We start from the raw sequence: 114,120 nt of genomic DNA, 5'->3' as shown, positions 1-114,120 counted from the left end.
GGATAGGGTGGGGGGTGGCTTTTAGCAGGAGACGGGCACAAGCTGGCAGGCCTTACGTCCCTGGGTGCAGTGCCCAGCCCATAACATGTGACAAAAATGTTTGATGAGGATGCTTACCTCCACACTCAGGTGTGAGGAGATTGTCTAGCTGGCCAGAAAACAGTCAGGGAAGACTCGGAGAAACGAGGGGCGGGGGCCTTGCGTCCTCGGCACGGTTCAGAGCTGGTCCGACTGTCCTGTTGTGTCTGGAATCACAGTGAACGAGAAGAGCTAGAACTGCTAAACACAGAAATTCACACCCCAAAAAAGCATCTCAATCATCACACTCTTGTTCCTTTCCTTAATGTCCAGCTGGGTCTCCCAGAAGGAGCAGAAAAGAATATAAGGGTAGGGGGTGTTTGGCATTGCAGGCTTAATGCTTGACACTTGGCCTAACGGTGAAACACGGGGAATATCCGTGACTTTGTTCTCTGCTGCTTACTGTGTCATAAACACTCCAATCGTTGTAAAGTCGTGAACACTTTAATTCTTTCTGAAAAAAAAATGACCCTCCAAAGTAAGCTAGGGGCATAGAAGTGAAACAGATGGTTCTTAGGCAAAGATTGTATGTTATTGTGGTATTTGCCAATTCAGTGATTCTTTGAGATTTCCAGTAGTCCCCTGACAAATTTCAGTGGTTTGTGGTGATAAACAAATGCCACTTACTCCACAGCAGCCCCTAGTGGCCCCCTACGGCTGCCCATCTTCCAGTCCCAGCACAGGAGAAGGCAGGACAGCTCCCGGAGAGTCCCAGCAAGAGAGAGAGAGAGAGAGAGAGAGAGAACAAAGCCATCTCAGCTACAGTCAGGCCTTCACAGCCAGGGGAGGATGAAGGAGCCCCCGGCCCCCCAGTCCGGGTTCTGCTCACCCCTTGCCCAGGTGGCCTCGGCTCCCCCACTTCCCCTCCTATCCCACACCTCCTGGCTGACATTTGACTGGGACCAAGGACAAACCAAGCCTGAGGGTGAGGTTTGGGTGGGATGCTTGGCTTGGTTTTGTTTCCTCAGAGGGGGACAGGAGGGGCTTGTGGCGGGATGGGAAGGAACTCACATCCAGCTGTCTCCAGGCAGGGGAGAATGGGCCAAGGATGGGGTAGCGATGGAGGGAGCCGGCGGGAGGGAGTCGGCCTCCTGAGGAGGACGGGGGTGGGATGCCTGCTGAAGACTGCTCAGAGCCCGTGGCTAGCCCAGGTGGCAATGCGGGCTCAGCTCCCGGTCAAGGGATGAGGAGGGTCTTCGCCAAGGGCATGTCAAGGTGAGGCTGTGGACTTTACCCTGCCCCTAAAATAAGTTCCTGCCTTGCTCTGCCTCATCCAAATGTCACAGACATTGGGCATATGATTCCTCTCCCCATGCCAGCTTTCTAGATAAAATAACAAAAATAACCAAACCTCTCATCTGTCACCTTCTGTGTGTATACCTTCCAACTAGCCCTGGCAGGCAGGTGGCAATGAGATAAAGGTGAGTTCCTGCCAGTCGGGGGCGGGGGGGGGGCCCCCCGAGGACGAGCGGATCCCAGCGACCCAAGCGGGAGTACTCCATCTATAGGGATGGTGTCCGAGATGCCCTGAGGAACTGCACTGCTGGTAACGTCCAGAGAGGGGCGCACAACCAGAACATGGATGGACCGCTGATCCCTCCAGCCCGGAGGGCGTTGGGCAGGGCTGGTGTAAGAGAAAGAAAACGGCTTGAGTCAGACGCGCCTGGGCCCTTGTGACCTCAAATAAGGCACGTAACCTCTTGGAACTTGGTTTTCTCACCCATAAAATGGTAGGGATGATATTTAATCGCTCAGGCATGTGGGGAGGATTCCGTGACATGACATGTTGGAAGTGCTTGGAACCGAAAAGATGCTCAGTAAATGGTTAGCATCCAAAAGGAATTTAAGTGGAAATTAAACCATCCTGGGGACAGGAGATGTTCAAAGGCTCTTTCTCAGGCTCTCTCCCCGTTGTAATCCCGCTGCCTTCTCCTGTGCCTCAGCCTCCTTCACTTGGCTTATGGCTGAGATGAAGCCGGCTCTGTGCTGCCCGTGTGCTCTGGCAGATGGCCCTGGACTTAAAAGGGGTGGGGGGAGGGGAAAAGCTCAATCTCATGGGGGAAAAGAAACACTGTTTGCTCTCTCCTCTTGAACCCTGAGCGCCCTTGTGCTTGTGCAAAGAGACTAGGAGAATAGCAAACAGGCGCCAGCCGAGAGCGCCCTCCATGGGCCAGGCGCAGTACTACACGCTTTACTTGAACTGCTTTAATCCCGCAGCAGCACGATGAGGTCGGTGTAACCGTTGCCATTTCCACATTACGGATGAAGACACCGAGGGATAGAGGCGGAGCAACCTGCTCCCGCGCCGCTTTTGGCTTTCTGACCCAGAGCCCTTGCTCCTCAACCAGATGCTGAAGGAAGAGGAGGGAGGAAGGTAACAGACGTTCTGTAGTCTCCATGGCTGCTCTCGGTGGCAGAAGCAGGATTCAAGACCAAGAAAAAATGAACTCTGTCGTCTCCCACCCCACCCCCGCCTCCTCCCCCCGCACCTTTTCCGACTTGAGGCCGACCCTGGCCCTCACTTTCCAACATGGAGAGAAGCTGAGGACAGACAGAGGGGTGCACTGTTGGAGCGGTCAGTGTCTGGAGCTGGGAGAAGAGGGGACCAGTGGGAGGGTCTTCCAGGCTCCAGCGCATAGCCTCCACCTTGGAGGGCTACCCTGGGCCTACCCTGTTTTCTGGAACTGGAGAACCAGGGCTTGGGAGAGACCAGGGGTAGCACCAGCTGAGAAAACTCCAGGGAGCCAGTAGGGGCAGGGCCACACAGGGACTGAGGGAAGGGAGCTGTGTGTGGGATCCCTGCCATGGCCACATGGCCATAGGATGACCCAGGGACAGGAGCAGCCAGCCCTGAAGAGCAGTGGGGCTGGGGGCTGTGACAGGCAAGCAGGGATGGAAACTTGCAAAGCACAGGCCCCAGCATCAGAGTCTGACCTGATGAACTGACGCGGGGATATTTTTCTAAAACAAGTTAGTGTCCAGAACTCGAAGATGAAGGCGCAGATGAAGGAGCGGCAGCCTGCCATTGAGGAGTTGCCACTAAGGGGCCCCTCAGCTTCCCCTCTGGCAAGTCCACCTGAGATGTGACGGGCAATTTGGAAGCCACATAATTGAAGGCTTCCGGGCTGTTTTGTGCATTGGGTTGGGGGAGGCAGCCAGCTGGGCTCTCTTCTCGATTGTTGTCCATTTGCCCTTTTCTCCACTTTGCCAGTTGGCCTCATGATATCCCAGGACCCTGGGAACAATTAACCCCCAAGAAGCCAAGTCTCTGATCTTTATTTAAAGTGAAAACTTAATGAATGATGCTTCAGCAAACAAAACAATAATTTAAATGCTTACACTTTTTAAAAATGCTTGCACCTTGCACATTTGCATTCTAAAAGTTTACCGTGCTTATTTGAAATGGGTATGGCATGAAGGAGTTTAGGAGGCTTTAACAAGCCCTGGAAAAGCTTCAGCGATCTCACAGAATGAGCAAACCCCTCAGCTAAGCAGGGGACAGAGCTGCTTCCTGTGACTCGGTAGCTGAATAAGCGCCTCAAATCCTGGGCCCCCATCTGTAGGGGCTGCCTAGGCAGTGGGTAAGCTTCCCTTTGTTCTGCAATCTTTCATTTTCTCTTGCTTTTTTTCTATCTCCTGCACACCCCTCTCGTGGCTTTGTAAGGCTAAACCTCTCTCTCCGTTTCTCCCTCTTGCCTAAGCTGCAGGCCCTCCTTTTAGGGGGCCCAGAGCTATAGACAAGAATGACTTTTCTCAGGGTATAGAGATGGGCCTGGAGCCTCCCCCCAACATCCATAAATCACCACTACTAGATCCGTCTCCTTGTCATCAGGGAACTCCTCTGCTCAAAAACCTTCTGTCACTCCCCATTGCTCTCAGCATAAAATCCAAATCCTGTCAAAGCCTTTTAAACTCGGGGCAGGCCTACCTCCCTGACCTCATTCACCTCTCACTCCTTAGCTGTTCCTCAAGTACTCGTTGTCCAACCTCCCCGGCAGGCCTCTGCTCGAGCTCTTCCCTCCCTAGGAACCGGCTTTCCCCGTCCTCTCCACTTATCCAAATCTAGTCGATGGTCTCGGCCTATCCAAGTTCCAGGGAAGCTTCCTCAAATCCCCTGGCCTGTATTTAAGACTCTTTTCCCTGCGGCCCGCGGCATTTTCACGTGCACTTTTTATTTGGCCGTCCTAAATGGCGTAGTCTGTGTTCCTTGATTGTTTGTCCTATGCGAGCGGGGGCAGCGGGCATTATAAAGTCATTCCTCCTCTGGGATGCTTTTTCAGCACCCACTCTCCGCCCGGTTTGGGAGCCCCAGTGCTGCGCGCGGGGCCCCTGGGCCCTTTCCCAGCCCTTGTCACTTTCACTGCCTGTCTCGTGGCTGTCAGTGCCCCAGCCAGACTGCAAGCAGCAAGGGACAAGGGTGGCGGCTGACTCATTGCCTAGGGTGTCCCAGCCCCCAGTCCCGAGCCTGACCCGTAGTAGATGCCCCCAAATGCATTAAATGACCAGAGTGAACTGAGGGCAGGGAGTGTCGCCGCCACTTCCGTTGCATCTGTCTCAAGTTCTCAGCCCCGGGCTGCGCGCATCCCGCGAATCAATCCCGGGCCCGGTGGAGACGGAGAATGCCGCGCGGTCGTCTCCGGCACAGAAAGGGTTAAGCCTTCGTATCCCCACCCCCCAAAAAAGGCGAGGGGAAGAGTCCGGCAGAAGGTCCTGTTTACGGGAGCTGCTCGAGCCCGCGCGGCCCTGGGAGAGGCGTTGCCGTGGCAACGGGCCGGGCGCCCGCCAGCTGCGGATGAGCTCACTGGAGCGGCGGCGGGCGGGGGGCGGCGGGCGCGCGGCCCGGCCCAGAGCCGCCGCGCCGCCGGGGAGGGAAGGGGCAGCCGGCCGGCCCGCCTGCACGCGCCCGCAGCGGAGGGCGCGCGGCTCGCCGGGAGCCGGGAGAGGCCCGCCGACGCCGGGGCGGAGGGCTGCGGGCCATGGCGCCCCGGGCCCCCGCCGCCCGCCGCCCGCGCCCGCCTGGGCGCCCCCGAGCTGCGCCTCGGAGCCCGCGGAGCCACGGCCCGCCAGGAGGTAGGGCCGGGCGGGGGGACGCCGGGGGGACCGAGGAGGGGACTTGCGGGGGGGGGGGGACCGAGTCGGGGACGTGCGGGGGAGAAGGGAGAAGACGGCTGGAGTTGCCCCGACCCGGAGCTGGGAAGTGGCTCTTGCAGACTGAAGACTGGGTTTCCCGTGTTCAGACGTGGGGACCGAGCCGCTTCTCGGGACCTGTGGGACTTGAGCAAAGTGGTGTCCAGACTTCCTTCCGGGGCTCGGGGCTCAGGATGACTTCCAGAGCCGAGCCGGGGAAGCCGTAGTCCCGCGCCTCGGAAACCTGCAGAAACCGGACAGAGCCCCCGCCCTGCGCTTGCTGGGTCCCAGGGGGCGTGAATGTGAGTGTGTGTGTGTGTCTCTGTAGAGAAAGAATCGAGAGGGGCTGACCGCCCTCACTGTGGTCAGAATTTGCTGTCTTGGAAAAGCAGGGAGATAAAGATGCTTGACTGATCTTCTTTTTCCCCTAAGGATGGAACTGGTGGCAGATGGAGCCCAGGGGGGAGTTTGTCAACAAGACAGGATACAATGAAGTTTAGCAGGGTCATGGAGAACTGAATTCAAACCAGTGAGGAGAACCAGTCCTGAGCGGTGGAACCCTGTCCTTGAGGGGACCGGGTGGAGAAGGGGGGCAGTGCCCTCCAGGAGCATAGACTGGGGCAAGGGAAGTACTCTGACTCCCTTTAGCCGGCTGGTGCTGGGGAAGGAGCGGGCACACTTCTGGCTGGTGCTGAGACGTGCTTCAGAGATGGGGCTTCTCTAATGCTCCAAATGACACCGGGTAATAATGGCCCTGGGGAATGGGGTTATAATAGGCACTCTGCAGTGATTTTGTTATTAACACTCTCGGTGGTTACTACATAAAACAAAAGAAGAAAGTCCTTTCTGCTTGCATCATCAAATATCAAACACACCAAAGTAGTGGAGTAGAAAGTCTTGGAGCCGGCTGCTTAGGATGGAGCAGAATTCTGTGAGAAGTCAAGGGCAAACAGTGACTGTTTTTGAGGAAGGGTAGTGAAAAGGCTGGTGGAGATGCTGGCCTCAGGTCCTTTCCTTCGCCAAGATTTGAACCCTGCCTGTGTTGTGCGTTCGTTCACTCCTCAGCTCTGTGTGCTAGGTATTAGGGACACAGTGGTGAGTATGATTTCTCCCTTCCTTCCTATCCTAGTTGGGTAGTCAAATAAAAAATTAAAACCGGTTCTGGTCTGGCTGGGCTGAGTGCTGTGTGGTAGGGAACCCAGAGCAGGGCCACCAGCTCAGGGGAGGCCCACAGAGTACACCGTGCTGGGGCCCAGCCCTGAAAACCTCTTCACCAAGAACACAAAGCGGGGAAGGTTGTTTCAGGCAGAGAGAACGGCCTGTGCAGAGTCACCAGGAGGGAGAAAGGGGACAGGCAAGTGTGGGGAGAATCATGGTGGCAGTGTGCCCCCAGAGGGGAGCAGGAGCTCGCTGAGGCAGGAGTGATGGGATCAGCTTGGTATCTTAGCATGCTCACCCTGGTGGTTGGCTGGAGGCTGGAGGAGGACAAGACCAAGGCCTGGCAGTCCCCAGGCCGGAATTACTGACGTGCAGGATGACAGCAGTGATGGGTGGGATGGGAAGATCTGGAAGATAAAGACATAGGACCTGGTGACAGGCTTGGGCACAAGGTGAGATAACGCAGACCAAAACTGAGTGCAGAAAAGCTCAGGAGAAAACAAAGCAAAGCAAAAGGAGTGGATATTTTGAATGGCCTGAATTTAGCAGATTACGACACTTGGACAATGAGTTTGGCTCTCAATTTTCTGGCAGCTTAGAGACAAATAAAAATACACTGGATTGCATGGTTTTGGATTTTGGACAACAGAAAGCATACAAATTAATTTTCAGAACAGAATTTTTCCTGGAATTGAATGCAACTGGGAATTTGTCACGTGGATCTTTATGTAAAGACTAAAGAGTGGCACAGGAAAAAAATCTTCATTGTGGGTGTTACAAAAGGTGGGAAGATAAAATTCCGCATGGCATCTTCCTATACTGTGTTCCCCTTATGACTTGGGAATGTAGTGCATTTCTGTGGGGGGCTGAGTGTCAGCTCAGCCTCAGACTGCTTGTGGGCAGTCATGGCACAGGGCAGCTAGGGCCAGGAGAGCCCTCTGTGGAGAAGCCCATGGTCCCTGTAATGTAGGAAGAGGTGACATGTATGTCTATGAGTGCAGAGAGCCACCACCCAGGGTGCCCAACCATGAAGGGGGAAGCAGGCACATCATGGTATGGCCTGTAGGAGGGTGGGCTGGGACTCTGGTCCAGAGAAGAGGCCAGGTAGGGCAGAGTGTATTGGGAGGGTCAGCAACCAGAAATCCTGACCAAAGGAAACGGGGAGAGTGGGAACAGCATTTGAGATTCCATCCTGATGGGCAAGCCCACTTCCCCGAGTGGTCCAGGTCTTTCTGCCCTCAGACCTAGGGAGTAGGGAAGTGTGGGACTCAGGAGGCCAGAGATCCTCTCCAAGTGAGGCCAGGGAGGGTGGGAATCTTGTTGCTGCAACACAAGGAATGCTGCAGAGGAACAGGGACTGCGAGCTGAGAGCTGGGAGGGTCTACAGACTCAGTCACATCTCGGCCAGGCCCTTCCCATTGGTTTCTGCAGAAGAGACAGAACCTGCAGAATCTGTGTCAGTGCATTGCTAATGTGCCCCCTAAAGTTTGAACCATTCCTTGCCAACTATAGATGGCTTAAATTTTAAATTGAGTAAGTATGAGATTCTGCTCCCCCCTCAGCACATTTCTTAACTTTTTTAAGAAGGAATGCACATTGGAATACACGTTTAAATGTCCTGGGGTCGGGGAGGGGGATTTTTTAAACAACTGATGCTGGCCCCCCACCCCCTACCAATTAAACCAACATCTCTGAGAGTGGGCCCTCAACATCAGTATTAGTTAAAGGCCCCAGGTGATTTGAAGGTGCAGCCAAGGTTGAGAGTGGCTGCTTTAACAATCACCCACAGAAACCTCAGATTCCAAGAGCAGGGACACCATAGAATTTAAAATTAGGAAGGCTGTCACTCATAATGAGTCAACTGGTTAATCACCCTTCAACATCAAGATCTAAGGACATCTAAAACAGATCCAGATGAGGAGGCTAGTGACAAACACATTTATGCGAAGCTTGTGCGTGTGTGTGTGAAGCATTTTTCTGCGGTTAGGTCTGTCTGGTCTACTACTATTGTATGCGGTGCTGCATGTTAGCCAGAAGTGAAAAGCTTTGGCACCTTTCTCTTTCCGCCTGGAACCCACATAGGTCTCCCTTTCTTGAGTGCTGAGCCTCTGAGCTCGGTTCTTTTTACTGCCCTCCTGATTTTCATGTGTATTTATTCTCTGATCCATATCTTCTAGATTGGAAAGAAGCCAGGAGAATTAGTTTGCAATTTAATATGCATGAAGTCTCGATCAAAAGGAATGAGTCTCTAAGGGCTGAATTTCAGCAACTCTGACAGGATAATAGGGGAGAGATTTTGAGGCTCGATGGCTTTCCCAGCAACCCTCAAGTACACCTTGTAGGCAGTCACTTCTTTGGCTACAGACAAAATTGATAGCCTCCTGCACTATCTCTGGAACCCCAGCCCCTTCGTTTCTGCTTGCCGAGGGCCCATAGAATGTCTCACAGGTAGTCCCCAGTGACCAAGGCTGACCCCTGCTTTGCCTTGTGTCCCCACAGCCTCCTGTGTCCAGGCATGGACCCTTCTTCCTCCACCAGGACTAGGGGGCCACCACAGGTTCCCAGGATCTCTTTGAATCCCCGGCACTGGCCACCCAGCAGAAGGACTGACAGGCACATCAGCCCCTTTTTTTTTTTTTTTTTTTTAAAGATTTTTATTTTTTCCTTTTTCTCCCCAAAGACCCCCTGGTACATAGTTGTGTATTCTTCGTTGTGGGTTCTTCTAGTTGTGGCATGTGGGACGCTGCCTCAGCGTGGTCTGATGAGCAGTGCCATGTCCGCGCCCAGGATTCGAACTAACGAACACTGGGCCGCCTGCAGCGGAGCGCGCGAACTTAACCACTCGGCCACGGGGCCAGCCCCCATCAGCCCCTTTAATTATAGGAGGCAGATGGTTAACTCGATTCTCTACATTTGATGTTCAAAAGACAGCAACATGTCGGGAAATCAGAGTCAGACCAGCTTTTACCCTTGTGGTAGAATCATTGTCTGATTTGGGCAAAAATGTATTCCGACTATCCGTTTGCCTGGAAGTTAAGCCCTTTGCCAGCTGGAGCCCTGAATTGCTTTCTCTTTGGCTTCCCTTTGACACGATCGTCCCTGGATCGTCCCTGGCCTGCAGTCGGCTAAAAGAGGTGAGCCCTAGAGATCCCCTTTTCTCACTGGCCCAACTACCAAAAACCAAGTTAGGGGTTATCCCCCTGGCCTTGGGGAAGGAAGGGGTGAGTGAGCCTCTAGCAAGCTTACGGAAGAGATTAGCCCCCCTCGGTGGGGGGGGCACCCGGAGCTTCCATGCTTCCCTTCAGAAGGAAATGAGAGCAGGATGGAGCCAGAGAGTGGGGTTGGGACAGGAAGCCGTGACCGCGAGCGCGACTGTCCTTCCCGTGGTACCCAGGCCTTCCCTGGGCTGCGTGTCTTATCAGGAGGCTTGTCAGACCAGTTCAAGCAGAGTGTCAAATGCATTTCCTCTTGTCGTTTGTTTTCTTAAAAAATATACTTAAAAATCTTAAGGTTCCTTTTGTACACATACTTTTATATATGCATATATATGTTGTATATAAACTATGAAAATTATGCGTCTTGTAAAACATTTAAGCGGTACATAAAAATAATACAATGAAAAATGAAAGTTTATCCCATACTGTCTCCCTTCTCAGAGGCAATCCCTGAGTGGCAGATATACCAAATCCTCCTAGATGTTTTTTTTCTTTGCATGTAATATATTATGTTTGTTTGTTACAAAAATGGAAGCACGCTATCATAGTGGAACAGTATTTTGTGAGAATGATTCCATGTGGGATGTACATAGTCCCCTCTTTCTACACAGCTGGCTTGTGTTCCTTTGTATGGATTGACTTCCTTTGTTTAACAAATGATCTATTTGTGAGCAATTGGTTGTTTCTGGGTTTAGTCACTACAAACACTCTCCAGCACTTGTTACAATATTTCTATATGATAAATTCATAGAAGTGGAATCGCTAGATTAGAAGAGATTTCAAAGCCAAATGCATCTTGAATATATTTGTGTCCAGTGATGGGCATTTTAAAAATGAGATTTCAATACTCAGTCTTTGAAAAATTGTAAAATGTATTACCTCTCTCTCCCTTAACCCAAGCGTCCCCACTGAATTTACTATGAGTTTCTATATGTTAATATGAAAATTAAAATTCATAGTGCAGTGCATTCAAAGAGGCAATCTACTATGTTGAGTTTTGTTAAATTAAAAAAGGCAACATATTAAAATTACAGTTTCTAAGAAAAGTTTTATGTTTTGTAGATTGTCATCAAACAAATTGTCCCAATTTTGTCTCTTGCTGTTGGTTTCGTGTTCCTATAACCTGGATCCCACATAACCAGGATTGCACATGTTGTTCAGGCTGAAACCTGGGATGGGTGGAGTGGGTTACACAAGAGCCAACCCAGTGAATAATCCAAAGTGCCTCCGTCATTCTCCCTCATACTTCCTTGCTTCTCGGAAGAGAAGATGGCGTAAGGGCTGAAATTGAGCACTGAGTTCTCTGCAAATCCACCATGGGTAATGGATAGGGTAACTGGATATACAAACTGGGACGCTTGGAAAGTCAAAAGGGAAGAAGAGGGAAGTCATTAACTGATGTACAAGAGGCCTCCCCTGGGACTGTCCCTGCAAACTGCTACTGTGGCCGCCCAGGTAAAGGGTGAGAACTGGACACGTCCATCCACTCTCCTTGCTGGTCCAGGTGCATTGACATAGGCAGACATGATTTTGTACCATCCCTCCACCCCTCAGCCTTTCTTAACCCCCCTAGAGCAGAGGTCTGAGTCCAGGGAAGGGGAGGGGGTCAGGTGGATGACCTGGTGCTGCGTGTTGACTTCTCGTTCCCACTAAATGAGTTAGAGGAGATGAGTGCTACCATCCCTGCCCTCCCCCACACACCATAGGAAAAAGAATAACTGACTGCTTTTTCCCAGCAAATTGGAGTCATGAAAGCAGGACACTTCTGTAATTTTATTGGTGCTTCTCATGTCCCTGGGAAATGCAGGCTCAACCCCCCTAGATGACCAAGCAGAGGCATTTGTATGGGATGATGCGGCCAATCAGGATTAAAACTGCCCTTGCCTGGTCAGGGGAGAAGTTAGTTGGGGGGGAAGCTGCAGGGCACTGATTTGGTCACTAGACAGGACAGATGGGGCAGTCTGAGACGTAGAACTTGCGTCCCCTGCAGCTGGAGTGGGACCAGTTTCTCAGCCACACAGTTGGTCAAGGTGAAGGCTAGGAAGACACAGAGGAGCTGGCCGGTGCTCTGGACTTCTGCCAGGGAGATGTCTCCAGCCCTCTGGGGGATCAGGGGGATTCTCTACTTAATACTCTGAGCTGCAGGTGAGATCTGTTCATTTGGAATGACGTATGGTCATCTAAGCCCAAGTATAACTCCTTGGCATCTTGTGGCAACTGTCATCTTTCACATCTGGTCCATTTCATCATCTGTTTGTGACAATCAACAAACATAGAAAAGCTCCCAGGACATCAAAAGGGGACCAGTGCTCTCTGTTTACCCTCCAGCTGAACTGATGCGTCTTATGGGGTGGAAAAACATCAGAGAGGAGAGAGCTCCTTGGTGCTTCCCAAAACAATGAGACTTGGAGAATCCGGCACCGCAGAGACAGGGCCGAGAGAGGCTCTTATTCCAGGCTCTCCTTTCACCTGAACACAGGACGGCCAAGGTCCCTGGCCTAGGACAGAGATGTGGAAACGGTCAAAGAGGCTGCTTCTAGGTATACACACAGCCCCCTGGTTCGGGCTGCCAGTTGCCTGGGGGGAAGGAGAAGGAGAATGCTGCTTTCAGGATGGGGAGACAGAGCAACTGGAAGAGCCCCTGAGGCAGGTCCACAAACTCCTCCCCACGTCCCTGAAATCTGGCTTCCTTCCCTAACCATCTGCTGAAACCTCATCCCAGGTTACTTGTGATGCACCCAACAGCCATTTCACTCTTCTCATTGTTCTTGAGCTGCCTAATGTACATGACATGCCTGACCCAGGTCAAGTGTGATGTAAAACTGGTGTGCACTGATGCATCTGTGCCACTTGTCAAAGTGCTGAAATGCTTCTGTACTGGTTGGTAAACAGTTGCTGCCCTGAGCCCCCGAGTGTCCCACATTCCTGGGACCCCCTAGTTCCCCACCCATCTAGCCATTAAAGGGTTAACAATAAGGCCATTCTGATTGGCTGGTGTCCATGCCACACCTTTGTTAAGTATTTTGAATCTTGTCTCTTCACCTGAGACACCATACTGTTTTGGTTGTCCTAAATGTCTTTTGAGAAAGAGATCACTGATTTCTTTTCTTCTTCTCATTCAACAAGCATTTACACTGCACCCGCAACAGACCAAGATCTGGGCTAGACATAGTAGGGGAATAAAAAGGAGCTTAATGCACTTGTTCTGCCATCAGACCTTCCTGGTTGGAAGGCCCAGATAAAGAAACATAAAAAGAAACCGAGTCAAGAGTTGAGTAACCAGGGCAATATAAGAGCACCACCCCCACCACCACCATGCCTCAGTTCTTCACTCTTCTTTTTCTTCTTTCTCCCTCAGAAGCTCATTCATGCTCACAGGTTCATCAGCTCCCTCCCAAATGTACACCTCCAGGGTTGTTCCTTTCAGTAGACCCTTAGATCTTTACTTCTGACTGCCTACTCTACATGTTTCCTCTTGAATGTACCATTTTAACCTTATCATGTCCAAAAGAGTGCATATCTTCAGTGTGTATCCTCTTTATTTTCTGAGGATAGCAAACCTTGACTCCTCTTTCTTAGTTTCAGAACATCTCCAAGTCTAGTCTGCCAACCCTCTTCTTCTTCATGGTTCCCCATCACCCATCCCAGTGCTCCGGTCCCCTCAGTCAGTCTTGTCCCCGGCAGGAGTACACCTTCTCCCTTTCTTCATGCTCTTGCCTCACCTTCACTCTCCTTTCCCAACTATCGAACCCAGTCTAGTCTTTAAGGGCCACCAGATTTAACCTCTTCTTTGAAGCAGTCCATGAATGACTCCTCTGACTTTCATTGCCCGTCTCCAAATTCCTCCAGTTTCTATCTGTTTCACAACATTTACCACTGTAGTTCAAATTTAGTCCTTAGGCCAATCTCACGTTGTGACTTCTGTTAAACATGTGTCAGCATTCCCTGGACTGATCTAGTCTTTTTGTCTTGGATAATTGCGTCTTTTATTGCCCTTTGGTTGATTGGTTTGTATCTTTTATCCCTAGCTCTAGGGCAGGGACTGAATATTTTTGTATTTCCCAACAGCACCTCACACAGAGTACTGTGTTCAGCTCGTTGATTAGTCGTATTGATTCATTTCAAAGCCATCCACGCTGGCTCCGATTAGCTAAATAAAATCAGAGGGGAAAGACCATTTCCCATATCTCAGAACTTAGCTAAAATGAACACATTCCCAGGCATTGCACAACTTCTGAGTACAAAACACCAGGCACAGATAGTAAACAAACAGAAACAGGGCCTCAGATTATGAGGAGCCAGAAAACAGGGTGGGAGGGGAGGCAAGCCGGGATGAGCAGGCTGCACTGAGCAGGGTGGGCTCCTCCTTACCCTCTAGCGTCTGGCACTGAGGCTGAGCACTAGTACCACCCGGCTTCTACTCAAAAGGGAAGAGGGTCAGCTCCCCTTCCAATTCCAAAACCAACTTTTACAGATTACGTCATAAAAGCAATTCATGTTTGAGAGTGTTTTACAGCTTTATCACACTTGCTAACAGTTGAGGCTGGGTAAGCCGCCCTGGAGATGAGTTGAGGAGGTGGTATTATTATTATTAAAACAAAGTCCTGTATTATTACTCTTATCAGTATTATTTGGCAGAGTTAAGTTCAGCTTATAATGACAGAAGAGGTGTTGAGTGCTTTTTACAGGACACGCACCATACCGAATGCTTTACAGGTGCAGTCCTTACCGCCGCCTTTCCAAGTAGGTGCCACTACCATCGCCACTTTACAGAGAGACTAAGGCTTAGAAAGGTAACTTGCCCAAGGTCTCCCAGCTCTCAGGTAGCAGAGCTGGAATTTGAACCTGGGTCTGTCTTGTTTCCAAACCCTTTGCTTTTAACCCCCACCAGACACCTTCTCTCAAACCCTTTCCCAGAACTGGGGGCAGGCGGGGCAGCCTCAGCACACTTCTGTCTCTCTGGGCGTGTGGAGCCACGGTGCTGGCCCCGGAAAGGGGATGGGAGGTGACGTCTCCCTCTAAGATTGCTGCCTTCTGTCCAAATGTGCTGGCCGGGAGCCAGGCTGGAAACTCTCTGCTCATGGAAAGAAAGAGAACAGAAGCCAGCAAAAGAGGGTGGGAAAGGGTCTGAGGGGGAGGAAAGGAAGAGGAGGGCAGGAAGGCGAGAGGAGAGAGGAGGTGGGAAAGCGAGGAGTGTGGGGCAGCACAGCTGGAGCCAGAGATGTCGTGCCAGGAAGCGGACAGAACTCAGCCTTCAGGTGCATTCCCTTCAAGGGGCTACTTCTGGTGTGGTGCGAGCACCCAGCCCTGGGAGGCACGGGCCTGGGGCTCTCCAGGTGCTCAGAGGCTGGGATAGATCACGCAGGGGGGCCTTCCTCCCTTCCTCGGCATTACTGGTAGGTGAGGTCTGGTTAAAATGAACATCAGGAAAGCCTTCAGAGGGAAAAACTAGTCACAGAATGGCAGCCTGAGTGCTGCCTCGTAACAATTTTCTGAGTAGCTCCTCTGTATCCAGGAAGGGAAGGCCTGTACCTCGTGGGCGTTAGGCACTGGACTCTTGAGTCTGACAGCCTGGATTCCTTCAGCATCCTTGTGGCCTTGGGAAAAGTTAATCCCTCCAGGCCTTCATTTCTGCATCTGTAAAGGAGAGGCGATAGAAGGGCCGGTGTGAGGATTCAATGAAATAATCTGTGCAGAATCTTGCCTAGAGAATAGTAAGTGCTCAATAAATGTTAGCCATTCATTCACTATTGCAATTTAATTTGAAGTGTCAAACATTAATATGTGAAATCTTGAATAAAAAATATATAAATCACAACTAAAGCCAACTGTGGAAGAAATAACACGAGGTTATGCACATTTAGATTATCTAGTGTAGATATGTTAAGAAGTGCTGTAGAAATTCAGAGGAGGGGAGAAGATCTTCAGTTTGGGGTGCCCGGGGTAGGTTTTATGGAAATTGGGATTTAAGATAGATTTTGGAGGATGCATGGGAATATAATAACAAGGAAGAAGTAGGATGACAACTGAGTAAAAAAGTATGAACAGATATGTGGGGGCGGAGAATTCTAATTCACAGAAGCCCAGGCGTATTTGCCAATAGAACATTCTAGCTATTGCCCACGATATACGCTTGGACATAGTATTTAATTTCTATGCATTCCAGCTGCACAAAAGTTCATCCCGGCATGCTGCATCAAATGGAGAGGCATCCGGACATGACCGATGTAAGCTCCTGCTCAGTCGGTGTCTTGGGATTTTTGGTGGGTCTCTCCTTCTCTGTGGCTCTAACTGTTTAAGTACCATTTTCTCCCTGTTTCTTTGGTTTTCAGTCTCTGTGTCTTTTTTGATTCTCTGTCTTACCCTCAGTCTCCAGTTCATTTCCTCTAACTTGCTAACACTGAGTCTCTTTTCCTCTCTGGTATAGGGCAGAGAAGCTCTGAACACTGTATTTATTTTTTTATAAAAGAAAAGAAGAAAAAGTATTCAGTAGGAGCCAGTGGCTAGTATTACCTGGTAGCTGTGGGGCAAATTTTTTTTTTTTTTTTTTAATTTCTCAACATCCTAACAAGGAAGAACATTTCCATTCCTTAAAAAAACCAAAGGACACTAACCCTGGGGATCTCTTTGGGTTTCTGGAGGTGGACTTCTCAGCTGACTTAAAAAAAAGAAAAGGAAAATAACCGTCTCATCAAGAATACGGAACTAGTAGACCCAGGCTCTCCTGGGACAGCTTCTCCATAGAAACATGAGTCACCAGGGGAAGGGAAAGGAGTGTGGAGGAGGTGAATGAGCCCTAGATGGGGTGACAGGAACAGTCCTGCTTCTGCCTGTGACCCAAGTTAGGTGAGTCGCAAAACTCCTGGGCCACTGTGGTGTCATTTCTAGCTCTGACTTCCTTCTTGTCACTTGCTGTGTTCATATTTGGGAGCTTCTCCATCACAGGGGCTTTTCTAGCTTCATTAGCTATCTTTTTTTTCTTTCCTCTGTCAGTTTGCTCACTAGACTGGGGCCTCTAAGAAGCACTGTCATTTACAGGCTGGGTTCCCAGTGACTGGCTGGGTCACGAGGGGAGAGCTGCTGAGGCCAGGAGGAGGATGTGGAAGGCTGGGTCAGCCAGTGCAGGCGTCATTCCCAACAGGGTCCTGGGAGAAGGGGCTCAGCATTTCCTGAAGGGAAATGACTCCCATAAATAGAGGGATGGGAAAAGGATTCATCCATCCTTTTCCTCCTATCAACTCAGCTCTTCTTCTGGTGTTCAGATTATGCAGCCTGTTGTAAATGTTTTTCATTCAAGTGTGTCTCTGCCTGTGTGTGTGTGGCTGACGGAGATGTAAGATCTGCTTTCTGGTGTATTGGAGATCCAAAATAAGAGCTGAAGACAACACACGTGCCTTCTATTTGTTCGTTTACCCACAGTAACCTCTCATTGGTCTGTTCCAATATAAGGCCAGAGTTTTTTCAGTGGAGTTTTGTTGGGAAGGAAGGAAACTGTACACCTTCTGATGTACACCATGTCCTGTTTAATTTCATCCAAGGGTTCAGCAAATCTTTCTGTACTAATGTTTATAATCTGCTGTTCAGGTCCTTAGAAAGTTTAGGTCTCATGACATCAGCCTTACTAAGACTTCAGATGTTCCCCGCACCTCCTGTGTCGTGAAGAGTCTCCTCAGGGAAGGGAAGGGGCTTCTTGATCCTCAGCATTGTAATGGGAATGATCGGAGCACACCCAGCCTCCTGTTCCAGGCTGGAAGCAAACCTAATGAGGGCTTTAGTTTCCTTGGTAGCTCAAGTTTGCTCAGATTCAGCTATGTGGATGCAGATTCAGGTTTAAAACTCACACGCAATAGCTTTCCTTTTTCACTTTGGGAAAGTAGTTGAGCATAGTAGTTGAACACGAATTGAACGTGACTCTGTGTGTTAGTGGGGATTTTTTTGGTTGCTTAAGCAAACAAGGGTGTAAAGGTATCTTGTGGAACCTGCGGGCAGGAGTGTAGCCCAGCCTCAAGAGTGGATTGGATCCAGGGAGTACAAAGCCATCTTTCCACTGGCATCATTCTTCTCCCCCACAGCCCAGCACCCTCTATTCCTTAGTCCACAGGGCGGAAAATGTCTGCCTCACAAGGCCGTGTTTCCCTGTTCCGGCCACACAGATTGACGCAACTCCCTAGGTTGGAATCTGATTGGCCTGACTTGAGTTACACCTCCTCTAGAGCCAATCAGCTGTGGCCGGGGGTGGGATCATAGTTCAAACATGGCTGCCCATGGATAAGCGAAGAGGCTGTTTGCAGAAAAAGGGGCCCCTTTGTGAGGTAGGGAAGCTCTGTGTAGTGAGGCGTATCTACTACCTGTGTTTTGTTTCTTTAACGATTTTGTGTTCTTTTATCCTAACCACTGTATTTATAAGAATCTTGGTTCGTCAGATTCACTCACTAAATAGTTTGACATGGTCATTACTAGTGAAGGGGGTAATAGCATACTAGAACGAGGGCTTTGGGGCTAGACACATGTCTTAAGAACCCCGCGATGCTATTTTGACCTGGTATGTGGTACAAGGTGCTTAGCTTTTCTCTCTCTCCTTTCTCTCCTTCCTTCTCCTTCCTCTTTCCCTCCCTCCCTCCTCTCTCTCCTCCCTTCTTTCTTTCTTTCCTTCTTTTTTTGCTAACAACTTTATTGACGTATAATTCACATTCAGTAGATATTCATCCGTTTAAAATTTAATGGTTTTTAGTATACTCACAAAGTTGTGCAACCATCACCACAGTCAATTTTAGAACATTTTCATCACATCAAAGAAGAAATCCATACCCTTTAGCTATCACCTCCCAATCGCCCACATCCTCTTCAGCCCTAAGCAACCACTAATTTACTTTCTGTCTCTATAGATTTCCCTGTCCTAGACATTTCATAGAAATGGATTCATACAATATGTGAACTTTCATGATTGGCATTTATTCACTTAGCATAAAGTTTCCAAGGTTCATCCATGTTGTAGCATGTGTCAGTACTTCATTCCTTTTATGGCTGAATAATATTCCATTCTGTGGACATACCATATTTTATCTATTCATCAGTTGATGGCGTTTGGATTGTTTTTACTTTATGGCCGTCATGAATAATGCTCCTCTGAGTATTAGTGTAGAAGAATATATGTGGACTGTGTTTTCATCTCTCTTGGGAGATACATTATTTCTATGACTGTGCTTGTAAAGTGCTTAATGCAATGCCTGACAGATTGTAGGATGGAACAGTGTTAATTTCCTTACCCTGACCCTCCCAAAGGTTATGAATGAAAGCTATTTCCTGCTTGCTGCCCTTGGAAGAAAGTCAGGCTCCCCCTAAAGAGCCTGACCCCTGTGGGTCAGACTCTGAGGTTACTGCCCCCCGGGGTCCTGGCATCACGGAGTAGCAGATTCTTGCATCGGGCTTGTGAGAGGTGTCTCTCTGGGGTAGTTCTAGTCGAAGGTACTGAGAGAGCAGATAATGAGGTTTGAGGGGCGAAATAGAGAATTTAGGATAGAAAAATAAGAATTAGATTCCCTAAGCTGCTGCTTGAACACTGTGATCCTGGGCAAGTCTCTGCCCCTTGATCTTCTCCCCTTCAAAATGAGGATAATAATAATTACATCTGGATATCAGAGAGAGGGAGGGGGCTTATGTATTGTATAATGTGTGTATAATATGGAAATCAGGTGCTATACAAATATATTTTAAGCTCTAGGGCTGCCATAGGAAAAGAATCAGACTTTGGAACTCCATTCAGATCACAGCAGGTTGAGAGGACAGTCGCAGCTCTTCAGGAACACTTGTCAGATCCTTCAGCAGTTGCTGTTAACCCCCTTTGGGCTGCGGCCCCTTTGTCAAACTAGTTCTTGCCTGCAGTTTTCTGGCTCTGAGAAAGACCAAAGTCATCCTCAGTTCACCAGGACTGCAAACATATCAGATCTGCAGTGTGATCTTACTTGAACACCTTTGGGCTGCTCATTTATTCCCCACCATTTATTAACAAGCCTGTCTGTGCCCTAGTGATGTAAGATGCCAACTTTATCAAATAAAAAGTTCTATGTGTACTTGGGTCTATGTCTAGACTTTTTCTTCTGTTCCACTGGTATATTTATCTATTCTCGTGGCAGTACCACACTGTTCTAATTATCAAGGCTTTATAGTATGTTTTCATAACTGGTAGGGCTAGTTGCCCCACACTCCTCTCCTCCATCTTTTTTATGTTTCAGTGTTTTCCTACTCTCCTTGCATGTTTGGAAATCTGGCATTAAAGTATTCAGTGTCCTCCTGGGAGGTCCTGGTGGAGGGTTGCGGGTGGGATGGGGGTTGAGCTGTCTTTTGGACCTGGATGTGCTTACTTACTTCAGTAAACTGGATTTGTAAGATTCTGTTTTCTTTTTGGTTTATGAGCACTGAAGGCTTCTAGTGGCTGGATAGCATTCATTTTCCTTGAATCTCCAAAAGAACCTTTTAAAACAATCTTTAATTGAGAGAGAATGTCAAAACTTGGTAAATTTGGATAAAAGGTATAGAAGAGTTTTCTGTACTATTCTTGCAGTTGTTCCACAAGCTGGAACTTATTTCAAAATATAACGTTTAAGGTTGTCATGCTTCTGGTAACATCTTGGTACAAACTTTCAGAAAATCTCCACAAGTTGTTTTCGCAGATTCTGCCTTGGTTCACTTATTGATTGACCCCTGCAGAGAACGCCAGCCAGTCAGTTAGCTGTCGTCTCCTTACAGAGTCCGTGCTGCTTTTTCCTTCAGTGGTTTGTGCTTCTGGAAGCGCTTAGTCATCCTGAGATTGTGGAAATATCTGTGCCTTCACTTTTACACCCCAAAGGAAATTCAGCCCATCCTTCAAGCCCAGATCCGCTAAGGGATCTCGCCTTCGCCTATTGCTTGTCATATTGTGTTTCGTATTGGAGACATTCATGTGCGCTTTTTTCCCCAGCTTCATTGAGATATAATTGACGTATAACATTGTGTAGGTTTAAGGTGTACAATGTGATGATTTGATATACGTGTACATTGCAAAATGGTTACCACAATAAGGTTAGTTAACATATCCATTACCTCACACAGTTAACTTGTGTGTGTGTGTGTGTGTGTGGTAAGAACATTTAAAATTTACTGTCTTAGCAGTTTTCAAATATGTAATATAGCCTTGTCATGTGCATCTATTTCCTGTACGAGAATGAAAACTCTTGAAGGGCACATAAATCTATTTGTTTTACATTTCTCCCAGGCTTCAGTCAGTCCCCTGTGTGAAGTAGACACAACTATTAGTTGGAAGAATGAATTACATGACTGTTTGCCTCTTGGCCATAGGTCCCATATAATCTCTGTTTGGACCCATTGTAGCATCTGTACTGGGAAGTGGTTACTGGAGACCAGGATCCGAGTCTTGGTGGTCACTGGGGAAAGGAGGTGATAACAATAAAGCACCACTTACCCTTCCGCTCAGGAAATACTGTGGCAAAGCCAAACAAGTAGTGGAGTGATGGGCTCGGCTGAGCCCGGTGCCCTGCACATGTGCTTGTGGCTGCAAGGCCTGTTGGGGGCGTCTCAGGGCAGCCCAGACACCCACAGACAACAGCAGGGTTTACATTTCCCCGTTAATTGTAATAGTAATAAAAATACATGCTTGTTATAGAAAATTTGGAAATCTGGTATTTTTGTTGCTGAAAACATAGATAAGTGGAATGGAAAAAAATTATGCAAAGTTGCTTACCCAATGACAAGTACTGTTAATCCTTTGTTATATTTCCTCCCACATTTTCTTATGTGTACAATTTTGAATAGATTCCTCTCTGCCTCCTTTGTTAAACACTGTTTTATTCATATTGGGCAAAAGTTTTTGGATCCTGTTTCTTTCCGCTAATATTACAACATGAGCATTTTTTCCATTTAGTAATAGTCTTTTTACCTTGACTTTTTAATTTACTTTTTTTAAATAACAGCTTTATTGAGATATAATCCACATACACTACAACTCACCCACTTAACGTGTACAGTTTACTGGGGTTTAGTATATTCAGAATTGTGCAACCATCACCACAAGCAATTTTAGAACATTTTCATCACCCCAGAGAGAAATCCTGTACTCCTTAGCAGTCACGCCCTATTCCTCATGCCCTCCCGCTCCCAACCTAAGCAACCACTAGTCTACTTTCTGTCTCTATAGAATTGTAGTCCTCTTAAACATAATTTAATTTGCTTATAAAATTCCATTGAATAGCTGTATCATAGTTTACATTACCATTATATTGCTTGACATTTGAGTTATTTTTAATTTTTTAATGTTATAGATAATATAGGTATGAACATTTATACATACTTTTTTTCCATATTTAGGATTATGTCTTAGGATTGATTCCCAAAGCATAGAAATATATAATCACAGAACCATAAAAAGAGAAATCCACAAAAAACCTTTGCTCTCCCTCCCAGCTCGCAAGTGTGTATGAAATTTGGCGTGGTGTGAAAGAAGGCTGCAACAGTTGCTGATCTTAAAGAGCTGAACAAGACAGACACTCAAAATACTGAGCTCGAGGCTAGTTCTCATCTAGATTAGAGAATGTGATATGAGGCCACAGGGACATTGAATACAGAGTGACCAGATTTGGATATGAAACATATCCTCATTCCTGGCTCTGTCACTTAGGAGTTGTTGTAACAACTTAAACAAGTGCCCTAACTTCCCTGTGCCTCTCTTTCCTTATTAGAAACATGGTAGGAGCATTGACATTGGTATCTGTAGAAGTTAGAAATAAGAAGTGGTTTATAGCCTAGCCAAAACAAAGAGAAGGAAGAGCAAGTTGAAGTGTTTGAGAGTTGAAAGAGGTTAGAATCTGAGTCCTCCTGGTTCGGTGACCTATAATACACAAAAGAAACAAAAGGAAATGTACTTTTTTACTTAAAAGAAAATAGATTTACCTAAATTCAGATTTTCAAACCACATTTTGGCAGTATTAGCATATTTCATAACTTTTATTACTCATACTTTCATGATTTATGGCAGACTCATACTAACTTGTTCCAGAGAGGTGACACTCGTAGTTATCGAGCATTAACTTAGGGCTGACACCACTAAAGCCTTACCCACACTGTAGTTTAGTATTCATCTGCAAGATGGCCACCTAACTGTACTTTTTCTTTTCTTACCTTCCACAAAATGGTGAACCTAAAGGCAACATATGGAAGTATTTTGACATTGCAAATGAATGAGGGAAAAAGCATGATTTGCAAATATTGTCAAGTGAAAAATGTGTTTCCATCCTACTAAGGTGGCCAAAAACATCTCTATATGTAGGAATGTTCTGCAGATGTGAAAAAATCCTTCCTGGATTTATGAAAGTGAGAACAATAAAAATCTTTAGCTGGCTCTGGCCTCAGGGGCATCACAAAGTGTGGTCCAGCCTGCAGTCAGGCTGCTGTAGCCACAGATTCCCGGTGGCTTCATTTGTCATACACTGACAGGTGTAGGTCAGGAAAATACTGATCAAGTTGTTAAAAGAAAATATTATTGTCAGTAACTGGGTATTCATACCGACAGAAAGTCTTAGAATTACTCAGGTTATACTCTTGGTCTTGAGACCTCGTTTAGAGTGAAAACAAGCCTTGATATTGAAGCCTGTGTAGGGAGGGATGTGTGAACAGCATCTTGGAGCGTTTATACCTGGGTTCAGGGGACAGGAGCAACTCACTGTGTGCCGATAACACCTCCATCAGATTTCAAAGATGATCTGAAAAAAAGGAGCAAAGAGACACACTGCAGTAAAAGGTTGCCTTACAAAGGAGAGGGTGAAGCAGAGTATTTCTGTGGCTGACCCTGACACTGCAAGTGACAGGAAAATGCACTCCGTGGTTCTACTCATGAAGTCAGCCTATGAGTTCCCTGGGGAACGTAGAAATATAGATTCCTAGGCCCTCCTTGGGCAATCTGAGTCACTCACTTTGGGGTGGGGCCAGGACTCCTCACTTTAGCAGTTGTCCCTGCTGATTCTTTTTTTTTTTTTTAAATAACAGCTTTATTGAGATATAATTCATATACCATAGAATTCACGCTTTTAAAGTGTACGGTTGTTTTTAGCATAATCAGTTTTATGCACCATCACCTCTATCTAATTATAGCACATTTTCATCATTCCCCTCCCCCTAAAAACCCTGTACCTATTAGCAGTCTCTCCCCATTCCGCCTGCCCCAGCCCCTGGTGACCACTGATCTGCTTTCTATCTCTATGGATTTGCCTATTCTGGACATTTCATATAAATGGAATCAACAATGTGTGGTCTTTTGTTACTGGTTTCTTTCACTTAGCATGATATTTTCAAGGCTTATCCATGTTGTAGCTTGTACTTGTCCTTCATTCCTTTTTATGGCTGAATGATATTCCACAGTATGACTAGACCACACTTTGTTTATCCGGTCATCTGTTGATGGACATGTTAAGTGTAAGAAAATGGTATGTGTTCATTCATTCAACCAGCATTTCTTGAGCAATCTTATTTGGTGGGAGAATCTTCTGGGCTCAAAAGCAGAACTCTTGAAAACAGGAAGACTTTGGCTGTCAGCAGAAAAGTCATCCCTTGGCCCTACCGCTGTCTTTACCCAGCGTAGTCTACTGAGGGCCTGGTGTCTGGTCCTGGTGTGTGGTGTTTTTGCGCAGGCCTGGGTTAACCATTTGATTCAAGAGTGCAGGCTGCCATTTTGCCAAACGTGGCCCCCTGGGTGTGGCTCCGAGGCCTCCCTCACTCCTCACCCACTCCACAGTCCTCCATCTTCCTCCAAGTGGGAGAAAATTGGTTCGTTTTTGAAAATACTCCAAAAACAAAAAAATTAAGCTATTATATAAAAAACTAGAGCAATCCATTTTAATTTTTTAGAAAACACTTTTGTTTAAAGAAGATGAAAAAAAGCATCAAGAGACTCAGGAGTGAGCTTCGCTAACCAGACACAGCAAGAGTTGTATAATGTGATTTCTGCTTTGTTTTTTCCCTTCTCAACGTATTTTCTGAAAACAAACACCTTCTGGATATGCTTGCTAATAAGAAGATCGCTCAGTTGAGAAAACAGCTTTTTGTTCTACTGTAATTGTTATGGTTTCTTCTCAGTTGTGTTGCCTACTCTTTATAAACTGATAAAACTAAGAGTTATTAGAATCATTAAAGTTGAACAGCTTGCAGCTTTATTTGCAACACAAATAAAAATTATTTAAAATTTAACTTTATTATGTAATCATTTATGATCTAAATTGTATTTTTTTATTCAGTATATCAAGTATGACCATTTTAGGAATCATTATATATGATATGTATTTACCTATATTTCAGAATTAACATACTAACTTTAGAGCAATAAAAGACACAGGAAATGTATTATAATTGTGTATGTTTTATTCCTCACTTCGCCTCCTCCCCTGCCAAAATTTCTTATTTTTTCTCTGAATATGCTTTTAATGTATTTTTTAATTGAGATATAATTCATATTAAATTCACCATTTAGAAGTGTACAACTTAGTGACATAGTATATTCACTATGTTGTACAACTATCACCACTATCTAATTCCAGAACTTCTCTATTTTCCCAAAAAGAAACCCTTACCTGTTAGCAGTCAATCCCAGTTCCCCTGCCCTATATGGATTTGCCTGTTCTGTACATTTCATGTAAATGGAATCATACAGTCTGTGGCCTTTTATATCTAGCTCTTTTACTTAGTATGCTTTCAAGCTTCATCCATCTTGTAGCATGTAATAGTACTTCATTCGTTTTTATGGCTGCATAATATTCCATTGTATGCATCATTTTGTTTATTCAGTTGTAAGTTGATCAACATTTCCAGATTTCACTTTTTATTTAAATCACTGTTTTTATTTTAAGATTTGGGGGAAATCATTTTTCCCCCCTGTGGCTTAAACATATCCAGATTATTTTTCTAGGAATTTCTAAAACAGTAATATCTGAACTGTTTTTGTAAGTGAGTTTGACAGCAAAATTTCTGTAGACAATGTATCACCTCCCCTGTTGCCACCATGAAAACCCACCGGAGTTAATAGGAAGGTTACTACTGTTGGTGAGAGCTCAATGGCATCCTGTATGATTTATTGATTTATTATTTGTGTGTGTGTGTGAGGATGGTCGGCTCTGAGCTAACATCTGTGCCAGTCTTCCTCTATTTTATGTGGGACACTACTACATGGCTTGATAAGTGGTGCTAGGTCCGCACCAAGGATCCAAACCTGTGAACCCTGGGCCACTGAAGCAGAGTGCATGAACTTAACCACTACGCCACCAGGCTGGCCCCCCATATGATTTTTAATATAAAAAATGGATAGTTAATTAATGAACGATGCTCTAACGTAGGTAGAAGCACTCTGAGAGGCCAGGCCTGAGACCACGAGTACTGTCTCCCTGGGCTCCTAGCACTGTGACCATGCTGGCTTCATCAGACTGGCGTTTCTAGATTGCCTTTGCTGGTTCCCCGTATGGCAGTGGAGGAAAGAGAGCAGGTAGGCAGGCCGGCGAGGGTGGGGTGTGAGGGAGCTGCCGGCTCCCCAGCTGGCTGCTCCCCTCCCTCCTTCAGGTTCACTCAGCCTCTCCTGTAAGAACTGCTCTCAGGAAAAGATCTGCTCTGTCGCTTCCTCCTTTCTGCCTGTGGGAAAACACTATATCTGTTTTAAAATCTTGACCCTTTTGGGGGGAGGTATTTGTTTTTTAATTAATAATTTCACATTTTAGTGCTTAATAAAAGAAAAATAGTGTTTTCAGAGGTCATGCTGAAATTTTAAGCAGGTGAACTTAAAGGGATTTAAAATCAATACAGGTTTTTTGATCTGGTAATGTCCGTCTGGAGCAGTTGTGTTTTCCACAGGCTTTTGAGACCAACTAGAAGCATCTCACTATGACTTTCTCTCTCTCCCTCTTGAAAAATTAACGGTAATTCAGAGAGGTAATTAGGAGTAAGAGGTTTTCTCAGCACCAGGAGATCGAGACAGCAGAAGGCAGTTCCTAACAGTAAAAGCTGAGAAGACTCACCCACCGGGCTTCTTAACTTCGTCTGAGCCCTACAATCAACTTGACGTTGATGCCCAAAGAGAACCTTTGAATCAAGAACAGATTTTACAGTATTCACTTTAGCAGGAAGAAAAACGGGATTAGATTACGGACTTGATGGGTAAACATAATCTGCTACAGGTGTTGGCGTTTAAAAAGTATTTTTCTTCAATTCGAAAGACAGTTTTAAAAACTTATGGAAATGTTCAAATGTACAAAAAATATGAACTTTCATGTACACATCATCTAGCTTCAAAATTTTGTATAACATTTTAATTCTAATTAAAATTATTAGTACTAATTAAGCCCATCTGGTGAATGGGAAGTTATACTTTTATGGAAAGCAGTTGAGGGGAAAACGTGTTACTACTAGTCATGCATTCATGATACCTCCTGGAAAACAGTCTGTTTGGATCACAAGGCCAAACTGCCTAGGAGAAATAAAGAACCTTGGGTTGTGTAAAAATCACCTGAGCCCTTGATTTACGATATTTAAATGCAGATTCCAGGCCAGCCCCCAGTCGGTTTTGGTGCATCGGAGAGGTGCCCAGGAATCTACATGTCTGACGAGGTCCCCACGTGGACTGGGACAGATCCCCATTAGTCCACACTTTGGGAAATAGCTCCATCTTGCAATCCAAGACCTATTAAGTGACAGTGGAATTTATTATGGTAATTTAAGTGACAGAGTACTCCCAACTATCAAATTAGGCTAGGCTTGTCACCTAATTAATGACTTTTAAATATCAGAGACAAAAAGCGGTCAGTTTTGTGGGAGCAGCATTTTCCATTCCTCTTTGAATTCAGAAATGCTAGTGGGCTGATTCCTGAGTGTGCAGGAGGTTCTGTGCTCCCTCAATTCCGGTCCCTGAAGCACACTTGAACTTGCTTCTCAGAATATGGTATCAGCTGTTTCTCTGGGGACTGTGATTTTAGTATGGGATGTTATTACTGCCCGATGAGAAGCAAGTTCACTTAAGTACCATATTGTTTAAATGTTTCTTGGTATCTTTAACCTGAAAGTCCATACTTGGTTCTCTGTGCGTTAGACACAGTGGGCTTTGTCCCTTTTGGAAAAGCTGTGGCTTCCTGGAAAGTATAGAAAAACTGTTCCCTTGGGGAGAGAGCTAGGATACAGGGCTGGTCATGACCCAAGCGCAATCCTGCATGCTCTTCGTGAGGGCAGACACCATGTCTTACTCATCTTTGAGTCCCCAGAGCATCCTGCACAGGGTCTGGCACCTATTCATAGTCAGTGAAAGAGGAAGCCAGCTTGAAAGAAGAGGGTGGGTGGAGAGAGTTGCTGCTCACATGGAACAAGGCTGCATCACTGTGGGTTTGGTCTGTGTGGAGGCAGAGGGCAGGCAGGAGGAGGGCGGCAGGGAGTGGCCACTATCCTTGACGTCCGATGGGGCCCTCTGCCAGATGCAGGACAGAAGAGCAGTGTCTGTGAGCCCAGCCAAATGGAGAGGCTCCAGAAGCTTTGCAGAGCATTATGAGAGGGGCAATGAGTTCCTTCCTGTCCCTGAAAGGTCTTTCAGGGCTCTCTTCCATGACAGGAGGGAGAGCCCTGGGGCCTGGCTTATTTAGATAACTGGGCTTGCTTTCAGCACTGACATACCCCAGAATGTAGGGTGCTGTGTCTCTGGGTAAGAGGACAACTGAGCTGCGTGGGCAGGCCCTAACTCCATCCCCCTCCCCAAATACACACAGTTTCCTGGAGCTGTCTGTTCCCTTCCTCGATTTTCAACTCCCTCTTTTTAATTTGTTGCCCATGTTCACTCTCCTTTTTTCTCTTTCTCTCTCTGCTTGTTCTTGAGAGTCATATGCAAGTCTTGAAACCCAGCCCTTTGATTTCTTGGGGGAAGAGATGCCCAGGCCAGACCTTGGGCATCCACCCTGTCACCTGGCAGGTAAACCGTCCTGGGAGGGGGGTAGGAGTCTTGGAAACATGATATGGAGTTGGGAGAGGGATTCCCTGGAAGTCAGTAGAAAAGAACTGTGAGTCTCCAGTATCTCAGTACTTCTTGAACCTCTAGTCAAGGAGATACCTCCTCTCCATCAGGAGGGACCAGTCATGTGGTGTTTATGCTTTTCAGAAGAATTGCACAGCCTGTCCTGTTGGCGTTCTCTGGTGGGTCTGTTCTTCTTAGCTACGTCCACTTGACCAATGTCCATTTGTTTTCATGTTGAGAGATAGAGTTCTGTAGGGACTTGCTATTGAAATAGTACGTTTTAATCAGTTACTTTAGTTCATTTGGATGTCAGGCACGGGAGTTTTATAAAACCGCTACTTCCACACTAAGGCCCCTGCTTTGGTGTCCACATGATCCTTGTTATCTTTCAGGTTTGAGAGGCTCAGTGGGATTCCTGGGTTTCCTGGGACCATCCCCTAGTTTTCCTGAGACCAGACAGATGACCTAGGGGTTAGGCCTCTCTTCCTCCTGGGTTTGGAGCCACTGGGAAAGGTTCTCAGTGCAGGGCCCTGAACCCAAGGACAGTGGGGGTTTACGCCCACCTTAAGGCCAGCGGAAGAGTAGAGTATCTCTGTGTATATTTCAGCTTTGGTGTATGGTTTATTTCTTGTTTCAAATAAAGTAACAACTCTTCTCTTCTTCGGGGATTATTCATCACAGGTTCTTGGAGAGCCTGAAAAAATGTTGGGCTGTGCTGGGATTTATGTTTTGCTTTCTAGGGGTATATGTTTTCTTAAAATTTTTGGTGACCTTAGCTAAAGAATATAAAGATACACACACACACACACACACAAGAAGAGGTTGGCATGGAGTCTGAACCTCAGGATTTTGTGCCCTTGCCTCACTCGTGGGTCAGGGATTCCGAATGGTGCATTCCTGTCACACACCCCTACTCTTGGATGGACCCTCTCAGGGATAAATAGTTTGGGGTGTGGGCCCTAGATTTGCTGTCATGGCTCACTGAGTGTGCATCCCTGTTCTCCCAGGCGACTTGGAGCTCCTCTCGGTGCTGACATGATGACAGTGTGCAGGCGGGCCAAGGGCAGCCACAGCCAGCCTGAAAACCTGTGCTACAAATTGGCTGACAAGTAAGAACTTTTCTCCCCCGAGAGTGTAGAAGTTGGCCCAGATTCTCAGTCTCCTTCCTTTCTCTCTGGCCTTTCCCTCCTCACTAACCCCACTTCCTTGAACTAAAGAGGCATTCTTTTCTGAGTCATTGTGATACACCTCCTGTAAATCATCTCCACGCACTGTGCTCAGTTAAGAACTTGAGACCAAAGTGGTCCAGGGAAAGTCTGACTCGTGCCCAGTGTGTTGAGAAGATGATCCCAGGGCGACTTCAGGCCATATTCCCATTGATACTTTCCAGTCCAGGGTTTGTTTTTCTAACTACTAAGATGCACAGATATTTTAATTATCATTGAGCCCTAAATCTTTGCAGCTGCATCTGTCCACATGGCCAGCTTTACCCATCTTTTATTAGCAGGGCTGTCTTCTCCCCAGATGGAGCCCTTTCCTCTGATTCTCTCTCTCATTCTGCAAAGGAGTTGGCGATCGCTGAGCTGTTCACGGCTCTGCGCCCAGTCCAGAGCCCCTGCTGGGGCCATAGAATCCCAGAAACAGGAACTCAAGAAACTCTTGGATGCAACAACCATGTGGAGAAGGCACTCTGTCCCTGGTTTTATCATTCTTACCTCTCTTGCTGGAGCTTTGTAAATCCAGCGTGGTCTTCCAGCAAGCCATCCTTTTTTCTTTTTCAGTTTTTAGATAGGGGATCAGTGATTGTGAAGTCACCCCAGATGATTGGGATCTTGGACAATAACTGTAATCATTACAATAACGCTAGTTACCATTTATTAATATCAAGACATAATATGTGCTGTACTCTGGTTACATTACATATATTAACTCATCCATTCATTCATTTAATAAATATTTATTGACTACCTACTATGTACTGGGCACAGCAAACAAGATAAATTTAGTCTCTGCACCAATAAAGTTCTAGTCTAGAAAAGGGAGATAGGGTTCTTATTTTAAGGTGAAAAAAAGGGAGCCAAGCTTCAAACCCAGGTCCCTCTGAATCTAAAGCCATGTTTATCTACTGTCAATATTGTTTAACAGTACTTTTGGTATAAATGATTTTATACTATATCATCAATTGTCACGAAGCATGAACTAACCTGAATTGTGTTTTCCTGTGTCTGTCCTGTCTCTTTATCTTTCTTCTAGCACCGTGAGACCAATGGCTTTAAGTTCTGCCTTTGAACTCTCAGTAGAATATCCACAAACTGATTCTGATTCTGACTAAAATCTGAATTCATGCTAATGTCCTCAGTGGTGACAGAACAATTGAAAAATGTGTTTCTCTTTGGAAGCACTCTGGTATGAATGCTAATCATTTATTTAAATAAAGAATTCTGCTTTGATAGCCATATTTAACATATGAAAATGTGTTTGCAATTTCACAAGTTTCTAATTTACGCTGAGCAACCAAGAACAGCAACACAGTTTACGTGCTCATGTCCCCATCCAGGGGCAAGTCTACGTAAACAACTGTTAGTCTTTGGAAGAGAGAGCTAAATACTAACAGCGTGCATGAAACTGCTGAGGTTCATCCCTCAGGTGAACCTTAACTGGAGGTTCAGAATTTATGGGCTAATGTCATGTAAATTCCTGTATAGTCAGATCTATATACTCAGGAAATGTGCACCATGAGGTTGGTCTGTGCACATTTGCTGATCTTGGGACATTCTGAGGTCACTGTGCTCAGTCATGACCTTTGCTGCTGGAAGAATGTTTTGCGTTTCAAAACACAGATACTCCCATTCTCATTAGACTAGCTTAAAATGTTTTTCTATTTTTCTTTCAAAATAATTTTTAACATCTTCATGGCGCTAACTGATCTTCTAAAATCATATTTGGAGGTATATATCCTCACGTGTATGTTCTAGGCCAGAACTTTCTGCAGTGATGGAAATGTTTTTCTACTCCATCCAATAAAGTGACCATTAGCCGGCAACTGACCATTAGTGGGCTACTGAGTACTCAACATGGGACTGGTGCCACTGAGGAACTGAGGCTTTAATTTAATTTGATTTCAGCTTAAAAAGCCACATGTGTGGGGGCTGGCCCCGTGGCCGAGTGGTTAAGTCCGCGTGCTCCGCTGCAGGCGGCCCAGTGTTTCGTTGATTCGAATCCTGGGCGCGGACATGGCACTGCTCATCAAACCACGCTGAGGCAGCGTCCCACATGGCACAACTAGAAGGACCCACAACGAAGAATGTACAACTATGTACTGGGGGGCTTTGGGGAGAAAAAGGAAAAAAAAAAATCTTTAAAAAAAAAGCCACATGTGGCTAGTGGCCACTACATTGGACAGTGCAGTTGTAGGCCATGCCTGAAATCTGAACCTGCTTGTTTATTCACTCATTCATTCGTGCCACACATGTTTACTGGCCACCCACTCCACCAGGTCTTAGTGTAGGTGCTGGGGATGCAGCAGTAGTCAAAATATGCCAAAATTCAAAAGAATCCCTGTCCTCCTGGAGAGACCAGTCTAGCAGGGTTCACGTTCTAGAGAATTTTCAATTCAAATGCAGCCAATCATGTGGCTTTCCCCACTCAAATCAGGACAACTTATCAAGCCCAGAATTAGCAAAAACTTCATGACTTATGGCATTGTTTTAATTTTTAAATAGTCATTCCAAAGGACCATCTGTTGATAACAGAAGCAGAGGAAACTTAGACTACGTAAGCTTTTATCTCATGAAATTTCTCCTATTTTCATCAGGGAAGAGAGCTAATAATAACGATAACCACCATTTATTGTATACCATGACATACTAGATGCTTTACTTGGGTTGGCTCATTAAATGTTTATAACCACCCTGTTAGATGTGTATTATTATTATTCCCTTTTCACAGAAGAGGAAACTGAGGTTTAGAGAGGTTAAACAACTTGCCCAAGGTCACACAGGTGGTCAGTGGTCTAATTAGGATTTAAACCCAAGTCTCTTGGGCTCTAAAATCCAGTAGCTCCTTTCGTTCCATCGTGCTATCTCCCCAAGAAAACCAAATTATTTTTTAAATGGTATTTTCAATGTTTGTGGTTTGCAATTATTATTATATCTAAGTTTTAGTAAATCTCTATGACCAGCCAGGAGCAGTAACCAAGAATCCCTCACCCAGTGTTTGTCTTTGTTGTTCAGGGTCAAGGTGGAAGGCCCAAAGGCTGGGGAAGACCCTCGAAGGCAGCCACTTAGGTCCTCCATCCCTTTCCTAGAGACTAATCAGGCTTCAGCCTTCGGAAGAAGCCCGCTGGAAAGCCTCAATAACCTGATGCTAGAGTCAAGAGTGGACTGTATTCAGCAGAACATGTTCAGCTCAGATATGACCATCAGCGACCCAGCTTCAGATGTCAGTGCTAAAGAAGCCAGCAGGGCTAGCAAGAGGCAGCTCACGGGCGTTCAGAACCCCTGCCCTCCTGGCCGAGGCGGGGCCCGGCACAAGTCCCTCAGCATAAAGGACAAGATATCAGAATGGGAAGGGAAAAAGGAGTTGCCCACTACTGCAGCTGGCAGGAAAGCAGATGAGCAAGAGGATTACCTGACGTCCTGTGTGATGGAGAGGAGAAGTAGTGATGGTGTGAGGACTCCGGTCACAGAGGCTCAGAATGGAACGAGGCTGGAAACAGAGAGTAAAGAGGATGAGAGGAATAAAGGAGTAGTGAGAGTCGAGGGACAGGATGCAGAGCGGAGGCAAGACCTAAGCCAGCCAGCCAGGGAGCCAGCTCCCAGCTTGGGCAAAGGCCGAGAGCGGAGGCTTGGCCAACAGCGCTTTCAGAATGATAGCCTCTCTGTGCTGAAGCAGGTCAAGAAACTTGAGCAGGCTCTGAAGGATGGGTCGGCAGGGCTGGATCCCCAGTTACCAGGGACTTGTTATTCCCCACACTGCCTACCGGACAAGGCTGAGGAGGGGCCCACCCTTCCTGAGAACCGTGGAGGCAGGAGTGGCTCAGAATTCAGGCCACACCGCTTGGACCTGGAAGCCAAGGAGCCTGCCCCTGAGGCTGGGGAGGAAAGGAAAGGCTCATGTGGGAGGCCCTGCAACCAGAGCCTGGAGAGTGTGTACAAGGGCTCGGAGGACTCCACCACAAAACCCTTCATCAACCCCCTGCCCAAACCCCGGAGAACGTTCAAACATGATGGAGAAGGGGACAAGAATGGGAACCCAGGCAGCAGCTTCAGAAAAGATAAAAGGAACCTGCCTCCTCTGCCCTCTCTACCTCCCCCGCCTCTGCCCTCCTCTCCCCCGCCTTCCACCGTGAACAGAAGACTGTGGAACGGGAGACCGAAACCCAGTGCTGACCACAGGTAGGTGACGGTGACTGTCTGCTTGAGTAGTTCACGCCGCATCACAACTGTCTGTTCTCAACCTATTTGTTTTCTTAAACTGATGGTTCTTGTGCTTAGTTGAGACTGTTCATAGTTTAAGAGAGTTTATTGATTAAACCTGGAAACGTGGTAACTGATGCATGTGTTTTGTGTTCTCAGTCCTCAAAAAAGAGTATTTGCTCTTAAAAATTACCCTTTGGATGTGATAAGTACTTGTAATTCAGCTAGTAACCAAGAGTTACACGAAAATTTGTGTTAACACTGGCAGTCTACTAACTGGTGCTAATTGATGCTAATTCTGCTGTTACCATCCCCTACGGTGCGTGGCACCTTGAATCTTTCCTGGCTCTTCTTTGTGTGTTTTTCTGGGTATGGGTTCTAGAAACATGCGTGGGTCTACCCTGGCCCTGTCACAGTCTATCACTGTGACCCTGAACAAGTTACTTAACCCCTAGAAGCCACCGTTTCCTCATTTATATATAGATGTACACACTCTGAATATTTTATAGTATTAAAATAATACGTTAGATAATAAAACCTGTGAATGCTTGAAAATCAAATCTGTGCTTTGGAAACAATTTATTTTCTGGTTTGAAATCTAATTTCTAGTCCACTTCTGTAGTGTGCTAATTGGTTTGGTACCCACTAATCTGGAAACCAGCCTTAGAGCAACGCTCCTCAAAGCAGTTGTCTCTACTTACTGTCATCACTTCTTTACCTCTGATTTTTGCCCCGACCCACTGCGGTGGGGCTTTGGCCACTTATCCTGAAAGTACTCTTGATCAAGGCCACCTCTGACCTCCGTCTTGCTAAATCCCATTGCCAGTTCTCTGTTCTTTTCTTGATTGGCCTCCTGGCAGTTGAGAAACAACTTGACTCGCTCCACTTTGACAGACTGTGTTCGCTGGACTTCTCATGACTTTCCTGGTAGTTCTGCTTCACCAGTCTATTTTCCTCTCCCTCTCCATGTCAGAATAACACTCCCCGCTAACCCATCCACACCGTATCCCAGGATGAGAGCAGAACTTCTCTCTTCCATCTATATACACTCCCCAAATGACCTCATCCAGTCCCGTGGCTTTAAATGTCAATTACATGCTTATGCTTCCCAAATGTATGTCTCTAGCCCTGACTCCCTCCCCCAGCTTCAGGTTTGTACCGTCATCTCCTGCTTGGGTCTCTCTTTGGTTATCTAATAGTTTGGACTTAACATGCCCAAACCTAAATTCTCAATCCAGGCCACCACTAACTGTCTCACTAACTGTCTCCTCCCAAAATAGTTGCCATCTTGTTAAATGGCATCACCCTTCATTTTGCTTCAGCCGAAAACCTAGGAGTCATCTCTGATTCTTCTCTTCTCGCATACCCCAATCTAATTCATCAGCAAGTCCTTCGGTTGTAGTTTTAAATGTTATCTTGAATCTGACTACATCTCCACTGCTACCACCTTGGTCATCTTGTTCCAATCCCCACCCCGAGTATATTCCTCTGCAGCAGCTTGAGGAGTCTTCTAGAAATACAGATTTGATCATGTAACTCGCCTGCTCAACATGGTTTATCAGGTAGGATTCTTTTGGCTGCAAAAAACACAATTTCTTATGTTCTCTTCCAGGAAAAAAAAGTTTGTGTATTTCAGAATTATATAAATTGTATAAATATTATAATTATAATTATATATTTTGTGCTTTTAAAAATGAAATCATGGGGCCGGCCCCATGGCAGAGTGGTTGAGTTCTTGCACTCTGCTTCGGCAGCCCAGGGTTTTGCTGGTTTGGATCCTGGGCGCAGACGTGGCACCACTCGTCAGGCCATGCTGAAGCGGCGTCCCACATAGCCCAGCCAGGACCTACAACTGAAGTATACAACTGTTTACTGGGGGGCTTTCAGGAGAAGAAGAAGAAGAAAAAAAAAAAAAGAGGATTGGAAAAAAATGAAATATATATATACTGTTTTTTACTTAGGATATGATTGAGATCTTTCAATTTTACTACCTTCCTTTTTTTTTCACCTTCCTTTTTTAACTGCCACATTTTTTACATCCTGTGGATAAACCGTATGTTATTTAACCATTCCCCTACTTATAGACACTTAGGTTGTTTCCAGTTTACAAATAATGCTGTGGTGAGCAGTATACAGCATTAGAGAAGACTCTAGAGCCAGAGTAGTTACTAGCTCTGTTACTTACTGCCTGTATGACATTAGATAAGCTACTCAATTTGCCTTGGCCTCATTTTACTTATCTGTAAAACGGTGATAATTATATTAAACATTTCATAGCCTTGTTGTGAAGACTGGATGAGTAAATATGTGTAAACAAGTTAAAACAGAGCTTGGCATATAGGCAATGCCCAGTGAGTGTCAGCTGTTACTTTTTCTGGCTCTATTCTGTTTAATTAATTAGGGTATCTATTTCTTTTCCAGTACCAAACTGCTTTAATTATTTTAACCTCATAATATGTTTTAATGTCTAGTAGAGCTTACAGAAATTTCTTGTTGTTGCTAATAATCTGTCAGGTGATTCTTTTGGACATCCTACATACACTATCATGTCAAACACATACACGAAAATGACCATTTGGTCTCCTTTTTAATGATTATAAACCTCTTGTTTATTTCTTTATTCTCATTTTTCAAGAATGTCTTGACTATTCTTGCATGTATTTCTCTAAATCTTCTGTATATCACTATCAGATTTCACACATACAAATTATGTTAGTTTTTAATTGGGATTCTATGTGTTTGCTAAGTTTATTCCTAAGTATTTTATCTTTTTGTTGCCATTGTTAGTGTATCTTTTTTCTCATCATATGGTCTTTGTATGTAAGAAAACTATTTATTTTTGTATATTATTCTTTTAGAAGACCCCTTAAAGAAATTTCTTATTGTTTCTAATAGTCTGTCAGTGGATTCTCTTGGACTTTCTATATATATAATCATATTGTCTACAAAGAATTCTCATTTTACCTTTTCTTTTTAATTTATACCTCATAATTCTTTCTCTAACTGAATTGCACTGGCTACTACTCTCCGAGCAGTGTTAAATAATAGTGCTGAGGGACCGGCCCGGTGACAAAGCACTTAAGTGTGCACGTTCTGCTTTGGCGGCCCGGGGTTCACCGGTTCGGATCCCGGGTGCGGACATGGCACTGCTTGGCAAGCCATGCTGTGGCAGGCATCCCACAAATAAAGTAGAGGAAGATAGGCACCTATGTTAGCTCAGAGCCGGTCTTCCTCAGCAAAAAGAGGAGGATTACCAGCAGATGTTAGCTCAGGGCTAATCTTCCTCAAAAAAAAAAAAAAAAATAGTGCTGATAGCAGTGGGCAGCTTTATCTCCCCCCTGACTTTACTGGTACTGCTTCTTGTGTGCCCCTCTCAAGCACTCTTGTTTGAGGGGTGTTTTTATGGTATCAAGGTAGTGTTCATTTATGTTCCCTTTTTTACTAAGAGTTTAAAAAATTAGGATTAGATGTTAGATTTTGTCAAATTACTTCTCAGCCACTTTATATGATCATATGGCCCTTCTCCTTTGATCTATTAATAGTGAATTTATGTTCCAATGTTAACCCATCCTTACATTTTGGGATGAACTCTCATTTGGTCATGGTTTATTTATTTTTTTATTTATTTATTTATTTTTTTAAAGATTTTATTTTTTCCTTTTTCTCCCCAAAGCCCCCCGGTACATAGTTGTGTATTCTTCGTTGTGGGTTCTTCTAGTTGTGGCATGTGGGACGCTGCCTCAGCGTGGTCTGACGAGCAGTGCCATGTCCACGCCCAGGATTCGAACCAACGAAACACTGGGCCGCCTGCAGCGGAGCGCGCGAACTTAACCACTCGGCCACGGGGCCAGCCCCTGGTCATGGTTTATTGTTCTTTTAATGTACTGTTGAATTCTATTTGCTAATATTTTATGTAAGATTTTTGTATCAGTATTCTGTAGATGAGTCTAGTCTCTCCTTGGCTTTTATTGCACTCTTTGCTGGGCTTTGACATCAGTGTTATGTGAGAGCTACAGAAGAATTCAGAGGCTTCCTTCTATATGTTCTGAGAAAGTTTGCATCGATCTCCAATTCTAAATCCTTTCCCAACCCCAGGGCCCCAGTGCCAACACCAGGGCCCTAAATACTCTCATGACTTTTCTGCTCCTGTCCCCATTGCTCCCCAAAAGCAGCCCTTCTAAGCCCGTTCTGGGCTGTTCCTCCAAAGAGGCCCCCTCTTCCACGGGCAGGTTGGTTCTGGGAAATGGGAGTCTTTCATCTGTGTCATCATTGGGCAGATAGATAAACGTGGTGAACAGTTATTCCCATTATCTTTTCTCTCTTAGCTACCATCTGCTCTTTTTAGTCTTCCAGCATTTTCTTTAAAACCGGCTAAAGTTACTTAGTTTCAGTCCAAAGATGAAATTTTTCTTGGCGAGTTTGAATATGGTTGCATCAGCTGTGTTTTAAGAATTTTGGCTTTGGATTTTTCGTTCTGTTTAAAATAGAACAATGCGGGTGATTAGGGCAAGATGTTCCCTTTCTGCTCTTAAAAAATAAAGCAGGTTCTTTATTGTGGTCCTATCGCTTAAGAAAAAAAAAAGAAAGAAAAGGCTCAACTCTGAATTTGGCAGACTTACTGCCCTCTCTGAGGCAAGAAAGCCAAGCCAAGGCTGAAGAAAGAAATGATTAAGGATTTTGAGGTTCTGAGGGTTTAGAATTACACGGCCAGGCTGTGCGCTTTGGAGAATGTATTCAGCTTATTTTCATAGGCCGATTAGTCCACCTGAGCAAGAGCCAAACCAGTGGATTCAGATCCTCAGTTTAAGAAAATGTGTCTTCTTCGTTTCTTTCTCTCTTCTTAGTCTTCCTTTCCCTTTTTTCTCTTTCCTCTTTTCTCTTGTCTTCCTCCTTTCCTCCTTCTCTTCTTTCTTCCCTTTCTTCTCTCTTTCTAAAGCCTCAGGAAATTAAATACAAGGACTTATGCCTTCAATCCTAAAATGGAAAATGAGAAACCCTCAAATGTCAGGAAATTCCAAAGATAAGGTTCCTATAGCAGCATTAACTTGGTTATGTATGTTTTATGGCATACATTTAATATCTTTGGCAGAAATGCTATAAGGCCAACATTTAGCAAGAAAAGTTACTAGTTTTTAAGTGTGAGCAGCATCCTGAATTCACATCTATCTATATGCCCAAAATGTTTTAACTTGAATACAGATTTTTTATTTTACTTTAATTTGGTCATATGACAGAGTTTTTAGATCTTTATGAAACAAGTAACTATGTTGACCGAAATTTCAACTTTTCAACTGATTGTTTTGGCGTCATATAGATTCAGCCTTTCCTTGGGGCTTTTAGTGTAAGACTTTCAGAATTTTTGAGGACATGAAACCTCGGTCATTATATAGCTGCCAAATCATAGTGTGCTGTTATTGATTCCATAATTTCCATCTTCTATAGAACTGATAGGGATCCCCATAGCTCTCTGGCTGGGCAGCAACCCTTAGCTTTCATCGGTTTAATGGTTAAGGTTAACTTACCAGCCACACTGTGGTCAGTCTCTGTCATTATGAGTCTGTCTCAGTCAACATGACATCCGTGAGGCAAATCTAACTACCATATCTAAAAACTGAATGTTTAAAATCTTTAAAGGGGCAAGTTGTGTGATTAATTTTTGATATTTAGAGCAAATGTTGCTTGGAAAGTGTCTGAGAAGCTTGATTTTATAAAATTATTTATTTCAATGGTAGTTGCATTGGAAAACAAAGAGACGAGAGTAGAGAGGGTGGTGCTTATTCTATATTAGAAGAGTGGTCATCATGTCTTATTTCTCATCGGAACGTGGAAATGGTTGGATTTTAGACACAGTGGTGGATAGAGAGAGTTGTTCTTCTGATATTCTATTTTGGATCCAGGATAGAGATAAGCAGAAGCACAACGTGTATGACAAGGTAGTCATAGTACTCCATGGGGGAGATACCCGATAACAGAGTGCGAGCTAGGAGCTAACATAAGCATTCTCCTGCTCTGCCCCTACTCTCTTCGCCTGGTTGTATGAATGGCCTTCTGGGGTGGGGGTGGGGGGCCATGGGGAAGAGCTGCCTGTGGCCACTCAGGATGGAGGCAAGAAGAGACGCTATGGCAGCTGGAGGTGGAGGAGGGAGTCAGAGCCCAGCATCCCTGGTTTCTAGCCTGTGGGAATGGTGTTTTAAGTGGTGGCTAGGTCCCAGACTATCCAGGCTTGTTTAACCCATAGCTAAAAATAATTCTAGGGGAAATGTGATCAGAACAATTGACTAAAAATTAGCTCTAAGAATACAGCTACTTTATTTTTTTCATTCTAACGTAAGGATAAATTAGAAGCATTATTTGTGGCCATTAAAACCAGCCTTTGGACTATTCTCTCACGTATTCAACCAACACATATTTACCAGGCACCTCTGTAGTGTTAGAATGTAGCAACGAACAAGACGGACTGAGACCCTGCCCTCATGGAACTTACGCACTAGTAATAGTTAGAATTACACAACTAGTTATGTAATTGTATGTAATTATAACCATGCTCAGTGCTGTGAGGAAGCCCATGAGCTATGGGAATTGTTAGCAGGGATCTCTAGCATGTCATGGAAACAGGGCCAGCTCTGAGAGGAAGTGACACTCAGACTGAGGCCTGACCTTCCCAGGCAAGGGGAGGGTGGGGGATGGGTGTTCAGTTTGAGCCTACAAGTGGGTGAAGGCCCTGGGGCAAGAAAGACTTTAGCATGCTGGAGGACCTGAAAGGCACGAGTGTGGCCAGAGGGGTCAGGAATGGTGTGGCTGAGGCCTAGAGGTCTTCTGGAGCCAGCTCCGGAAGAGCCCTACAGACCAGGCAAGGATTTTGGCCTATTACCTAGGCGGGATGGGAAGCATTTGAAAGATTTTAAGAAGGGGAGAGACACAATCCAATTTGCATTTTTAAAAGCTCACCCCCCACAGTAGTGTGGAGGCTGGCAGGGGCACCAGTGGACAGGGTGGGTGGTTGTGGGGATGGGAGGAAGAGCGAGGAGGTATTGGGGTTACCCTCTGATCTAACTGCCATGGGCATTGAGAGAAGTGATGGTCTTTGCTGAGATGGCAGCACTGATGAGGGGTTGGTCCTCGTCGGGAGGGGAAATAAGAATAAGAGTTCAATTTTAGCCTTGTTAATTTTGAGATTAGGCAGCCCTCACGGTCTGGTGGTTAAGATTCAGCACTCTTACCACCACAGCCCAGGGTTCATTTCCTGGTCAGGGAACCACACCACCTGTCTGTTGGTTGTTATATTGTGGTGGATGCATGTTGCTGTGATACTGAGTTGCTATGCCACTCATATGGACCACCCAAGGTGGACAGGTTTCAGCAGAGCTTCCAAACTAACGCTGACTAGGAAAAGGACCTGGCTGCTCACTTCCCCCAAAATTGGCTATGAAAACCCAGGAATAGCAGTGGAGCATTGTCTGATACAGCGCTGGAAGGTACGAGGATGGCGCAAAAAGACCTGACAGGGTTCCACTCTGCTGTACACAGGGTCACTAGGTCAGAATTGATGGTGCTAACAACTAAAATTTTGAGATTCCTGCGTGTCATCCAAATGGAGATGTGGGATGAGCTCTTGTTAGTATGTCATTTACAAAACTATGGAAAAATCACAAATAACATTCAAAATACTATTGAAATGACAGTATTTGGCGTTAGTTGTTGAAATGTGTTAGTTGTTATAAGTTATAACCCACTTCGGCAAACTTCAGTGGACTAATCAGATCAATCCAGCGTCTCTGAAACAAAGCAGCAGCAAAATCACATGGTAATTTGAGGACCCAGGAAGCAAACTCAGGCAAAGGAAGTGACCCGCCTTCCCCAGGCTGTGGGCTCCCCGAAGGCGGGGACTTCTTGTCTTTGAATCACCAGCTATGAGCTCAACTTGACCCTCAGAAAGTGCTTATTAAACATGTGGGCTGGGTGTGGAATGAATGTGGAAATGTTTAAGTGAGAGAGAAGCCAATTTGGATGTGGTTATCATTAGCCCTTTGAAATTTCCTTTCTCTCAAAGCTAATATGTAAATAAAGGTATTAAAACATTTTTTCAAGTTAAAAAAATATTTTCCTAGAAAAGACTTAGCTGGATGACTGGATAATGAGTTTAATCCTATTTCTCCTCTTCGGGGAGCCTGTCACCTACGTGAGCCCCGGAACCAAAGGACTGCAGTCCCTGGAGGCTTCGTGTGGGTTATAAAACAAGTGCTTAGAATGAACTCACCGCCTCAAACCATTGCTTGCTAATATGTTACCAACACATGAGGCGATAAATCAGACTGGAATTGGAATTCTGTTTTCCCACTGGCTTTAGAAATTGGGCGTGTGAAGATTTCCAGTTTCTCCTTGGTCTCCTATGGACAGTGGCTTCATGGTGATGTAAAAGTTTCTTTGTCTTGCAAGATTCCTGCATAGGAATTAGTCAACTGAAAACTGACATTTTAATACAGCAATGAAGTTGCCCGTTTGAGAAATCTTGTGATGAATTCTTTTGCAAATTAAACACGAGTTTTGCAATATGAATAACTGTCCCCTAATCAGTTTATTTTTTATTTTTTGATGAGAAAGATTCACCCTGAGCTAACATCTATTGCCAGTTCCTCCCCTTTTTTTTCTTGAGGAAGACTAGCCCTGAGTTAACATTCATTGACAGTCTTCCTCTACTTTGTATGTGGGATGCCTCCACAGCATGGCCTGCAAGTGGAGTAGGTCCAGGCCCAGATCCAAACCTGCAAACTCAGGCCACTGAAGCTGAGTGTTCAGAACTTTAAGCAGTCAGCCATGGGGCCGGCCCCTAATCATTTTTTTAAAGGAAAATTTTTTTTTTGAGGAAGATTAGCCGTGAGCTAACATCTGCTGCCAATCCTTCTCTTTTTGCTGAAGAAGACTGGCCCTGAGCTAACATCTGTGCCCATCTTCCTCTACTTTATATGTGGGATGCCTACCACAGCATGGCCTTCTGAGTGATGCCATGTCCGCTCCTGGGATCCGAACCAGCGAACCCTGGGCTAGCAAAGTGGAACGTGCATATTTAACCGCTGCACCACTGGGTAGCCCCTAAAGGAAGTTTGTAATATTTTAAAATTGAGCTTTTCTAATACTATTTAGACTGCTGGAAACTTTTATGTGTTGGGAATCAATTGCAAAATACAGCTGAACTCTTGTATTAGCATCTTGCTCTTGGAAATATGAAAGGATCATAAAAAACATTCAAACTATAACCTGAAATCCCAGGGTGTCTGACAGCAGCCATTTGGATACAGGCTAATCTCGTCCTGACAAACCCCAACAGACGATCCAGGTTCTCCGTTGTGTTCCATATGCTCTAAATAAGCGGGCCACTCGCTGGGACTTGGAGAGACTTTAACATGCAAACATCTTTATTGTTAGGGCATTTATTATTAAAACATTTGAACTATGCAGATATTATTTTATAGATACTTTATAATAATTTTATTATTTTAAAATTTGACTTATACGAACATTGCTTCATAGGTACTTCAAAAGAGATTTTTAAAAATCAAAACAATTAGAGAACTCTCTCCATGGTAAAGCAAGGCACAACTGCTGCCCCTTCCTGCAGCCAAAGCAGAGGCCAAACTTGGCTAGGGTCGTGCTTGAATCCCAGGCCGTGGAGGCTTGACCTGTAAGTGCTGGCTGCCACCCTCTCCCTCTGCTGCCAGGAGTGGGCTTCCTGACGTTGTGGCAGAAACTGCTTAGCTCCCAGTGAAGCAACCCTCACCTGTCCCGTTTTCCCTCTGAGGGTTCATAGCTTCTCTTCCTGGCGTAGGTTAGTTATAAGGGAAATAGAGGGCTTGCCTGGGTAATGCTCGGTTATGTGTAATTTTGTATGGTTTTGTATGGAAAATTAGTTCAAGTTCCTAACAACAAACTTTGGAAACTCTACCTGTTTTAATTTGAGAACTGACTGCAGCTTTCATCCCGCGTTGCCTTACTTGCACGCTCTGCTTAATGCCCGGGTCATTAAGAGCAGCAGTCTCCAACCACGTGTCCTGGGTTCACACCCTGGCTCCACCACTTTCTCCCAGTGTGACCTTGAGCAATTTATCAAACCTCTCTATGCCTCTGTTTTCTCATATATAAAATGTGTATAGTAGTAGTAATTCTTCAAGGTTGTTGCAAAGTTTGAAAGTGCTAATCCAAGTGAGGCATCTGGTCAGTACTCAATAAATGTTGTTGAATGAATGATTCTATGGTCTCTTTGAACAGCTTGCATCTTCTCAACCAAATCTCTGTAGTGTGCGTGCTGAGGACTCCAGCTAACCTAATCTGATTAGCTCACTGGGGGAAACCCAGGAGTTGTGGCCCACTCCAGGCCAACTTCACTCTGCTCGGCCACAGACCACCACCCCTCCATCCCGAGTCAGCTGCCTGGCTAATGGCAGCCTGGGCTAATGGCAGTTCAGACTAGAGATGTTTGGAGTGGGCTCCCAGCACAGGCCATTCCCATCATAGAGAAAAAAGCTCAGATCTGCTCCCGCCTCCAGACCCCATCTCCTAGAACTCTGAAGCTTGCTCCTTCCTCTCCTGGCTGGACACCTCAAGGGGAGGAAGGAGGGGCTCATGGATTGGTAGCCCCTCCTTTTGGCATGATCTTCTGTTAGTAAGCCAGGCTCCCTGGGACACGGGTGACAGTTTTAGCCCCATGGCCTGACTCAAGGTCACAGAGACCCAGCCTGGAAGCTTGCAGCTTGGCCTTTCTTTGTGCTTCTGCCCCAAGTGCCAAGTTCAAGTTCATGAAGGAGCGAGGGTGGGATGGAGGTAGATGAGGATGAATTCAGATGTGGAAATGTTAAAGTTTGGAGCCTAAAAAGGAAAAGACTTGGGAAATGCTCAGTGCCCAGAAAGAGGAAGAGGAAGAGGAAGAGAGCTTCACTGAAGGCACCAGAAGAGTTGTCTGCAAGGGGAAGTAGATTAGGGCCAAATGGCACCAGGCTTCTCGAACCATCAGGAGGGCATGTATGTGTGTATTTCCAATCCTTTGCCCGACAGTCCTATTGTAAGATATAGTAAAAAATAATTACTAAAGGAATGAAATTTAAAAAGACAACAATATACAAGCCTCAGTTTTGTTTTTTAAAAATCTATCCTGTCAAATGGCTTGAAAAGTTTCTAAATGCTTACTGTGAATTTCTGTACTTAGCTCATCAAGGGCAAGTAACAAACAGTTGGCACCCAGCTCTGGCCCACAGATTGCACCCCGAGTGCCGCTGCCCGCACTGTGGAAACCAAGAGGTGTCACGTAGAGAAAGGACGGAGAAGGTGGTTAGGTTTTACCGGAAACTCACCAGTGACCTTTAGGGGGCAGTTTCAGAAAAGGGATGTGTAGAGACACCAGGTTGAGAGGGTAAAGGAAAGAAAAACCAGGGAACTTCTGTAAACTAATAGACAGTTAGAATAGTCTGTGCTCCTCCTCCTCCCCTCCCCCCAGTTAAAAATGTGGGCGAGGAAGGTGAGAAATAGCAGAACAAGGGTCACTGCTTCAAATGAAAGTTTTTCAAGACAGAGGAAACCTGTGCATGTTTTTTTTGGTTGTTTTTTTTGAGGAAGATTAGCCCTGAGCTAACATCTGCCGTCCTCCTCTTTTTTTGCTGAGGAAGACTGGCCCTGAGCTAACATCCGTGCCCATCTTCCTCTACTATATACGTGGGATGCCTACCACAGCATGACTTGCCAAGCGGTGCCATGTCCGCACCCGGGATCCGAACCAGCGAACCCCAGGCCGCCAAAAAGTGGAATGTGCGAACTTAACCACTGCACCATCAGGCCGGCCCCCGGTGCATGTTTGAAAAATGAGAAAAAGAAGCTAGTGGAAAGAGAAAGATTTAAAATGTGAGAAATCCCCCAAAGTTTGGAAAGCAGGCAAATGGCCTCTGCCTGGTTCTACCGGCTCACACTTGACATTTACCACCCTGTTCCCTGCAGTCCAGCCGTGCTGAATGTCTGTCTGTTTGTCATTTCCTCAAATGCACCAAACTCTCTGCACCCTCCAGGACCTTCACACATGCCCTTCCCCTTTCTTGGAACACTCTTCCCTCCACCAAGGTCTTTTTATCCTTCAGATCTCAGCTTCAATGAGTGACTTTCTCAGCGAGGCCTTTCCTGATGCATCCTCCAACCTAAATGAGTCCTCCTTGATGTACTCGCTTGTAGCAACCTATACTTTTCCATCTTTGAACTTAACACAGTTTATAATTCTATTTGTTTGTGCATGTGCTGGTCAAATGTCTATCTTCCTAAAGTGTAAGCTCCTTGAGGCAGGGACACTGACCGTTTTAACCACTCCTTGTTTATCGAACCTGGGGCACAGTGCCTCCTTCACAGTAAATGTTCAGTGTAAAACACTGGCTACATAAATAGTAACAGCACTGTGACAGTAATAGTAATAGCTTACATTTGGTGACCGCTTGTTAGGTGCCAATGACTTTACAAACATTCTCTTTTCTATTCTTTGAACAATCCTGTGAGATAATTACTATTTTACAATTCAAGACACTGAGTTTCAGCCCAGTTAAGTAGTTCATCCAAGGTTAAAAGGCTTCTGAATGGAGGATCTGGGATCTGTATCCAGGTTTGCTTAATCCTACAGCCACCAGAGGGGCCCCTTCCCCAGGGGCTGGAGAGAGATTGGAAGTTTGGGTGAAGAAACAGAGACCCTCTACATTTCTAAGTAGTCGCCATCTAGCATGTGCAGAACACTGTGCTAGACATATGTGAACAAAATAAGAGAGAAGAGCGATGATTCCTGACCCATAGCAGGGTTGTGATCATCTGGACCCTGTAGGAGGAGGAGTGAAGGGCCAGGATCAAGTCAAGGCCAGCTCGGGGATGTGCCCTGTTTAATGTGGGTGGACTGCGTGTTCACCTAGATTCTATTCCAGGAAGGCCCAGGTGTGTTCAGCAGAAATTCCTAACCATTCTGCTCAGGGGTAGAAGGTGAGCCTCTGGAACCTGAGTGGGCAGGGCCGTTCTGCTCCAGACGTGGGGAAAGTTGTGGGTTACTTTGCAGAAGGATAGGGAGAGAGAGAAGAAAAAGAGGGGAGGTGGAGTGAACCTGTGCGATGGCTGATGTTTTGTGTGTTTCATGATATGACCCACCTCGTGATATTCCAATGTTCAGTAAAGTTCAGAAATCACAGAAACTCAAGGCAGGTTGGTGTGTGTGTGTGTGTGTGAGAGAGAGAGAAAGAGGAAGAGAGAGAGAGAGAGAGAGAGTGTTGGGAGAAGGGGCTGCACTTCCCATTAGAATCAACATGAGCAGCACAAGGACAGCCCATGTGGATGTAGGATGGGGGCTGGGGGTAGAAAGTAGAAACCCATAGAATGTGCCAGGCCACAGACTGAGACCCAGCCACATTTGCACAGATCTCTGAGGGGCAGGGTAGGGTGTCTCAACCCTAAACCTCTGAGTTTCATTCTGGTAATAAGCACTTGGGTGAGAGAAAGAGGGAGGTGCCCAGGCCTCTGGTCTGCTCTCAACTGGCCATGACTGCTCCTTTCTGATGATTAATGTGGACTCTGGAAACACTGTAGGACATTTGAAAAGTCCCGAGAAGTAAACATGAAGAGAAGCCACCAGCCATTCCTCAGTCCTGAGATAGCAGCTGTGTATTTCATTTCCTTCCTTTCTTTTTATTTTCTATGTGTATGTTTGTTTACAAAGCTGGGACTGTGTTTTATTTGTATACTGTCTTTACTTGGTTTAAGTAAAAGCCACATCTCTTTTTTTTTTTTTTTAAAGATTTTATTTTTTCCCTTTTTCTCCCCAAAGCCCCCCAGTACATAGTTGTATATTCTTCATTGTGGGTCTTTCCAGTTGTGGCATGTGGGATGCTGCCTCAGCGTGGTTTGATGAGCAGTGCCATGTCCGTGTCCAGGATTCGAACCGACGAAACACTGGGCCGCCTGCAGCGGAGCGCGCGAACTTAACCACTCGGCCATGGGGCCAGCCCCAAAAGCCACATCTCTTATTCAAGGATTTTTGTACCTTCTTGCAAAAAACAGTTGATTTCAGTTATAGATATTATTGCAAGAAAAAAAATTTTTGGGGTGTGTAATCTCTGAACCAGCCTAATTTGATTCAAGTTCTTGTTTTTTTCCGTCCCATCTTGTACAACCCAGAAAGTCCTATGAGTTTGAAGACTTACTGCAGTCTTCCTCTGAGAACAGCAGGGTGGACTGGTATGCACAGACCAAGTTGGGGCTCACACGCACTTTATCGGAGGAGAACGTCTATGAAGACATTCTGGGTAAGCGGCCATGTGTCTGTGAACAGGTATATGTGTGTCTGTGAGAAAGCAGAGAGGAAATGGGGCTGGCTGCTTGAAACACACACACAAACACGCAAAGACATACATGTAGTCAAATAAATGAGAAAGCAGTGGGTGAGTGAAAGATGTGAGCGACAACAGGGCTGCAGGGGAGGAGAAGCACTAGTGATGAACAGCCATGGAGGCAGCGTGGTGCAGCGGGACACACATGGACCTGGAGCCTCTATATCCATGATGGAATCTTGGCTCTGTTACTTATTAGCTGGATGACATTGAGCCGATGACTTAACGTCTCTGAACTTCAATTCTCTCATCAGTATACTAAGGGTGATGATAGCTTCCTTGCAGGGTTGTTTGAGGACTGGAGAAAATGGCGTGCGAAATATCTTGTTTATAACAGATGTTCAGTAAATCATAGGGATTGCTGAATGATAGGAAACTAAAGACCACCCTACTCTTTCTGAAACTGTAGGAGTGTGGTGGTAAGAAGGCATCAAAATTCAGACTAAAATGAATGTCTACTGTTAAAAAAGTAACTTTAGCCTAGCTCGAAAGAATTCTTTCTGATTCCAAAGTAGGGCTTAGAGTCACAGAGTTTGTATAAAGCATTTAAATTTGGTAAGTTAAATAATCTTCTGGGAAGATCAGTTTCAGTGAGGTGTAAGCTCAGACCAGAGTCTGCACATGTTGGGGGTGGGAGCGGGAGTAGGGGAAGAAATGCGCTGGTAAGAGGCAGAAATGAGTTTGTTGACTCATGTGACCAGAACTGGTTTTGTTGTCTTCATTTCCTCTCTCTCAGGTTAGCTCCATTCTCAGTAGGTTTCCTGGGATGGCTGCCATCAGCTCCCTGGAATCCGTACCTTGTCGGGGAGAGCCTGTGTCCAGCAAGTCCCAGCAAAAATCCTGAGGCTCTGACTGGACCAGTTTAGGCCCCTTGTTCACCTTCAGAGCCCAGGAGTGCCATGCCGTGACTGGCTTAGGCTTGGGATGTGAGGCCTTCCCAGAACTGCTCACTGAGGCAGGGGTTCAGGATACTCAACTGGCTAAAGCCATGAAACTGAGGGTGGAGTTAATCTCATACTAAGTCTAAGAATGGGGATGCAGGGAGTTACCACAGTGAAAATCAAGGTCTGTTACCAAGAGGAAAGGTAAATGGATAGCAAGACAACAGACATCTCTACAACGAAAGGCCAACATGTAGGGTAGAGATCCAGTAAGGAAAACTTTCTTAATGTTTCCAGTTTCTGACCCATTGTCTTTGACCACAGATCCCCCAGTGAAGGAAAACCCTTATGAGGATGTTGAATTACACGGTCGCTGCCTGGGGAAGAAGTGTGTCTTGAACTTTCCAGGTTCTCCCACCTCTTCCATCCCTGACACGCCCACCAAGGTATGAGTCCTGGCGGGGGGGGTGGTGGGGTGCTCCCCAGCGCTGTGGTCTTGTGCAGCCTGGAGTTCTGGGTTACACTGGAATGCCAGGCCACACTCACTGCCAGGCTCCTGGATTTGTCCATCAGCTGCCTGCCTGCTCTTCCTGCCTCTGGTTCTCCCGGAACCCCTCTGCTCAACAAAGCTTCCTAAAGTATCACTTTAGCTTCTGGGTCAGAACCCTCCCAGACTAGGTGAATAAGATAGTATATCCGTATCATTCAGCTGTAAAGAAGAATGTCTGACATAAAACAAACTCTAAAATGTAAGATTGAAAGGCATGGTGCGCAAATAGTATTTTTATACTATGCCACCATTTGTGGGGTTTTTAATGAAAGAATATACACTTTTGTAAGCTCATATATGTTTGGGCACATAGAAGAATATCTCTGTGAAGATACTAAGAGTGAGTAAGTGGGCACCTCTGTGGGGTTGTCTGAGTATCTGAGTACCTGGAAGTCAGGGTAGAAGACTGACTTTTTTTGCAGAATATCCTTTGAACCTTTTGGACTTTTGTACTATATGCATATAGACAATATAACTGTATTCACATACATGATAATTTCAACCCATTGCCTACAGGACTGAGTTCCTATTCCTTAGCTTAGCATTAAGTATCCTCCATAATTGATCCCTGGGTACTCATTAGTACCTAATTTCCCACACGCCCTGCATACAAAAGCTCCCCTTCAGCCAAAGCCTGCTGACTGCCCCTCTAATACTATAGGCCTGGGATCGGCCAGAGAGTAAAGATACAGTTTATGTTGTCACTACTCAGCGCTGCCGTCGTAGTGCAGAGCAGATAGGCAATATGCAAACAAATCAGTGTGGCTGTGTTCCAACAAAACTTTATTTATGGACACTGAAATTTGAATTTTTTATAATTCTCATGTGTCATGAAATATTATTTTTTCAGCCATTTAAAAAATGTAAAACCTATTCTTAGCTCATGGCCTGTACAAAAACAGGTGGTGGGCGAGATGAGGCCCACAGGCTGTAATTTGCACACTCCCGCGCTAGGTCATTTCCACCTCTGCCCTTGGCTCCTCCCATCCTTTAAGGCCCAGCTTAGTCATGTCTCCTTCAGGAAGCTTACAGGCCCTCCCAGCCCCTGGGATTTTTCCCCCCTCCTTGCCTCAGTGGGCTAAGAATTCTTTTCACACCAAATTGTGTAAGTTGCCTTATGACATCTCTTACTTCCATGATTTGGATTCACATTTAAGTCATATGATACAGTCGTGCATTGCATAACGACGAATACCCATTCTGAGAAATGTATCATTAGGTGATTTTGTCATTGTGCGAACTTACACAAACCTGGACAGTATAGCCTAATACACACCTAAGCTATATGGTACTAATCTTATGGGACCACCATCGTATATGTGGTCCGTGTTGACCAAAACATCGTTATGCGGCACATGACTGTATGTCTTAAAAATAGCTCCCCAACTAGATTGTAAATTCTTCAAGGTCAGAAAGGATATATTCTGTTTGTGTCTCCTATAAGTAGTTGTTATACAATGTTTAGTTGTGGAAGAAATTAAATAAAAGAAGGCCAAATTCAGGCTGCAAGAGTCCATTTGAATCCCATTGCGAGGATCTGTTTCCAGCCTGAGAAAAGAAGCCACCTTCCTCTCTGGGCTCCGTGTGAGGTCAGCATTTGCTGGCGGCTGGGGGATTCCGGACACGAAGCGTGCCTTTTGTGCTTGATGGTCGCAAAGGGACTCGTTCTGCCAGCAGTCTTCCTGAAGAGAATTGAAGGTAGAACCTATCATGTAGGGTGGATCTTACCATCCCAGGTCAATTGCTACAATACTGACCGAAACCAATTAACTGCTGTTTTCTCCTCCTCTGCAGGAGTGCCGTCATGATTATCCATGACAACTGGTAATTAGAAAATAGTTTCTACTTGTCTTTGAAATGTGTTGTTTTTGTTTCCATTGAAATATGGATGTCTTTAACATTTAATGGATAAGCCTGGCTTAGAAGAAGATGGAAGGCTGTCACCCCAAGTCTGTCCCCTTCACGTCCTACCCCGCTCTCCACTTCATGTGGGGAGTACACTACGTCACCTCTTAGGAACAATGAAAAACATCTGCCCAAATCAGCTCTGCATTCAGAGCCAGGTGCTCCTCCCTAATTCCAGAAAACAAAGGCTCCACAGCCCTTTTCTTCCCCTTCCTGCCAGGCTAGAGAAATCCTAGGTCCTCTGTCTCCAAAACAGCTAAACATAGTAGGTAATCAGGTCAATGGGATCTTGAAGTCCAGAGGCAGCTATCCTGCAGAAAGATAATCCAGTGGCCCAGTGCACGTGTCTGATTGCTTCTGATACTTCTAGGCTATTTTGGACCTTTGCACGTCATCAGCAAGACTCTGTGTCCATGCTTGTTCCTCTGCTCTGCCACCTCTGGGTGTCTGGTTTGTGCTCCCACTCTGAGGGACAGCAGTGGACTTCTCCGCTTCCTCCGTTTAGCTCAGCAAATGTTCCTGGAGCATCTGCCACATGTGGGCTGCATCTGGGACCTTGGAGCTTGCTGAAGCAGTCCCTCTGTGGCAACTGTCTCTGCCAGCCACAGAAAGGTCCTAAGACTTCTTTGGGGATTTTCATTTCATTACATCGTGCCTGGTCCCAGTAGAGAGGTAAGGGTCAGTGAGACAGACTTTCCTCAGAAGGGAGTAGACACGCAGCCAGGGCAGATGCTAATGCTTAGAAACGCGCAATGCAAGCTCCCGAGAAGGGGCCGTTTTCTTTTCTTGTTAACACTTGTAGCCCACTTAGACTAGTGCCTGCAACATAGGTACTATTTATTTATGTTTGTTAAATATATAGAATTATGCTTTTCAGTATGTGTTCTTTTAAAAAATAACCTTATTTTCTGAAAATAGAGCATTCTCGTAAAAAATTTAGAAATACCGAAAAGTGTAATGAAGAAAATAAAACATCCATAATTGAGGGTTTTAATTTTTTCTTTATGCTCACCTGTATTTTTTTCTGTAATAGATTGTTATTGTGTCTGTGTGTATATGTGTGCGTGTGCTTTAAAGGTCTTTTTAAAAGTTGCATGTAATCCCAACACCTAAAGATAACCACTGTTAACACTGGTTTATTTCTCATACAGGCTGCCTTACACTGTATGTTTGTGTGTGTGTGTTTGTGCATCTGTGTGTATAAAAAAAAGATTTGGGGTGATATTGTTAAACAGTTTTGCTGTTCTTTTTTATTTATCATGAATATTTCTCCATGTTATTAATTTCTTTTTAAATACAATTTTATTGCCTGCATGATTTTCCATTATTTTAGTGTAATGTCCCAATTGTTGGAATGTGTGTGTATGCCTGTCTCTATATTTCTGTATATGTATATTTAAGGGAGTGTCTGTGTATTTACATAAATATGTGTACCTGTGGGCATAATGAACAAATGTGTACGTTTGTGTGAAAGATATCTGAGTACTTCTTGGAGGAGCCCTCTGTAGAAGAGAATAGGAATGAGGTTGAAACAGGTAAGGAGAAGATGGGATATTTTATATTAAGGACCTTTTTAGTCTCCGGCTGTCAGTGTCTCTTGAGGCAGTAGGATAGGGACAGTAGAGGACAGGAGAGAGCTACCATTCACAGATAAGAAGGGTGACTCAACCCCCCGCTTGAGTCCAGGTCATTTCCCTCTGGGGAGGCACGCAGCTTCCTTGCAGCCTCTTCGTCCCCACCAAGATGTCGCCTGGCCAGGGCCCATCACACTTGGTCTCCTGAAATAACTCCAGAGGCTTCAACAGAAGGTCTTTGTCTGCTTTTCCACTCTTGGACATTACAGATCTTTGGTTGTGTCCGTTGTGAATCCAGTATCTCTAAGATTAGGGAGACTCTGTGAGCCTCTGTGACAGAGCTGGGCCCCAGAGGTTACTCCATAGAGACGCAGTGCGACTGGGCGTGTTATCATCAGGGCATGTTGGTGAGGCTCTCTGATCAAAAGCTGGAATCTTCTCTGGACCACAGGCTGACACAGTCATCCTTAGGGTCCTGTAGTGACTCCCCTGTTATACTGTAGTTCAGGTTTGGCAAACTACTGGTCACCTGATATTTTATAAATCAACTTTTATTGGAACGTAACCATGCTCACTCGTTTACGTATTGTCCATGGCTGCTTTTGTACTATAATGGCAGAGTTGAGAGTTGTGACAGAGAGAGTATGGGCCACAAAACCTAAAATTTTTACTTGTCTGGCCTTAAAGAAAAAGCTTGCTGACCCCTGCTAAGATTCCAAGATTCATACCCTCACTATCAAAGTCCTTCCAGACAATTAGGTGTCTTCATTGTTTTGTTGTCTCTTCTATCTATTTCACTGCACCTACTCAAAGCCGTGACGACTTGGGTCAAATGGGCCTTCCTCACCTCTCTGCCTCTTCTGAGATTGTGCTGTATGCTTGATAATGCTCTCCCCACAGCCCACTAAGTCTTCTCCTTTTATCAGTTAAGTAGCTACTGAAATTCCACTCCCTCATGAAAGCTCCCTGGACATTTGGTGGCTTATTTTGGGCGCTCCAGAACATTCCCAGAGCCCCTTTCTCCAGCAGTGTGACCACTGGGAGATGCAGCCCCTGCACAACCTCCACCAGGTCTCTTGACACCCTTTAGAAAGTTGTGTGCCGTGTTTTGCTTCCTTCTCTGTTTTCTTTCTTCTCAGAACTTTTCATAGGTAAAATAGTTGAACAAACACTATCACAATCTAAATCTCTAATGAAAACAGATACCTGCTTTTTGCCAACAATTTGGTGAGATTCCAATGCAGTGAAAGAATTGGAGCCATTTCCTTGGACTTCATTGCAAATAGAATTTGGTCTTTAAGAAGGGTCATCGTTATTCCTTCTTCTTGTGCCAGTTTAATTATTAGGATGCCCACAGTGAGCAAACCATGTTGGCTGCTTCTTCTCGGGGCTTGTGGTACTAAGCAGTTGCTCCCTGTGGGCCCACGATACAACATCGGATCAGGCCACTTAGAAGGCTAGAAGTCTTTATTCCTGGAAGTCTTTAAAAAGGCTCCAAAGTTATTGTTACAAACTCCTTGGAACTAAACAAGAATATATAAATGACTGGCACAAAATAAGACTATCCTATGAGAGTTTAAGATATTGTAAATGTGGGCTTGTTGATAGAGAAAGAAAGGCTCATTCATTAAATGGAATAGAAATATATTAGCTTGGAAAAAATCGATTTAGAGTAACATACAATAAAATAACTTACTGATGGATTAATGAATAAAACATGTTCAAAATAAACTAATAAAAGAAGAACATGGAATTAAATATTTATTAAACCCCTAAGAAGATATAGATTTTCTAGGCAAAGATGAAATCACTCACAAAGGAAAAGGTGAGCAGATTTTCATATATAAAAATGTTATGTGAAAAATTCCACATAACCAAGATAAAAATACAAACAAACCACGCAGAAAAACACACCTGCAGCAAAACTGACAAATAGTTCGTATCTGTTCTGTCTAGAGAGCTCATCCAAATTCATAAGAAAGACGCTAAGATCCCAAAAGATAAATAGGCGAAGAACATAAACAATATACTTGAGAAAAATTCAGTTAGCACATCAAAGTATGAAAAATGTCAATGTCATAAGAGGAAGGAAGAGAAATAACTTACATTGAATGTCTAGTGTATCCCAGGCACTCTGCTAGGTGCTTTATGCACCCGTACCTCGTCTAATTCAGTAATAAACTTTGAAAAAGAGACTTTACATCTATATTTATAGTATGTAAAATGTGAGTCCTGGATGTACCTTTAGAAAACATATAGTCCAAGTAGTTCTTTTATTTTATCAATATTTCTTATTTTAGTGAATAGTTAATACATTCATATAGTTCAAAATTTAAGGAGTATGAAAGGTATTTAGTGAAAAGTCTTCCTCTCACCACGTCCCTCTATTTCTCTCTCCTAGAGCAACCACTGTCAGTTTCTTGTGTATCCTTCCAGAACTCTCCTACGCATATACCAGCAGAATAGCTCCTTAAAACACACACACAAACACACACAAATATCAGCATACTGTATCAATTATTCTACACCTTGCTTTTTATGCTTAACAATATGTATCTGAAAGAAGCTTCCATATCAGTACATTGAGGTTTTTTTTACACCTGCATTGTATTCCACTGGATGGATGTACCATAATTTATTTGACCAGCCTCTACTAATGGATATATTTTGTGTTTACAAGGCGTGACAGTATTCAATATACTTTGCACGATGTAACTTTCCTTATACGATATAACTTTGCACAAGTATATCAGTAGGGTAAATTCCTAGAGGTGGGCTTGCTGGATCAAAGGGTATATGCCTTTGTAATTTTGTTGGTACTGCTAGATTGCCCCCCTTAGAGTTGGACCAATTTCCAGACCCACCAAGTTTTAGTCCCAGCAACTGTATATGAAAGTGTGAAAGTCACATTTTCCCCTTACTTTCACTAACACAGTGAGTTATCAAATTTTTTATCTTTGCCAATCTTTGAGTAAAAAATATTTCTTCAGTGGAGTTTTAATTTTCTTTTCTCTTATGAGTGAAGCTAAGAATCTTTTTATATATCTAAGAACCAGTGTATCTCCCTTTCTATAAACTCTCTATATTCTTACCTTCTGCCAGTTTTTCTTTTTTCTTTTTTTTTTTTTATTAATGTTATGATAGATTACAACCTTGTGAGATTTCAGTTGTACATTTTTGTTAGTCATGTTGTGGGTACACCACTTCCCCCTCCGTACCCTCCCCCCACCCCCCCTTTTCCCTGGTAACCACCGATCAGATCTCCTTCTCAATATACTAATTTCCACCTATGAGTGGAGTCATATAGAGTTCGTCTTTCTCTGACTGACTTATTTCGCTTAACATAATGCCCTCGAGGTCCATCCACGTTGTTGTGAATGGGCCAATTTCGTCTTTTTTTTTGGCTGAGTAGTATTCCATTGTGTATATATACCACATCTTCTTTATCCAATCATCAGTTTCTGTCTGCCAGTTTTTCTTTTGAATTGTTAGTCTTTTTCTCATTAATTTGCAGTATATCTTTTCTATGTTGTAAGTTGTAAATTGTTTTTACCACTTTTTTGTTTGCCTTTGACCTTAAAGCACCTCACTTTTAGAATAAGATCCTAAAGCCCAGAGAGGTGACTTCCTTGTATAGGGGACATGCAGCTTGCCAGCAGTAGGGTCAAAGCTAGGCTCAGGTCTTGTAACTCCCAGTCCAGCATGTCTTGGATTACTAGAAAGCCTCATCCATAAAGGTAAGAGGTTGAGCCAGGTGAATTCCCACTTATCCAAAAAGAGAGATGAATTAGATCTACATGTTATGTCATACTAATTTTCCATAATTAGATGATGTTTACTGAGCACTTACTAGTGTAGGTAAACTCAACATACCCTGGGAACGTAGACCGCTTCCCTTCTCAACCTCATGGCCTCTGGCACTGGCACCACCAGTATCTCCCAGTTAGTCCCTCTGTAGTTATTTACTCTTCTTTTCTCACTTCCCTTCACAGCAGTCATTGTCCAAACCTGCTTTTTTCCGGCAAAATTCAGAGAGGAGGAACTTCAAACTGCTGGACACTAGGAAGCTGAGTCGGGATGGAACTGGGTCCCCTTACAAAATCAGCCCCCCGTCCACTCCCAGCAGCCCTGATGACACTTTCTTCAACCTTGGAGATCCTCAGAATGGCAGGAAGAAGAGAAAGATACCCAAGGTAAGGCTTGCAACCAGCTTCGTGTTCAGATATATACTCCCCCTGCCCTGCAGAGGAAGGCTGCAGAGGAGCCTGGGCAGGGAACCAATCACTGGGCCCTTGTCTGCCTGCTTCGTCTCAGGCCAGGGGAAAGCCAGCAGGCTCGGATGTCCAGGCCTTTGTCATAATAATTCTTGTGGTCCTGTAGCCTTCCTCTTAGTCAGCCTTCTCCCAGCCTAATCTCCTCTTCTGATCCTAGACTGTGTTTCCAATGCCCAGGCTCCAAAGGCCACGTCCTCCTCATTCATGGCCTCAAAAAGTAGAGTTCCATCCATCGTGCTCTAACTCAGACTCTGTCAGTGCCCGCTGCAGAGGTCAAAGTGGAGCCTGTGCTCTGAGGAAGCACTTGTCAAAAATATAATTTCCAGGCTCTTTTCAGTCCCAAAGGTGAAATGTGCCCAGTGGCTTGGATATGCATCCTCGTGTGTCTGCTAGTGATTAAATGGCCTTTTGCCCGGTTCCAGCCCTGCAGTGCCGCTCATTCTTTATTGGCCAGTTAGGTACAGGAAGTATTAGAGCAGGGATTCTTACTTTCAGAGTCCAAGATGGGCTTTAGGGGGGGTCACGAAACCCATAAAATTGTGTATAACCTTATGTGGATGGATTTAGGGGGATGGGAGGAAGGCGAGGAGACTGCATATAGGTTTCATCAGATTTCTCAAAGTGGCCCATTGACCTGAAAACAAGTCAAGGGACATCTTCACAAGCTGGTTCCTCCTGACACCGTTTGGTTAACCAGTGTTTTGAGCTTCACCATCTCTGCCTCCAACCTTCTTATTCAAGTGAATTTAAGTTACCTTGAGCATCAGAGTGCATTCTGAAGGGTAAGGGCCGTTAGGGTCAGGTGGTTGGGAAAAGACCTAAAACTCTGATGGGGGTTGTAAGTGGAACAAGCCTTGTTTTGTGGATGGACAGCAGAGAGGGGCCAAGGTGGGAGCCAGGCCTCATTCCCTCCATGCTGCCCTGCTTCTGCCTTGCCCTGCCCAGGGCGCAGTGCGGGTTGCTTAGCGATTATTGGAAGTTTGCTGACTGAGCTCCCTCTAACACGTGGACCCCAGTCTCTTTCTGTCCTGGCAGAGTCACTCTCGTATCTCCCTTTGGCTGCCTTCTAGTCACTGTCCTGCACTGTCATTATAGCTGCTCATGAGGACCCCACAGTGAGTTCTCAAGCCACTCCCTTAACTCCCCATCTGCTTGTTCTGGCATGGTTCATACGTGTGTGTAATGTCAAAAACCTACAGTTGTAGAAGAATGAAGGTGGCTATTAACGTCTATACAGCCTCACTATTATTTTAGCAAGTTAAACAGGAATCATCAAATGAATTAGCTGTTAGGTTAAAAGAGCTTTGATACAATTCGAAGTTTGAGTGTGTGATCCCTTACTAAGCATTGAACCTCTATCTCCGGCCCCCACACTTTCGCCCATCACTGCCCTTATACTATGTTAATATTTTTGAAAGATTTTTTTAGATTAAGGGAAAAAGAATATATGTGCGCATTTTGTGTGAAAGTAGAGAGGTGACGAGAAAGGTGGAACTCTGTTTCTGTATATGTGTTGTGTCTGCACATGCAGCAGTCTATCCCTTTCAGCTTATTGCCTGGAATTAAAGTGAGTTGCCACGGCTTAAGTAATACACAGTGGCCTTAGCAAATAGGCTTTGCCAGGCATAACCAAACCAAGAGAAAAATCAGCATGTTTTATCTGTCACTTTTACAACAACAACAAAATCTTATTAAAACTTTAATCATAAAGATAAAATACACAATTCTTTAAAGAAATGTTTGAAAAGAAAGCAAATCACTAATTACCATTAGTCTCATTAATCCTCAGTTTTGTCACTTGTTCCTTAATCTTAACCCAGGTTTATCCCCACTCTTGAGTACTGTGTTTCTTTCTTTCAAAATGCTCTGAATCCTTTAGTTGAAGTCAAAGCTTCTTTACTGGGTACCTTCATGACTTTATGTTCTGGAACCCCAAACCATTTGCTATCCAAACCTTGCTTGTGTGTTTTTATCTAGCAAGGAGGATTTAATGGTCTAATCACAGCTCGTCAGACAATGGGTTGCCTGGTTTTCCTTAAGCTGCCTCTACTGTAAGCGTCCCTTCTGGCCATGTGGATGCTTCCCTTGCTCTCTCCCTGCTTCAGCTCTGAGAGGAGTCAGGGTCCCAGTGGGGGAGAGGAGAAAGGACAAGACAGCCCTTCTCTGTGTTTTTTCTAGCAACTGTGTACTTTCACTAATCTGGCAACTGAAGCAGAGCTGTTAATCACCAGCAGTGTGCTGTCCTCAGGGTTCATGAAACACTGAGACATCTTTTATAGTGGGAAGCGGCTGCCGCGCTGTCTCGCTTCCTGCCTTTCTCAGCGCGCTTTAGCAGGTCTGTGTGAAATCCATTGCTTTTCTTCAGCAACACCACAGGTGGAATTAGATACCAGATGATTCTTTGTCTGAAACAGACTATCTTTCTTTTCATTCTAAATTGAGGTTTAATTGGCATACAGTATATTAGTTTCAGGTATACACATAATGATTCGATATTTGTGTATATTGAGAAATGATCACCACAATTAGTCTAGTTAGCATCCGTCACCATACTTAGTTACAAAAATTTTTCTTGTGATGAGAACTTTTAAGATTTATTCTCTTATCAATTTTCAAATATGCAATACAATATTATTAATGATAGTCCCCATGCTTGAAACAGACTATCTTCCAAATGAGCTTATAGTTAAAAATATTTTTTTCAACTTAAAAATAAGTTTCTAAAAAGGCCAATGCATCTAGTACAGAACACTTTTAAAAGAACAAAACTTATCTCCTGTTAAAGTACAATTATGTGAAAGCATGTTTAAAGATTTTCTCTCTGGGGAAAATTTTTTTAAATAAAAAGGAACGAAGATTTATTGGCTGAAGTATATATGGCTTCCCACATATTCCATAACCTGATTTAAAGTGAGAAAACCCTTCTCTGTCACATTCTTGCTGCTACTCACATAGCGCTCATGAATGGTCTTGTGTGATAGTTACGAATGCTTCTTGGCCCTCCCTGTTAGCATGTAAGTGCCCTGAGAAGGAGTGCCACGTCCATCTGTCTTCTTATCCCCCACGGCTTCTAGCAAAATCTCTTGCACATAGGAGATGCTTAGTATTCATTCAACAAATTCACAATCAACAAATATTTATTGAGTACCTCCTGTGTGCCAGGCGCTGTTCTATCCCGTACGGGTACTGTTACAGCAGTAAACAAAAGTGACAAAAATCCCTGCCCCCGAAGCTCACAGTCTAGTGTTCATTGTAGTTGAATAAACAGAAGGATGTTAACTATGGTAACTGTCTTCTTTCTAGTTATTTTTAGATATTTTGGGGGGAAATTTTGAATGAGTTTAAAGATTTCTTTCTCCCCAAAAAGCACTTTGACCTAGGAACTCATTTGTTTATTTATGTTTTTTAAATTGTGGTAAAATACACATCTAATTTACCATGTCAACCATTTTTAAGTGTACGATTCAGTGACATTAAGTAGATTCACATTGTTGCACAACCATCACCACCATCCATCTCCAGAACTTTTTCATCTCCCCAGCTGAAACTGTGCACCCGTTAAACACTAACTCCCCATTTCCTCTACCCCAGCCCCTGGCAACCACCGTTTCACTTTCCGTCTCTATGAATTTGCGTATTCTAGGTACCTCACATAAATGGAATCGTACAGTATTTGTTTTTTGGGGACTGGCTTATTTCACTTCATATAATGTCCTCAAGGTTCATCCATGTTGGAGCATATGACAGGATTTCCTTCCTTTTTAAGGCTGAATAGTATTCCATTATATATAGGTATCACATTTTGTTTATCCGTTCATCCATTGATGGACATTTGGGTTGTTTCCACGTCTTGGCTGTTGTGAATACTAGCAACGCATTTATATGGTGTCTTCTTCCAGGGGAAATGGGGTTAGCATTAATATCCCAATGGTTAGAACACATGCGAAAAGACTAGAAGGCCGGTTCAGGGATGTGAGCTCTGAAGGAAAAGGGGGGTTTGTAAGAGCAAATATAAATGCCACATGGCAGGGATTTGGTGGTGAAAGTAGAGACCTCATTCAGGTTAGATTCATGGTTAGAGATGAGGAGTTCACAAAGAGAGCAGGCACAGCCAGGGCCGGGCCCCCGCCCGTCAGGAGCCAGAGTGTGCAGGTGTCCGAGATACGGCAGGGCAGTCTCAGTAGCAGTCTGCAGAGCCAGAGGGACAGGGCCCAGGCCCACCACAAGGAGACCTTGAGAATAAGCCACCCTCCTCTCTGGGCGGGCCAGTGCTCCGGCTTGTGAAGAGGAGCTAGTGAGCTATGTTGGGGAGTGGATCAGAGGAGTGGAGGGCAGAGATGGGGATTGGCAACACCTTGTCCACTGCACCCACCTGGGTACCTACCATCCAGTTTACCGTAGCACATCCCTTCTTCTGTTCTTCCCAATGCATAAAAGAATGTAAAACTTTTCAAGTCAGCTTAAAAACACAGTTCCCCTTTAAAATCGCTAGTTTGCCTCAACTGTGCATGGGTAGACTTGCCTTTCCCCCAACTTGGTGGAACCCGGGAAGCTCCCACCTTTGACAGTTGCAGGGGGTGCTGTGAATCCTGGTGGGAGGTAACCCAGGGCTTCCATCACCAGACTGTTCTGCCATAGTCAGCCTGGAAAATGTGCCTCTGAGTAGTGGTGTCTGTTGACTTGGCACTAGGAGAGGTCGTGAAAGGCCCCACAAGTCTGGAGTGAGTGTTCCTCTGTGGAAAGGGCAGCGTGTCGGGTACATGGCACCACTCCATGCAGTCTCCAGCTAGGACTCAAGATCCACCATAATCCCTGCTCCCTTCCCACCCGGGGCTTCTCAGACGTTCCTTGGCATGGTTCCCATGGAAGGGGCTCTGCCTGGGAACATTTTTTTTTTTTTTTGGTATCTCTTTCTTTTCTTTTGTTTTGGGAGCAAAAGCTCCTTCCCAAACCACAGTGACATCGCTGTATCACAGTGAGAGCAGCCATCGCACCATTAGCCAATGAAATCTTCTCCCTCTGTGTCTCAGCTGGATGTGTTAGCATATTTAGACAACACCCGCCCACACATCAGTGAGGCTGGCAGCCTCCTTTAGTGTTCTTGACAGCCATGTTCCCGTCTGACAGAAAAGAGTGATTGAAAGACACCGGTAGGCTGGTGGGAGATGTCTCCTCCAGCCCCGTTTCCCTGGCCCTCCATCATCCTAGCAGCAAACGGGCAGCGGAGGAATCCCAGCTGCACGTGGGGAGGAGGCTGCTAACACTGGCTTGTCTTCTGGTATCTGGCAGCTGGTATTGCGAATCAATGCCGTTTATGAGGCACGGAGAGGAAAGAAGCGGGTGAAGAGGCTGTCCCAGTCAACAGAGAGCAACTCAGGAAAAGGTAGGACCCCCCACAAGAATCTGAAAACACATTCTTCCTGCAAGTGGCTTCCTGTTGTTTGGAGTCGGCTCACTAAGGAGGACAACAAGTTGGTGCTTTGTAAATGTCTCCCACTGTCCTCGGGCCAGTTGAAGAGCCCAGAGCCCAGCCTGGTGGCATGTCTTCTGGGCCTCTTTCCCTGTCCATCCATCAAGTCAGTCCAGTGCTGCATGCGCTGACCTCACCATGGGCACAATCTCCTTTGCTCAGCATGCATAAAAGGGGCCAGTATCTTTTGCTGTAATTTTTAATATAGGTACCATCTGAACTAGAGCCAAATTAATTTGGAAATACATTTAGTTGGACAAATGACATGGTTTGTCCATTTTTTTTTAAATAGACAAAAAGAAAACACCCCCTCTGAACTAGAAATCTTTGATTTGTGTTACCGCATGGAAAAAGTTTCCTGCATTCGAACTCACATTTGCAACTTTTTTTTTTTTTTTTGGTCTAGTGACAGATGAGAACAGTGAATCTGACAGTGACACCGAGGAGAAGCTGAAAGGTGAGAAGAGCAGTTGCTGTGCAGGGTGCATGCAGGTGACTAGGAAGCTACAAGGATGGCCCTTCCTGCTTAGTGTAATGGACGAGACAGAAGCCTCCTTGGGCAAGCTTGTTAGGCAAGGCGTGGATGTCTGAGGGGATGGGGACCGGTGTGGGGGGCGGTGTGTGGCTGTCTCAGGGGCGACAGTCCTGAGCATGACCAGAATGGGCCTGGTCATTCACCAAGCCTAGCGCTCCACCTGGAGACCCAGAGTGGCTACCCTGCAGCACACGCCTGTTCCCATGTCCTCCAGTTATGTCATAGGTGTTTTCCTTACCTATGTAAGGTACATCACTGCTGGCCAGGGACTCCTGAGACCTGGGGCTCTTGCCCATTCCTATTAAAATTGCTATATGATCTGGAGGAAATCCCTTAAGATTTCAGGGCCCCTAGTTCCTCATCTGTCAAAAGAAGTTGCTGAAATAATTGGTCCTTGTGGCTCTAACTTGGTGATGTAGGCCTAGGCTGTAGTGAGTTTCGCACAATCTCTCAGACTCCGGGACGGGGATCCTGCGATGGGACATCCACCCTCACTGGCCCTGCCTCGTTCACCTCTAATGCCTCACTTCTCCCCAGCGGCCTCTAGAATGCAGCAAGTCCACGTCCATTGCATCAAATGGTAGCAGGAGAGAAGGTCCCTGGGAGTTCCAGAGTTAGGTCACTGCCAGTTGAGTCACGTGGGGTGTTTACAAAGCTCCCAGCTCCAAAAGCTCTTAGGTCTGGATTTTTTCACATCCCACAAACTGAAAGATGAAGGAAATGAGTGAAGGAAGGAATCAGTGTCCCCTCCCCATCTGACAGAAGAAGGCAAGGACTTCTTGAGCCACTGCCCCAGGTCCAGACAGCAAATTCATGGAGGAGCAGACGCCCCACATTCCAGGCTCCTGCACCCCAATTAGCCTAGCAGCCTGTCAAATGTTGCTCCTCACAGAACTTTGGCAAGGATCCCAAATAAAGAGTTTTGTATTAATATGTTAAATGTGGGACACTTTTTTAGGCTTAGAAAAAGTACTTGAGCTGAGAATTACACAGCCTGTTGTAGTTCTGTGCAATTCCACATTGGAAAGTGAGTCATTTTCAGACTCGCTCTCTCTGTCTCCAGCTCATAGCCAACGCCTGGTCAATGTGAAGTCACGCCTGAAGCAGGCTCCAAGATACCCGTCACTAGACCGGGAGCTCATCGAGTACCAGGAGAGGCAGCTCTTCGAGTACTTTGTGGTCGTGTCATTGCACAAGAAGCAGGCCGGGGCTGCGTATGTGCCAGAACTCACCCAGCAGTTCCCTCTGAAGGTACAGGGCGGGCCAGGCCTCTGCAGCCTACCAGGGGACTACTACGGCATTCTTGCCAAAATCTTGGTGGAGCTCGTGGTTTCAGGGAGGTGTGGGAGTCTGAGGAAAGCTTAGTGTCTAGAATCTCAAAAATGGGTCCTAATTAGGGTATATCAAATGGAAATCACTGCTGCTGGAGAATTTGGGAGGTCCCAGGAAGTGAGATTCAAGGACTCAAAGTATGGACAAAAATACTTACTCACTTCCTGTGGTCAGTCACTATGCTGACCGTACCATCCTCTTCATCCTCCGAGTCTCCTTATCCAGCCACATCTCTTCCCAGCCTATCCTAGAAGCCTCTTTCCTGTCAAGCCACACAGCTCTGCCTAAGGGGTGTCATGTTTGTGTCCATGCTAAACATCTGTACATGCACTGAACGGTGTATGTGTGCGTTCACGAGAACCCTATTCTATTCTAACATGGTTCTTGGCTATGTGGATTTGGCTTACCATATATTAAATCATGGCAGCTAAAATGAAATGGCATTCAATAAAGCCTAAAATGGCATGGCCAATAGTATTTAAATTATTCTCAGGCTTTGACATCAATATTAAAGATGTTTCACCACATTCTAATTCAGTTCAACCAGAGTTTACTGAGATCCTATTACATTCAAGCTGTTTTCTTCTTGGTCCTTGGGGATTACAAAGTTGAGCAAGATGTGTTTCCTGTCCTCAGGGAGCTTACACTCTGACAGGAGGGCATAAGGTAAGCATATAGTGACTCACAAGGTAGAACGTGACACTCTTCCTTCAGTTCATACAATGAGGATGCTCAGAGGTGGGAAGAGAGGGGGGAGCTCATGTTCTGGTCCTCTCAGAGCCTCCCTTTGCTGCCACCACTGAGGCATAAACCCAGCATGTACTAAGGCCTAGGTCCCAGCTGTCCGCTCCTTTCCTGGGCCAGCCTTCCTTCCATACTGCCCACAGTGGTCTAGCACAGCAATCAAGTCCTGTCCTTGGAGTTTAGGGTGGCAACTGTACATAACTGAAGTAAACCGCAGCAGCAGCCCTCCAAACTGGCGTGTATTCACCTTCCTCCTGCTGACCTCTGGGGCTAATCCCCTGAAAACGCCAGTGCTGTGGGTGTGCCCCCGTTTAGTTGAGAACCACACAGAGCGTGCACCAAGGCGCAAAGGACTGACCTAGTATCCTATTTACTCCCCTAAGGGCCTCGCACAGTGGCACACATGGCAGAACTTAATCAGTGTTCCAGAAATAAAGGCATTAATTCATGAATTAATGAATCATCTTATCTATTGAATGTTTGTAGTTTCCAGCCTAGAATCTCCAGGCTCCTAGACATCTACATTAAAACTTTGTTTGAGCAGAAATTTGCATTGTCACTGCTGAAAAGGGGACTAATCCAGAAATATATAAAGAAAAAGGTCTATAAATCCCACTATACAGAGATCATCACTGTTAGCATTTTGTTGTGTTTTCTTTTCTTTTCTCATAGCATAATTTTCTTACAAAACTGGGATTGTACATTGTATAATTTTTGTATCATGTTTTGTAAACCTATCATTATTTATAAACATATTTAATACAAATTCTAAAACACCATTTTTTAAATTACACGATGCTCCCTTATGTGGATATACCCTATCTATTTAACCACTCTTCTGTTGGAAATGTATCTTGCTGCCAGTGTTTCTTTAGACACATATTTTTAATACTATGGTGATCATTCTGTGTATGTGGTTTTGTATACCAGGCTATTTTATATCTCCTTGCCTTCACTCACTCTGTCTGTCAGAAGACCTTTTTTCCTCCTCCTTTCTCTTTTTCATGAGTTTTATCTCCCACTCCTACATTCACCTTAGTCAAGGTTTATACTCCATATTCACACACAAGATCATGCCTGCCATGTTCCATTAAAATGTTTGCTGTTGCACAGTTCTCTTTGTGGCAGTTCATGGAGACTAGGGTACTTTCCAGCCATCTATGATTGGTTGTATTGGTAAGAGATTTCTATGTGCTGCTTCGTGCATGCATGTATGTGCACACGTGGCTTGATAAGTCATATGCTGATGACTGTGTGTAGGCATGTGTGTGTACACACATATTGTGTTTATCATGCATGTGATCTGAGGGTGGTGCATCCAAATGATAACGGGGCGATGCTGAAAAGTGCTGGAACTCACTTTCCTACAAGGCCTGCTCTTCAGTTCTCTAAGGCTGTTTCCACTGTGGAAAGCTGTCATTAGTCCTTCCTTTGGTATTCTTTATAGTTGGGGGTCCCTCACTTGGTGGTGATTAATGACTTCTTCCAACAACTATGCCCAGCTGGTATTTGCTTCTCTGTGAGGCTCTCCAAGGGTAGTCAAAAATTAGTGCTTTGGCAACAGTCTGAGCTAGCGAATTATCAACTCAAAAACTGTTCCAGGATCAGTTGGAATCTTCTGGGTCATGGATGGAAGAGAGAACCATTATACAGAAAAGAAATAATGACCATTTATTCCGAAGAAGAAAAACTAAAGGACGATGAATGACTGGCTTTGAGTCTATAAATGGTGACCATGTTTCATTCATTGATAGTTGTCTCAACCATTAATATTACTGGCAGCTTTAATTAAATTTGATCTAGCCTAAAGGGAATCATACTGGAAGTGAGTTTTAAAGTTGAAAACAATCAGCACGGGGCTTTATTCACTTGGACGCTGTCTCTGGAGACCTGTCTCTGATATTTGATATTTGGTGGCCTTGGGAAGGCTTGAAGATCCTCTCTGAAGCGGTTGATGATACTGCTGGCCTGCAAACTTCGGAAACTGTCTGCCAGGCTGGTTTAAAGTGGAGGTCAGTGGCAAGCTTTGAGAAACAAAATAAGAAATTGGTGGAAAATATTACAGAAAGAAGTTAGATTAGACATTACAATTTCCTAACTTCAGAAATTCAGACTCCACTTGCTTCAAGTATCTGATATTTAAATTACTAAAAGTTGCTTTAGCATAATTTATTTTTCCTTAACTGTTTATATAGGAAATTTAACAAACTTAAACCTATCAAGAAACCTATCAACAAAAAAAAGCCAACAATTTTTCCCAACACTTTAGAAGTACCAATTTATAAGCAAACTATGCTAATTATAAACTATTGCTTTTTTTGTTTCACAAAGTTATATCTAGAGTACCTTTTTTTTAATTGTGGCAAAAACACATATAACCTAAAATTCACCATCCCAACATTTCCAGGTATGCCGTACAGTATTGTCAACTACTTGCATGTTGATGTGCAACAGATCCCCAGAATGGAGTGCTTTTTGAAAGCACAGGTTCCTGTTCATAAACAAAATAAGCAAACTCTTGGCTTATTTTCTAAATCTCTAAATCAGACTTTATTAATTTGCTCTGTTTTTAAGTAAGATGATATTCATTCAGTCTCGGATGTGTCAGATAAATCAGAGACAGAAAAACAGGCAGACTAGAGATTAAGATCATTTTTATTTCTAGCTAGATTCCATACTAGTTTTGTGATCATGGGCAAATTGCTTAACTTCTCAGGGCTTATTTCCTTATCTCTAAAATAAGAATGTCAGGCTGGCTGATGTCTGGTTTTCTTCTAGTTCTGACATTCAAGGACTCTGAAATGAGTTGAATTTCACTGTATAATATAATTTAACTGGATGTATTCGCTAAGAAGTGTTGTAAAACATCTTTGCCTGGATCAAGGAGAGACAGCCTTGCCTGGACCCAGAGGTTGGAAGACTGGATTTGAGTGTCTGCCTTGCAGATTCATGAGTTTCCTATTTGGAAGGGATTGCCATGACCATATTTCCTTATTTGATTAAAATACTCGTATTCTGGGCCAGCCCAGTGGCACAGTAGTTAAGTTCACACGTTCTGCTTCAGCGGCCCAGGGTTCGCCGGTTCAGATCCCGGGTGCGGACCTACGCACTGCTTGTCAACCATACTGTTGCAGGCGTCCCACATATAAAGTAGAGGAAGATGGGCACGGATGTCAGCTCAGGGCCAGTGTTCCTCAGCAAAAAGAGGAGGATTGGCGGCAGATGGTAGCTCAAGGCTAATCTTCCTCAAAAAAAAAAAAAAAAAGGAAAGAAAGAAAATACTTATATTCCAGAATGTTAAATGTAGAGAACATTTCTCTAAAGCACGTTATTTTTTTCTCCTGTCTTACCCCACAAGACTATGGTTGGAACTGCCTGGGGAAAAAAAGGCCCCAGCAGACTGAGCGGCAGCCCCCTCCCATGAGAGAAGGTCAAGGTGGTGGTCACGACTGTGGGAAGATGGGAGATGTGGTCTTGCCAAGCATCTGCCTCACTCTTCTATGCAGAGGTTTATTCTCCAGCCTTCTCTTGCCCTTCTCCCTGCAGTTGGAAAGGTCTTTCAAGTTCATGAGAGAGGCTGAGGACCAGCTGAAGGCTATCCCCCAGTTCTGTTTCCCCGATGCCAAGGATTGGACTCCTGTCCAGCAGTTTACCAGGTATGTGCTGGTATCTCCCCTTCCTACCCCTAAAGACTAAGACGAGAACTAGAGAGGGGGTCATAGATGGCAGACCCCTTAAGTCAATCTTACTGTTAAGCAATCCTGATGGATCTGAGCCTAGAGATTTCTCCTACCAGTGTTTTTAAAACTTCCCTGCAGATAAGAATCACCTTGCTAAGTAGGCAGATTCCAAGGCCTCCCACTCAGTCTGAAAACATATCTGTTTCATAAGCCATCATGAAGGGCAATAAGGTAATTCTAGGTCTAGGAAAAATCAGGGAAATATTGCCCGTCACCCATCCTTGTCCAGTGCTCCCGACACATTTCTTCAATAGCCCATCCAGGGCTTACTCGGAGTAGAGAAAGTTTACATTTCTGCTTTAACCCTTTTTGTTAGAAACCAACATTTTTCTTATCAGATGTTTCAGCAATTGACCACACTCAGTAGGCTGCAACTCCTAAGTGTTTGAGGGACACTGTGTTCCTTGAAGTTGGCCCAGCAGTCTTTAAGGATAGTCTAAGTCTCAAGGTGGCTCTGAACAGACTGTTTCCCTGGAGAGCCGTACCAGGGACAGTTCTGAGAGGTACAGAACTGTCCCACTCTTCGACTGCTCCCTCACTGAGTCACATCCCTAGATCAGCCACCTCACCCTCAAGCTCAGTGAAAGCAGTAGCCACAATAGATGCCCAATGAATGACTGCTGTTTTGTGCAATGGGATGGCTCAGGTGACAGACTTATATGAGAGCTCAAGATGAAAAAAAATTCCCCTTTCCTCTCGGGACACATTGACACTTCAGATCTCCCTCTCCCTGACATAGGCTCTGAAGCTCTAGGCGACCAGAGTCCCAGCACAGAGACGGACAAGCAGGACAGGGAGCAGCCGTGTTCGACAGCCTCCTCCAAAATGTCTCCTGGTTGCTCACCACAATGTGTCCTTCATTTTGTTTTGCTTTGTAATGCACTTTTGTTTTCCCAACCACAGTGAAACATTCTCATTTGTCTTAACTGGAGAAGACGGGAGCAGAAGGTTCGGTTACTGCCGAAGACTGCTGGTTAGTACATTGTGCTCTCAGTCAGCACGAGCGCCGTGCAGAGCCAGCACTGGCGTCCTAAGGTTTTGTTCACCATGTACCATGAGGGAAGGGACAGGAGGTGTGGCAGTTCATCAGGGTAGTTAAAAACATGGAGGATTTGGAGGCCCTCCTGAGTCTTACTGGTAGATGGGAACGATATCTCTGTCTCCTTCGGAAAGAAAATACTTTCTCCATTGTTTTCCCTGCCAAATAAAAGACTTTGCTCTCCTTAGGCCAAATGTCCTTTCTAATAAACTACCCTAAACAGACTTTTTAATAGCTTAGAGAGAACGTTCATAATAGTTGCTCAGGGCAGAAGAAGGATAGTTTTATTGTTCCTGATGCAAGTAATTCAAGTGTCTCCTTCAGAACAATCACCTTTAAAAGTCAGAAACTTATTCCAATAAAATGACCGTGACAAGACATTTTAGAACTTGTCTTTTTGAGGCCCATTCTTTTGAACATTTGCAGTCATGGCAAATCATTTTCTCTGAGAATGTGTTTTAGTCTTAGAAATAGGTTAATATAGTTTAGAGTCAAGAATAATGCATGGCACATATAGGTGTTCAATAAATATTTGTTGAATTAGTGAATAAAAAGTATGGATAATAATTGAAAAAGTTAAGTGGCCTAATTTTTGTTGATAAAATTACTTTAGAGTTTAAGAATTGAGATTGATTTTCTTTTTTGTTTTGAAAATTAGCTTAAATTCAGTTTCCAAAAAGGATTTTCAGAAATGATTTCTCATCTGGAATTATCATTATAATAAACATATGGTCTCCAGGTAACTCCTTAGAAGGAACTACAGTGATTTGGGTAAACAAGTTAGGCCTCCTTACTTATGGTCCATAGGCCATATTGAGCACCTACTGTGTACACAACACCCTTGATTTGGTTCTTTCAGGAAAATAAAAAAATACATACCACATGGCCAGGAGTGCCTTCCACCTATAAGATGGAGTATTGGTAATTTCTTACCTCATTGGGTTGTCCAAAGGTCTGGTATGTGGACACAGCAGGCACCCAGTAGGCACTCAAAAGCATTTGGGTTCTATCCTTCCCTGGGGTTGGTAACACTCCTGATTTCCTTGTGTTTCACTCCAAAAGCCTGGTGGCAAAGGAAAGCGTCTCCCTGAAGTTTACTGCATCGTGAGCCGCCTGGGATGTTTCAGCCTCTTTTCCAAGGTGAGGACTTGGGCCTCAGAGAACGGAGGAAGGGAAGGGAAGGCAGGGCCCAGGAGGACCCAGCAAACACTCCAACTCTGGGCACTTTTATAATCTTATTCTCTACCTCTTTTCCTTCCCACTTCCTCCTCCTCCGCTCATCACCTCCTCTCTTCTCTTACCATTGGGATAGGAAAGAAGAGCTGATGAAAGGCAGGGCCCAGAAGCTGGGGAAGAGGAGGGAGTCAAAGTAATTGTAGTCGAGGATGGGAGGGGAAGAGGATCTTCCCAGAATGTTCCATATGTTTTATTTTCCTTCCTCTAAGCTTTTTTTTGTCATACTAGCTTTTGTTGAACAAAAAAGGCCACTATGATGGATGGATGGATGTGTATCTATGTATCTGTATGTTCTGTGTGTGTATATGTTGTGTGCTTATGTGAGATTTATTATTATAATAGTGCTCTAAGTCTATCAAAATCTTAATATAATTTGGTCCTCTTTTTGGGAAAATGAGCCAGTACATCAAGACATAGGAATTGCCATATTGAATTGGCCCATCCACCCCAGTATTTTGGATTGGTGTATAGGAGATAACTACTATCCTACATGATGCTAATCTCAAAAATTAGGTATAATCCAATATTTGTTTCCTATATTAACCAGACATGAGTATCCACAAATTTATTTTAAATCCTTCTTGAGCATCTATTTCAGTCTAGCTTTCTTTTGGAGAACTGACATCCTACATCTAGTGTCCGTGGATGTAAAGCAGCACTTCCTAAAAGCATTCTGAAACAAAAGCCTGCCTCCTGCCCACCCTTCACCTGAACTCAGAGGAAGCCTGAACTATACTGATGGAGAGTGACCTCTTGCCGTGGTAGAACTTGTAACTTCTACGCAAGTCTGTTTGAAATAATTAACGGTATCAACGTAATCTGAGACACAGTCTCACATCCACTCCACCTGAGGTGGTAACCGTTCTACATTAAAGTTGGTCATTTACAAGCTCTAGCACAGGTGTGCCTTGCTGCTCATGCCAGTCTTTCACACAAGTTTGTTTAAAGGTGGCCGTGTCGTTGTGAGAATGCTTATGGAAGCTAGAAGTAAAACAGCCCGTGTGAGTTAGCCCAGCATCCAGTGGCGGCTTCGGAGTTCAGAAGCTTCTTTGCTATGTCATGGACAGGGCACACAGAGCAAGTAAACATGCTGACTTACTTGTGTGGTGCACAGTCCTGTGATTTCCTGCAAGTTGTGTGGCTGGGGATATTTTAGGAGTGTAGCATGCTGACTTGCCAAAGACCACACAGCAAATACTCAGGAGAGAACCAGAAACGGAGCTTAGCTAACTGATCCTTAGGATTCAAGCTGTTTCCAGGTGTGGGACAGGATGACTAAAATGGCAACTTGTCCTTTAGTAAGAACAGCTCTCAGAATCTCTGAAGAAGGGTGTATCATTAAATATGGCCGCAATAATGCTGTGTAACAAGCCACAGTGGCTTAAAGCGGCAATCATTTACTCTCAAAGACGAGCAGGTCAGCTGGGGTTCAACTCTCTTCGTCTCGGCTGGGCCCATTTATGTGCTGCAGGGCGGCTGAGGTTGGCTGATCTAGGCTGGCTGATCTCTGCTTTAGGCTACACGGCTGGGGCTCGTCCACATCTGTGTCATCCTCCTTAGACAGTGAGCTGGCCCATGTGTGCCCTTCTTGTGGCAAGGGCACAGGCACAAGAGGGCAAGCAGACACACATAAGGCAGGCCTCCTAAGGCCTGGGCTTAGAACTGGCACACTGTCACTTCTGTCTCAGTGTTCCTCAACCTTTTTTTCATTATTGCTCCCCTAAGCAGCCCTGTCAGACTTTTTCCCCTCAATTGCCTCCCCAGACCTCATAAAATTCTTTTAAACTTTTTGTCATATTATTTTTTATTGTGCTAAAATGTGCATAAAATTTACCATTTTTAAGTGTACCGTTCAGTGGCATTATGTTCATTCACACTGTTGTGCAACCATCCCCACCATCCACCTGCAGAACCGAAACTCGGCACCCATCCAACACTAACTCCCTATCCCCTCCTCACCCAGCCCCTGGCAGCCACCATTCTTCTTTCTGTCTCTATGAATTCGACTACTCTAGGAGCTCATGTAGGTGGAATCATACAATATTTGTCCTTTTGTGTCTGGCTTACTTCACTTAGCATAATTTCCTCAAAGTTTATCAATGCTGTAGATTATGTCAGAATTTCCTTCTTTTTAAGGCTGAATAATATTCCATTGTATGTATATACTACATTTTGTTTATCCATTTATCCATTGATGGACATTTGGTTTGTTTCTACCTTTTGGCTACTGTGAATTATGCTACTTTTAACGTGGGTGTACAAATATCTGTTTGAGCCCCTGCTTTCAATTCTTTTGGGTAAATACCCAGAAGTGAAATTGCTGGACATGTGGTAATTCTATGTTTAATGTTTTCAGCAACTTCCATACTCTCTTTGGTTTATTTTAAGATTGGCACCTGAGCTAACATCTGTTGCCAATCTTTTTTTCTTCTCCTCCCTAAAGCCCCCCAATATGTAGTTGTATATTCTAGTTGTAGGTCCCTCTGATTGTGCTATGTGGGACGTCCCCTCAGCACAGCATGATGAGCAGTGCCATGTCCACACCCACGATCTGAACCGGTGAAACCCTGGGCCGCCAAAGCGGAGCACGCAAACCCAACCACTTGGCCACGGGGCCAGCCCCTTCCATACTATCTTTTTAATAATAAATTTTATTTAACCCAATACATGCAAAATATTATCAACATATAATGTTGAAATATGAAAAGTGGTTGATATTTTACATTCTTAATTTTGTATTTTGAAATCTGCTGAGTATTTTATACTTACAACACATCTCAATTCAGACTAGCCGTATTTCAAGGGCTCTATAGCTACATGTGCTACTATTATAAATGGCATTTTTATTTAAGCTCTTTGATTACTAGGTTGTGGAGGGTCTTGCATTTGGATATGTTTGTGTGTGTGAGGAAGATTGGCCCTGAACTAACACCTGTTGCCAATCTTCCTCTTTTTGCTTGAGGAGGAGTGTCCCTTAGCTAATATCTTTGCCAGTCTTTCTCTATTTTGTATGTGGGATGCCACCACAGCATGGCTTGATGATTGGTGTGTAGGTCCACGCCAGGATCCGAACCCACAAACCCTGGGCCACCGAAGCAGAGTGCAGGAACTTAATCACTACGCCATCAGGCCAGTCCCTTGGATTTTTTTTTTAGTAAGAATTTTATTGAGAGAAATTCACATACCATACAGTTCACCCATTTAAAATATATAATTCAGTGACTTTTAGCATGTTCACAGAGTTGTGCAATCATTACCACAATTTTGGGACATTTTCATCACCCCAACAAGAAACTGTACCCATTAAGAGTCACTTCCCAACCCTAGACAACCTCTAGTCTGCTTTCTGTCTCAATGGATTTGACTATTTTGATTGTTTCATCTAAGTGGAATCTTATAATATATAGCCTTTTGTCACTGGCTTCTTTCACTTACCATAATATTTTCAAGGTTCATCCATGTTGTAGTATATGTCAGTATTTCATTCCTTTTTATGGTTGAATAATATTCCATTATATGGATATCACATTTTGTTTATCAGTTCACCAGTTGATGGACATTTAGGTTGTTTCCACTTTTTGGCTGTTATGAATAATGCTGCTGTGAACATTAATGTACAAGTTTTTGTGTGAACATATGTTTTCATTTCTCTTGGGTAAATATCTAGGAATGGAATTGCAGAGTCATATGGTAACTCTGTTTAACCTTTTGAGGAACTGCCAGACTGTCTTCCAAAGGGGCTTCACTATTTTACATTCTCACCTGCAGTGTATGAGGGCTCCAATTCCGCCACTTCCTCACCAACACCTGTTATGTTTTTTTTATTATAGCCCTCATAATGGGTGTGAGGTGGTATCTCATTGTGGTTTTGCTTTGCATTTCCTTAATGGCTACCCCCTGCCTTAATGGTTATCCATGGATACACTGTTTATGTATCTGTTTATGTACTGTGGCCCGTTAGAAGGCTACAAACCATTATAATATCTAAATTTTTTTCACCAACACCCCAAAAAGCAATTTTTCCCCATTGGAGGTGGTATTGCTCCCATGGAGAATGCACATGGCCAAACCCATGTGACAAATAGGACCGTTTTCAAAGTCAAGGGGGCAAGGAACTATACTTCACCCTTTAGTAGGAGAAACTGCAAAGTCCCATCGCAAAGAGAGTGGATACATAGAGGAGAGAATGGGGTGATGACACTTAGGGCAAAAGAGACTATAAGCTTGGCCTGATGAAGACAGCAGGACTTCCCCATAATTCTTCAATCATCCTGGCAGGCCCACTTCATCTGGAAGGGTGTGACCCCTTGGTGACCTGACTTCAGAGTTTTCTGATCCTCACAGATCTTGGATGAGGTGGAAAAACGACGAGGCATCTCTCCTGCCCTGGTGCAGCCCCTCATGAGGAGTGTTATGGAAGCCCCTTTCCCAGCCCTGGGCAAAACCATCATTGTCAAGAACTTCTTGCCAGGATCAGGAACTGAGGTAAGCCATCAGGTTCCTATCCTGTCCTAGGTGGGGATGGCCCAGACAGCCAAGTCCCAATGGTCCGAGGGACTGGCTTGCAATGGGCTGTCACATTTAGTGATGTCCTCTTGCTCCTCAGGCTGGCCCAGATCACTCATCTTATGAGAGCATCATAAATTCCACTCTAAGTCCAGTCCATCCAGCTCAGGATTCTGGGCCAAGGAGCAACCCCCAGACCTATGCCATGGCAGTGCGTGGTGTTTCTTCACGTGATGTTGGCGTTGCACGTTAGGGACCTACACTGAAGATATTTAGCTTCTCTTACTAGCTCATTACCTTCCTAAATTGTATTTGAACCTGTTTATGTTTTTGGTCTGCATCACCTCTATAACCTTATAGTGTAAAACAGATTCTTTTCAGGGAAGACAAGCTCAGGTATTACTTTGTTTTCATCCTAGACTTTGAAGCATGTCCCTTTCCTTGGCTGGGCTGGGATTTGATGCAGGGGCTTGTTTTCGACCTTCCTATTCCCATCATATGACTCTCTGGACCTCAGAAGGCAGATCCCATTGAGCCTTGAGTCTCTAGTTCCAAAGGCCCTTGGAAAAGCAGGTCACCTCTGGAGACAGGGGAGGGATGAGGATGGGTTTGGGATATTCTGGAACAACCCAATTTCCCAGCACGGAGAGGAGCAGTCTCCCTGTTGCTGGAGAATCCTAAGCCATCCCATACCAGACACAGGTGGCGTGGCCATGGGGATGTTACTGTTAGCCCCACAGTGTCGGCAGCACTGGGCAGGTGCTGTGCTGAGAGTAAAAGCCAGACTCGAGGCTCACTGCGAAGGAGGCAGCTATTGAAAGAGAAAAATGTGCATGTGAGTAGTGACTTGAGATGAATTTAGGAACATTTCAACAAGTGCAGAACGAGAAGATATGCACACTTAACATAAAGCTGGAAACACATCATCAGGAAGGGACTGGAATGGGGTTGGGTTCATTAAGAAAAGCCTTCTAGAGGAGGTGAGTCTTGCAAGTGCTGCCGGGATCTGCTGGTCCTCCTGCATGAGCCTGTGATTCCGTTGCAGTAAGAATATTCCCTTGTGAGACAGAGACGCTTTCCTGTGGGGCTGTACGGGATAGGACACTTTCATGGTCATAGAACTCCCTTAGCGTGTCCAGATACGTCATTGCCAAGGAGAGCCTCCAGCCACTTGGGGCCAAGGGCCATTGATTCTTCCACCCTCTCTCCCCACCTCCATCTGAACTGTCCTCACACTCAGCCATGAGACTGAGTCCCTACCACCGCTTCCCCAGGATCTCTTTTCCCCAGTCCTTTTTTTCTTTCCCTTTTCCCCTACCAGTGGGCCACCCCTGCTGAGGACCTCAGAGCCCCAGGCCTGCGATGTCTGTGAGAGGCCTGGCCAGGCAGGACGGGCCCCTCATGGCTGCTCCTGTTCCCCACAGGTCATTGAACTGTGCCGCCCACTGGACTCCCGGCTCGAACACGTGGACTTCGAGTCTCTTTTCTCCTCTCTCAGCGTGCGCCACCTCCTCTGTGTTTTTGCCTCCCTGCTTCTGGAAAGGAGGGTCATCTTCATTGCAGACAAGCTCAGGTACCAACCTTGGCAACTTCTGCTCAGGTGTTTGAAGGACAGTCTTGGACTGTCTGGAGTCCGTAGGGCAGGTGACTGCCTAGGATTGTGGAGGAAGCTCCTCTGAGGTAAGATGTGAGTCAGTGGGCCACTAAAACTGGAGGTTTGTAAGGCACACCTGTTATGTGAAACGAGGTAAGCCTGCACTTCTGTGCACTACTTACCTGGTATTTGGCCTACTTCTCACTCCTTCTGCTTTGTGCTGGGCAGTCTACCATGTGCTGGGAACAGAGGAGTAAAGACAGAGCTGTCCTCAGAGAGTTCTCAGTCCAGTGAGGGGAACCCCACTGACTGCCCAGTACCACGTTGTAAAGGCTTACTAGAGGCAATGCGCTCTGGAAACTGAGGGGAGTGCTCATTCCAAGGGGAGGTGAGTACCCCCTGAGGGTTTTTGGGGTTTTCCCCCCCGATCTTAAAACAAAGAGCAAGTAGGAAGCACATTCCAGGCAAAAGGAGCTGTCAGTACAAAGACAAGGAGAAGGGGAGGCCGAGAGCGTCACCTTCAGGAACTTGAAAGCCATTCACTGTGGCTAAGCAAGAAAGGAAAGCAGAGTGGGAAGCCAGGAGCTGGCAGAGGTGGACAGGCCGGTTCACGGGAGGGCTGCAGGACCATGCTAGAGAGCACAGACGTATCCCGAAGGCATCCCTTCCTCTCAGTATTAAAATCAATCACACAGAATCTCCCATGCACACACTGCCGCCCACATCCTCACGGTCACATTCAGTGATTTGCAAAGCCCAGGTCACAAATCAGAGAAGATCTGGACGGAGATACAGATAGGGATTTGGCTTAATTCTGAACTTAAAAAAAAAAAAAGAATTCCTGGCATTTTCATCATTTCCAAATACTGAATCAGTGCCTCCTACACTTTGGAACTGAGGGCACAGAAGCGTGAGTGGTGGCTGCAACTCCAGGAAGAGCTGAGATGTGGGGCCCGACCCGAGAAGGGCCAGCCAACCAGGAGAAGCAGTGAGGCCAACTGAGAAGGCCAACTGGAAAGAAGAAATGCCAAAAACATGAAAATCGAGGAACTGTGGTTTGGAGAAGACTATGACCTCAACTCTGGAAAACAAAAGGGAGGCGGAAGAAAAGGGAAAGAGTGGAAAGGACAATATGTATGAATGTGGAGCTCATCAGGAGGCGTGGTAGGAAATGGAACCCAGCCCTCTCCTCTGGCTGCAGCCCATCTGGTCACCTTGATGGTGCTCCTCTCTGGCCAGCAGCCACTTGGCCATTCCCAGCCTGCTCCCACCCTGTTTTTTAGTTGGCCGTTCACTTTTCATGTCTTAGTTATTGTGCTCCTCGTGCACTTCAGTCAGCTCAGGAAGCAGGCCCTGTCCCTTCGCCTGCAGCTGGTCTGGGCGCTGGGCAGCTCTCCAAGCTCCCTGGGCACTGGGGAATTTGGAGGAGAGAGTTCTCAAGGCTGGGGCCCTGGAAGCTAAGGATGAGTAATAATCCTTCAGTGACCAGGCTCGGATTTCATCAGCACTCTAGTAACTGTCTGTGTTCTCTGGGAGCCCCACTCCGCCCCCCACCCCCCACCGTCATATGCTGTACAATTCTCAGGCCTGACTTTGGGGGAGGGGAAGATGATGCACGTCAGAAAGGCCTAGGTGAGAAGTGAAGGCCAGGTCAAGGAAACCTAGGGCCCCCAGGAGCAGAGAGGGGCAAACAGTCCCTGAGGAGCTTGCTTCCGGGTTAAAGCTGTGAGGCTCAGGGAGGGTCCAGCCTGAGAAAATGTCTGAGGAGATGCGTGTGGCTGGAGAGAAGTGAGCCAATCAGGGCTGTGCCCCATCCGACCCCACGGAGAAGGAGAACAGAAAGTATCGTCTATTTATCTCATCAAAGTACAGTGAAGGAGAAGGTGGGAACAGAAAGGGAGGGGAGCCTGTCGAAGACAAACGCATCCCTGAAGGGCAGCAGAGGGGATGTGTCAGAGGCTCAGGGCGCCAGAACACCTGGAAGTGCCTACAACAGATATGTCCAGGAGGGGACTTGGCCACCTCTACCTTGTCCCTGGACAGATTTCTAGGTTGACAGGTGGGAGGCTGGGGCAGCCCTTCCCCCAGAGCTGCTGTAATGAGAGGCAAAGGAAACTGATGGGGCCCCAGCCCTGTGAATGGCCCTGCCCCCTCCTCCTCCTGCTCTGGGGCAGCTTTGTCACCCATGTGGTCTGACTGGGGGGACTTTGCAGTTTCGCTCCTCACCCCACCTTCCATGGTGCCTGGCACCCCGCCCTTAGAGATTTAGTCTTTCCAAACAGCAAACACCCACGAGAAGGGTAAAATGCCAGCTGGGGCTGCTGTGAGTCGTTCTCACTGTGGGACTCATAGAGCTCCCTGGGTGTTTTCTTTTGCAGCATCGGCCAGATGTGAGGCACTGAGATGGGATTTTAGTAGGCAGAAGAGGCACCAGGAATGTGGGTAACTTTGGTGCCCTCCTTAGGTCCCGAGCCAGGCTGTGCTACAGTAATTTCACTGTGTGTGCATGCGCGCACAGGCACATGTACGTCTGTGAGTGAAATACCTTAATTACGTTTTTAGAGCCTTTACCCTGTCAGACTTGCATGTCCCTCTCTATCACACAGAGGAGGCCTTCCCAGAGTAGGCAGGAAGCCCGCACATCCTTAGCTGTTGGCCCCGGGTCTCCTCAGGTATGAGGCAAGGGCTGTCTGCACCCAGGCCCCTTGTAGCTCTGACTTTCTAAAGCTCTGGTGTCTCATTGTCCCCAAAGGCAGCTCATTCTTTTCCTGTAACAAATGGCTCCAAGTATTCTCTCTCTTGCCCAATAAATTATCTTTCCACCCAACAGTAGTTCCATGCAGACCTGAAGAGGTGGGAAAATAAATAAAGGCCTGTGGAGCTCTGAGGCAGGAAAAGAAGGAAACAGCGTAAGGAACCTGATGAGAATAACAACGGTGCAGGAGCAGGGAGCACTGGAATGTCGCCTCCGGGCCAGGTTCCTCCATGGGTTTGACCTGTATTCTTTCAGGCTCTTGACAACTCAATCAGACAGGTTCTATTATTAGGAAACAAAAAAGCACACAGAGGTGAAGTCACTTTGCTCAAAGAAGCAGTTCGAGGGAGAGCTGGGACTCTGACGCAGGCAGCCTGGCTCCAGAAAAGAGGAGAGGGAAGGAGGAGCAGGCCGCAGTGGGCTGCACTGGGGTGAAGGGCAGCGTCCGTGGCCCTGTCTGGCTATGGAAAGTCTTTTTAAAGACGTGCCGTTAAGACCCCCTTCTTGTTTGGCAGTCACAAACGCAAGGTCAGAATTGCCTCCTGAAGAAGCGAAGACGTGTGTGCTTTTCTCCCTCGCTTCATCTTCCAGCCGGGCCCCCAGTGAGGCAGGCGGAACTGGGTGACCCCCGGCTCTGAACTTCTCTGACTCCGTGGGCCAGAGTGCTCTGGGCCTCCTGGGACTGTGCTCCTCGGTGCCTGCCCTCCCAGCAATCCTGGTCCAGAACTGCTAAGCGCCCCCATTCCTGACTCGGGACTCATCTCCTCAGGCATCCTGTGCTTAACAAAGGGTCCACCCTCCCCCCACCACACAATTTATTTGCTTATTGCTAGTGAGTCTGCCCACTGCAAGAGGAAATAGCAGGGAGTTGTGGCAAATATTGTATGAGTTATAAAATGGTTTTAAGTTGAGCCAAAAATCTATCAAATTTAGAATAACATTTTCGCTCTGTTTCATCTTTAGGGTGGACATTGAGTGTTTCTTAAGACTCTGTCAAGTCAAAGTTTGACAGATGGAACAGAAAGAATGTTGTTGTGATGGCTTGTTCTGTTGTCATAACAACTCAAATAAATATTTCCCTATACCCCTTTCATTTCCCTGATGATAAACATTTTGTTTTTTGGTTTATTCATTTCATTTCCCAAAGTTGTGCTAAATCTACAGACCAGGCTGAATAATAAAGTCAGAGCTGCACATAAACAAATTCATACAAAAGTTTTAGATCAAAGTTTTTAATATTCAAAAATTTATTTATCTTTTTGTAGTGCGTTAAGACCATAAGCTGAATGACAGACTACTGGCTAATGATAAATAGGATTAGATGGCCAAATCTTGACAAATGCTGGAGTTTGAACCTTGGTTTTGACGTTTGTGTAACTACACAAATAAGTTCCTATGTAGCTGTGCACCTGCATCCTTTTCTGTGCTTCTTTTGGTTCATTTTTAATCAGTTTCTGTAAGCTGAAATGGGGGTCCGGTATCCTGTCTGGAATCTGTTACAATGTTTACCATCTCAGTGGCAGGTTGGGTTTGTGAGCATGCCCTCTCTAGGCAGATGGCTTTGCCCAGGGCCTACCTGAAAGTGTGAGTAGCTGCCATCTTGATGGTCTGACATCCAAAACACAACTTCAGAGGTCCTCAGAGTGGCTGACGGAATCTTAGAGACACATACATTTAATTCAGCGAAGTCCGATGAAAAATGCAGTTTTAATAACACAATGGCATCAGTCTGATTAAATATTAAGTATTAATAACCTATTTTTGCATATGAACATCAAGAAGATAGCATTTGGAGCAAGATTTAGAGAATAGCGTAGCCACAGATTGTTGTCTTCTACTCCAAATCCATCACTAAAGCATCTTGGGCTGGAAACTTATTCCAGTTGTTCTCTTGGAGTCAGATCCCTCCTAGGCTGTGCTGGCTTCATATTGTGATCTTTTGGGGGGCTTACTGCAAGGGCCCAAAACTTCTCACTTTTTTTTTTTTGAGGAAGATTAGCCCTGAGCTAACATCTGCTGCCAATCCTCTTTTTGCTGAGGAAGACTGGCCCTGAGCTAACATCGTGCCCATCTTCCTCTACTTTATATATGGGACGCCTACCACAGCATGGCTTGCCAAGCAGTGCCGTGTCCACACCCGGGATCTGAACCAGCGAACCCCAGGCCGCCAAAGTGGAATGTGTGCACTTCACCGCTGTGCCACCAGGCGGCCCCTCAAACACTTTTATCTATTCATTTCTCAGAGTGAGATGTCACCATTTCTCTTTTGTCCTATCTCCACTAATGAGCCCTGGAATTACCTTCTGATGACAAGCCTTCGTTCTTTTCCATTTCCAGCTATTTCTAGCTCCTGGCTTTCTCTTTTATAGATTTATAGTTTGTAGAGATGCTAAAGCTAGAAACATTAGAAATTATCTAGTCCACTTTCCTTATTTTACAGATGAGGAATCTGAGGCCTAGAGAAGTTAAGGGCTTTACCTGAGGTCGCACAGGGAGTAGCAGACCCAATTTTCTTGAGGCCCAGCTTGTGTTCTGTTTAAACTTAGTGACACAGTAATTCGGAGTTTGAAAGTACAGTAAAGGAAATACAGCAGCCACTGTGTGGTGATAGCCACATCCTAGTAGGTCTCACCAGGCACCAGACCAGAGTATACCTTTCACTCATGTTCCTGGGAATGATGTACAGTAGGAGAGACATTTTACTTGGAATACTAAAGGATGCTGACAGGATCATCCTTCAGATTCCTGAAGTGTCTGTCTAACTCAGGAAACGTGTTCACTTTTCTGGTAGCATCTTACAGGAAGCTCTATGCCTAATTCTTACTGGTTCCTAGATGAGTTGGAAGCTGCTGAGCTTTGTAACCCCACATATGGCCCAGAGGCTTGGTAGCAACCAGAATCAATGTATCTTCTCCAGGAGAACTGGAGCACTCCCAAGTGTATCCTGATAACTTTGGACTAATGCTTCAACCTTCAGGAACCAGCACCAAATAGCAAAGCACTCTGGGACCTCACCCTTCCCACCTGTGCCCACCTTTAACCCTGTGGCCCAGCCAACCTCCCCCTGGGGCTTTCTCCTCCCTCCCCTACTTTTGTACAAATTGGTCACAGCTGCGGGCTGTGGCATTTCTTTCCTCCACCCTCACTGTAATGCAAGCCAGCTGCAAGGGCTCTCTTCCTAGGATTTCCTTCAGAACACTCCCACTCCTCTAGTCAGCAGATGCTCGGGAAGGCTGTGCCACAAGTGTACTTAAAGAGTCATCCTTAGCCTCCCCAGAACCATAGACTGATCTTTGCATATTCCTAAGAGACCACCAGTCCTAGCAGTGCGCAGCACCCGCCATGGAAGGCTCCTCCCACCTTCATGAGTTGGGGTATAAAATTTCATTAGCACTTGCAGGAGGCATTGAGAAAAACACTCAAGCTACACTCAAAATAATCCCTTCTTTTCTCCTCTACCATTTATTTGTTGGGAACAGCTGTCACTAAGTGCATTACTTGCAGAATTTGACTTTCCTTCTAGTGTTTCAAGAGGCAGCACTTTTTTAGAATATTGACGTGGGCTAGCGAGCAAGAGGAATGAGAATCTCCTCACTACTGCCCCCCTGTTGTCATATTGTTCCAGAGCCACCCCGCCCCCCAACCCGGAGCTCCATATGCACCAGCTAACGAGGTGTTAATGATAACCAGGTGTGGAAACATTTGGCTCTAGCTGCAACTGCAGTCAGACTACTTAAAGCACAATCAAAAACCACTTGTTAGGGAAAATAGTCAACAGCGGCAGCACCTACCTATGTGGCCAACAGGTTACCTAGTTGAGTTGTCCTCATTTATCCCCATCTAAATTGAATCCAATTGTCCATCAGCTCACTGCATTCCAGTTAAATGAATGAGTTTTATCCTTCTTTCTGTAACATTCCTTCACCGGCCCTATGTATCTAGCACTGGCATTGCTTATCATTTATTTCAAAACTTGTTCCAACTGCCTTCCTCATCCAGTTGGTTCACCTTCACTGCAGCTGACCCAGGGTCTCCCTGGGCCCTGGGGGCCTCCCCTAAACTGCATAGGCCGCATGAGGCTTCAACCGGACGACACACCATGCTGGAACAGCAGAGAACAGGAAGTAACCAATTATACTTTCTTCTGAGGATGAGGCCACAAGAAAGCAAAAGGGCAGGAGGCCTTTTCTTTGAATTGAGAGAAAAAAACAGACTTATTTTTCTATTGCAGTGAATGAGAAAAACACAAGCGGTGTCCTTACTGTGCCTCTTCATGCCTCCCTTCCTCTCTGTCCCTCTTTTACCTCCTCCAGTCTGGAGAATCCTCTCCCACCCTGCCCCCACCCTGAAGTCAGAGGTTTCTTTAGCTATAAAATTCAAAAGAAAATGAACTCTAAGATTGCTTCCAGGTCTAAAATTCTGTGATTCTCTCAGTTCCCTGGAATCAAAAGGACTTAAACCACAACTCTGAAATATAAAAGGACTCTTAAACATGAGTACTGCATTTTTATTCTCCTTTAGTGAGTTGGCTAGAGTGAGAGTTTCAAAGACTGCTGAAGTGGGCCGTGGACGACAGCTCTACCACCTAGACCGTCATATGATCCACTTCTTTCTCCAAGTAATATTTAGGGGCTTACAACTAATGTGCTGTGAAAAGAGATGGGTTTCACACACAATGCTTCCTTCAGGGAATTCCTTCTTAGGGTCTCTTTTAAGGGACTCTCTCTAGTCACTTGGAAATGAAAGCCAACATCCCAGTAAAACATAACGTATAAAAATTCCAAGGCAACCATTGCTCTCTCCCTGCCTCCACCCCTCAGTTCACTAGTCCAAATCATTGGCTTCAAACCCTTCTTACTGCTGTCCACAAAGAGAAATACATTACATTCAGACCCAATACATACATACACACAGATAGTTATCACAACTGGAAAAAAATGCAGCACACTCTCTGATTTTCTATTCTTGTTGTTGTTGTTTTTAATGCTAATCACAGCCCACTAAAATCATTTCAGGACCCACTAATGGGCGGCAAACTGTAGTCTGAAAAAACCTGTGCTAGACACAGCTATCCTTGTTTATATTTTAACATCCTTCTAGTTTTCTAAGTTGTGTACTTGAGCAGATCAGCTTTGTAGACTGGCCACACACGAACACAGATTAGCCCTAAAATCAAAATATTTTAGAACAAAGTGAATTCAACATATTCAGTGATCTATAGATCAAGAAAATTAAACACAAATGGTAAGCAATTCAATAAAAGTATTAACTTCTTGAATACCTGGGAGAAAGTGATGCCTTAGGAAAAAAGTTTCTCTACTTTGAGAGAAGATCCTTTGAAAGACAGAAGTTGATCTGGACCAAGGCTGCCCCAGGTAGAGAAGCCCAAGGTGTTCTGGCCTACATGCCGATCTATATGACCTGATGGATTTTATGGTATGAATTAGGGCTGCCCCAGGGAGAGAAGCCCAGGGCATCCTGGCCTACATGCCAATCTATGTGACCAGATTCATATCTAAAGTTATATGACCACACAATAACCAGACCCCATCTACACTGAAACCGTTTAATGACTTTTTACATCATCTTTTCTTTGTCTAGTAAAAATAAGTCACGTACCCATGCCTTATAAATTTAGCCCCAACTCTCAAGACACGGCATCAGCTCTTCATTGCCCGTGGGTCCTGTCCCCATGCTATTCCATACTATTCTCTGAATAAAAGAGTGCTACTGCCAGACCTTGAGAGTCCAAGAAATCTTTCTTTCGACTCCTTGACTCACTGAGCCCGCATCAAAGTCACTTCACCCCCAAGCTGCTGGCTGAATTACTGGTGTTGCTTTCCTTGGTATAAGTCCTACCTTAATTATTCTGTCTCACTCCTTCTCAGCTAATAAACGTATTATAGTGGTAAGAACAAAATCTTGGGGTAGCATCTTTCTCACTTGAAAGAAAATACAAGGACCAAATATGAGGAAAATGTGTGGATGCTACGCTACTAAGAGGCATTTCATGACTCCAGTGAGTATTAGGAAGATGATTATTTGCAAAGATAGGGAACAGAAAGGTGAGGAGACATGCTGATAAATGAACAAGATTCAACACTACCCTTATAAGTTTGGGGGTCCCCAAATGCAGGAGGGCTGGAAAAGAGGGCTAGTGTGTATTTAAAAGATGTTTCAGGAGGTGCTAATTCAGAGGAACTCACTTGGAAGCTAAGTGACTTCCTTTTTCTTTTTCTTTTTCTAAAATAGGGGCCGGCCCTATTTTAATCATCTTTAAGTGTACAATTTGGTGGCATTAAGTGCATTCATAATGTTTGTAATCATCACTTCTGGGGCTGGCCCCGTGGCCGAGTGGTTAAGTTCGCACACTCTGCTTTGGCAGCCTGGAGTTTCACCGGTTCAGATCCTGGGCACGGGCATGGCACTGCTCATGAGGCCATGCTGAGGCGGGGTCCCACGTAGCACAACCAGAAGAACCTACAACTATATACCTGGGGGCTTTGGGGAGAAGAAGGACAAAGAGGATTGGCAACAGATGTTAGCTCAGGTGCCAATCTTTAAAAAAAAAATCACCACTATCCATTTCCAGAGCTTTTTAATCATCCCAGACTGAATTCTGTACCCAATAAGCAAGAATTCCCCATTCTCCAGCCCCTGGTAACCTCTATTCCACTCCGTCTCTATGAATTTGCCCATTCTAAGTCCCTCATGTACGTGGAATCATACAATATTTGTCTTTTTCTGTCTGCCTTATTTCCCTTGCTCGCAATACCTTTTAATCCACATCTTTTCTCCTTAGGTAAGCCAGAGCTAAGTGATTTTTTTAAAGGGGCTCAGGAAAGCTTTATGACAATGAGATTATAGGTGCCTGACGTCATGGGAACCAAGTAAAGGAGCATTCATCTCTCCAGAACTCAGCTTCCTGCAACCTACCTAAACAGAGCACAGCCGAGAACCAGGGCCAGCGTTCAAAAGGCGGCCTGACATCCCACAACTGGAAGGACGCGCAACTAAGATATACAACTGTGTACGGGGGGGGGGGGGGGGGGGGTTGGGGAGATTGGCAACAGTTGTTAGCCCAGGTGCCAATCTTTAAAAAAAAAAAAAAGGTGGCCTGACAAACAAAATGCTGGTTCCAGGGCCATGCCCTGAGGAGGACGCAGCACACTCACAGGAGGACCGACCAGGCCCTCACTTTTATTCTTACATTCCACATACTTCTAACAAGCTCCTGAAGTTTCCAATCTCGTAGCATTTTCGAAACAGCGTATTAGAATGAGAGGAACTAGGAGCTGCTATAAGCAGGCTCGCTGGCAGCAAGAAGTGATTGCAAGGAAGAGGAAAAAGCTCTCACTCACCTCGGAAGGCCATCAGCCGTCACTGCCTTGCAGCACGGTAGAACTGATACTCAAAATGATAATCTCGAATAATCCATCCATTTATTCAACACGCTGCGCATGAATCCAGGCACTGTGCGAAGCACTGTGGAGAGTGCTGAATACAGCTCAGTGCTTGCCAGGCAAGGGCTCCATTAGGATTGTAATTCTTTAAGAGAGACTCCCACTATTTCTCCCAATGTTGATGTTCTTTTAAGTTTTGAATTCTGGGTAAGGGGTAACTGTACATGAATTTCACTTTTACAAAACAGCCACTTGGAGCTGCCTGCTGCCCCGTGAATACCGAAGACATCCTGTTTTCCCTGATTCCACCCAGGTGTTCATGCTTGGCTGAGAGCATGTGTGGGAGAGAACAAAGAAAAAGCTACAGTGTTAGAATATAAAGCATCTTCAATAAGAGAATGAGCATCCGGAGAAAAGAGGTTTCGTTGTTCAGGGGGTGGGGGCTGGGAGCGAACCATTTGGTCAGAAGCTTACAAGAAAGTAGCTCACGTGTGAAAGCACGCTGGCAGAAGTTAGCCAGGGCATTAAATTCGTCCCTCTATCTGTGTCTCAGGGCCTCACAGAGGCTCCATGTGCCTCTTATAACCTGCACTGGGACTCTGTTACTTGACATACCTAATAGTGCGTGATGCCTTTTCTGACCAACATGCCTTTGGGATCGGGTGCAAACATTTCTCTCTGGCTTCTGCATGGAGGCTGCCCACCCTGTGAGGCTGAGCAGGCCCGGTTCTCCACGCCCTCCCTGAACTGGCCCCTTTTTTTTTCTCCCCGGCTACAGCACGCTGTCCAAGTGCTGCCACGCAATGGTGGCAGTCATCTACCCCTTCACCTGGCAGCACACCTACATCCCCGTGCTCCCGCCCGCCATGATTGACATCGTGTGCTCGCCAACCCCTTTCCTCATCGGGCTGCTCACCAGCTCACTGCCGCTGCTCAGGGAGCTGCCACTGGAAGAGGTGAGCTCCAGGGATGTCCCTGTTCCCTCCCTGTTGGGGGCAGAGGGCAAAGGGGAGGTGCCGGCTAAGTCTCTGCAAGCAAGCAGTGTCGGGAGTGCCGGGGGGGTGGGGAGCCCACAGCTTTGTGTATGAGATAGCCCCCCCCCCACCTGGAGCCGGCCTCAACTGACCCTTGGGACTGCAAACACGGTTTTCCCCTCTAAATGAACCTACTGTTGTGAACGCCCATTGAGAAGGGCAGCAATCAACAACTTAACCAGATGTTAAAATACTTAATCCTTAAATAGCCATCCACCCTATCCTTCCTTCCCTCCCACTCACAACAGGGGAGAAAGCACACGAAGAGCTAACAATAACTGGAATTTATATTTGGACTAGTAACAAAGTTGATAAAGACTGCGCTCCTACAAATAGGTCCTTTTTCATAGCAATTAAAAAGACAACCACCAAAATGTTTTTCATGATCAAGTTCCAGGTTTTCAGGTTTGTATCCAAGTGGGAAAAGTCCTACTGGGCATTTCTGTAGGTATTTAGTCCCAGCTCCTAACTCTAAACAGTCTCTATCCCCGTGTACTGAGAACTCCAGCAGTCAGAGAGGGAACCAGGGGACTAAATCATGCCAGTTCCTCCTGAAGCCCTGGGGAGCACCTGTCCCTGAAATTCAACCCGGGACCCCCTCCAGATGGGGCTCATCTAATTGCCCAGGTGGTCCGAAGTCCCATTAAATATTAGCCAGCAGACCCAGGTCTTTGAATGTGGGCTTGTGAACTGCAAGGAGTTTGTCTGGGTACCGCGTGATCCCTAAAACAGCTCAGTTCAACCCCAGGAGGGTTTGAGAAGGAAGGAGAGAGCTCCCTCAGCTCCTGGGCAGGGTCTCTGAGATGTGTTAGAGCCCATGTTTCCAGCTGTTGGTAGAAACATGGTGGTGGTCCAGGCCCCCTGCTCTTCGCCCGTCATAGCCAGTGGCCTGAGTGAGGGTCTTACACTCAGGTCTTGCAAGCAAAGGCCCAGCACTTGCCTGACCCCACAGTGAGTGCCTCCTAAGTTTTGCACCCTAGCATCTCACTTGCCCAACCCTGTGTCTTAGCCCCTCTCTGAGGAGGGAGGGGGCAGTTGCTGTAGCCTGAGAGCCTTGACCAATGAAAGCCCAGCACCTGCAGCTTGATTTACTCTCCAGGTGGATCCACTCCTCTGAGTTTCTCCCCTTCTATCCCATTAAAAAAAATGCCAAGGCTGGGTGGGCGGCTGAGAGGAAGGAGCAAGAAGCCCTGGGAGTGAGGAGGGACAGAGTCACGTGGGACGGGAACAAGTGGGCCTCTAGCATCTTTCGCCCATCTCCGTAACCCACGCACTAGAACAGCAGTCTGAGAGGCTCTGCCTTAGCCAGTTCGGGACGGGGCAAGGAGTCCGGCCTGCGGCACGCATGTGCCCAACCTGCTGTTTCAGTGTTGAATGCATGCAGTTCAGGAAAGTTCCTGCCCCCCACCTCTCCTCTTCATCATTTGTGGCTACAGTGGCAATGTCAGGAAACCAAAAGTGGCACTCCACCCCCACCCAGCTGGCTCTCTGGGTGACAAGAAGGACAAAGGCTAGGAGTCCATCACCATCTCCCAGAAACCCTGATGACGATAACAGTCCCTCTTCCTCGTCTTGTAGGTCCTTGTGGTCGACCTCGTCAACAGTCGGTTCCTCAGACAGGTGAGTAGGAAAGCCAACTTCCACCCGTGGCGCTCTCTCTGTTTGCATCTCTCTGTTGTTTGGGCCTCTGCTTTCTGGCTCTGGAAAGGCTCCTTGGTGGGCCTAAAAATGCAGGCCAGGCTTGGGCCAGGCTGAGGGTGAGACAGAAGGCAGGCCGAAGAGCAGGGGCTTGGGCAAAGGATTGATTCCCACGTGTTTTGTCACAAAATGGCTTGCCGACAATTAGAATTTTTGTGTAGATTATAACTATAGACATTTGTCTTTTTCAGTATGCTTTTAAAGAATATTTGATAACAAAGATCATGATTATTAAGTAGAAAAGATCAGGATACAAAATTATGTACATTATTTTGCTGATCTTGTTTTCTAAAAAAGAAAAAAGAGAAAGAGGTGTGTGTATATATGTGTATATATATATATACACACACACACACCTCTAAAAAAGATTGAAAGGGAAACTCACCAAAACATTAATGCTGGTTGTCTTGGGGCCGAAGACTGAAAGGGAGACAGATTATGAATGATTTTAAATTGTTTTAATACTTTCATGTATTTTCCATAATGATCATAAACTAGAGCTTCCATGGTCAGAGAAAGGAATACACATTTGCTTTCCTGTTATCACTTGCAGAGAGGTCTAACTACTATCAGCTCTTGCAAAGAATCATCACAGAAAGGTTTTCTGGGCGCTCGGAAGGGCTGCTTTAAACTTGGAGTTGTCACACTGCTGAAAACTTCTGTCATGTTTTTTATCACTAGTTCCCTCGACTTTCACTTCCCCGAGGCACTCCTGCCCTGAGGCCCAGATCATAAAGCCAGTGTGATCACTCTAGTCCTCTGCCCTGACCAGAGTCCCCTGATTGGCACTAGCCACCCTACAGGGCGGGGGCAGTAGGAAACTTTTATTGAGTAACCACTACGTGCCAAGCCCTTTCCCAAAGTAATCGTATTGCATTTAATCTTTCCCCCCAGCTTTATTGAGATGTCATTGACAGATAACGCTTGTAAGTTTAAGGTGTACATGATGATTTGATATACGTGTATACTGTGAAATGACTACACAATATAGTTAATTAACACCTCCATCCCCTCATATAATTACCGTTTTGTGTGGTGATGACATTTCAGATCTACTCTCTTAACAGCTTTCAAGAATATAATATAGTCTTGTTAAATATAGTCACCTTGCTGTACGTTAGATCCCCAGAATTTGGTCATTTTATAGCTTGACAGTTTGTACACTTTGACCGAATTTCTCCATTTCCCCCACCCCCCAGCCCCTGGCAGCCACCATTCTACTCTCTAGTTCTGGGAATTCGGCTTTTTTAGATTGCACATACAAGTGAAGACATACAGTATTTGTCTTTTTCTGTCTGACTTTTTCACTTCGCATAATGCCCTCAAGGTCCATCCATGTTGTCACAAAAGGCAGGATTTATTTTTTATGGCTGAATAATATTTCATTGTGTGTGTGTGTGTGTATGTATATATATAATCACGTTTTCTTTATCCATTCATCCATCGATGGACACTTAGGTTGTTTCCATGTCTTGGCTATTGTGAATAATGCTGCAATGAACATGAGGGTACAGAAATCTCTTCAAGGTAGTGATTTCACTTCTTTTGGACCCAAAAGTGGGATTACTGGATCCTATGGTAGTTCTATTTTTAATTTTAGGGGGAAATTTCTTACTGTTTTCCATAGTGGCTGCACCACTTTACATTTCCACCAACAGTGCACAAGAGTTCCCTTTGCTTCAGTGCCTCACCAGCACTTGTTATCTCCTGTCTTCTTGATAATAGTCATTATAACAGATGTGAGGTGATATCTCATTGTGGTTTTGATTTGTATTTCCCTGATGACTAGTGATGTTGAGCACCTTTTCATGCACCTGTTAGCCATTTGTATGTCTTCTTTGAAAAATGTTCTTTGCCTATTTTTAATCAGATTGTTTAGGCTTTTTTCTTTTGCTGTTGAGATGTATGAGTTCCTTATATATTTTGGTTATTAACCCCTTAGCAGATATATGGTTTGCAAATATTTCCTCCCCATCCATAGGTTGCCTTTTCATTTTGCTGACTGTTCCTTTCCCTGTGCAGTTTTTTAGTGTGATGTAGTCCTACTTGTTTATTTTTGCTTTAGTTGCTTGTGTGTTTGGTGTCGTATCCAAAAAAATTGTTGCCAAGACCAATGTCAAAGACATTTTATGTTTTCTTCTAGTAGTTTACAGTTTCTGGTCTTCCATTTAAGTCTTTAATCCATTTCAAATTAATTTTTGTGAGGTGTAAGATAGGGGTTTCATTCCTTAGCATGTGGATATCCAGTTTTCCAAAACCATTTATTGAAGAGGCCATCGTTTCCCCATTGAATATTCTTAGCTCCCTTATCAAATGTTAGTTGACTATATATGCATGGGTTTATTTCTGGACTCTTGATTCTATTCCATTGATCTACTTGTCTGTTTTTATGCCTATGCCATACTGTTTTGATTACTATTGTTTGTAATAGAGTTTGAAATTAGGAATTGTGATGCCTCCAGCTTTGTTCTTCTTCCTCAGGATTGCTTTGGCTATTCAAGGTCTTTTGTGGTTCCATACGAACTTTAGGATTATTTTTTCTATTTCTGTGAAAATGCTATTGGAATTTTGATAGGGATTGCACTGAATCTATAGATGGCTTTAGGTAATATGGGCATTTTAACAATATTGATTCTTCCAGTCCATCAACACAGGTTATCTCTCCATTTATTTACATCTTCTTCAATTGCTTTCATCAGTGTGTAATATATTGCATTTAATCTTCACAATGAGGTAGGTATTGATTGGTAACCTATTTTACAAATGGGGAAACTGAGGCTCACATAGCTTGTAAAATGTAGAATCAAGATTCAAACCTCAGGCCACCTGCTCTACGTCGAGTTCCTTCCACTAAATCGGGAACTGTGCCAGGCCCGCCCTGCGGTGGTCTATCCAGTGTGTCCTGCTGGCTGGGATGCAGCCACCATCTCAGAAGCACTGGGGTGATGGCCCAAGTGTTTTTCTGCTTTACAGATGGATGATGAGGATTCCATTCTGCCCCGGAAGCTTCAGGTAGCCCTGGAACACATTCTGGAACAGAGGAATGACCTGGCTAGTGACCAGGATGAAGGGCTCCCAGACTACAAGCATGGTAAATGCTCAGCTACCTCCCAACCTGCATCTCCCTCTGCCATCATTCAAGTCAGTGAGCAAATGGACCATGGCTATCCATTCTACTTGGCATTGGGTTAAGTAGGAAAATGGGCAAGAGAGGCATGCAAGGAGAGAGACTGGGTGCTCAGTCTCTTTATTTGGATCTCATTCTAACTATTTTGGCCCTAAAATGTCTGTTTAAGGTGGGGGAGAAATGGTTCAATAACTGGGTAACCTTCTTCATGCATCATTACCGTTTGCCCTCGAGGGAGCTAGCAGTTACTTTTGTTACTCATTGGCTGTCTCAGAGGCGCTGCCTCAGCCCATTGCCCTCACCAGTCTGGCCCTTCCCCACTTTGCTCAGGCCCCAAGTCCAGCCCCTTGAACGAGGTGGTGTCTGAAGCCTTCGTCCGCTTCTTCGTGGAGATCGTGGGCCACTACTCCCTGTTCCTGACGGCAGGCGAGCGCGAGGAGAGGACCCTGCAGCGAGAGGCCTTCCGCAAAGCTGTCTCTTCCAAGAGCCTCCGTCGGTTCCTGGAGGTTTTCATGGAGACCCAGATGTTTCGAGGCTTCATCCAGGAGCGAGAGCTGCGCCGGCAGGATGTCAGAGGTTAGGGGGCATCTTCCATGTTGGGGGCTGAGGTGGCTAGAGATGCCCAGACCCCCAGGGGCTGAGGAGCAGGGAGAAAGGTCACAGGGCCAAGGCACAGATGGGAGCAGCATTCTGGCCTCCTCTGGAGAATGTTCCTTCTTGCCACCTCTGAGCTGGTGAAAACTGCCCTTGATGTCCTGCCTATTTCCTCGAGCTGTCTCTTTCCCATCTACTAGCCTCTCCCAGAACCACAGTCCAGGTTCTGGTGGCAGGTTTGACTTTTGTTCCATTCTTTCCAACTTGATGAAACTCTCAAGGACACCCTTTCCTTCCTCTCTCTGTGGCCCCTCTTCTCCTTTTCCTGAGACCTCCTCTCGTCCCTTCTGCCCCTCTTTCCTGCCCCTCTCCACCAGGGGGAGGCGGGGAAACTAGCAGGCAGGAGCCGGTTGGGATGGGATAGAAGAGGGGAGGATGGCCCTTGTCCTCTGCTTGGTGTGAGCGCCTGCTGACGCCCAGCTGGGCTGGCCATGGGGGAGGGAGGACAGCAGCAGACTCTCCCCAACCTGGGGGGGCTTGTGGTTCGTGTCGCCATGGAGACCACCCATTCACCTCCCTCCCTGTCTCTTCTCTGAGTTCTTTTCTCTCCTACCTTCTCTCTGTCCCTATCTGCTGGGTTCCATTACACTTCTAGGGTTGGGGCGGGGTGAGAAAGGAGGATGAAATCACTCCGGTCTCTTTCTTACAATATGTTAAGCCCTTTTGTGAATCTGAAAGCTAGAAATGTTGGTAAAGGCTGTTACAGATGGGAGTCAGATCTGGGGAGGGGAGAGATGCTTACCACTGAGGGGCGGCCACACAGCGACCAGGGAGGGTCCCCAGGGAGCAGCGGGCCTCACGCCTTGGTGTTCTCTGGTGCTGTGATCGCAGACACTAAGTTAAGGAACCAAAGCCCTGCATTCCCAGAGCTCTTTACAAAGCAAAGCCAGAGGCTGGCCACGCCTCTGATGAGTGGTATCTGAAGAGACAGAAGAAAATTGGTTAGCAAGTGTGAGTCCCACAACTCCTGAGGATACACATAAATGTCTGTTTACAGATCCCTATTTGATAGCGAGGTCAGAGACATAAAGGCTTCAAAGTAGCCTGGAAGGAGCCCTCTGTCCATGGAAGATCAGTGAGAAATGAAGACAGAGTACCTGAGGCCCGGCCCTTAGGGCTTAGAGCTGAAGGCCCCTGAGAGGTGGCCTGTCCAGCCTTCCTGAGTGCACAGACAGCAGACGGATTCCCAGGAAGCTAAACCACTTGGCCAGGGTCCCTCTTATGGGAGAATGTGAGGAAAAGGGAGAGTGAAGGAGCTCCTAAGAGCCAGGACTGTCTGGTTCGTTTTTGAAACTGCGTGCCTGGCACAGTGTAGGCTCTTGGAAGGTGTTTGTTGAATAAAAACAGAATTTTGTGTGCAGGCTAGCTTTACAGCTTTCCAAAGACAGTTACTGCAAAGGTTGGGCAATTATAAGGGTAATAAAAACTCTTATAAACCTTATGATTCAGGGTGTGTTTATAGGAGCAGCTCGTCTCAGAAGCAAGGGTTCCCTTTTCTGTGGCAGTAAGGAAATGGATCTGTTTAGAAGCGCAAAGAGAAGGAACTCAAATAGCTGGGATTTCCTTGTCCGCAGGTCTATTTGAGGTCCGAGCCCAAGAGTACCTGGAAACACTCCCCAGCGGAGAACACAGTGGTGTCAACAAGTTCCTCAAGGGACTAGGTAAGGCCCAGGGGTCTTGGGCCCTGTCAGCAGCCTCTGGTCCGTGGGGTCTTGGCCAGTTCTCTCCACTGGATCAGGGGCCTAAATAGCAGAGCTCTGCGGCCTGCACTGGGCCAGCTAAATGGGCATTTTAACCTCCTGTTCTAATCTGTCCCCAAAGTGTAAACAAAGGACACAGCTTCCCTGGGCCCCTCGGTTATCTTGCTGTCTTCTTTCACTATTATCTCCCCAACACTTAACTCTTCTGGGGAATTGAGTTTAGGAAGCATAGTGAATGGAACCAAAGGAGAGCGTTGGGCAATAAAGATCTGGACCAGCCTCCAAATGCCCCTGAAAAGGGGAAATGTAAGAATTCTAAGGACTAAAGTTCAATCAGTGAAAAGGCCATGACTGGAGAAGAGAGGAGGAGAAGAAGAAAGCAAAGGAGGAATGAGGGAGCAGGTCCCGGTGAGAAGGAGCCTGCGGCGGGGAGGAGGGCTCGGAGAACCTGCAGGGGGCACCCTTGTGCCTCACGCAGGAGGAGGGCCGCTTGGGAAGGGCCCTCCTAACCACCCTGCTGGGATTTCTCTCTTCGCTTGGCTCCTCCGGGACGTGTTACATCTGTGCGTCCTGTATCACCGTTTCAGAAGCAATGTCCACAGCTCTGTCAGTCTTCCTTTCAAAATTCCCAAGTCTGAGGAAGATCCCTCTTCACTGGGGAGGTGCATGAGGAGGGCAGGGGGCAACGCTAGGAGGGCAAATTTCACCCCTGCCCCCGGTTTCTCCTGAGCACTAGGATGAGGCTCCAGGGGTGGCCTGGGAGGCCACAGTTGTCCACACCACATCTGGGGTGAAAAGGGCAGAATTTAACTCAGCCCTCTGCCTGGTGAAATGTTCTCATTTTCTTTTTTTAGGCAATAAAATGAAGTTTCTCCACAAGAAATAACCCTCAGCTCAGCCTCAAGGAAAACTTCCTCCTAATGCAACCACATGTCTTAAAAACAGTCCTGGTGGCCTTTCTGAAACGTTGGGTCCTTGGTTGTCCCAGGTGCTGGGATGAAGGGCAAGATGGTTTCCGACTACCGCTGGGCCTTCCCCAGGACCCAGGGCCCCAGAGCTGCCCAGAAGGTGCCGCTTCTTCAGAACAGCACTGGAAAGGGGACCAAGACCAGGCATGTCACTGACACCCAAATGGATTGTTTTGATTGTTGGTTTTTGAATTTTCAATTTTTTTAACCTTAGATATTAAAAAAAAGAAAAGTATTTGGGTTTTCTTTTTATTATGACAGAGATAAGAACACTCTCTCCTGCCCTATGTCATCTTTCCCTGGTTCATCCTGCCTGGCAGTTGGGCTCTGGATCCAAGAGGAGCTGGGGAGATGGGAAGAAGTGGCAACCAGGGACTTAGAACTGCGGCGCTGCTCTGGGCAGAACTGGGTACAAATGCAGCGGGTGTGAGGGGAGGAGGGTATGGCGGCTCCTGCAGACACTCGTGCCCACAGGTTTCTGGGCGTGACTCCTCTTGGGGAAAGGACTGGCCCAGACGTGGAGTGAAGTCAGATCTGGGCTGAAAGGAAGAACAGGAACATTAGAAGGATTTGACTTCCTGGGATGAGCTGTGCTTCCAGACTGGCCAGTGATGCCACCTGGTGGCCGAGGCCATTTGTTGTCCTGCCACAGACTCCTCTCTCCCAAATGGACCTGACTCTTCTGGGCTGCCTCTTTTCTCTTAGAAGCCATAGAACCGTCCACTGCCCAAGCAGTCCGTGACTTTTAGAGGTACGCACAAAAAGAGGAAATCTCCTTGTAAGATTTGTTCATAAAATATTCTTGGGGTCCTAAAGTTTATGATGATGCCCCGAGCCCACCTTGAAACATGTAAGCCACTGCTTTGACCCCATTCCCATTTATACCATCTGAAATATTCCATCTCATTGTAGGGACCTAGAGCTGCATAAATGAACTAGTACCCATGCCGATTAAACGGAGGGGCTTTAGTTGTTGATGTTAACAAGAGGGAGCATCAAGAGAGAACAGCTTCCTTCATTCGACTTGTGCAGGCAGCAAGGTGGCTCACCTCCTCTGGGCCGGAAGCAGGGGGTGCAGGAGAAGGCTGCACTCTGAGCGCTGTCCTGCAAGGGGCGCAGTGGGAGGAGGAAGAGAATGGTGGGCAGCACAGGCGAGTTCTCGGAGCAAGCCTCGGGCCACCACGGCGGCCGAACCGCTGCCTCATGTTCACTGGTCCCTCCGGATGGCACCAGCAGCCCCGACCAAAACACACTAAAGGATGTGCTCTGACCTTGGCAATGGCCCAGCAGTTATGCCTTCTGGAAGCAGTTCTCAACCTTTAAGGGGGTTGGGAGCAAGGGGATCTTCTGAGGAAAAAGCAGAAAATGAAGAAGAGGTTGACCTTTTTAATTGGAGTCATGGACCCCCCATCCCACTTCCCGCCAAATTGTGTCCAAGATTTGGGGAGAGGATCTATCGTTTACATCAGATTCTCAAAGGGGTCCAAGACCCTCCAAAATAGTAAGAACCAGACTGTGCCTAAAAATTAACCTGGGTAGGTGTTTGTGTTTGGGGATTGGGAATGAAGACTGAATGAAAATCTCTGAGTGTCAGGGCTCAGGAATTTGTACCCAATAAGCTCCTCAGATTAGTTGACTTTACTAGTACCAGTATTCTGCATATTTTTATATTGCCCAGAGATGGTCACTTTTAATATTTTGGAATGTACTTTCTCTTCTAACTTATTTCATATTGTTAACAGCTCCAAGTGAATAAATGTGCATCTTTATCAATATTTCTAACAGTTGTATAATATTCTATTTTATAGATATACTAAAAGTTATTTTACCAATCTTCTACTCTTATGCATGCAGGATATTTACAATTTTTAATATCATAAAGAGCATTGAGAAAAGAATCTTTGCACAAGTATCTTAGCACATTTGCCCTACTTTAATTTTTGTTCAAAGTAAAATATAGATACAGAAAATTGCTCAGATCGTGAGTATACAGGCCGATAAACTTTCACAAATGACCACGTCTGTGGAACCAGCACCCAGGGCAAGAAACATAACATCGTTGGATCCAGCTGCCTTCCCAACCTCCCTCCCATCCTACTTTGTGGATGTTTTCACTAAATGAACTAACAAATTGTCTACAGCTTGCCTAGTGGTAAGTTAGGCTGGGGAGGGGCAGAGGCAAGAGGAAAATGTAGAGTTGAGGTCCCTGCTCACGGTCTAGGGCGCATTCTTGATGCTCGTGCTGTTTGGGCTCAGAAACAAAGTGTGGCTCTAAAGCTTGGGTGTGCTAGACCAGATCGGGCCACTCAGCCTCTGTGTCTTGCCTCACACCAACCACTCTGTCCAAGAACCAAGTCCCGTAATTCCAACAAAAAGCACCCATTCCCCATAAAGAAAGTACATGTTTAGACTTCCGTCCCTGTGTTTCACTTCATGGTGAATCACATGGTCATGAAACACGGTTGGAGCAGTGTCGTTGAGTGGATTTTATTGCTGTGGAAGATGGGAGACACTGGGGGGGCAGGGAAGGGGTGAGTGGGAGCAGGTACGGCAGGCGTATCTTGGTAAGGGCCACAGGTAGCGAATCTGAGGGAGGGGGCAGCCATCACCACTGCTGGAACGAGGAAGAATGAATTCTTAGAAATTATCACAAAACCTCTTAGCACTCACAAAGAATAGCGATAAGAGCTGTTGTTTATTGAGCATTTCTTTTACCCATCACTGTGTTGAGTTTAAGACGTGTGCTATTTGATCACCAGAATGTAAGCTCCATGAGGGCGGGGACTGTGTCCATCACGTTCACTCCTGAATTCCCAGAGCCTAAAACCAGTGCCCAGCACAGAGTAGCCTCTTACTAAATGTTTGTTGACCAAAGAATTCCCACGACAGCACTACGAGTGGCACTGTGTCTGTCGCGGGCAGCGGGTTCACTGGGGACGGATGCAGACCCCACAAAGTCGAAGGAATACTTTATCGAGGGGAGCCGGCCTGTCTGTTGACTGTAACAGCCATTCCTGGCATCTCAGAAGGTTTGTTTTCAGCACCAAGCACATACCTAGAAGACACATTAATAATCAGAAGGTTGCTTGGTGAGTCTGAAGTGAGAGCAAACAGCATTGGAAAGTCTGAGGGGACATCTCCCCAGGAGGGGCGGGAAGCCCGACAGACTTCACCCACCCAGGAGGGCCTGTGTCCCCGGGGAGTGCTCGATAACCCTGCTGGCTCCTCCATCCTTGGCACCCCCTGCCCCATTTCTTTTCTTTTCCTTTTTATTTTATTGGGGTGAAATTCAAATAACATAAAAATCATTTTAAAGTAAACCATTCAGTGGCATTTAGTCCATTCACAATGTTGTGCAACCACCAAAAACATTTTCATCACCCCAAAAGGAAACCCCAAACCCATTAAGCAGTTACTCCCATTCCCTCCTCCCCCCAGCCCCTGGCAACCCCTATCTGTTTGCTATCTCTATGGGTTTACCTATTGTGGGTATTTCATATTAACAAAGTCACAATGTGTCACCTTTTTTGAGTGTGTGTGAGGAACACTGGCCCTGAGCTAACATCTGTTGCCCATCTTCCTCTTTTTGTTTTCCTCTTCTCCCCAAAGCCCCAGTAGAATAGTTGTGTATTCTAGTTGCAAGTCATTGTAGTTCCTCCATGTGGGAGGCTGCCACAGCATGGCTTGATGAGCGGTGTGTAGGTCCCCACCTGGGATCTGAACCCGCGAACTCTGGGCCACTGAAGCAGAGCACATGAACTTCACCACTCGGCCCCAGGGCTGGCCCCTACAATGTGTCGCCTTTTGTGTCTGGTTTCTTTCACTTAGCATAGTGTTGTCAAGGGGCTGGTTTCTTTCACTTAGCATAGTGTTGTCAAGGTTCGTCCCCATCAGTAGCCGTGTATGAGTACTTTGTTCCTTCTCTGTCTGCATGACATTCCATTGTATGGATATACCGCACCTTGTTTGTCCAGTCATCCTGCAGGGGACAGGTTGGTTAAGCCTTTTGGCTATCATGAACAGCGCTGCTAGAAACATATGTGCATGTATTTGAGTAACTGTTTTCAGTTTCTTTGAGTATATACCTAGGAGTGGAATTGCTGGGTCATATGGTAATTTCTACATTTAAATTTCTGAGGAACCATCAAACTGTTTTCCACAGTGGCTGCACCATTTTACACTCCCACCTGCAATGTATGAGGGGCAACCCCTTTCTTATCCTCCCTTCCTCTCTTCTGACAGGTTCCAGCTTTCTTAGCTCTATGCATCACCTCCCAGCCCCACCTCTCAGAGAGGACCCCATGTTGCCACCACCTACATCAGATTGGCCTGGGATACCAGTGTGAAATGCAGATTCCTGGCATTCACTTTGACTTCTCTGGGGCTAAGGCCCTAGGACCTTGATTGGCTTGGAGTTCCCCGAATGTCTCCAAACCTTTACAGGCCTCTGTCTTAGGTGACTCACTTCTTCAGGTGATCTCCTCCCTCATATGCAAATTCTCCCGTTTCACTGACAGTCATCTTAGGGCAGAGTTTTGGAAATAAGACTTTTGCACGCATGCCCTGAGTTCAGCATTACTTAAGAGCTTCCAAAATGCTTTGAAGAATACAAACATCGATGAAGTGGGTGTAAGCTTGCAAGGGGCCACACCTGTTTGAGCAGATCAAAACTGGTGAATTCAGGTTTTTTGATAAAAGGACCCATTACTCTAGTTTCCTTGGATAGGCTTGAAAGGAAACCCAAGGCAATATAGGTTAGACCCCAAAAAGTCCTGAGGAGAGATTGCTGTGGGGCAAAGTCAGAGGGGGCAAGGTGGGCGGGAGCTGGAGGCAGGCTCAGACTTCCTAGGGAGTTGCTGTGAGCTGAGAGTTCAGAGCCAGACTTAGGCGGACAGGAGGGGCTGAAACAGGCAGAGGAGGAAGGCCCAGCACAGGTTAGTAAGAAAAGCAACAGGCAGGTGCGAGGGGCCATTTAACAGCTGGCACCTGTTAAGGCCAATGACCTTCACTTCCTGGCTTCCAGTGACCACACCTTGTCCTCACCCCACTCCTGTGTGGGGTTCAGCTGCCAACCTCTACCTTCTTTCTGGCTACAATTCACAGCAGCCTGTTGCTAACGTCCCGGCAACAGGCCAGAGAGCAGAGTCTCTCCCTGTTGATCCACCCCAGGCTCCTTCTCTGCCCCTCTTACTCATCTCTGCCTGCAGCCTTCACCCCTCTCCACCCACCCTACTCTTAAGAGCACACAGGCCCTGCAACCAAACCCCAGGGCAGCTTGTCCTCTCCCCTAAAGCTAATTTCCTTACCCCCATGGGCGGAATGTGGACTGGGTGGTTTTTCTGGCGGATTGCTCCAGATTCACAGCAGACCCACCATTCACTCTCACCAGGCCCTGGACAGGTGTGAAAGGGCTTATCCGGTGGGGCTCCGGGTGGCAGCAGGACCTAACAAGCCGGGAGGCAGCAGGCCAGGAGTCCAGTGGAGGGGCAGTGCCTGCGGGCAGAGCGAGCAGACCGAGTCCCGAGCCCCAGGACCTGGAGCTTAGCTTGGGTCTCGGGGCAGAGGCTGCTTTTCTCCCCTCTCTGCCTTGGTGTATCGGGCCTGGGGAAGCTCTGGGCAAGAACAGAGGCAGCACAGCAGCCCTGCCCCCAGGCGAGGGTCAGCCGCTGGGGGAGGTAGGTCAGTGCCCTTCCCAGCAGCGTGCGGTCCATCGGCCCCACGTCCTTGCTTCTGGCCAGCCAGATAGCCCCTCGAGGCTAGTCAAGCCCTTGCTCTGTGAAGAGATGGGGCTGTGGAAGCAGAGTGAAGCCAAAGGCTGCCCCATATCTCAAGATAGGGGCACTCGCCCTCTGGGGGAACAAGTCAGGTAAGGGCTGGGGCAAGCCAAGCCGGGCCAGCACCGTCCTGCACTTTCTAGCCGTGTCAAAATACTGCTCTTTAAAAACAAAAAACGGGTGATGGTTGCACAACAATGTGAATGTACTTAATGCCATTGAACCGTGGTTTAAATGATTCATTTTACTTTAAGTACCTGTTACCACACACACGCATGCGCACACACAAAAACCTCACAGCAATAGTGTTGCAGTGCCTTTATATTCCAGTGCGATTATTTTAACCTTGGGCATATATGATGCACACGTGGATTTCTATAGGATAAATGCCAACTTCTTCCCCCGTGCAGTTGTTTCCTCCCATTCCACGGGTATCCATCGTAAAAGTACTTCCTACTAAATCTACTGCTAAAGTTATATATATTCCTCTTAAAACTTTGTTTCCTTACTATTCCAGGGCTGGTCCGGGAAATTGTGAAGGAATTCTTTGATGCCTTCCTCCAAGGTTTAGGAATGACAAATGAAGCCTTAGGACAACGCTGGCCTGACAGAAGTTTGCTAAACCTGGTCTTCCCTCTCCCGTCTGCTCTCTCTGACTCAGCTCCAGGTCCTCTCTCCTTCTGGCCCCCGAACTCAGCCTTCCCTTCCCTCGGGGCCTTGAGACAAGCTACCTGGCTGTGGCAATGACCGTTTAAGGAGTGACCCCTACAAGGCATTTCTGTTTCAATGGCTGACTCTTGAGCCGTAACCCCCAAAAGTGTGGATGGCAGTGCCGAGACTGGCGGTTAGGGGGTGCTATCACTCAGATGGGGCCTGCCCTGAATATTAGCCCTTGATTTGCCACCCCACTCCCTGCCTGACCCCAGCAGGTTCCCCGCCACCCAAACCCTCCAGCGTCTGAGAAACACAACTTGCCCTGGTCACCCATCCCCCCCACACACACAGACAGTGCTGACCTTCAGGGGAACATTGAAACCTCTTCACTGTAAAGTGTGTGTGGAAAAGAAACTGAGCATCTGAAACCCCAGCTCCTGCACTCCACCCATTGCCCAAGCGGCCGCCCACAGCAGTTACAAAGAGGTGAGATCTTTTTGAAATGACGAGAATGTTCTGGAATTAGATAGTGGTGATGGTTGCACAACTTTGTGACCATACTAAAAACCACTGAATTGTACACTTTGAAAGGGTGAACTTCATGGTATGTGAATTATACTTCGATTACAAATAAAAGACGAGCCATTGGGGGACAAGAAGTAAAGCTTGTCATATGGGATATACCCATATCCCACGTGATGTATGGTGTGTCAGCCTGTAGCCACCCCAGGTCAGGGGACCAAAGGAGCTGCCGAAAGTGGAAGCAGCACCCACGCCCCAGCGTCAGGAGAGAGAAAGGCCACAGCTTGGAGTTGGGCTCTGAGGCCTGGGGGTTGGGGCTACGGTCACAGCAACCCCTGTGACGGTGACCTAACACCACCAGTGTGCACTTACAAGGCCCTCACGATTGTTAAAGACCCTGCTCGTTAGGGAGGCATGTTTTCACCGCGACAGCTAACAGCACCATCCCAAACAACCCTTCACTCCCTCCCCGAGTGATCACTGCGCGTTCTGTGTACGCGACTCCCAAAGCGTCTCCCTGACACATCCTCTTCCCAGACACACGTCCACTGGCTGCATCCAGACTTCGAACAGTTCCTTGAATCTTGGCCTGCCTTCCAGCCGTGAATCCTGAAGCAGCTCAAGCATTCTGTCTGGGGCCACACCCTCCCTTCCTTGGCAGGGTCTCCACTCCCCCCACTTCCACAGGCCCCTCAGCCTCCCCACACGGGGGTTTTATTGACAGTCACTCGACAGTGGACAAGGCCCTTGACAAAGGAGACCAGGATGGCCCATCGGCCTCGCTCTCCTGAAAGAGGATTGAGGAAGCCAGATTGTTTCCGTCAATGTTTTCCCAACTCAAGCCCGGACTAACCGTGTGGCTGAGGAAGGGCATTTGGGGTGGTTTTGCACTGCATTGGAAAGGGAAGACCAGGGCCCATGACAGCAGGGAGAGGCTCCCTCCCGCCCTTGAAGATCTGCAGGGCCGAGGGCAGGAGGACTGGGTGCTTCAGGAGGGAGCACGGACTTGGCCTGTTTGGGTTTTTTAACACTGAAGGAACAGTGATTTGTTCTGAAGCTGCTTCCAAGTATCCATGAAGCACACCGTCATCTGGTGATGGGAAAAGTGGTTTTCCATATGGAAAAAGGAGAAAATTGGTCCCCCACCTCAAACCACACATACAAATTAATGCCAGGTATCCAACAAGCACATCCATTGTCAGAGCAGGATTCTAGACTCTGCATGGTTTGAATCCTGGCGCCCCTCTCACTGGCTGTGGGACTTGGAGCAAGTTACTTCTTAACGGCTCTGCCTCAGTTTCCTCATCTATAAAACGGAAAGGATAGAGCTCATACAAGGTTTAAAGTAGTTAATATCTTCAAGTGTTTATAACTTGGTAAGCACAATTTAACTGCTTGTTAAATCAAAATGTAAAAAGCTAAATCCAATACTTTTAGAAGACAATATGGGAGAATGTCTTTCTGACCTCAAGGTGGGGAAGGAGTTCTTTAACAAGACAGAAAAAGAGCCAACTAGGGGCCGGCCCCGTGGCCGAGTGGTTAAGTTTGCAGGCTCCACTTCAGCGGCCCGGGGTTTTGTCGGTTCAGATCCTGGGCACGGACATGGCACTGCTCATCAGGCCACGCTGAGGCAGCATCCCACATAGCACAGCCTGAAGGAGCTACAACTAGAATATACAACTATGTACTGGGCACTTTGGGAAGAAGAAGAAGAAGAAGGAAAAAAAGAAGATTGGCAACAGATGAATAGATGTTAGCTCAGGTGCCAATCTTCAAAAAAAAAGAGCAAACTACAAAGCAAAAGACTGATAAATTTGAATATACTGGAAATAAGAATTAACACAGGGAGAAGAATGGATAAACAAATTATGGTTTATACATACAATGGAATACTACTTCCCAAGAAGAAGGAATGGACTACTGACACAGGGAATGACTTGAAAGAACCTTGCTGACAGCATGTGAAAGAAGAAAGAAGTGAAAAAAGCCAGACACAAAACAGTACATACTGCATGACTCCTTTTATATAAAGATCCAAAAATGACCAAACTAATCTATGGTAATAGGATTCAGAGAGTGATTGTGGTGTTGGGATGAGAGAATCGACTACAAAGGAGCAGGAAGAGACTTTCTGGGGTGTTGGAAGTCTTCTATATCTTGCTTTGGGTGGTGATCACATGGGTGTATACAATTGTCAAAATTTATTGAACACAAGATCTGTGCCTGTCATTGTATGTAAGTAATATCTCAATTTCAAAAATGTAATTTAACAAAAAGAAATACAGGGGGGAAAAAACTTCACCTTATCAAAAGATACCATCTAGAGTGAAAAGATAAGCCACACACTGGGAGAAAGTATTTATAACACATATAACCAACAAAGGGTTAGTACTAAAATATATAAAGAGCTACTAGGAATCAATAAGAAAAAGACAAAAATTTCAACAGAAAAACAGGCAAAAGAAATGTACTATAATTTCATAGAAGAGGAAGTATAAGTGGTCTATAAACATACAAGAGGATTTTCAAACATAATATTAATCAGGAAAATGCAAGTTAAAACCACATGTTACCATTTCAAACCTCCCAGATGATCAAAAATTAAAGTCAGACAATTTTAAAACTTGAGATATAACTCACTTCACATACCATAAAATTCACTCTTTTAAAGTGTACAGTTTGATGGTTTTTAGTACAGTCGGAAAGTTATGCAGCTATCACCATTATTTAATTCCAGAACATTTTCTTTCTTTCTTTCTTTCTTTTTTGGTGAGGAAGATTTGCTCTGAGCTAACATCTGTGCCAATCTTCCTCTATTTCGTATGGGGGTCACCACTGCAACATGGCTTGACAAGTGGTATAGGTCACTGCCCAGGATCTGAACCTGTGAACTTGGGCCACTGAAACAGAGTGTACTGACTTAACCCCTATGCCATGGGGCCGGCTCCGCTTTTTTTTGTTTTAAAGTGATTTTTTTTTTTTCTGGGAAAGATTTGCCCTCAGCTAACATCTGTTGCCAATCTTCCTCTCTCTTTTGTTTTTGGTTTTCTTTGGTCTCCTGAAAGCCCCAACACATAGTTGTATATTCCAGTTGTAGGTCCTTCTAGTTCTTCTATGTGAGATGCTGCCACAGCATGGCTACTGACAGACAAGTGGTGTGGTTCTGTGCCCGAGAACCAAACCCAGGCTGCCAAAGTGGAGTGCACCAAACTTTAACCACTAGGCCCTAGCTACTGGCTCCAGAAAACTTTCATCACCTTAAAAAGAGCTCATCTCTTGTTTTTTTGTTTTTTTTTTTTTCAGGAAGACTAACCCTGAGCTAACATCCGCCAATCCTCCTCTTTTTACTGAGGAAGACTGGCCCTGAGCTAACATCCGTGCCCATCTTCCTCTACTTTATATGTGGGATGCCTGCCACAGCATGGCTTGCCAAGTAGTACCGTGTCCACACCTGGGATTCGAACTGGCGAACCCCAGGCCACCAAAGCGGAACATGTGCACTTACCCGCTGCGCCACTGGGCCAGCCCCGAGCTCATCTCTTAAACTGCTGTGGGGAGCATCTTGGGTGATGGCCTGAAGTAAGAAGAGCAGGTGCTTGGGAACACCATGTTCCTTTTGGATACACAGTTTAAAGTGTGAGAATGTGGAGCAACAGGAGATGATAGGAGTAAACAGCATAGCCACTTTGGAAAACTGACATTACCAAGTAAAGTTGAACATACATATACCCAGTGACCCAGTAATTCCACCCCCAAGTAAATACCCAACAAAACTGCATGTATATGTGCACCAAAAGACATGTATAGGAATATTCATAGCAGCATTATTTGTAAAAGCCAAAAACTGGAAGTAATGAAATATTCATCAACTGTAAAATGTATAAAGTAAGGGGTGGTACTTGGAATACTATGGAATGGAATACTATGCAGCACTGAAAATGAATGAGCCACAGCTACATGCAGCAATATAGAGCCATCTCACAAACACAATAAGCTAAAGCAGCAGGAAACAGAGGATATAAATATGATTCCATTTAAATAAAATTTTAAAACAGGCAAACCTAACAATGTATGTTTAGGAATCCGTATGTAGATAGAAAAAAATGTAAAGAAAACCAAAGGAAAGAATAACACAACATTTAGGACAAAAGCTTACTTGGGATCAGGATGTGTTACAGAAGGGGCACACAGGGCAGGGCTTCTAGGATATGATGATATTCTACTTCTTGATATGGGTGGTAGACTCTTGGATGTGTTGTTGGAGAGCAAAAACTTCCTCTACCCTCTTAGGTTCAGTCCTTGGAGGTGTGTGAATTAAACTAACAAAAGGTAAAGTAACAGGAGAAAAGGCACACAATTTTTATTATTTATGTGCACAGGAGTTCACAGACAGAAGTGAAAATTAAAGAAGCGGTTGAACTTGGGGGCTTATACAGTCGGCTTTCTGCATCCACAAGTTCCACATCCATGGAGTCAACCATCAGCAGATTGAAAGGCCTAGGATGGTTGCACCTGCACTGAACATATGCGGACTTTTTTTTCTTGTCATTATTCCCTAAACAATATAGTGTAACAACTATTTACATAGCATTTACATTGTATTAGGTATCACAAGTAATCTAGAGATGATTTGAAGTATACGGGAGGATGGGCATCCATTATGTGCGTATCCTGCGCCATTTCACATAAGGGACTTGAGCATCCATGGATTCTGGTATCAGCAAGATGTCCAGGAACCAATCCCCCTTGGATTCCGAGGGACGACTGTACACCATTTTAACAAAGGAAAGGGGGTTTGGGCATCAAGGAAACATAAAACTGTGGAGGTGACTAGGAAATATATGGGGGAGACTAATGACAGAAGGAGTTCTGTTAGGAAGATCTGGGTTTGCAGACTCATCTTGAGCTGACTGCATCTCCGGTGATAAGAGGTGCGCTCCTCTTTCTGACATGGGAGAAGCGGCACCTTTACAAGCGAAATTTATGCCCTGCTTTTAGGAGGACGGGGGAGGGAAGACAGAGCATTCTTCCTGCATCTGTTGATTCTCAATTGCCTGCCGCTCAAAATACTCCTTATGCCTGAGGCATTTTGGGGGTGGCATATTCTGATCCCCTTCAGTTTAGACTGTGCACAGTGGTTTTACACTCTTCTATTCGTAGGCTCACGCACACTCACCCCTCACGGAAAGAAAAAGGAGATGTCATCATGCCTCCTCCATGTTATGTGCCGAGCCCAGCAGATCGGCTTCTCACAGGTGTAACAATAATGTCCTGGCCTCACATGGGGGAGGGAGAGAGATTCGTTTCAGCCACCACTCCAGATTCTCACCTGTTCCCCAGGGAGGCCCTGGCACCCAGGGGCAGAGGGGTACAGGAGGGAGTGAGGCACAGAGCATGGGGCCACACCTCCTCACCTCCTGTCCTTCTGTTCCCCCACCTGTAAAACAGGAGAAGGGGTGCCTTCTGACCCCAGACTTGAGTGACTCCTGGAGCACCTGTGGCCACACCCAGGAAGTGTGGCCTAGGAGTCTGATTAGGGCCATCAGGCACATGTGAGAGGGAGGGAGGAGCTGCAGCCCTTGGCAGGACAAGCAGTGCGTCAGGAGGGAGGAGACAAAGAGTGAGTAACTGCCCCAGTGTCTCCCGGCAGTGGACAGCTGAGCTGATCTTAAAGTCAGGGCATGCCTCAGCTCGTCCGAACAGCTATTTATAGCTCACAGCTCTCCTGATTTGGTAGCCGAGTGCACCGCGGGCGCTGCGTCTCTCTCCTGGAGATGCAGCCTTCCTGATGAGCACTCTGGGCTCCTGGTGCAGCCCTGGCTCATGCAGGGCTTTCCGCAAAACAGGCACTCAACCCTGTGTGTGTTATCCATCCCAAATGCCCCTAAATCCACTTACATTTTTTAAATTTATAATTGTGTTAAAATACATATAACATAAAACTTACCACCCTAACCATTTCTAAGTGTGCAGTTCAGTGACATCAAGTACATTCACATGGTTGTGCAACCATCACCATCATCCACCTCCAGAACTTTTTCATCCTCCCCCGCTGAAACTCCGTCCCCATTAAACTCTGTCCCCATTCTCCCCTCCCTCTGCCTGGCCCCTGACAACCTCTGTTCTTCTTTCTGTCTCTACGAGTTTGACTACTGTAGCCACCTCATATAAGTAGAATCACGAGGTATTTGTCCTTTTGTGACTGGCTTATTTCACTTAGCATAATGTCCTCAAGGTTCCTCCACATTGGAGCACGTGTCAGAATTTCATTTCGTTTTAGGCTAAATAATATTCATTCCATTGTATGTATACACCACACTGTGTTATCCACCCATCTGGGTCCCTCTATGCATTTTCACATTTTAAGGGCAGTGTTGAAACCAGAACCTCTACTGCCAGATTATGGTCAAATGGCATCGGCCAGCTTTCTATTGAAAGCCTGCAGCCTCTCATTGATTTAGGGGAGAATCTGGTGACCAAGAAAGATTTTAAGACAAATGGCATTTTCTCGGGGGCTCACAAGACAATTGTCCCTGAAACCCCTACCAGGTGGAGAGTTTCAAAGAAGGGATGGAGGTTGTGGTCAGAGAAGGGGCTCTGAGAGCAGTGGGTGGAGGCAGAGCAATTACGTGGACTGAGAGGGCCTGACTGTAAACGCTAGAGAGGGTATGGAAAAAAAAAAAAGAAAACAGAAAAAGGCCACTGAGGATGAGGGTGTGGAACCCCGGAGGTCAGGGTGGTTCCAATTTTAAAGACACCTGGCATTATGATCTGGCTTGAGGGAGAGAGACTGCAGGGCAGGTGACAAAGTCCCTGATGAATGACCAGGACCTGTTTACTTGACTCATTCAAGAGGCTTGAACTGTTTTTCAGAACAGCTTGTGTGTGGAAACCCTGCCCGGGTCTTGGAAACATCCCAGGTAGACGGGTGGATAACAGAGGCAAAGCTGGTGGCGTCAGCTCTCAGAGCTACCTTTCCGGCACAGCGTGATGTGATCTGACCGACCGGGCCAGTCTCTGCCCAAAATCTTCTAGAGGCACCCCATCGCCTGCAGGACATAGTCCAACTCCTCCCTGAGCCCCCTGCCCCCCAAGCTGGCTGCAGCCTGCCCCTTCCTGCCTGAGACGTTACGTTCCAACAATGAGTGCAGAACGGCTTGCAGCTTCCCTCCTACATCATCCCGTCCCTGAGCTTCATGCCTGTGCTTCCGCAATCTGTGGCAAGGGTACACCCGCGAGCCCAGCTCATCAAAAACTCAGCTCATGTTGCACCTCCCCTGCTACCCTCACTCCCAACCAGGCCAGCTCAAAGGCTGCTCCTCTGAGATTTGATGGCACCTTGCAGGTGCCTCCACCACAGCACATTCCCCAATAAAATGCTCTGCTCTGGAGTCTGCTTCCTCTCTTAGCTTCTGAGTTCCTTGAGTACAGGTGCTATTTCGTTTCGTCTTTGTATCCCCCATCCATTCATTCATTTACTCATTAGACACATGTTAAATTTTTAATCATTTAGAATCACAGTGATGTGCCAGACACTGTGCCAGTCTGAATGAGTGCATGCCTTGGGGTTGGGCCTTTTTGACATTCATTCATTCTACACATATTCATTCATTCATTCTAGTGACAGACACTAGAGGTCCAACAGTGAACAAATACAGAGATGGTCTCTGATCTCAAGAGCTTATGGGGGGAGAAAGACGTTCAAATAATCACACACAAACCAACGTAATGTTGCCATCATGAGAGGTGTTATGAAGGATGGGGATCTGGAGTATGACTGTGGATCAGAGGGGGGTTGGCCATGGTCAGGAGCCTAGAGAATACTTCCCCAAGAAAGTGACACTTGAGCTGAGATCTGAAGGTTGAGGAGAGGAGGGAACAACATTGCAGAAAGAGGGAACGCAGACGTGCAAAGCCTTGAGCCCTATACTGGTTAGAAATGCTTTTGGCTCCCAGAAACAGAAAATCTGATGCCTGGTGGCTTACACCAAATGAGTTTATATTTTTCCACACAATAAGAAACACGCAGGTGGTGGCTGCTGGCACTGGTCCAACTGCTCCACAATGTCATTAAGGAGCCAGGCTTTCTGCTCTCTGCTCTGCCATCTTCCATGCATTACTTCTTATTCTCAGGCTTGTCCTCTTATCAGCCCAGATCCAGACATCAGAGGATGGTTTTCAAAGGCAGGAAGCAGGGAGGACCAAGCTGGAGCCTGTCTTTTATCCAGGAAATCTAGGATATCTTTCCCAGAAGCCTCGCTGCAGTCTTCCCCTCACAGCTCGTTGGCCAAAGCTGATCATATGGCTGTCCCTTGCTGCAAGGAATGCTGAGAAAGCCACTGTTTCCCTTCTACAGTGGGAATGGGCAAGGGAGAGAAGATTGGGAATGGCTTGGGATAGCCACACGGTGGGAGGGAGCAAGGAGCAAGGCAAGTTCCAGAATTTGAGAAAAGGGAGCTTTGTAGAGACATGGAGCTGGAGGGGTAAGTAGGGGCCTGGATTGGGTTGCTAGCACTGCCATAACAAAGTGCCACAGACCAGGGGGCTTAAACAACAGAAATTTATTGTCTCCCAGTTGTGAGGGCGGGAAGTCCAAGGGTTGGTTTCTTGTGAGGCCATCTTCTCCCTGTGTCTTCACATCATCTTCCTTCTGTGCATGTCTGTGTCCTAATCTTCTCTTGTTATAAGGACAACAGTCATAGTGGATTGGGGGCCACTCCAATGAACTCATTTAACCTTAGTTACCTCTTGAAAGGCTCTATTTCCAAATACAGTCATATTCTGAGGTCCTGGGGGTTGGGGCTTCATCACAGGAATTTGGAACGGGAGAAAAATCAGTCCACAACAGGGCCAAACTTCGTAAGGCTTTATAGATCATATTTGGAATTTTAATTTTTACTCTAAAAGTTGCCAGAAACTATGAAAAGGTTTTAAGCACGAGAATGGACATAAGCATCTTTAGATTTGGAAGATCCCTGGCTGCGATGCCAAGAAGGCGATGGAGGAAGCCAGAGCGGATGCCCACAGACCAATTATGAAGCCACTGAAATAGCCCAGCAAGAAACCACAGTTTCTTGGCTTAGCGGGGTGGTGGTGGAAATGAGAGAAGTGGGCAAATTTAAGATCGATTTCAGAAGTAAAGAAACTAAGACTTAGGTACAGGGGGGCTGTGGGGCGAGGGGGAGGGGAGGCATCGTGAGCCTCTGGGTCCTGCTGGTGGTTCCTGTGTAGGGAAGCAATGCTCAGGAGCTGGGCCAGTGCCGTGAGAGGCCCCAGGGGCCTGCAGGCACCAGGCTGAGGGAGGTGAGCGAGGTGAGGTCTCCCCTGCAGGCTGAGGGCAGGTGGTCTGGTACTGCTCTTCAGGGGTGGGTTCTGGGAGCTCAGATCCCAGTCCTATCAGGACCTATACATGCAGGTCTTCTCTGCCCAGCATTCTGATCCAAGGGCATTGGTTTCACCCATCAATTTCATGTGCATTTTTAATTTTTGAACAGTAGGCTCAAGATGCTGCAAGATACATTAGATAAAGTGGGGACCCACTCAGAACTCCACAGTTGACATAAAGATTATTTTAAGCCGAAGACATCTGAGATTCAACAGATGCAGAAAAAACCCTTTTCAGGGATTCCCTTATCTCACCAAAAGCAGCAACTTCTGGAAAATGAGGCTACCATAAATCCCCTTCATAGTCCTTAAAAAGACAGAAAAACCCCCCATTCCTGTATAGACAAACATTATCACAAACTTTCTTATCTCTCGTCTATTCTAAAAACACATTTTTCTTCCCTAAAGAAACATACTTGTTTTTCCTAGAAGTCTTTTCTCCTCCCTCTCTTTCCCCCTAGATTAGATATATAAGCCTTTAACTATAACCGTTTAAGGAGCCAGGTACTTCTTTTGTTCACCCCCCATATGCATATGAAATAAGCCTTTTTCACCGATCCGTCTTTTTTCAGTTTAATTCACAGCCCTCAGGTACTGAACATAAAAGGGTAGAGGAAAAGTTTTTTTCCTCTCCTACAATAACTACCAAATCCAAAATGTATCGCTGTAA

At 45.8% G+C, this 114,120-nt stretch overlaps 1 protein-coding gene and 1 long non-coding RNA gene across 7 annotated transcripts; one reads left to right on the top strand and one right to left on the bottom strand.

The window, feature by feature from the left end:
- The first annotated feature begins 4,603 nt into the window (after positions 1-4,603).
- Positions 4,604-98,891, top strand: DENND2A (DENN domain containing 2A). Of its 5 annotated transcripts, none has more exons than XM_044774906.2 (20): positions 4,604-5,148; positions 29,601-29,702; positions 32,826-33,989; positions 48,186-48,313; positions 49,603-49,724; positions 57,300-57,500; positions 62,871-62,964; positions 63,458-63,508; positions 64,650-64,837; positions 69,209-69,318; positions 70,306-70,375; positions 71,504-71,581; positions 76,022-76,162; positions 77,608-77,756; positions 88,714-88,891; positions 90,548-90,589; positions 93,641-93,758; positions 94,125-94,370; positions 96,023-96,109; positions 97,003-98,891. In XM_044774906.2, exons 1-20 carry the CDS (start codon positions 4,871-4,873, stop codon positions 97,032-97,034), a joined length of 3,579 nt encoding a protein of 1,192 aa, XP_044630841.2. In that variant the 5' UTR covers positions 4,604-4,870; the 3' UTR covers positions 97,035-98,891. The 5 variants fall into 5 exon arrangements, with proteins under 5 accessions (XP_044630841.2, XP_044630744.2, XP_044630772.2 ...); XM_044774809.2 differs by having other exon boundaries at positions 4,856-5,148; positions 57,303-57,500; XM_044774878.2 differs by lacking the exon at positions 4,604-5,148 and adding an exon at positions 5,474-5,507.
- On the bottom strand, positions 19,923-31,722 carry LOC139045811 (uncharacterized). Of its 2 annotated transcripts, none has more exons than XR_011504919.1 (3): positions 30,309-31,722; positions 23,263-23,329; positions 19,923-22,458 (listed from the first exon to the last, which is right to left on the bottom strand). It is a non-coding gene; the product is annotated as an uncharacterized lncRNA (long non-coding RNA). The 2 variants fall into 2 exon arrangements; XR_011504920.1 differs by having other exon boundaries at positions 23,291-23,329.
- Positions 98,892-114,120: the final 15,229 nt, after the last annotated feature.

The sequence above is a fragment of the Equus asinus genome, chromosome 1, assembly GCF_041296235.1.
Source record: "Equus asinus isolate D_3611 breed Donkey chromosome 1, EquAss-T2T_v2, whole genome shotgun sequence".
In the NCBI taxonomy this organism is placed as follows: domain Eukaryota; kingdom Metazoa; phylum Chordata; class Mammalia; order Perissodactyla; family Equidae; genus Equus; species Equus asinus.
Note: the sequence above shows the minus strand (reverse complement) of the source record. Positions and strands in the feature narration are given on the sequence as shown.

Coding starts and splice junctions, on each gene's coding strand:
- DENND2A (XM_044774906.2), top strand. CDS start 4,871: ATGAGCTCACTGGAGCGGCGGCGGGCGGGGGGCGGCGGGCGCGCGGCC. Junction 63,509..64,649: donor CACCGAGGAGAAGCTGAAAG/GTGAGAAGAGCA, acceptor CTCTGTCTCCAG/CTCATAGCCAACGCCTGGTC. Junction 77,757..88,713: donor TTCATTGCAGACAAGCTCAG/GTACCAACCTTG, acceptor CCCCGGCTACAG/CACGCTGTCCAAGTGCTGCC.